We start from the raw sequence: 144179 nt of genomic DNA, 5'->3' as shown, positions 1-144179 counted from the left end.
GAAATGGTTGAATTCAAACTTGGCAGACACCTTACATGTTCTATGTCCACCGGAGAAAAGAGCAGGAAAAGGTTCTTTTAATTTTTGGTTAGTCTCTATTAATAGGCATTTGAATTTTCAATTTTAACAGAAAGAAGTTATAGGCGTATCCTTTAATTGTTCCATCGAGTTAGTGACGACCAGATTATTGTGTCAATCATTAGGAATTTTTTCAATGTAAAAGTTTTTTTGTTTTTTTTTACAAGTCATGATTCTCGCAATTGTATTTTTTTATCATAATTGTTTTTTTCTAGTTTGAAGATTAATTATTGAGGGATCTGAATGAAGTTGTAACTATGCTTTTATTTAATACTTGCAGGCCGCCTGGCGTTGCCCGGTCGTAAAATATGCATAAATATTTTAATTAATACAGAAACTGAGACATATGCATACCAGTATTATGTGTTTTGTTTCTAAACCGCTCACTTCTTGTACGTAAAAAAATATTCAAGCTAAGATCGAAACCGAAACCGAAAGACATTGAGTCAAGTACGATAATCATTAGACCAGCTGACACTATCTTTAAAACGTGTTATAAACTAATTATTTTTAACATAATGAATCTGTCATGTGAACCATTCACGCATGCGCATTCGTGAAGCAGTTAAAATTCCGACAACCCCCCAAGTACCATTTAGATCAAAAATTCGTTGAGTATTTCGATTGAAAAGTGTCCACACACACACACGCGCGCGCGCACACACACACACACACACAAACGCACAAACACACACACACATCACTTTTATAGATATACAGATAGATTTTACCAGTACAAATTTCATAATACTTTCTGTTTCGTCACTTAATAATTCTTAGAAGTGCTTTTTTTATTCTGTATTTTCTCTGCAGTGTGTACTGTTGTGTCTGACAATTTAGGCACTTTTCATTTTATATAAAAATATTCGTACTGATACGATTACCTGCAATCAGAACACGGTTTAGTCGGCAAAATATTTATCTTTGGTTGACCAGATTTAGTTGGTGAATTATTTTACATTTGTTGTGTATTTTTTCTAATATGTGACATTCAATTTGTTGATATCGCTTAATCATTATTATTTAATATAAGGTTGGTAGTTTTCTTCAATATGTAGAAGCGTATTCAATTTCCGATTTATTAAAAACACTTCAATTTGAGTCCTGGATCCGTGTTTGATCCTGTCTGTATGAAATTAGGCATTTGAAAATTACAGAATAAAAAATTCCAGAATCATGAAATCTATCGGTGCCTTAACAATCCATCGCACGTATAAAAAAATGAATAGGTGACGTGTTAGATTATATTTTATAGGAAGGGAATGTGGTTGCTTACTCTATTTCGAAAATATTGTTGGGGGAAGCAGAAATTTCGGAAAAAATGTAATAATTTTTGTAATAATTATAAAGGTTGAAATATTTTCGCGAAACACGTTGTATGAAGTGCTGTTTGTGATGAATTGAAAAGATTTGCATAGGAAGTGTTCGGTTATTTTCCTATAATGCTTCAATTTATAGGCTAAAAATTGAGATTACTTTATATATATATATATATATATATATATATATATATATATATATATATATATATATATATATAGCAAGACCTGTATACCGGTGTTGCCCGGTAAAAGTATGCCCTTTACCCTACCTGTAAAAAACAATTAAACTACGGTTAATAGTGGGAGCTACTTAGGCCTACATAAATAGCGGGCACTAGCGCCCGTGGCGAAAATGAATGCACAGTGGTGAAGAACTGACGCATTTCATATATATTTATATATTGAAATGCTTAGCTTCCAAATAATAGCGTCATTTATATTATGATTTCTTCTGAAAAATACGGAATCTTATAAAAAAAAATATGTTGTGGAAATCAGATAGTTGGCAAAAAAAAGTTCGTTTTATTTCGTTCAATAAACTTTCGTATTTGTTTCTATTTCGGCATTATAATAAAAAAACGCAACTGTTTAAGAGTTAACCCCTTCAATTTAGTCACAACATTCTCAATATAACTATATTTCTATATAGCATTAATGAGGTCAAGGTTCAAAAACGTTTAATTGGTTGTTTCTCACCGCCTTTCACACTCATCCTAATTTAGCAATGTTTATAGGTTTTTCGGTAATCTGTAAACGAAAAATTTACATAAAATTGTCGCTGACAAAAAAATGTCGTCAAATCGCATGGAAAAGATAAAATGATTAACAAATATATTTCCGTATTTTGTTAATTGCTTTTTTTTTGTTGTTGTTGTTTTTGTTTGGTCTTTATTTTTAGGAGAAATCTGAATATAAAAGACGCAAATATGTGGGAGCTAAACTTTTCAATATATAAATATATTTGAAATGCGACGGTTTTAAACAACACCAATGTACACGTAGTGTGTTTAATTGTGAAAAAACTCGAGAAACTGTAAGTTTGTTGATGTTTTGACGAAGATGTCGTCATAGTCGCCGTCGTGATAAAATAATTAACAAATGCACTTCCATATTTTGTTATTGTTTTTTGTTTTAGAAGAAATTTTAATATAAAAGAGGCAAATGTTTGGAAGCTTAACTCTACAATATAGAAATATATTTGAAATTTGACAATTTGAAACATCACCAATATACACGTAGTGTTTTTAATAAGAACTCGAGAAACTAATTTTATTGATGTTTTTATGACGACGACGAAGGAGATTCTTATAGTGGATAGCGTGTTTTAAACTTCCTATAAAACAGCAAGTAAACGGGTTATTTAACGTTTATTGAATGATTTTCTCTCTGTAATTTTCGATCTTACATGCCTGAAGTGACCTTTGCATTAAATGAACTTGATGCCGGGTGCAATAGTATGTCTCTTAGTGACGCCATATTTTAATGATAGTAAGCGTTCATAAAGTGAAGAACTGCATTCCAGAATATAAGAATTTTCAGAGCTTAGCCAATCAGAATGGACGGACTTTGGCGAGGAAGCTTTTATTATTTATGAACCGGAAATTCGAAATATTATGTTAGGTCTATATATCTATTAGCCAGTTACAGTCGGTGTAATCACAGAATATGTAGAACATGTAGAATTCGTCTACGATGATAACTGGTAGGAATAGTAGGAGTAATTATTTAGAGAGAAAAGTAGGGACAGCTTCTTCTATAGATGTTGCGAGTGTGATGGTGTTACTCGTTGGATGCAATGTAGCATTTTATTATCACGATTGCATGTGTCAAAATGGTGTTCAAAAGCTACATAAGATAGTAGCTATTAGCTTAGATGTATTGAATTTGTATGTGGCATCTGTTGTTGCAAACCTACGATATTTTGATCCAGAGGGGAATTTCTGCAGTTATTTTATTATATAAGATATATCATTAATAATAGTATGAAAACACATATGTGCCAATAATCAACATAAAGGCGTCCATATTTCATACTGGCATGAAATCATCAAGTTAAATATAGGCTGCTGAATTACTGTGAGAAATAAAATATGGACTTATCTGTGTAGTTTACTAGACATATATTTTTCATACTACTACTACTACTAATAATAATAATAATAATAATAATAATAATGATAGTAATAATAATAATACTTAAGACTACTCGTGTATTGAGCACTGTTGAAGTAAATACTTAAAATATATACACAATATGTTATATCACCTATCTGTGCAGCTTACTAGCCATGTATATTTTTTATTACCTTTTCTTCTTCTTCTTCTTCTTCTTCTTCTTCTTCTTCTTCTCCTTTTACTACTATTACTACTAGAACAACTGCTACTACTACTACTACTAATAATAATAATAATAATAATAATAATAATAATAATAAACTCTACTCGTGTAATGAGCACTGTTGAAGTAAATACTGAAAATATATGCACAATGTATTATCACCCTATAATATATTTGCATATACATTCAATGATATATATATATATATATATATATATATATATATATATATATATATATATATACACGTATTGCTTGCGTCTGTGTGAGTAAGAATGAGAGGAAAATATGGCTTATTTTTTTATTTATTCATTGAAAAAAGAAAAACAGTGGCGGAAGTAACCAGTAGAGAACGTATACATATGTATCTGTGTATATGTTTGCAATACGGAGAGAAAAAACTGAGCGTGTCAACTGTAACCACAATTGTCAAAATATAAATGCATCTGCGTCGAGAAATGGAGGCATTCATGTGTGTGTAAAAAGTTCACTTTGAATAAGATGCGTGTATGAGGAACAACTGGTTTCGTTCTTTGAACATTTCTGACGTGCGAATTTACGTGAAATTAAATAAACTATTACGATAAGCTTATTTTAATTAAAAATATATTTAAATAATTATACACACACAAACATGTGTTTTATCATTTTTTGCGAAATATGAGTTTGGAGGATGACTCTTTTGCCGTTCACAAGATTTGAACTTCTAACACAAATCAACTTTTAACTTTTTAAGTCTGGACTCCTATATCAATACGACCAACCTGAGAGATAGAGGAAAGAACAGAGTTCAAATTTATTAATGTCGTTTAAACGGACGTTTTTAGCTGTTTGCCTTAATAGTGTCCAGACGTAAAATCGTATTAGGCATTAATTTTTAATAGCCTGTTTTCAATTAGCTTAGAGGCCATACTCTTGCATTAAGGGAGCTATAAACAATATAATGATGAATACTTTTTAATTTTTATTCACATACACGTGTTTCATCTTTTTCTGGGAATCGTCAGTGTGGAGGATGACTTGTTTTCGAGTCTCTTATAAATACATATAATCTTGTCTAATAAAGGTAAAGTACCAAATAACGCTCTATAAAAGTAAAATTAGATGCCGCAGGTTTTTTTTTTTTTTGACTAGATGTACTTGTTACCCACAGCATCTGAAAATGGAAAGTGAGGAAAAACATCCCTCATAAGGGATCATTCTGGTTAAATAGAACAATCCCAGACGTTGGGAAATAAACCATTACCATACTTCCCGAAAGAGGAAGAAAGGTTTGGTAGTGAGGATATCCAACAACCGAGCCAATCTAAATCTTATCCTAGTAATAGAGTGTTCTGTTCACCACTGAGGTAATACTTTTTTTCAAAAATAATGCCAAGGACATATGCTCGGCTTGTATGAACCAGCCAAGCAGAAATTTTGAATGCTGGAAAACCAATCCTCTCTGTCGATTTATGGTTAATTACAAGGAATGAATTGTGAACATTTGAAACCGTTTTTATCCGCTCTCGGATTTAATGTTTCGCTTGTGAGGGTTTTTATGCGAGCCAAAGATTGTAATTAGAGAAGAAAGGTAATGCGGCGCTAATAGCAACAGTTGCATTAAGTATACACTTATATACTTATGCATTAATTATTACTTACTTAAATGTAACTTCCGCCAAAACATAAGAGGATAATGGAATTACTCCATACTTGAATAAATAAATGAGGAAAAAAAATCTGAACGTGAAATTGTTTTCGTGCACTTACAATCGGCGTATTGAATTCAGTGGTTTCAATTAAATTTAAGATATCAAATGTCAACTTGAAGTTTTGACATAAGCTTAGAATTATTTTTAAAACATTACGCGATTCGCAGGGAAATCACAATTTGTAAAACTGGATTTTCATTTCATATACGCTTTCAGTTATGTTATCTGAAAACTCGACAGGGCTAAGAATAGGAGGAGGAGACCTGTGTAATCTCCGACACTAAACATTTGTGTTCTTATTTTTAATTCCTATAATGTTTAAGCCAGAAATAAATAAAACATTGTCCTTACGGTTTACAAATGTCCTGCGCAAACGCAAACCTCACAATATTAATAGCAAAACAATTTAAAAAAAAGCAAAAACAAAAACGTAAAACAAATTAATATTACCATCTGATTCCTTATAAAAATTTACGCGAAAGTGTCGTTTGATAGGCGTCCCGGATTATATATATATATATATATATATATATATATATATATATATATATATATATATATATATATATACATATATGTATGTATGTTCAATTTATGTGATCTTGGAATTAACACGTGTACACAAATGTGACGTCATCTAGCCATAACACGACTTGCAAATTCATCTTTCCATTGCAAATAATTTTTCACAATTACAATTGATAACGAGTTATTGCAAGGTTTTATTCGCATAATTGACTACAACACTATATACCAACGAAGATAACATGAAACTTTAGCAATATACAAAAATATCGCCACGACTATCAGCTTCCGGCTTGTGTATTGGGACCATAAAATCGTATTCAATCTTAAAATCAATAGAATCAATTTCAAGTTGGTGAGAAGTCTGTCGAATGACGTTTATTTTTTTCTGATTACATTTTGAATACATTACATAATTTCTTTCGTTTATAAATTCCTTCATATTTTATTTTTTACAAAATATATGAGTGTTAATCGTATTATGGATTGATACGATTCGATGTTCACTTTCTAAACATTTCTTCCTTGAAAATTCTGATTACAAATATGTAATAGTTCTGTTCTATTACTTTCGTATTTCAACATTTTCGATTAGACAAGATTATGCATTGATAGGAGTTTTTGAAGCTGTGTTGGCTCATGCCAAATTGAAGCGAGTGTTTGCGCCACTATCTCTAAAAGATTGCCTTACAGGATTAACGGACTTTGTTGAGTTTGATTTTTATCAGTGTTTCCTTTTACTAGATGCATTGCATTCAAAACGGCCATGGAGTTCAATTAACTCCCAGTATAGGAATCCTCCAGGATATAAGAGGGATGCTAATAGGTGGCCAATAGTGACCTGGAATTATGTAAGGTAGTTTTATGAGATATAGATATATAAGGATAAAATATATGATATCAATATCTATACTATTATATAAATGCAACTTTGTCTCTGTGTGTGAGTTCGTTCGTTATAGACTAAAAACGGCTTGGCCGATGTTTATGAAATTACACATAAAGGTACTTGCTGTGTCTAGTAGTGTTTTAAGCTAGGTTTTGGATCGAAATGTTTCCAACAAGTATCGGTAACTGATAATCGCTATGTATTATTGTACGTATGCAAATTAAAATAACCGGCCATTTTTCCAGGTCGTTGCTTAGCGACGAGCCAGACAGACGCTGAAACCGTATTTCTGTTATGGAATTGTTCGTACTACTACTTCACACTTCACAGAGCACGCACAAACGCACAAACGCACACACACAATATATATATATATATATATATATATATTCTTACATTAGCTTCATAATACTAATCGTATGGTTGGTGTTTATCTTTTCATTCCGTACTTTTAATATTTATCCATTACACCAATCATGCATAAATACTGTTTCATTAATGCCTAAACAGGACCGCGAGAATGTATTTTTCGAACATTGCTCGACAACAAACAACATGGTGCCAGTCAATGTACAGTCTTAGAAACAAATTTTCTGATATAAAAACAGATAATACATTTCACTTCTATCTATTAAAATTTACATTATTTTCGTACTGAACATTGAAGATATTGCATATCTTTATTAAAATAATTTAGATATGCATTGAATAATTTTAGAGAATGAAAACGATAATTTAGAACGCTGAAAGCATACATTGCCTGAAAAGTATGAAAACATATTTTTTTCTATTTTAAATATGGCAAGCTTCGTACTAATATCATCATGTACACTAACAGTACATTAGGTTTTATTCATTGTTATTGTTATTTCTGCACAGCACGGGCTGGGTTTTAAAGATTTTATTGTGTATTTTCACATAACAATTGTCAGACAACAAGCGTTAAGCAATCCAAAACAGGAAGTATTTTTTATTCCGAATCTACTTTGACTTAGGTAGTGGTGATTTTAGTATTACTATTATTGGTGATATTTTTTTTTACTAACACTACAATTTTTACTTTCTACCATTGATTCATATGTTTTATATAATTGTTTTGATTTATTATTATTAGTAGTAGTAGTAGTAGTAGTAGCAGTTGTAGTATATTTTGTTTCGATTTTTCTATTTTATTTACTATTGTCAGTATTACTGTAACAATTATTTTCATAATTATTGTTTTACTGTTCTTACTATCAGTAGTATCATTATTATTTGCATTATATTTTTCTCAATATTACTATTATCACTAACATTATTGTTAGAATGTGAGAGATAATATAATTACTTCCACAGCCAAACAACGTCGCAGCTCACAAGAGCTATGACAGCCAACAAACCGGAAGTCTATTAACTTGGACTTCCGGTTTGTTGGTCGCCATCAGTATTGTGGGCTGCGAAGTTGTTTGGTTGTAGATATAATTATATATATATATATATATATATATATATATATATATATATAGTCTAAACATAGATGTCGAAATATATATATATATATTATTCAATTTTCAACCCAAACAAGTCCAGTGCCATTTTGAAGTAGGGTGCTACTATCGGGGACATAAGTTGCATGTATAGTATGAAGGGAGATGAGCAGCAAGATGTCTGTTCACATTACACTTGAACTGCTGCATTTCAGTACAGTTGGGAAAGAAGAGCCCGGAAGGGAGTTCTAAAGTCACGCAGTTCTGAGGAAGAAACTATTGGAGTAAAAGGCTTTCTTACATCTAGGGATCTCTACTGTGTAGGGGTATTATTTAGCTGCTTGTCGGGTTTGTCAAGGGTAGTCACGTCAAGGCAGTACAAGTTAAAATACTTGTAGAACAGGCAGATAGATGCAAAATTTCGTCGACAGGACAGAGGTTGAAGATTAAATGACTGTTCAGGACCTATCAGGTTGGTGACTCTCTTTTGAACCCCGTCCAGGAGTGAAAGACTAGTAGCAGAATCACCAGCCCAAATGTGACAGCAGTACTCCGTACATCGGCGAATAGTGGCCTTATAGAGGTACATGATACTTTCAGACGTAAGTAACTTCCTAGTACGGTAAAGAGAGCCCACCTTCTTCGCAGCGGTCCTGGCATTGCTCTCAATGTAATTGTTCCAACTCATGTTTCCTGTGAACGTTAGGCCGAGGAGTTTAAAAGAAGTACTTTCAGATAATGAGTCTTGGGCCATTGTAATTGGTGGTAGAGAAGGTTTCTTGTAATTATTGAAGGAAACAAGTTTAGTCTTGGCAGCATCCAATTTTTTCCCAATTCCACTACGGATGGGAGGTCATCCTCTAGTGTTCCTGTCATAACTAATTATATTCACTAGCAAAAATATGTGATATTAATGTAAAATATTGCATGGTAATACTACTGAGATGATCTGTATATATGATTTGTTAAAAGAAGGTTGGGGTACAAACAGCTGACTCTAAAACGAGCATATCTCATAGGATTAGTGAATCTCTCGACAAAGGCTTCCTTTCTAGGGCAATTGCGCTTGATATACCAAAGGCCTTCGATAAGTTATGCCATAAAGGCCTACTTCACAAGATTTCCAGCTACAGTATAACTGGAAATGTTTTCTTAATTATTAAATCATTTCTCTCTGATAGGCCCATAAAAGTAATGGTTGATGGACAGAAATCAGAGGCCCACAGTATAAATGTTGGAGTCCCTGAGGGGTCCATCCAGGGCCAAACTCTCTTCCTGATCTACATCAATGATCTCCCAAAACATACTTAAGTCATTCGTTGACATTTATGCTGATGACACGCCCATCTATGGCAATACGTCAAAGGCCGTAAATGATAAAGTTCTCACTGATTCTCTCTCCTCTAATCTTGAGCGCGTGGTACAGTGGGGGAAGAGATGGCTGGTTACTTTTAATGCATCTAAAATCAAGCTCCTGTCTTTACATCATCAACGCTCTTATCTCCATTTGGCATCAATTGAAATGGATGGCTCTCGTCTTGGGGAGGCTCCATGTTTTGACAAGCTTCTGGGTTTGACCTTTACTCCTGATCTGAAGTGGAACACATGCATCAAGTCTGTTGCCAAGGCCGCTGGAAAAATGGTAGGGTCCTTCTACCACTCCAGAGGATATCTTGTTTCACGACGTTTCGGCCAACTATTCCTCTGGCCTTCGTAATAAATAAATTTATATAAATAATATTCATGTCAATAATGAATTCCAATTAAAATAATATATATACCAATCGGTACGGACCCGACCATGGAAGATCAGATAATAAATAAACGTGGATTTATAAGATCAAAAAATCCAACCTTGATCGCCCTTCGGGGACCGTGGCGCAGTTGATAGAGACGTTGAATCTCTATGGTTCCAGATGAGCATTGTCTGAAGATAGCGGTTTCAATCCTACCCAAAGCCGGTCAGAGGCTTACTTGGCTAAAACGTGGCTAGACGACAACAACTCCGGATGACAGTGATAGCTGAGAATGCAGTTAGGAGATTCGAAGTTCTTATCCGTCACGGTTACCACCTGATGAAGGCCAGAATAGTTGGCCGAAACGTCGTGAAACAACAATCAATAAAGATGAAAATAATAGTCCATAATAAAATAAATTAATATAAATAATACTCATCTCAATAATGAATTCCAATTAAAATAATATATAAATAAAGAATTATTTGTACTTTTTATATTGACTGCTTCCACGTTAACAACAATCTAAGTAACTAACATAGAATGATTCGGTTTGCCCGTTGTGCTTTATATCAATGTATATTTTAAGTATAATTTTACGTAGCCATTGTTCACTATTCACTAAAGTCTTGGGATAAAAAAATGCATTCATTTCCGAGGGATATTCCACTGGACTCGTGTAGCAAAAGTGGATGCGGGTGTGCAAAAATAATGTTAAAAGCAGAATATTCCACTATAGGCTAGAGTAAGAATTAATCGAAAAAATCTATTAGAAGTAAAAGAATATAACTAAAGCTACATGTACATAAGGTTGATTCGTGGACAGGAAATCTGAAATAACACACAGCGATAAAAAAAATGTCTTTTACTTTGACAGACGAGCTGAGGGTTTGGCGTGTTTTTTTTTTGTTTTTGTTTTTTTTTCTAATTCTGTTTTCCTTTCTCTATCTCTACGGGGAAATGGCTAGGAGAAGCCATAATTAACTTAGCAATGCTGTAAAAGAATTAAAAAAAAATCATTATGCCGGTTCCATATAACGACGAGAAAGGTGCGAGTGACATATCCTCTTTTAACTCTGATAAAAGCAATAGATCCGCCAATATTAATTAAACTATGATAACAATTTAAACATTCTGTGTACATAACCATTAGTAGGTCTCTTTTTCACCAACGGAAATAGATGCCATCTGTAAGGATGGCTGTTCGAGAAAAGTTTATAGTGAGGCAATGGCTACGCCACTTCCTGTCCCGGCATTACTTAAGTCCTATGGTAAGGGTTAGGGTTATGGTAAGGGTTAGGGTTAGGGTTATGGTAAGGGTTAGGGTTAGGGTTAGGGTTATGGTAAGGGAGAAACTAAGGACAACAGGAAGCAAGATAGGCAGAATATTAGTGATGTTGTTTCGAAGAAAAGGGGTCAAAATTTAAAAATTGGTACGTGGGGGATGATCGGATTTTTATCTGATTGTAAACTTATTCACGAATGCGCATGCGCGCCTGTGAAACATGAGCTTTTTTGACAGATTATGTTAAGAATAAGTAGGTTCGAAAACACTCTTTAAAGATCCTGTCAAACTGGCGTAATTGTTATCGTACTTGACTCAGAGTCTTTATGTTTTGGTTTCGACCTCAGCTCGAGTTTTATTTTACTTACAAAAGTTTTATTTTACTTACAAAAGTTTTATTTTACTTACAAAAGTGAAAAAAACAATACTCGCATGCACATGTCTCGGTTTCTTTCCGTTTTTTGTTTTTGTTTTACTTCATTTTTTAAAAGGAACGATTTTGTTTTGTTTAGAATTATAAGATTTCTGCATTAATTAATATATAATATTTATGCGTATATCACGACCGGGCAACGCCGGGCGGCCTGCTAATATATATAAAACAAAAAACAGAATCATACAGCGATGCCTGTAAAGAGGTATGTTCGTCGGGCCATCCCTGCTCCACCCGGCACCTCCTTCACATGCACGATCTGTGACAGTATGTATCTAGGATTGGATTATTTAAACATCAGTAGACTCACCAGAAGGTCCTCATCATCGGATAACGATGGACAACAAAACTCTGTGCCTAAATCAAAACACGGATTCCATGAACAAAGCTTCTTTCTTAGAACTGCACGCCTGTGGAACTCTGTTCCGTCTACCTGCTTCTCACCGGACTACAATTTGGATGTCTTCAAGTCCAACGTTAACAAATTCCTAATGAACCGCCCCCTTAAGTAAACACTTCATCAAATCTCCACACTAACGTAATGTACTTGCAATAACCCTTATCCCCGAGTGGCTTTCGGGCCTTGATAAGTGGTGATCACTGTGTAAAAAAAAAGAAAATTATATATATAATACGCATCAGGTGCGATTGAAAGCCAAATCACAACGCATTATTACGAAAAAAACCTCAAATATTTTACTTGTTTGAAATTTATAATTTAAATATATTTCAGAGTTAAACTCCATCCTCAGTATTTTGCACATCTTTTTTCTTTCTTTTTTCTTCTTCTTTCTTACCATGTTGTAAAGTTGGAGAAAGAAAAGTTAGTAAAGATCCGCGCGTTGTATCTCAAAAGGAAAAAAAATGTACAAAATACTGTGGATGGAGTTTAACTTCAAAATATATTTAAATTATAAACTTCAAACAAATAAAATATTTGTTTTTTTCGTAATGTTGCTTTATAATTGGGCTTTCAAGCGCACCTAATTCGTATTTTATTTTATTCGAATTAAACCAACGGCTCTATAACGGAACTCACACCCCTGACGTTAATCTCGCGTAGCCAACACACCATTCCAGCATTTCAAAATACAACCGCTGAGAAACAACGCGCGGATCTTTTTAATTGACTTTTCTTTCTCCAACTTCTATAATGGCAAGACAAATACTGAGGACAGAGTTTGCCTCTGAAATATATTTAAATTATACATTTTAAACGAGTAAAATATTTGGGGTTTTTTTTCGTAATATTGCGTTGTGATTTGACTTTCAAACGCATTTGATGCGTATATTATTTTATTCAAATTAAATCAACGCCTCTATAACGGAACTCACACCCCTCACACACGCACACATATACATACATATATATAATTATTTTAATATATATCCATGCATACATAACTACATACAAGATCATACAAAACTGACGAGGTCTCAATAAGGAATCCATTGACCCTCAACTTTAGATGATATCTTCGTCAGATACTACGAATCCGTACATTGTTGTTCTGTAACTACACCCACAATTTATGTAAGATATGTTGGCGACATTTTCGCTACGTTTATAACGCAATATAAAGCACTAGCTGTATCCGCCTGGCCACGCGTTGCTGTGGCTCCGTCTCATTAACGCAGGTATTAGATTGATGTGTACGTCACAGAAACACACACACACGAACGCACACACACAACACACACGTACACACGCATACACACACGCACACGCACTAATGCGCACGCACACACACACACGCACGAACACACTTTGTTAATAGTCAGAAATAGACAGTTTTAAGGCTTCAAAATCACACAAGGAGACTTCGAAATCTGTAAAATATCAACTCTTTTAGAATAAGGAAAATAATGTGTGGCTTATAAACATGTGTCGATATGTCGGAAAACATTATTCATCAACAACATCTATGATTTATTGATACGGAAAAGATTTATTTATCGTAAAAGATCATTTTAGTCAATCGTACCGTTACAAAGAAAGATTTTAATTTTAGTCAATCGTGCTGTTAAAAAAGAAGAATATTTGGCTCATGTGTCGATGTGTTGCAAAACATTTTTTATTAATAAAATTTAAGATAAAAATGTATATATATTTTTTACTTGTGCGTGTGTATTCCATTAATTACGGGTAAGAGTATTTATGAGTCTATGTATGAGCAGTTATTTGTATGCACTTTTCTTTTCTGTTATCATTAATGTCTGCCGTAGAGACCGGCGCCATGTTGGAGAATTTTTTAAGTATTTGTTTATGTAGGCAATATATCATTCCGGAATTAAAGGATGTCAGGTCTCAACCGATCAGATTATGGCTAAGGGAGACGTTATTATTTATTAGTCTGAAAATGGAAATCTAATGGTATGTCTATGTGTTTATGATTAAATTACGAAGGGCGAAACCTCATTTCTATCAAAAGTGCAGAATTCTAACCGGTGATGACTGGGGGTGGTAAGAGGACTTCATATTTAGAGGGAAAAGTAGAAACTACTTCCTCTAAAAATGTGATGGTGCTGCTCCTAGGACGAAATGTGTCTGAAATGGTGTTCTAAAGTAACATGTAAGATAGTGGCTAATTGTCTAGACATCATAAATTTGCATGTGGCATCTGTTGTTGCAAACCTACGATATTTGGTCCAAAGGGGAATTTCTGCAATCAAAATATCATATGGGAGATTATCATTCTTTAATGAGTTGAATCTCTTTCATGGGGCTATACAGTCTGCTATGGAAAGTGAGAAGAATAACGAACTGTCCTTCTGTGATGATCTAGTTGAACATAGAAGAGGTGGGGTTTCTCATTATCATTTGCATAAAGCTTACGTTATATACTGAAATTGATCTTTTATGCAAGTATCAGATCAGACAGGAAAAGAGATTAATGCCTGTGTCACCTTTTGCGATTTTACACTAATATTGGCTAGCATTTAGTTAAAAATATGTGCTCTGCTATCTATAAAATAGAGTAGTTCGAGGTCCTGTGTAGAGCGGGTTTAAAAAATCATTGGGGAATTTTTGAATCTGTCTTGAATGCAATGCGTAAACATTCATATGCAGGTGGAAAATGTTTATAGAAGCGTTGAATCTCTTTGTGTAACATTAATCCTTCCTTTTAATCCTAGGGTTTTCCTCTTTTGTTCGTTTTTTGTAAACAACTACTAAATTTATTTATTTATTTAAATCGCTTATTGGTAATCCCCCGACACTTAAATTGTTTTACGCTGTATTTGCGCTTACATTAATATTTCATTTAAATCATCGATCTTTCTCCTGGCGAGATGATAGTCGAAAGAGCTCTAGAAAAATTTCAGCTAATTGTTTTAAGAGTTTTTGTTATTTATACCTCCTAATATATACACACACATATATATATATATATATGGACATGGAAAAATGGCTTTACCGATTGTAGATAAATTAAAATAACGCTTCCGATTATCGATTATCGGGGGTATTCTGAGATCACTCCCAGACTTATACATTAAAGTTCTGTAAATTTTAAAGAAAATCTGTTCAGCTGTTTCGGAGTTTATAAGGAACGAACTCACACATGCACGTAAAGTTGGATTTATATAATTGTAGAGATATCTCATTCCCTATCACAGATGGTTACCTTTCCAACCCGTTTCCCAGACCAACAAGAATAACATGTATCACTTCTAGATCTGTTTCTGACCACAGTTCCCGATGATTGTATAACGAATTTGAAATCGCCCTAAACTCTAAAGCCAAAATTGTAGGGTCATTGCTCAAAACAACGAGATATTATAAAAGGGCTGACTGGGAAGCCCTCAGGGATCTAATCAGAAATACCCCTCTTCCTCCTGAACAGTGCGCAAATAAGACCACTGAATGGTTCAAAACGACAATTGAAGCACATGTTCTCACACGGAAATTTTATAGCAAACTCTCTCCAAAAGTTTACTTCTACTTGTGCCGCTGCCATTGTGCAAAGGCAGCATGCGTACTGCAGATTTAACTGACATAAGTCCAGTTCAAACAGACAGAAGTATATAGAAGCTAGAAGTAATTATAAGGAAGTAATAGCGACAGCTAAGAGAGAATTTACTGAAACCACCAAAAAATGCATCGAAGCTCAGAAATTAGGAACCCATGATTTCTGGAAAATCTACAACAGTGTAGTAAATAATGGGCAATCAACAATTCCCCCACTATCCAACAACCATAAGGTTGTTTGCACAGCAACCGAGAAGGCAAACATGTTAGTTTGCCTCCAACTTCACACTAGACCCTGGAGTCTATCCTCGGACCTTTATATTCCTAATATTCATAAATGACCTCCCTGATAAAATTGTCTCTGAGATGGATATATATGCTGATGACACCACGCTCTATAACAGGCATGACAAGAAAACAAATGAACACATATCTAAGGAAATGGCAGGAACACTAGAGGATAACCTCCAATCTGTAGTGGAATGAGGATAAATATGGATGGTCACATTCAATGCTGCTAAGACTAAACTTGTTTCCTTCAATAATTACAAAAAACCTTCTCTAACACCAATAGCAAAGGTCAAAGACTCATTTTCTTTTGAACTCCTCGACCTAACATTCACAGGAAACATGAGTTGGAACAATTACACTGAGAGCATTGCCAGGATCGCTGCGAAGAACGTGGGCTGTCTCTACCCTGCTAGAAAGCTACTAACGTCTGAAAGGTTACAGTACTTCTTTAAGGCCACCATTCGCCCATGTATAGAGAATTGTTTTCATATTTGGGTCGGTGCATCTGCTACTAGTGTCTCACTCCTGGACAGGGTTCAAAAGAGAGTCGCCAACCTGATAGGTCCTGAACTGTCATCTAAACTTCAGCCTCTGTCCCATCGACGAAATTTTGCATCCTTTAGCCTGTTCTCCAAGTATTTTAATAGTGAATGCTCCGACGAACTGCAAGCACTTGTAACCCCTCGGCGTAAATCCCCCCCCGACAACCTCGACAAGCAGCTAAATCCCACCCCCACACAGTAGAGATCCCTAGATATAAGAGAGCTTTCTACTCCAGTAGTTTCTTCCCCAGAATTGCTAGACTTTAGAATTCCCTTCCGGGTCTCTGCTTCCCCAATGGTACTGACATGCAGAAGTTCAAGTGTAACGTGAACCGACATCTTGCTGCCCAACTCCCTACATAGTACCTCTGTATCTAATGTCCCTGATAGTAACCCCCTACATCAAAGTTGCAATGTCCCTTGTTTGGGTTGAAAATGTAATAATAAAATAAGATTATTACATTCAATACGTTCATTGTAATTGCACAACCATTTTCATGTTCACTGACTTTAATTTTCTTTGGAGGTATTTTAAAGAGTTTTAGAGGGCATACAATATATAAAATTGTCCAGTCAGATATTAAAATATTTCAGATTTGCATTAAAGTTGATCCATAGCCATTAATCAAAGTTCCGTGAAGTAAAAATCATTCTTAAACCACCTTAAATTTATATATTAAATTTGGGACGTTTTCTAACATCAAAATCAGATAATGCATTATGATCAAAATTAGAATATTCATTCTAGAAATAAGGTTTAATCGCATTATTGTTTTTATTATATTTAATCTTCGTAAAAGTGATGCCAAACACTTCTCTTTAGATAATCAATTTTACAATTGGACAAAATAATCTCCAATGTATTCGTAAATAAAATATGCGTGCAGTTTCAGCATAAATTTAAAAAAAGTTGATATGGCGTAAAAACTAACAACCAATCAATCTTCGCATTTAACCATTATCCTGGTCCAGCATAATTCAGTCTGTATATGAAAAGAAAAACTAGTTTCAATGAAATGTAATCTACGTGCGAATCGCTAGCGTTTAAAAATATTCCTAAATTTATGTCTAACCTTCAACTTGAAATTCAATACGTAAAATTTAATTAATACCATTCAACACGTTAATTGCAATTCCACAAAACGTTCATGTTCACTGATCTTTTTTTTCTTCATTTCTATATTCAAGTATGGACCAATTGCTTTTTCTAGCGGAAGTGACATTTGAAGTAAGTAATAAGTATATAAGTGGATACTTAATGTTACTGTTGCCATTGCTATTGGATCTGTATATGTGTCTCTATTCTCTAATTGCAATATTTTTTGACATGCGGATAGACGTTAAAAAGCCTTACAAACAAAACATTAATAAGAGCTGGCTAAACGGTTTCAAATATTCACAATTCATGCATTGTAATCAACTATGAATTAACAAACAGAACTTGTTTTCCAACATTCAAAATTTCTGGTTGTCTGGCCGCGCTCATGCAAAGCAAGGATACGTCCTTGGCATCATTCTGGAAAAGTAATACTGTCTCAGTAGTAAGAATACATTTTAATGTTATAACGTACAAAGAACGTTATGAAAATGAGATTTTGGCGATTAGATTGAATTTGAATTAAACGTAATTAGATTCAAACTAAGAAATAATTATTTTGTTTGTTCAACCCTAAAGAGGTATTTTAAAATATACATTCTTCCTCCACTCCTGCTAACATAGCAACACTGAGACAAGTAACATCATATTAAAAAACTCTGACTAGTAACATCATTTAGTAACACTGTGACTAGTAACATCATTTAGTAACACTGTGACTAGTAACATCATATTGCAATATTGTGACTAGTAACATTATATTGCAACACTGTGACTAGTAACATCATTTAGTAACACTGTGACTAGTAACATCATATTGCAATATTGTGACTAGTAACATCATATTGCAACACTGTGACTAGTAACATCATATAGTAACACCGTGACTAGTAACATCATATTGTAACACTGTGACTAGTAACATCATATTGCAACATTGTGACTAGTAACATTATATTGCAACATTCAGACAAATAACATCATATTGCAAAACTGTTGTAGTAACATCATATTGCAACACTGTGACTAGTCATATTGAAAAATATGTGCATCGAGCAGATGATCCCTTTTCTCTAGGATAAACTGGATTTAAAATAATCACATAAAAATACTCTAAATATTTGATAGGGTAACTGGTGTTTGCGTTACAATATTTAATATGTTATAAGTAGGTTACGGAACATATATGTTAGTTAATGGAATGGGCGCGTCGAAATGAAATGTGGTTGCATGTGAAATTCAAGATAGAATTATTTTAACAAGTTGTAATTTAAGAAACGCTAGAAGTTTAATTATCAAGATAAACATTTGCTTTTTGTTCTTCAGAAAGGCATTTGGATAATAAAAGCGGGTAGTTATTAATTCGGCAAACTGGCCGAAAAACAGTGGAGAAGCTTCATGTATTTTGAAAATCGGGAACGTTCTGTGCTATTTCCTCCTGTTGAGTTATTGTACATAATAATGCGAGCATTGCCAATAAAAGTTAAACAATGAAAATTCCTTTTATGTTTCGTGTTTTTATTGTGCTCTTACCTGCTGGCAGAAAAATACTGCTTGAAATGACTAAATGATAAACGGTCGAAAGATACCAAGTAAGTTGAGATTCGCAGGTTTTTATAGATGTTATCTTGATGCGTTACAATCAGAATCCCCCAATGAATATCATGGTACCGTAACACATAATACAAGGTAAGGTTACACAGAAATCATCTGAAGTGAATTAAAAGTCTTATACTTATACGAATGGAATTGAGAACTACTACATTTCAATAAAAAAGTGCAATTCCAAAATATATATGCAACATAGTAAATCTCTCTGAATATACTTTGAATGAGGAGAGAAATTTATCAGGAATAGTTTTGGCATAATTATTTATGCGCCATATTTCTTTTATATATTACAAAAATATTTTCTAATAATACTTAAATATTTTCTTATGTTTCATAAATATATTCTCATGTTACATAAATATTTTCTCATGCTATATAAATATTTCTGATGTTACATAAATATTTCTGATGTTACATAAATATTTTTTATGCTACATAATATTTTCTTATGCTAGATAAATATTTTATGTTACGTAAATATTTTCTCATGTAACATAAATATTTTCTCATGTAACATAAATATTTTCTCATGTAACATAAATATTTTCTCATGCTGCATAAATATTTTCTTATATTATACAAATATTTTCTTATGTTACACAAATATTTTCTTATGTTACACAAATATTTTCATATGTTACATAAATATTTTCTCATACTGCATAAAGATTTTCTTATATTATACAAATATTTTCTTATGTTACACAAATATTTTCATATGTTACATAAATATTTTCTTATGCTACATAAATAATTTCTGATGCTTCACGAATATTTTCTCATGGTACATAAATATTTTCTAATGTTACATAAATATTTTCTCATGTTGCATAAATACTTCCTTATATTACATAAATATTTTATTGTGTTACATCAATATTTTATTATGTTACATAAATATTTGATTATGTTACATAAATATTTTATTATGTAACATAAATATTTCATTATGTAACATAAATATTTCATTATGTAACATAAATATTTCATTATATAACATAAGTATTTTCCTGTATTGCATTATTATTTTCTAATGTTACATAAATATTTTCTTATGTAAAATAAATATGTTCTTATGTTACATAAATAATTTCCCATTCAACATAAATATTTTAATGCTACATCAAGATTTTCTCACGCCACAAAAATATTTCTTATGCAGCATAAATATTTTCTGATGATAGACAAATAATATGTTATTTGTTATACGCCAAAAATGAAAAAAAATTATAATATCAGAATAAGGAAAACTTTCAAATAATAATATTTCTTTTCGAATGTCAAATTTCAATTAATATGATACCATTTTTGGACTTATGATTATTCTCTATCAATATCTCATAAGTAAAAAAAAACATCATATGATTCCGGATTTCGCTAAAAACTAAAATTAATACAAAAATGCATTAATTTCAAGTGAGACAATATTACAATAAGGACACAAATCAGTAATGATACTACATGTCTTTGCCTCGAAATATAAGGCTGGTTCTGACTTCCCCATATTGTATAAAGTACCCATGAAGTTATTCCATGGAAAATCTAATAACTCAAAAACTATTTTTCGAATCAAACTGAAATTTTGTATGGTTGTTACTGTTATCAAAGCGCGTCAGATCGATATGTTCAACTAAAAAGAAAATTGAAACTTTAAATTCTGTCAAAAGATCATACGAGATATGGGACTTCATTGGCTACAATATGGACTAAGTAGTGAGCATCTACGAGAAATAAAATTTCACCTTTTCCTTGACCTTAACCTTTGATGTAGATACTCTAAAACGTACAAATTTCACCAATGCAACAAACGTACAAATATCTAAATATAGAACAAGTAAAGTAGCTCATACAAACGTACACATTTATCATCCTAGAAATTTACAGATGGACGACCGTTGTTGAAAACAACCTATTTTACTTTTCCAGGGGCCATTTTCACTGACTACTACACCGAGATGTATAGGAGAACATTCCTTTCTATGGATTACATTATAACACACTTTATATGCTTAGTGTTTAATAAAGAAATGTCACATTTTAGTCTTAGATATGATTTAACCGAGAACTGAAAACCGACAGCTGAGCTAACACTATCACCATTATGCCAAATGACAAGTATTTATTTATGAAAACCTGACTTTTACAAGGATAAATGGCTCAAATAACTTATATATTTTCTCAATCTCTCATGAATCTTAGTTCAATCTAACAAAGCGTTGATAATATTGATATAAGTGCCTCTATCTCTATTATAATATAAAAGTAATTTTGTGCATGCGTGCGTTATTTCCTTCCTCATAGGTTCCGAAACTGCTGAGCCTATCTGTTTTAAATTTCAAACAAAGGTAATTTATATGTCTGGCAGTGTTCTTAGAAATGTTTTGCACAGAAATTCATCCGATAAGTATCGAACATCGAAAAAGTACGATATTAAAATAGCGTGTATAGATAAAAAGAATAATTTTTACAGGGGTATATTTTACGTTACATCGGCAATGGAAGATAATAAAATTTCAGCAAATCATTTCTACATAAAAAACAGATGATTATAATATGGAGATATAGCTTAGTGGTAGAGCATTCGACTACAGATCGAATGATCCCCCTGTTCACGTCTGGGTGTACCTCACCATTTTATTTTTTTTTTTTATTAATGAGTTTTATTTACGATTAAAGAAGAGGTAAAATTTAAAATCGCCGCAAATCATTTCTTCGTTTGCATATTTTAAAACTAAACATTATTCAGAAGTGACTTTTCCAGGGCATTCATCGTCAAACCCAAATATTAGCTGACGTTATATTGTAAACAAACACAGACGGAATTTGATGAACAACATTATTATTATTATTGTTATTGTTACTATTATTATTATTATTATTATTATATTGCGAATAAGTCCGGGCAAATTATTCTTCGTAATATATAAGAATAAAGAGAGGATTGATTCTATAATAATAATACGCAATATGCATAAATTAAAATATCATGTTTAAGCGTATTGTACGACCGGGCAACGCTGGACTGCCAGCTAGTAGAATATGAACTATACATTTAAATAAGTGATGTTGACACTGGTGATCATAAATGCAAAAGAAAGTAGAAAAATTTTGTTCGAAGATAACAAAAGCTGCGGAAATGAACGAGTGAAAAGGATTAAGATAGGATATTTAAAGTGTATGTATCATTGTCACTGTTGGTTTGGGCATTATTAAACTGGGCTACTATTTAGAAGATCTGGAGAATTATACAATTATAGAGTGTTCCGTAAAAAGGAGAATTAGATGCGTTCATTCAATCTACACGTTTAACGAAGAAAATGATTTTTGAAATTTAAACGCAAAAGACGGACAAAATTGCAAGTTTAATTTATACGTGACGGATCGGCCGACAAATAGAGATTTTTGGACGCTTCTAAAATTAAGTGTGTCCATTAAATTTGTACATTTAGAAACAAAAACTCTATTTCGACCTTAATCGCGACAGACAAACAAAAAATACACAATTTGAAATATAAGCATGACAGATAACGAAAACGCTATTGCAAACGTCAGCATGACAAACCAATGAACACACTATTTTAAACGTAAGTTTGACAGACCAACGCAAATATTATTTCGAACATTATTTATTTATCTCCTTCCCACGGTGGAAGATGTGATACAAAGATCGGAAGATGGGATTTAAGAGCCAACACACTAGAGGAAGAGCACTATAGTCTGCAAAATGTGCCTGGCCAGTTCTGTCGATATTCCCAGTTGGAGCACTTCAGGTGATTAGTAATAAACTAAACGAGATAAGCCAAAAGCTGTGCGGTTGGACCTCCTAGAACTGCATAGTAACAGCAACATACCACAGTCAACAGGAAAATGCCATTTCAAAAATGGCCTAAACACTGTTGACTTCGGTGCCGAGGAAAAAAATCTGAGTTCAAACGTTAGATTCGTCCATTAAATCTGCGCTTATATAAAACGGAAGTGTGACCAACCGACGGAGTCCCTTTTCTAAATGCATCTCGAAAAAAACCAAAAAACTTTTCATGAATGTATGTTTGACAGCCGTTGCCTTTTAAAGGATTTCTCCTTGGTTTGGTTGATAAAATCAGTTGCATTGTCTGGAAATTAATTCTATTTACATATGAGATTATTTACTAGAAAAACGATGGCGAGCACCAAAAATATTCTTGGCATTTTCGGGTGAAGTGAATTGTGTTAGTTGTCATTGTTCTCGCATTGGCGAGTTCGCGTGTCATTTGGCCTTCTATCGAAGGAAAAAGAGGGAAAAGAAAAACAAACTTTAAGTGCTTTTGGAACATATTCACTACAAAGCACCCCCACCCCGCTACCAAAATCTAACGATAAAGTACAGAATAGTTAATAGTTGAGTATTCTTGAAATAAAAACGCGTAGATTGAATGAACGCATCTTAAGTATGATTCTATTCCTTTTTTTTACGGAACACCCTATAATTGTATAATTCTCCAGATCTTCTAAAGACTTTTCCTACAACGGAGGAAAAATACTGTTTTCTGGCTAAAACTTTTATACATATTTATAAATATAGCATTTGTCATTGGCTAATTTTTGATTTTGTAATGTTTTTAAGCTCTTGACAATAAGTGACTTCATGCCTTATCTTGAGCAATGTCCATAAAAAATTATTTCAGAATTTGATTTCGTTAAGCTGATTTATCGACACATGAAAAAATGGCAATCGAGATGTTCGAGCTTAACTTGAGCCATTAAATATGGTTTTACGAGGGTTTTGTTTAGGGAGAGATTTCCGCTCAGATTAAGATTTAGTGTTAGATAATACGTTTTACCATCGTCCCAACATTTAATTGAAATTTTGTTAATTGAAATTATGCTATGGTCTCGAAAATATCGATTCCAATTTTTCGTGTATCAATGAGTCAGTTTAATGAAATCAATGTCTGAAATAAAAATCTTATAAACAGTTTCCACACTTAAAAAAATATAATGGTCGCAGGAATCGATTCGTTTTGATGATAGTCTTATGTGTAAATATCCGAAGAATTTCGCAGTCGTTCATGGATATATACGTAAAGTTGAAAAAGATGAGAAAGCTTATTCGCTTTGTGCATGATTTGCGGCTATTGTTTCTGCGATATAATTGTTCAGAAAGATGTGACCGATATTTTGTGATACCTAGTAATTATTAGGTATTTCATGATTTTTTTTTAATTTCATGAAATTCTCAAGATGGTCCATCGCAACGAAATAATGTTAACGATATAAGCAAAAAAAAAAAAAAATTCAGGTATAAAGTCGTAGTTATTTTTTGTCACCGTCAATATTTCGATTATTCTGAGAAAATCGCTTTTACAAAGTTTAAATTAAAATTTCATTCAGAGTTAATTTTTTTAATTAAATAAACTTTGCTTTTTCTTTATATTATTTATATTATACACACGTATAGTTCTATCTTGTTTTTTTTCACAATGTTTCAACCGATGTATTCTCAGAATTTCTCCAAATGCATCTTGTCGAACTCGGGAATATGTACGGTATTTCGAACGTAACCTTCATTTAAAAATAGGGTCGCTTGTCCTCGTTCCGTCAATCATGACTAAGTAGAAGTTTCACAACCGTTCGGAGTTAATTCATTGCTAAATCTGACCCGCAAAGTCTCTGCCATTTTTGAGGATGGTTTTTTCTTTGTCGGCCTGGGATATAATCCTGTCCAGTTTCAGGAAGTCCACTTTCCCAGATTTTGCCCTTTCACCGTCTGAGAAGGGATTAATCCATTGCTAATCGATGAGGCGATTCTACCAGCGAATGCTGACGGAGCTGCCTATGCAGTTTTTGTTCGACCAGTGTGCTCTTCAAAGACGTTAGCTTTTCAAATCCCATATTCCGATCTTATGTTACGTCTTTGTGCCGTGGAAATAATGCATTCAAGTCCATCATAAATAAAATGCATTCAAGTCCTTCATAATTGTATTCTTAGTATCGTTCGCAATGAACATTGAATCTTCAACTTCCAAAAGACTGTCATTTTAAACTGATTATACTTAGCAATTTTATCCGTTATGTCATAAGTCCATTGGACCCTGTGGATGAAAGAAAAAGTTCCGTTCGAAAGACTCATCTGAAGAAAGTTCCGTCGACGGAAACATCGTGAGAATAACAACTCGGATGAGAACGATAGTCCGAATAATCTAAATAATTAAAATCATCAATCCTCATTTAAAAAGCTTCATCTTTCTTAGTTGTTGTTTCACGATATTTCGGCCAACTATTCCCTTGACCTTCGTCAGGTGGTAACCGCAACGGGATAGGAACTCCGAATGTCCTAACTACATTCTCAGCAATTACTGCCATCGGTGGCGCAGTGGATGGAGACGTTGAATCTCTGCGGCTCCACGTGAGAATTGTCTGAAGATAGCAGTTTCAATCCTACTCAAAGCCGCCCAGAGGATTATTTGGCTAAAATGATGTGAGACGACTACTATGGGTGGCAGTAATTATTGAGAATGCAGTTAGGAGATTGGGAGTTCCTATCCCATCGCGGTTACCACCTGAATAAGGCCAGAGAAATAGTTGGCCGAAACGTCGTGAAACAACAATTAAGAAAGATGAGAATAATAGTCCGCAATAAATAAATGAATAAATAATACTCATCCCAATAATGAATTCCAATTAAATAATATATATCATCCATTTTGTTGGCTGATTTTTCTCGTTACAAATCTTTCACAGAACCTTTTTATTTCGTAACGCCAAGCATCCTTCGTTAAATCATCTTTACAAGTGGATAAGTTGTTGTTTTGTCCGAATTAATTACAGTATTTATAAGTAGAAAAAGCTGATAGTCAAAGTGAAAAACGTCTTTCCTGTTACTTATAAAACAAACGTTTTTTATCTGATTTGAACTGAAAAACACAACCTTAACTATCTACAAGAAAAGAAAACTCGTTAAAACTGCACTTTAAAGAAGACATTTAACCTATTCCCTCTTGCTTGCAGTAACTAATAAAACAGGAGTCTTCAGGTCATCCTTAACTTCGGTAGATTACTTTTAATTTTTACTCCAATCGCCAGTGATAATCTCAGTGCAGTGTGGGGTGCGTTGCTACTATCACATGGCCATTTAAAAAGTGTATTTTTTGTTTTAATACGCCAAAGTAGCCATAAAGTACCATCTAACTTCCCTCATACAAAATAAAAATGTCCCATCTGAGTCTCCATAAACTCATATCGTCACACAATATATCATCCAGAAAAATAAACCAATGCCAACAGCCTCAGATCGAGCTCGAAACCTATGATTCCGCTACATAACTCGGTTGAACACTCTAACATTATTTCGAAGTTTCTTTTTTTCAATTACTCCTTAAAAAATACAATAAAAGCCTTATATAAATTTGGCGCAAATGTCGTCCAACATAAAAAAGGATATGCAACAATACAAATTACATACACATATCAATCACAACAATAAAACAAAAAACAACATTCCAGTCTACAAATAAGAAAAGTTATGCGAATAAAAAAACACGACGCAGTCGTCAAGACTAATTCGACATCATTATGTTTTTCTTTTCCAAACAAGTGCCCTACATAAAATATATACCATTAACAATATCTATTATAGAATCCACCTATTATTGATCACTTCGAACATTCAATAATATAAACTTTTAAAAAAATTTAGTTGTTTCAATTTTTTCAAATTGTTTTGCGTCGTTCAAATGCACATTTAACATTTTTTTTCTGAACTAAAATTTGCTTTGACACAAAAATCACAAAAATTTCCTGTCATAAAGCACAAAATTTTCTTCTGTTCTTCCATGCCTCATTTAAAACGAACAGCGTTCTAGTTTTCGTTTTTCATTCTTTTCAAAATGTGACAACATTTAACAACAACCCAACCTTTTCTCCGCCCCCCCTTTTCTCCGCCCCCCCCCCTTTTTCTCATATTTTCTATATGCTTAACTTCTTTTTGCATTTTCTTTCGCTCAACGTAGACTCCTAAGCGAAGAAATGGCGCGTGCGTCTAACAGTTCGCAATTCCCGACCTCTTTCTTTCTTTTTGAGCAAATAACTCAACAATTCCTTTTTTTTTCTTCAACTTTTAGCCCCAATGTTATATCTGTACTATATCAAACCTTTTTTTTTTTCAACAAAATAACAATCCGATACTACACGTTCGAAATGCACTGGCGACGCAAAAAGTCACCAGCAACCAAATGGTAATATGTAGCATTTTCATATTTCAAAAAAATGTTCGTCATAAGATTATTTATATGCCGTATTCTATCGCTTCTTTTGCTACGAACCCAAACTGTTCATTATGTATATGTGTGCATATGACCTACCTTAGTCCGCTGTTTCTCTTCGTCCCTCCGTGTCTAGGTGTCTTCCGACCTGACTCGCGGCTTGTCTGCCGATTCTTCTCTGCAAGAAAATATTTTCAATCACCTAATAATGGAAAAGGCGAGGCTGCTGTGTGTGTTTTTGATACAGTTGAATTTATTAAACTTCAACACAGTGATTTGGAAACGCGTCGCCATGTTCTTTTCATCTTAAAGGGGAGTTTTGCAATTCGATGGCTACATCGTTAAACCCATGGGTTCTCTCGCTCCCCAATACAAACTCTGAAAAACCCGGAAAAAAAAACCTTTTCAAATCTCACCTCAAAAGTGATCTCATCAACGCTTGTTTTCACGCACCTGATCCTGTGACGTCACAATCTTGCGACAAATCCCGCCATGTGTCAAAAAAAGGACAAAATACTCATTCGGCCTATCTCTAGTGTTAACCCCTATCAAAACAGATTTGCGGTTGTGTTCGCGACAGGTTTTGAACTCAATAATTGCTCAAACTAAAATGCAATACATTTCTAAATTTTTATATTAATAAAAATTGTTAGTCTGCTAATATAGGGCCCAATTATATAACATACATATACATTTAATCCCTTATAACTGGAAGCTGATTAGGGAATAATTGATTAACATAAATACATTGAATACTCACAACATTAATCTCCCGTGCCCTATAAGTTTCGTTTAAGTTTCGTGTAGGGACATGGAGAATAAAAGGAAAGCCCTTTTCCGTTGTGATTACAAGGAATAAGACGACATCTCCTGACACGTGATACTGCTTAACCAATCAAAATATCTGCTCTTCACACACACTAAAAATCAGTAACTTTTCTTTTTGTTCACTTATCTTATTAACTATCATATTCTACGCATCGTTTTCTGGAATTAAATAATCCTCTAATCTATTATAAATATCAACGTGTATTTATTTATAAATAAATATAAATTCGTTCTAGTATATAGGAATGCGAGTAAAAATAATACACCTGTATTTAGTCTCTGGGTGAAACCATTTGAAGTAATTAGAGGAAGCAAATATCAAACCAGACAATCAAACCGCAAAATCCTCTCGATATAAAAAGTCAAGGGTTGGTATTTTGTCTTTATTTGAAATTATAATTTATATATGAAAAGTTTAAATTAAAAAAAAAAAAAAGTCAACGAGCTTTATTAAATATTAATGTACACTAGTGTATTAATATTAAGTAATGGCCCAGTAGCATAAGGTTGGTTGGTTGTTTTTGTTTTCCGGCATATCAACCCTTTTCGGGTTATTTAATGCCGAATCCAAAGATTCGGAAGAAAATTTTTTTTAATAGAATATATTTGTTGTTTTCACTTCGGTTTCTATTTAACCCATAGTTGGGACCCTAACAGGTACTACCACTCCGGGTCAGAGTGGACCTGGGAACAATGGTAATTAAAGAGTGGCTCCACACTCCCCAAAGCCCACAAGCTGGGGCCTCACCACTGGATATAGTTTAAGGTCATATCCAGGACCCCCATTGAGGGACTTTTACCCTCTGTAGGAGGGGTGGGGAGGGGAAGTCGGCGTATTCTAATGCCCCACCAACAGGGCCCAGTAGCATAAGGAATAAAGCAATAGTTAAAATTCAGTCCTAAATGACACTCTTCTGGAGGGAGGTATTAAGAATACAATTGCGAATTATTTAAGACTTCTGTCTGGTTATGACTAACAAAACGAGAGCATGTTACTCTCGTGGATTGAATAAAGGGTTCAGTTAGCCAGCAACAACTCCCAAATTCGATAAGATACAACTGAAGAAGGTGAGAATTTATATCGGTCGAAATGATACGAGAATAATGCACAAGATAAGAACAGTAGTTTGAATAAACCAAATAATACAAAAATTATGCAGTAACCACGAATGAACTCGAATCAAACCCATCACGTAGAAAGCACAGTTGAGCATGCAATAATTACACGATGCCACATTTTTTGACAAAATTGTTAATATGCGATATGTTAAGTTTCATGGAAATAAATATTGAGTGAGGTTTTCGAAATGAGGTGAAAGAAATGATTTCGAATGAGCATTAGGAGAAGGGGGGGCAAACTTAAAGACGGGAAAACAAAACAAAATAAATGTCAGTGCAACAGAAAAATGGTGAATTATGTGAATTATTAACGGAATGCACATTGAAAGGAAAAACTTGGATTTCTGACAGAAACGGGAACAAAGAAATGTCTGCACCACAGAGCCGCCATCGGCCTCCAGGGAAAAGTTCAGAAAAGTTAGAGGAATATTCAACCTAGAACGATAACGTGTGAACAGAAATAAAGAATTCGTTTTTCTTTTATTCTAAAAAAGTAATGTCAAAATGTATCCAGTCTGAATGTGGCATATGGAATTGCGGTTTGCGGTAAGTCATGGTGTTACAAAACACTCTAGCTTCCCGGGAGATGGTAGAGTAGTAACCCAACGCACATAACATTCATTTTCGAGACTTGATTCAAATGCTATGATTAATATCTGAGCACATATTACTAATGTCTATTCAGTGTTATGTTTAGTATTGAGCTTTCACAAATCAATTTGTAATCGATTTATATATTTAAAATAAAACAAATTTTTCTTGTCTGCATTTCATCATAACTTTATAAAAGTTGATTTATATCTGATTTTATATCTTTTGTTTTCTATCTTCTTCTTCTATTTATATTTATCTACATCTATATTTATATCTATATTTATTTATTTATTTTATTGTATATATATATATATATATATATATATATATATATATATATATATATATATATATATATATACACACACAATTTGATTGCAGAAATTCTGCTCTGGACCAAATTACGATAGGTTTTCAATGACAGATGCCACATCCGAATTTATTACGTCTAAACTTTTACCTACCATCTTATGAACTTTATGGATGCCGATACAGGCACATTTATTAGATATAAAAAAATCTTATCTTATATCCTAGGAGCGACACCATCACGATTGCTAAGACCTAAAGACGAAGTAGCTCATATTTCCGCCTCTAACTGAAAAGTCCTCCCACTCTCCTAAACAGAACCGGGTACTTCTTTCACTATTATGCCTATATTGACCTGACACTGTTATTAACTGGGTTGCACACTCATACACTTACAACTACCAGTACAGTTCGCTATTCAAAAATACTGATTTCGCCCTCTTAACAACCCGGCTATTTTCATTAACTGCATCGATACCATTCTATTATTCTGGATTATACACAGACATACAAAAAACGAACACCGCAAACCTAATTCATTACGGCAGTTCAATCGCCACACATTGTAATACATCATTTATTCCATTTAAACTTACACACGTCATCACACATTGCTATAAATCATTAAATCACTGTAAAGTTACACATACCTTTTTACATTACTTGCATTACCGTTATTTACATATTTTTTAGATTAAAAACAATTACGTCGCATCATTCTGTAGACCATATCCGAACGAATCATAGCAAACAAAACAAACTTTACGTTTTCTGTTTGTTTTTAGCGTCCAAAATTATCACAAATGAACGAATCTTGAACGAGAAGAACTTCACTTTTTTAATGTAGATTTTAGCGTCCGAAATTTTCACATAACTGAACGAATCTTACTAAACAAGACGGACTTCATTTTTTTTTTTCATGCTTGTTTTTAGCGTCCAAGCTTATGAGATGACTAAATGAACGAATCTTAGTAAACGAGGCGAACTTCACTTTTTTTAATGTTGGTTTTTAACGTTCAAAATTAATACATGACTAATTGAACGAATCTTACGAACATCATTTTTTAATGTTTGTTTTTTAGCGTTCAAATTTATGACATTGCTAAATGAACAAATCAAACGAACTTCATTTTTTAATGTTTTTTTTAGCGTCAAATATTTTGACATGACTAAATGAACAAATCTTAGTAAACGAGACCTTTAGTTTTTTAATGTTTGTTTTTAGCGTCCAAAATTATGATGACTAAATGAACGAATTTTAATAAACGAGACAAACTTTTTTTAATATTTGGTTTCAGCGTCCTACATTATGACTTAAATATTTGAACCAACCTCTTCCCACTCACAAGATGGGGTGTCTATTCCAAGAGCCGTTCTTAATATGGGATGCTACAGCTGACCAGAGAAGGTTGGGAGGTGCGTTCCGAAGGCCGTTATTACCATGAGGAGTTTGGAGGTTGGGAGAAGCAACAACAACAATAACACCAACCACAGAACGGTACTCTACTGTTTTTACGAGGTAGTGGTTGATTATAGGACATGTTTTTTTTTTGCGAAAACACTGCCACCCCCTTTTTTTGTTGTTGCGAAAACACTGCCACCCCCTAACTTATTTCTTGGTCCATGTCGTGGTTTGCTTGAAGCATCGTTTGACGGATAAAAGGTGCTTTTGAAGGCTTATCCATGCAGGAATTATTCAGTCGTAAGCAGATAAATAAATATATAAATAATAATTTCAATAATATTTTATTTATTTATTTACCTGATTATAGATATATTTTTCAACTGTAGATGGTATTTATTCCCAAATATTTTCGAGGGCATCTCTCATCTTCTAGGATAGAAATGTAAATTCACTCCTTATGTTGTCGACTTGGGTTTATTCCAGCGGCCGTTACATTTAAACTTTTGTTCTGAACGCTGTTTTTTTTAAGTATAGGAATTACTTTAATTGCTAAGGGGGGGGTGATTCTATTTTGTGGCTTTTCAAGGTATTTTCTGATCTAAGGGAAGTAACTGTGTATTTCTGTTTAGATTTACTGATTTAATCTAAGGGGAATAATTATATCTTAGTATAGAATTCGGTAACTTTTTTTAACGGTGAGAATTAGCAAAGTAATTAGTCTGCTTGTGTCTGTTTAAAATATGTTTGATTTTTCTGTTTTATTATTAATTTTTGGTTTTAAGTTTTCGATTAGTATTGATTTGTTTAATGTGAGATTCCCCTGGTCTCTTTCAATTGCTAGTATTTTAACAGTTATTGGGGCTATGTTTGTAAGACACGTGTTTGTAAAAAGACAAGCTTTTGGTGGTAATATGTTCTTTGATCCAGATATGCAACGGTCTGATTGAACTTCCGATATATGATTTATTGCATATAGTACATTGAATTTGATATACTGAATATTTGCGTTCGCGTAGTCCTGTGATTTATACGGGGCAGTTAGATAATGAGCATTGGTTTGTTCTTAGGTGTGGTTTTGGTTTTAGATAGGTGTTGTCAATGTTGGGCCGGTGTGTGTGAGTTGTATATCTAGTTGCTCTTTCCAAATGGCCTTGCGTATGGGTGTTATTATCCTATCATTAAAATGTGGTATTTTGAGAAGGCATGTGTTAGTTAGTGTGTGTGGGTAACACTTAAACTACTGGTTACATACTACTAAAATTAACAGGAAATAGTAATAATACCCCAAGGATGATTTATCTCGCTCCTAAATAGGGTTAAGAAAAAAGTCACTAACTTATTAGTTCCAGCTCTGTCGGCCAAACTCTAACCTTTTCCCAACACCTAAATGTGGCATGCCTGTAACTGTTTTACAATTACTTTAATAGTAAGTGTTAGGACGAACTAAAAGCACTAGTACCTCTTCGACGTAAATAAATCCGACAAACTCGACAAGCAGTTAAATCCCGCCCTTTCACCGTTGAGATCCCTATATGCCGTAAAACCTTCTACTCAAATAGCTTCTTCCATCAAACTGCCACATTTTGGAATCCCTTCTTAAGCCCTTGCTTTCCTGACTGTACTGACATGCAAAAGTTCAAATGTAATGTGAACAGATATATCACTACCCAACTCCGTACATAGTATCCCTGCAAATCTGTCCCATATAGTACCCCTTACGATTTAGTAACACTGTGCCTTGTTTTGGGGATGAAAAAAAAAACAATAAAAAAGTAAACAAGTAAAATCTTTGTTTGGATGGATAAAGCGTACAGAAATATATCGGCATATTTATATTACTTTTTCGCATCCATAAATTCATTGATAGATCGAAGTCGTTTAATTTTAGATCTTTCTTATTATCTGTCGTGTTAGCTAAAACGGTAGAGAACGTGGCTAGAGCGATAAATGTTTTGATTTCGATTCTAGCTGATTGTACTCAAGTCATTTTTTTTTACTTTTGAAAGTCGAAAGTATTATATATATACATATATATATATTAGTAGCCTGGCAAGGCTACAAGGGAAACAACCAAGCAAAGAAACCCTTAAGTAAAATTCACCGTAAAGTAGTACAACTAAAGCTAGCTTGCTAGGACACTGTATATATAAATGTATGTGGAAATCAATTGCTTCTTTTTTTTTTGCTAGCAGGTTGAAATAAACGCTATTGCATTGCAAAGATTTTCAAAAATAAAAGAATAGAAAATACAATATTTTTCTTTCACAAACGGTAAAAGTAATTCACGTGAACTCTTTCGAACATTGAAAAAGAAATGAACGCTGTCCATACTAAAAGTTTTCCATTTTCTTAACGTTTTTTCATTTTCATTTCGACAAGGACCGCTAGGAATATAAAACGAGAATATTTTAAAAAAAAGTCCTTTTCATGCTTCTAAAACACCATTATAACCTTGAAATAATATATATATATATATATATGCATATATATGCATATATATATATATATATATATATATATATATATATATATATATATATATATAAACTGTTATTTCGTCGTGTACGACCCATCAATGTCACTACACGTAGCACATGTATTCAGGTCGAAATTTGGAACCCGAAAGGTCATTTACGTACGAAATGCGACTTAACAGTCCAAGTACATAACTCTCTGCTTCAACAGTCAAATTCTATTATGTGAAGTACCACTTAGAGAAAAACTTATAGATTTAAATAAACTGGTTGAGATTCATAGATGATAAAAAAAATGAAAATCTGTGTGAACATTTCCCTTTTCTCAGAACGAAAAAGAGCCATATTGCGTGCAGATGAGAAAATAAAACAAACTTACAAAGCGAAAAAGCGAAAGAAAAACGATGGAGGAATAAGAGAAGAAACGCAAATCAATGTAAAAAAATGATTTGACCTCCGGCAAGTTATTTGGAGGCGACGAGCCGGGGAGAAGAGGCAAAATGAAGTTATCCACTTGACTGCATCTGTGCATAACACACGTTCAACATTATGTCATTTTAAGAACTAGCATTAAAATGTGTCGTTTTTTGGTGCATGATTCTGCTACCAACCAAGACGGTTTTATTCCATTTCTTATTTTCATGTTTCTTTAGCAAATGTCATTGAACCCACGTTGTGTTTTTATCCCTACCTTCTCTCTCTGTCTCTCTCTGTCTGTACGTCACTCTTCCCCCCTTTCTTTTACTTTCTCTCTGTCTTGATATGTATACTAACGTCTGACTAAAGTGTATGGTTATTTCTACACTTATGACGCTGGAAGGATGAAATGTATACATTTTCAGATAATAATTAAATAATTATTAATACTAATAAATATTATAATAAATATAATAATATACTAATAAATAGTAAATAATTATTAATACTAATATATATTATATATACCAATTGATCTATTGTCTGGGCTTATTATATCATTACAAACACACCAATCAAGTAACTCACATTTCATCACTTTTCATAATTCTTGGATATGTTACTAATTTCGACAATAATTTTCATAACTTTAACCTAATATGTCGCTCCCCCTTACTTAAATAATAACTTTGATATATTACCTGGGCTGATTATTTCATTACAAACAAATCAATAAATTCTGGGTATTTTCATAGTATATATGTTTCACCTATCTTATCCAATCCCGGGTGATGCCGCATATTCTGCTAATATATATCGTTCACCTATCTCATTCGATCCAGGTCGACGCTGGGTATTTTGCTACTATATGTTTTTCACCTATCTCATTCAATACTGGGCGACGCTTTCTGATAGTATATATTTGCACATCTCATTCAATTGCGTGACTGACTTCATGTCCGCCACCCCACTGTTGAAAATATACATTAAATAAAGTAATGTTTTAATCGTAAACTGTTTCAGCCATTTCCGGGACTGACATTATATCCCCAACCCACTGCTAAAAAGATACATGAAATAATGTAATGTCTAAATAGTAAACTGTTTCAGCCATTTACGGACCGACTTTATATCCCAAACCCACTGCTAAAAATATACATGAAATAATGTAATGTCTAAATAGTAAACTGTTTCAGCCATTTACGGACCGACTTTATATCCCAAACCCACTGCTAAAAATATACATGAAATAATGTAATGTCTAAATAGTAAACTGTTTCAGCCATTTCTGGAACTGACTTATAATCCCCAACCCACTGTTAAAAATATACATGAAATAAAGTAATGTATAAATCATAAACATTTTCAGCCATTTCCGGAACTGACTTCTTATCTCCCATCCTACTGTTAAAAATATACATTAAATAAAGTAATGTCCAAAACGTAAATGGTTGCAGCCATTTCCGGAACCGACTTCATATTTCTCACCCCAATGTTAAAAATATGCATTAAATAAAGTAATGTGTAATGCGTAAACGGTTTCACCCATTTTCGGGACTGATTTAGTATTGCCCACCCCACTCTGCCCCCTTAAGTAGACACTTTATTAAATCTCCACCCTAACGTACTGTACTTACAATAACACTTATCCCTGAGTGGCTTCCGGGCCTTGATAAGTGGTGACCACCTTGTAAAAAAATATATATACATGAAATAAAGCAATGTTTAAATCGTTAACGGTGTAAGCAATTTTACGGGACTGACTTCATATCCCGTAACCCATTGCTTAAAATATACTTGAAATAAAATAATGTTTAAATCATAAACTGTTTCAGCACCTTTTCGAAAGTAATACATAAACACATTAACATGGTTAGAGATTAGGCAACCATTGCTTCAACATTAATTTCTGAGTGTAGTATCAGTTTCAGAATTCCAGTGACTTAAATCCCCCCCTTTTGGTCTTGGTTAATGGAGAAGAAATCCTTCATTACTAATACAATTTTTATTTTTGTTATTAACCAGAGTGTCCCTTTTGGGGAGCTGGTATCCCCCTAGATTTTTAACCAACCTCATGTCCAAGTCCGCCTTTGTGGGGAGGCAAGTAAACAAAAATAAATATTCAGAACGGACATTTTCCAGGGCATTTTATAATTAATCAGAAGTGACATTTCCAGGGCATTTTGTATTTAAATCAGAAATAACTTTTTTCAGTTACTTTTTTAATATTAAAACTTTGTTACATTAAACATAGTACCTATCACAATGCCTCCCTACGGGGCAGATTTAGACATAACGGTCGTTTTTTAACGTGGAAAAAAATTGTCTTAGTTGTAAAGGATTTCCACTGAGAGAGAAGAAATTGAAATATAGCACCTGAAGAACAGAGACTACCCTTTGATCTTAGCCAAAAAAAGCCAAGAAAGACAAATCATTTTTATTAGCTTTGCCTCAACAGCGACACCAATTTTTTTTTAATAGTGAATACTTTCCTTTTTTACGGATGCACAGCATGATAACGGACGGAGCGATAAGCGTAGTAGTAGTAGTAGTAGTATGATGATGATGATGATGATGAGGATGATGATGATAATGATGATGAAGAAGAAGAAAATCTTAAATTGTATATAATTAATTATTTTTATAATATTTTTTATATAATAATTTTTCATATATGTACATATGGATATATATATATATATATATATATATATATATATATACTCGTAGCAAAATTGAATATTGAATGCTCATAACTTTGATTCTATGGGAGGAAACTACATGAAATTTGCAAGCTTTTTGAAGATTATAATTCTATTCTATGGTTTAAATTTTATGACAATTGGCAAAAAAAAAAAAAAAAAAAAAAAACATATATTTCCAAACAAATAAAATATGCTCAAATCAGCATACAAATTTCTCTTTCTCTCTCTCTCTCTCTCTCTCTCTTTCCCCCCTCTCTCTCTCTCTCTCTCTCTCTCTCTCTTTCTCTCTGATTGCTTATCCCGAACGAGAGGGGATTCTCTCACTTCTTAGAAAAGCTCGTGAACAAACAAACGAACATACAGAAACTAAAACTTTGTATATAAAATTTTCAAAAACTAATTAAATGAAGAGAGCGATTCATCAATACGTAAGCAATCTACAAAAGAACAAAATGCTTGCCGACCTCATTTTGAACCCCCTTGGCAATCAAAGAAGCGCTGAAAATGTTTAAGCCTTTGGGACTACAGCGGACCAACATCTCATTATTGTATTAAACTTTGTTGAAAGATTCGGAAAAACGTTTTTAGGTGTTGTGATATTGTTACAAGGTTTGATACGTTTTCTTTGTTGGCAGTCCTGGTGGGCTTCACATTAAAGCGAAACTCGCGTAGAATGTTCTCTCGTGGGAAGGCGTATAAAGAAAAACATGGTGTTAGCTTAATATATACAACTTGTTACTGGTTCTGGATCAGTAGGAATGCAGTGGGCGGGGGATATGTCGAGATTTGTGGCGATATATTTCAGTCTAGTCGATTCTTAAATGTGTACACACACACGCACACACACACACACACACATATAAATATATATATATATATATATATATATATATATATATATATATAATGTGTATGGTCTTGCTTATATAATGAAGCATATTTGTATTTCTCTCGGCATGTGTATTAATATATACTAGTTTAAGTACCAGTATGCGCGGGATAATCTATTACATAAAGCGCAATTGACTGTGTGTGTGTCCACTTAAAAAGTCAGAAAATACACATAATGAACCCACAAAATTATATATATATATATATATATATATATATATATATATATATATATATATATATGTGTGTGTGTGTGTGTGTGTGTTCAAAATAAATATTAACAATTATTTCCATACCTACCAACAGTAGCGTTTCATGCTTACGCAAGCATCAGTGTAAGAAGTGATGATTTTTACTGATGGGGAAATTCGAACTCAACAACACAAAGTCACTCTAGACTCTATAGGCTCGCATTTCACATCTAGACCACCGGCAATTAACACAAGAATTGATGGAAATTAAATGTCTATAAATGCCAAATAAGTTGACATTTTTACTTGTGGGCGCCGCGTATTAAGACCCGGAAGTAACTCTAGAATAAAAATTAATACGTGTTCGGTAGATAGTGAGACAACATGATCAATAATGGTGGAATTTGTTTAGTGAAATACACAGATAATACTGAACGACTAGAAGTCAGAAAATGCCATTTGCGCTAAAGTTGATTATATATATATTATATGGAAAAATGCACGCATGAAAAGTAATATTCTAAAGATTTTATTAAACCTGGAAAAGTAAAGGACAAGAAATTCAACCTGGAAAAGTAAAGAACAAGATATTCTAGTAAAGTAAAAAAAATGAGAATTTTTTAGACTTAAAATATTGCAGCTAAAAATAAAATTTGAATATTGATAAATATTTTATTTATTATTTGCATATGTTGTTGTTTATTGTTGAGTTAGAAAGGGTGTCAGTCGCTGGATTGAACTTATTTCCCCCCTATTATTTGCATATATTTATGTAGTGAAAATTGTTTGAATAAAATTAATTCATTAGTTAGTTAGTTAGTAGATGGAATTAATAATTTTATAATTTACATAAAAATGAATTAAATGATCCTAATTATGATATAATAAAATTATTAATTTTTATGTAAATTATAAAATTATTAATTCCATCTACTAACTAACTAACTAATGAATTAATTTTATTCAAACAATTTTCACTACATAAATATATGCAAATAATAGGGGGGAAATAAGTTCAATCCAGCGACTGACACCCTTTCTAACTCAACAATAAACAACAACATATGCAAATAATAAATAAAATATTTATCAATATTCAAATTTTATTTTTAGCTGCAATATTTTAAGTCTAAAAAATTCTTATTTTTTACTTTACTAGAATATCTTGTTCTTTACTTTTCCAGGTTGAATTTCTTGTCCTTTACTTTTCCAGGTTTAAGAAAATCTCAAGAATATTACTTTTCATGCGCGCATTTTTCCATATAATCCATGATTTTTCCAGGCATTGCTATTGTGTTAATATATAAATTTATAATATTTATTAATGATTGTCAAAAAAAAATTAGCTCTCAAACACACATTTATGCAATATTTATCATTCAATCACAGTAGTTCCGAGCCAGGGTCTCTACCGAGACTGCGGTTCGTGAATTCGTGATCTGTATAGAGCGTAAACTAAAAAAAAAGAAGATGGCACTCGGTGTCTTTTTAGATATCGTTGGAGCTTTTGACAACATACCCTTCAGTAGTATGTTCAAGTCGCTACGAGAACTCAATGTGCCACCAGTACTCATCCGATGGATTGAGTATATGGTGAGGCACAGAACAGTTCAAGTAGAACTACTGAGGGCAACTGTTAAAAGGGAAGTAGTTAAATGAAACCCCCAAAGTGGGATTTTATCACCTTTACTATGGAACTGTATGCTGAATCCTCTTTTAAAGGAGTTTAAAAATAGGAATATTTATGCCCAGGCTGATGCTGATGACATCGCAGTGCTGGTCGCGGGTTCAAAAGCATCATTGGTCAGACGCATTGCCAAAATGGCATTAAATATTCCTAATAAATGGTCTAATCGAAATGAATTAGAATTCAGTAGCCGTAAAACAGAAATGATCTTGTTTACATATAAAAGGAATTGCCAACTTGGTGACCTTTTTCTGAGTGGACAGAAACTGAAACTTTCGCAGGAGGCAAGGCTGTTAGGGGAAATCCTGGACAGTAAGCTAACCAGGAAAAGCCACATAGAAAAGATTTCCTCCAAGGCGACTGCAGCCCTTATGCAATGCAAAAAAAAAATTGTGGGGAAAACCTGGGCAGTTAACCCGCATGTAATGAGGTGGATATACATTGCTATGGTATGTCCCATTTTGTCGTATGCATGTGTTTCCTGGATCCGCGGGACAGAGAAACTGTACTTGAGGAAGAAACTCCAGAAGGTACAAAGACTTGCTTGTTTAATGACTTCTTCAGCATATCCGAGCACACCTACTGGAGCATTGGAGATGCTGTTGAATATCCCTCCGATTAAAGAATTCCTGAAGACAGAAGCGATACGGGGATCCTATAGAATAGATCTCATGAGTCTGTGGTGGTCAAGATCTGTTGGGACTACTGGAAAAACAAAGAGTCACGTGGATTTGTGTAATGAGGCTAGGAAGGAACTACCGCTCTTGCATGTGCCGGGTGACCTTATGACTAAAACCAGATCATTTGAAAAGCATTTCACATGTATGGTTTATGACAGAACAGGCGCAAAAGATTACGAAAAAGAGCTGGAAAGCAACGTAATCAAATGCTATACTGATGGATCTAAAATGAATGATAGGATTGGTGCGAGTGTTTGTATAGAATACTCAAACCACCTCACCTGTCAAAAATCTTATTATCTTGGTAAACTGAGGACGGTCTTCCAGGTAGAAGTCTTCACCATACAGGTATCATCGTATGCAACACCAAACACCAGTCATGAGCTGGCACCATTGGATGTGGTACCAAACACCATCCCCGCCTTCACCGAAGAGCAGGATCTCAGACCTAAGTCTGACAAGTCAGCTCTAACATTCGGTAAACATCACGACAAAAACCGAAGAAGAAGGAGAGATAGCGCATGTTTAAGGCTTTTGAATCTGAGGTTCTGATCATGGAAGAGGTTCAGCAACAGGAAATAGCTATCCTTTCAGATAGTCAGGCAGCTATTAAAGCATTGGAGAATAGTACGGTAAGATCCCAAACCGTACTGTGCTGCATTGAAAATCTAAACCATCTAGGAAAAGAAAACCGCATATCTATTTCCTGGACCCCGGTCATGAAGGGATACAGCGCAATATGGAAGTGGATAAACTGACAAAAGAGGGATCAGAACTTTTAATAAAGAGCCCTGAACCCTTTGCTCAAGTCCCGTATGCTATCTGTCTTTCTAGCATCAGAGAGTGGTCTACGAAACATTAAAGGAGGCGTGGAACAAAAGGATAGACTGTAAAAAGACAAAGGATAACGTTGGTTGGGCATCTACCCGACTATGTAAACTATTTTCAGTATTTCCGAGTCAGTTTAAATAAAGTTGTGTTGTTTTTTCTTTCATTTCTTCTACTAAAATAAAATAAAAACTAAACCTTTTATTTTATCCATTTTTTTCTGGCTTCTTCTGATTGTCTCTGCCACTCTTACTAGTATTTTCTTCTTTTTAGTCTTTTAAGTTCACATGTATTATTCGAATTATTTACTTCCGAAACTAGGCAAGCAGGTTCACTGCTGCTGATAATAATATGGACAAGACACGATCTCACAGCAGCAGCAGCAGCAGCAGCTCTAAGAGTAGTAGTTATAATAATAACTTGGAACCGGCGAATTATTAGCATATTAATAATTCGATTTTCATCGGTTTTTAATTTAAAAAAAAAGCAATACACGGGATTGAACCTAAAATCTTTCCACCAATCCCGGCTCTATACCCGTTACGGTAACATATAACATTTTCAATTTAATTTCGAATCACAGTAGTTGTTATGAAATGACTACATTTTTCATCAAATGTGATAACGAAAAATTTGAGTTCATTCAAAGAATATGTATATCTTAGAATTCACTAACATTTTTAATCGATAAATTCACCATTTTTTGCTATAAAATCATAAGGAGAGTTAAAAAATAATTAGTTATTAAAAAAAAGTTCGGTTTTTTTTAATATAAAAAAACGATACACGGGATTGAACGTAAAATCTTTACACCAACCCCCGGTACTCTAACCGTTACGCTAACATGTCATACTGGCAAAATCGCAGTAAAAAATATTTATATACAAAAAAAGTTATGAAAAATAAAAAAAAGCGTTAGTCACTCATTATGTACTTACTCTCCTGTTTGTGAACCCACATATTTTGTTGTAACTTTTTTTTCTACTGAACCAATTTTCGAAATTTTTTTTTCAAAATGTAGCTAATGAGGTGTTCTATCCAACTATATAATCTGTTTGAAATTTGGTTGCGAACAGAATTAGTGGTGGGGGTTTGAATGTGTCTCGATTCATTCAATTTCGGACTTAAGCATATATTCAACCACTACCGTGGTTGAATGATATATATATATATATATATATATATATATATATATATATATATATATATATATATATAGTGACATGCATAAGTATTGGTACTGTTATAACTCTAATTTATGGTCGTTATCTTGCCTTATATTCGTTAAGTAATATCTTGTTAAGTTGTTTTAGTTGTATATTGAAGAAAAATTAAAAACTCATGGTTGTGTTCATTTTAGAAACCAAATTTCAAAATGACCTTATGCAAAAGTATTGGACAAATGATACTTTTCAAATTTCCAATCGAAACTGTATTTTAAAAGACTTGACATATTCAAATTTTCGGTAGTATTGGAATGTTTTCTCTGACCAATCAAAGAAACACTCAATTGTTTAAAAGACAGTGCTATTAATCGTTTAACTGCTTGATGTATTTTCTGCAATTCAATGATTAAAAATGGCAACATGCAGAGATATGCGAGATAGAATCATTGAATGTCACAAGGAGAAAAGAAAGATTAACAAAGAAAGGACTAGCACTAAGCACTGTAGAAAGTATCAGCAGAGTGTGTAAGAAAGTACAGCAAACCTTCCAAGAAATGGAAGACTGATCAAATAAATTAGAAAGCTACAAGGTTGATCAGCAGAAATTGAAAGAAACCTACATTTGAATTCTATATTTTTTTTATCTTCACCCACTGGCATATCTTCATGTAAATGGAAAAACGACTTCATTTAGATGCCTTTGTGTTACTTAGGGAAATTAGAAAAACGCATGTTAGTTTATTTTACATGTAAAATGAGGAGATATTATAACCATTGTTCTAATCTGTAGACCAGAATTTGTTAAATAGGGAGAGATAGATAGAGAGGAGGGAGGAGGAGAGAGGAGGGAAGAAAGAAAGAGCAAGCGAGGGAGAGTCAGATAAATAGAAAGAAACAGAGAAACAAGACAAAAAAAGTGAATAAAAGGCTTGTAAAGAGAGACCATAAATAGTTGGTAGGGATCAGCATTTGAACGCTTAATTATCACTAAATGAATAGTTTTCTATTTTTTAACACAAGTTATTTCGTCAAGTAATTGTGTCTGCTGAATCCTTATCAAAAATCACATCTACTTGTGTTAATGAAAAGAATAGAACAATGTCTGACTTGGGGAAACATTAGTAATTACATTTAAAGGTTGACATCACTTATTTGTATTTCTTATGTGCGGGCACTTGAAGATGTAATATCCTATACTCTATAATAAAGTCCAATGCGTTATATATTTACTATTATGAGAAAATTATATATTATTGAGGTGTATATTCTATAAATAATATTTCGAATTGTAACAATTATTAAGCTTAATGAAGGCTAACTGTCACTTCCAGAGCATGTATATTATTAATCATTCCAAAATCAGAAAGATAAGTGAAATGCTTATAGGCACTCCCTCCAAAGAATAAAAAATAATTCAAACGACACGTAGAAAAACGTCTGAAACTACAATAATGTTTTTTAGCTTTGCAGACTGTGCATATCTCTGTTTCTTTTATCTTTTTTGTTCTCCAAATCCATTTTCATACCATATAAAAGAAACTCCCCAACAGTTTTTAAGGAACATATATATGTCTATGAGAAGTTGTTTAGTGGTTTTCCGTAATTGAATGAAATACATGTAAGACGTACTTCATAAAAATAGAATAAAACCTTATCAGTGTGAATTAAATGCATCTCCAGGTTTTAGAATAATATATATATATATATATATATATATATATATATATATATATATATATATATATATATATATATATGCTTCAGACTACTTTTGAACTATTTTGGATAAATTGATCATCAGTTTTTGAGTGGCATAAGAGATTTAAGGAAGACAGGGTGTCTGTGAGGTATGGGAAGAGTAAGGAAGTTAGAACATCAGAGGTGATTGGCTAAATAAAAAATTCCCTGGATAAGGACCCTCGTGCGTCTATAGAGACAGTTTGATGTCAGTGTATGAATTGTAGACACAATTATTCGCGGAAGATTTGCGCGAAGTTAGTCCCAATAGTGCTCAAAGAAGATCGGACTATTTGACTAAGATGGGTATCAAGACAGTTCCTCGCCCTCCCTATAGTCCAAACCTACACACACACACACACACACACACACACACACACACATATATATAGGAGATATTCTTGGCCTGATGATGTGATTTTCCCTAGCAGGGTGGTCACTGAAACATATTTGCGTATGTGTAGCCACTAGTTTTCATATTCAATATATATATATATATATATATATATATATATATATATATATATATATATATATATATATATATACAAATAATGCATAATTTAATGCATGTAGAGCTATATAATTATCGATTCGACAAAAATGAAACATTTCCGGAGCAAAATTTGAGTAAAGTGACAAGATCAGAACCGAAATGCTGAATGACTGAATAACTATGATATATATATTCAAGGTTAAAAATATCCAGAAGTAAAACCCATTAAATTTCAACGAGGTTATTTATAGCGTTCAATGAAAAGAGCGATATACTATTTTATTTAAGTAAAAAGAATTACCATAAGTCACTGTTATTGTTGCGACTTATGGTAATTTTGTCTATCATAATTGAATAAAATGATAAAGACACACATAAACACAGACACTCATATATATAAGTTTAATAAAATAAATTGAGAAGTAAAGTTAAAAACATATTTATTATTCGGAAATGGAAACAGAAATAGAGGTGAAAGTCCGCGATTTCTCATTAGAGGAGAGGAGTTAGCAAAATGCGTGAAGAAATTTTTCTTGTAAAGCATTTAATGAACCTTAGTATGGAATGAATTATACTAGCGTGAAAATGAAATATAGAACAATGAAATAGATGGAATGGGGGGGGGGGTAAAAAGAAAAAAAATAGTCTCACGTGAGAGGGTGTTCCCATGGTTGGTGAGTACAAAATCCATTGAATCCAGGGTAATATGTTAGTGAAGGTATATGTGTGTGTGCGTGCGCGTATATATATATATATATATATATATATATATATATATATATATATATATATATATATTTGTTTTTTGTTTTCTCTAAGGCATAACTTAGGCAGTATTTTTCTCTAAGGCATAACTTAGGCAGTATTTTTCTCTAAGGCATAACGCATGTTTCAATAAAGAGCAGAGACAATTCCTGTTTGTTGGTCCAACTTGCCTGTTGATGTAAGGATACTTTTATTGGGTGATTTCAATTTGGATCAGCTTCTTGCAAACAATGTGGCACTAATGGAATCCCTTAATGGATCCCAACAATTTCTTCAGCGCTAAAATGATATCACTCAAATTGAAGATGGTATATTGAACTTAATTCTTAATACAGAACTTTCTTCTTCCTCAGCACTATGGCTTTCCAGCCCATTTAGTGATCACTTTGTTTTGTACTTTAATGTCCGATTACTTTATATTTGTTTTGATTCATTTACTCCATATCGATAAAATAAAAAAATTAACATATGTGACCCACACAAAAAAAATTAATATCTAGAATATAATTTTTTTTTTAAAAACTCATACAGAAGCAATACCTTGTCGTGGCTATAGGACTTTTACTAAAATTGCTTAATTACCTTTAATTCAAAAACATGACAAAGGCATCAGTCAGGGATCATATAGTATTTGGCTTGTTTCTCTTGCAGTTCATTTTTTTCTTTTTGGCGGGCTAAAAATGGTGGGCTACTAATCCGTATGAAAAAAACGACTATCAATCAGAGTCAATATGAGGAGGAAGGCACGCTTAAGTGCTTTTAATGTTTTAAAACGATTTTAATCGTCTTTTCAATAAATTCACCAATGCAATTTTTAATTCATCACTAGCCTGAGGACGACTTATGGAAGCCGAAAATGTTCACGACTGTGACAAATTTGCATAATTTCAGAATGTACGATCCAGCAGCAAATCTGAATCAACCACCACCAATTACATGTTCAACCTTGTCGAACGCGAAGTTAAAATAGCAAAGTGAAAGTTGAGGAACTCACGAGGAAGTCGAAAATCTCACATACAGATTACAATCTGAGACTACAGCTGAACAGTTTCAACAAATCCAAGAATAGCTTTTCAAACTTCGCACCCAACATTACATCGAACACAAACAAACTATTCTAAAGAAACTGAATAGATTGTACAAAGGAAAAATTTATCTTCCTGCCCTCCTAGAATCATACATCAATTTAGCCAAAATACAATTAAGTTCCCATCAAAAAGAACTCTAAAATCTTGGCCCTAATTGTTATCTCCAAAAGAACTTTTAAGCCAAAATATTGCAAAACTATCAGATGAAAACAAAATTAAAGTACATCCGGACATTCGTGAACGCCTTAAAGCTGAATCTATAAATAATTGAAGCTTTACTCCCAAAATACAATTACTAAAAAGCTAAGAACAACCGCCATTAAACTAAAAAACATAGTCCAGACATAACTATCAAATGCGCCGATAAATCTAATATATTCGGTATGTTCACTGAACTATATATTAATAAATTAGAAGAAATTCTATCCGATAAATCTAAATTGAAAAATAAATAAATAGAAATCCTACCGAACTACTCAAAATAAATATTAACAAATTAATCACAGTCAACAACGCGCACATCGACTCCATTAAACTACACAAAATTACAGTCGAATATAGACTGGGCTACGTGTACAGAAATGTAAAAATAAATAAATAAACTACCCCCTTCGTCCTATTATTTCGCAATTCGTACATAAACTCGCAAAAACTCTTCATAAAATAACCATGCCGTATTTACCCCCTAGTTATAGAGTTAATTCCATCGGAATATGTAACAGACATACTCCATTCAGTAGAACCCAAAAATGAACTTCTAGCTTCACTTGACGTTGGAAGTCTCTTTACAAATGTCCCTGTTCATGAAATTATAGAGATAATAATTAATATATATATATATATATATATATATATATATATATATATATATATATATATATATATATATATATATATAAGTAAATTTTTGGTACAGCAGAATGGAAGGAGAAATTTCAGAGGAAACATAATTTAATTTAAATACCAAAAAAAACAAGAAATGAGCAGGTGAAATTAAAATTTTCCCTAAGGGCTTATCGTCTGACCCTCTAAGTTGAGTATAAATAGGTGTGCCGATCAATATTCCGATGGGTGGTTTTCTGTTTTATACAGTGCTAGGTCGAACTATCATCTCAATATCATTGAGGCGTTAGTTATTAACAACTCTCGACCTAGCCTGTGTAGACAAAAGATTCTTAGACATCAGTTGGAGATATTCATTGATTTAAAACCACCTGAACAGTGAGATTTTTTTTTTTTCTCCACTGTTCTTCCAACTGTAACCAAAATTCCCCTCTTCCCTCATTCGTTTTCTTAGTTTTTAATCTATCATTCTGACGTTTCCTCTTAGAGGGTCAGACGATAAGGCCTTAGGGAAAATTTTAATTTCACCTGCCCATTTCTTGTTTTTTTTGGTATTTAAATTAAATATATATATATATATATATATATATATATATATATATATATATATATATATATAATCCCACTCTCCCCGCAACTAAAATCAACTCTTACACACTAAGAAAATTATAATTCTCCTGCGCCACTGAGGTCCCTTTCTATGGCCCCAATGGCACCCTATATAACCAGGTTGACGAAGTTCAATGCGTTCGGTCTAGGTATGTCGTTTTCCGAATTTTATATGACCAACCTGGAAACTAACATCTTTAATATCATACCTAAACCATCTATCTATATTAGGTACGTGAATGATATGCTTCTATTAAAAATTTTTTAGATTAACTAACAAAAATTAAAACCGTCTTTTAAAATAATTCCGTACTAAATTCCTCGCATGAAATAAATATAAATAACACTATTCCCTTCCTCGATATAAAAATTAAAGCCGACACCGATAGATTTATTACTTATGCAAAAAAACCTGCTAGTAAAGAATTATGTCTTTTCAATTTTAGAAGTGAATGTTTCGATATATATAAAATGGCCGAGATGAAAAATCTCATCTACTGAGCCAAATGTAGTTCTTCCACTAATGAAATATTTTATAAAGTACTTTCAAACGTAAAACAAAACTTGATTAATAACCACTTTCTAAATTATATCGTTGACTAGGAGATTAAACACACTTTAACCGCCATTAATAAAAACACTACTACTACTACTAATAATAATAATAATAACAACAACATATTTTATTGTAACTGCAAACTATAAAATAAACGAAATATTATAAGAAATGTTATAAAATAAAGGAAATATTATAAGAAATGTTATAAAATAAACGAAATATTATAAGAAATGTTATAAAATAAAGGAAATATTATAAGAAATGTTATAAAATAAAGGAAATATTATAAGAAATGTTATAAAATAAACGAAATATTATAAGAAATGTTATAAAATAAACGAAATATTATAAGAAATGTTATAAAATAAAGGAAATATTATAAGAAATGTTATAAAATAAAGGAAATATTACAAGAAATGTTATAAAATAAAGGAAATATTATAAGAAATGTTATAAAATAAACGAAATATTATAAGAAATGTTATAAAATAAAGGAAATATTATAAGAAATGTTATAAAATAAAGGAAATATTATAAGAAATGTTATAAAATAAAGGAAATATTATAAGAAATGTTATAAAATAAACGAAATATTATAAGAAATGTGATACAAAAACACATTTCAACCACTGAAAAATCTCAAAAATTAGATTCATTATTCATTTTAAAAAAATTTAAAAAGTCAATTACTAAAAACAATAACTCTACATCCGACGACAAGTTATTCAAAACTAGAAATGTCGCGTACAATTTTAAATGTCCTGTAGGAGAATGTGTTTCCAAAAATAACACAACATCGGCATGACTAGAACCACTATCTCTCACCGACTACAACCTATCTTTCCCGAATCGCTCCATTTACCAACACCTTACAGCACATGACACCTCCAAAACTATATTTAGGAATCTATATATCTATAAATGTGAAAATGTCTGTATGTGTGTGCGTGTCTGTGTCTGTGTGCGTGTGTGTACATCTCCTTATCAGACTACTCTGTCAATTTTCAGTCTACAGACTCGAGATTTAAAATAAGGGGTATTGAAATTTGGGAAAATATTTTTAATCGGTTTTCGGCCAAAAAGTTAGCTGTCAAATGCAAAGTTCAACGATTTGACCTTTGAAAACGCTACCAAAAACCTCCGCCAATTTTGGGTCTAAACACTTGAAATTTTACATGTAGATTCCTTGAACATGGATCAAACTTTTTAATTTGATTTGAGCCCAAAACAATAAATGTTAAGGGGTCAAAATTGGAGTCAAAGTAAAAAAAAAAATTGATCTCCGCGGTCTCTACCAAATTACTCAGCCAATTTTTGGTCTAAACATTTGAAATTTTACATAAAGTATATTCAGACATAGAGTAAGCTTTTTAATTGGTTTTGGGCCGAAAATTTGGTTGCCAGGGTCAAAGTTCTAAAGATTTTACCTTTGCGGTCTCTAGCAAACTATGCAGCTAATTTGGGGTCTAAACATTTGAAATTTTACATAAAGGATACTCAGACATGCATAAAGTTTTTTAATCAGTTTGGGGTGGGGGCGAACATTTAGCTGCCAAGAGGTCAGAGTTTAAAGAGTTGACCATTGCAGACCCTTACCAAACTTCTCACCTAATTTTGGGTCTAAACACTGGAAATTTTAGATGTACATGAATCAAATTTTTAATATATATATATATATATATATATATATATATATATATATATATATATATATATATATATATATATATATACATAGGCACATAAAGTTATGAACAGTACATAGGGCCCAAGCAGAGCCGAGCTGAAATGCTAGTATATATAGAGAGTAATAGTTGACCGAAACGTCATAAAACAACAACTAAGAAAGATGGCGATAATAGTCCGCAATAAATGAATTAATAAATAATACTCAGCTTAATAATGAATTCCAATTAAATAATATATATGATTTTTTTTCCTTCAACTTAACATCATGACAAAAAAAATGTATAAAATTCTGAGGAAGGCGTATAACTCCGAAATATTAATTTTAATGAAATATATATTTGTTTATTTTTCATAATATTGCGTTGTAAGTTGGCCTTCAAGCGTCTCTTATACTATCTTATTTTAAAATTCAATCAACGCTTTTATCACCGAATTCACAACCTTGACTTTAATATCATTCTTCCGGCGTTTCAAAATATCACCGTTGGCACCCAACACGCGAACTTTTTACTAACTGATTTTTTTTTTTCAATTTAACACCATGAAAAGAAAGAAAAAAGAAAAAAGGTTCATAAAATTCTGAGGAAGAAGTATAACTCCAAAATGTTTATTTTAAATAAATAAATATTTGTTTATTGTTCATAATATTGCGTTGTAGTTTGGCTGAAAATTAGACGGAAAGAAAGAAAAAGAAGGAAAGAATACACACAAAAAAAGAGAAAAAAAGAAAAATGGATGAAAGAAGAAAGTAAAGGAATTATTTTTAAAAAGAAAACGAAATAATAGACGTTAAGAAGTAGAAAAATTACAAAGAAAAAAGCGGACAAAGGTGGAGAACTGGAGAGGTCATAGAATGGAAGAAAAAAGGGGGAAAAATGTAGGAGAAAAGAAAAGGTACAGAAAAAGACAAGGTAAATCTGTAATATCTATTTTAGAAATTATTTTCATGGAAATACAGTCAAAATGTATTTGGGGATACCTACTTTTCTGTGACCTATTTGCGTTAAAAACGTTTGATGATCAATTAGTCGTTATAAATAATTTAAGTTTTGTAATTTTGGGTTGTGAGTAAAATAATGAGTCCGGTGTCAATAGACAATATATCCGACTCCTTATTACTTTACTCATGCCCATTAACTGCGTGAATTTAAAATGATTTTTTTCTTTTAATATTAAAATTCTTGTTAACGCAAATTGGTCACAAATAAGCAGGTTTGTTTACTAAGCGAAAATAAATTGCTTTGAATTAATTTCTCAACTATATTACTTTTAAAATATATTTTTTTCTCGCCAATAGTTACGTTTAACAACATTATGTAAAATAAAGGAAAACAGAAAGAAAAAGAAAAAAAAGAAATAAAGAATATGTGATACGTATGAAACAATTACGGAACTTTAGATAGGATGAAGAGCAGTAAAAGATGCAGGTCCTGAGGGAAAAGGAAGAGAAGTAAAAAACGTGGAAGGAAGACTGTGGAGAACGCGCGCACGCACACGCGCACTTGTTCGCAAACAAACTTTACAACTCATCACGTCTAAAACCATTCCTAAAACCTCAGTCTTTACAAAACGTGTTCATTGTACAGTAGGTTTCGCTTGACAGTAAAAGAAAGGAATTTAAAAAAAAACAAAAAAAACGTCTACTAATGTTTGGCGGCGACATGACACTTTAGAGATCATAATAACATTATCCCACAAAAACCGATCCAAGTGAAAAGATATGGAAATATATACAGAGGGACGCTGAGCGAGAAAGGAAGAGAAGAAGAAAGAAGGAAAAAGAACGTTGTAAATAGGAATTGCTGGGCCGATACGTTTCTATATTTCAAAAAAATGCGCTACAAAATACGATGACAAATTAGCACATGTTGCAAGCACCAATTCCACGATTTGAGATGTGTTCATTTGGAAATATTATTTTTATACAAAAAGAATAGCAAGAGACACTAAATATAATCCTTCTAAAAGTGTGTCCGCATCATAATAAAAACTTTTCTGTAAAGCAACAGTTGTGCTATAACCAACTGCACTACACCTGAAACTTCACTGTTTACATCCAGTGACAGGAAGAGATCCAATATGACTGCCGGGGTAAGCAGAGACACCCAGATTTGAACAGTGATCAAGTAATATGCAACGCGGACCCTGAATCACTTCTCGGTGTTAACATACAAAAAAATATGCAGGGATGTACACCCATCACAAACGTAAACAAGTTACATTTTTTCACATATGTTTATTTAAACTAGTGTAACTCTATCAAAATGGAGCATTGATATATTCATAGCTACTTTCACCATTATCTAAAAGCACCTAATGTAATTTAACAATGCAATTACATCTTTTCATCTACTAATTATGTACATACATGCGGTATCAGTCTAAAGTTTTTACCATATAGTTACCGCTTATTAAAGGTCACTAATTTGCATATTAATTTTGAAAAAGTTCATTTTATTAATTAACTATTATTTGTTATATTTTTTTATTTTAATTATTGCTTGGATTTTAATATGACAAATAATTCATTTCGCAATGATGTTTTATTTCTTAGAAAAAATATTTAGCATTTGTGTGTAAGTGTTCCTTACTTTAGAAAAATTTCTTTAATTTTCAACAAGTTGCGATCTATTTTTAAATTGTAAGTGAAAAAGAAAATTGATTTCTTCAAGAAATCAATTTTCTTGTTTCGTTTCTTTGCGTCACATTAAAGAAAGGATAAATTTATATGGAAATGACTAAACTGGTAATGTTATGTTGATATGGTATGAAAATACATCGGAAAATTATTTCTTTTCTATTTACATAAACGTTATGAATAAAACTAGCATTATTTTAAATTAATATCTCACTTATTTCGAAGCGATAGCGAATCGGCAAAGACACCTTGTATATATTTAATGTTTAATTATGTTAATTACGCTGATTAGCAATTAACTGAAGGTACCGCGTGTATAGTTTCAGAACAAAAACTAATTTAAGCACGAATTACTGCTTTTTACCAATTAAATTTACGGTATCATCGTTAATTATAATCTATAATGAACACAGAATAAACAGCTGTACCTTACATTAATTACTCTTAAAGTTTGAATTTCAGAAAATATGAAGTCGGTTAACATTCTTAATAACGATGACAATGACCGTGCATTTTAGATAAAAATAACAATAGAAAAAAAACTACCTTTAAAATCAGCTTTAATTTTTTGCTGCAAAAACTGTTATCACATTGAAAGAATAGTCTATTTAAATGGTATATATTTCTAACATATAATGTATGTCCTATATAGTTATAAAATGTGTTTCGTCGCAAAAAATAATGTTTTTTTTTTCACATTTAACAAATAAAAATAGCCTCATATAAGACATATACATATATATATATATGAAATTATGTAAAATTATATAACGCTTTCATAATTATTTATAGATTTTTAATAGATTAATCACCAAACGATATCGCATATCTAATTTAAATAACAAACGCATATATTTGCACTTTATCAATAATATATTAATAGATTAAAATATAAACATTGTATATAGATATGTAGATCAATAATCGTAGAGAAATAGGATGTCTTATTTACCAAATTAGTTTTAAAGATAGATTTTAATAAATAATCGTCTGTATGTAATAACAGGCTGAGGCGTTTCTTGTTTGTACGTACGTTATCACCTTTCACACATATTAAAAATGAATTATTGGCGATAAATCTGATATCGCTTATATAAAAAAATAGAGTTTATCTAGTTTAAAATGAATTGTTTCAAAATCAAATCCCGCCCTCCTGTTGACCAAATCAATAAAATTATAAATTAAACATTTGGGACATTTCTTTTATTAATTTGAATAATGTTTCGCTGTTAATCATTTTTATGGTTAAGAAATATTTATCGTTAACAAAAAAATTAAAGTGCCACAATTTTTAATAAAAAAGAGACATATTCACTACATATTAAACAAATTTTTTAACTAATTGTTCAATTATTTTCATGGGTAAAGAAACGACCATCAGTTCTTTATGGTATTGATCCTGATAGGCATTTATTATTTGAACTAAATATAATTATACTTGTTGATGTGGAAGGCACCGTTGAATTTCCACAGGTTCCGCTACTACATAACTATTTACTTTAAGCAGCGACTTTATTAATAAATTTAATGGCAATAACTTTTGTTTCTATAAATACATCTAACTACGTTAAGCGCATATAGTTAATTCTTATTGTAATTAAATTTAAATCAACTTTATATGACGTAATTGGCTGCAATTTAAGTTAATCTCTACAGTGCGTTGCCACTATTTGTGTGTGTCTATGTGTATGCATGTGCTTCTCGTCTCTAAGTAACTTAAACAGTTTTCATTTATTATTAATTGATTATTTATTGTAATAAAAATGCAGCTATGTAAAAAAAAACCAAAAGAAACTTAAAAAAAAACTATTTAATAAATATAATTGATTCATAAAATTAAATCCATCAGAATACATTTCCGTTTCTTTGTAAACAATTCAAAGACTTGTTTCATACTTTGTTAATAGTTTTAAAGATGATTTATTTCCTGACACTTCGGAATTTGTAAGGAATTCAAACTCTGAAAAAGACAGGCATTTCTAGATCTGAAATTTTCTGCATGTTATCATATACTAAAGTTTGTTTTTTTTTTAAGTTATTTACATACAATAATTTTAGAGATATTAAAACAGCATTAATACTGTAATACAATCAGTTATATTTTTATAATAACGTTATTTAGTTGATAAATTAATGACTACGCGATATTGTAGATATTAATTTTATATTTCAAAATCCTATTTTTGTAAATAATTTGGTAAAAAGATATTGGCGCATTAAAATCAAAATATTAAACCAACATGAAAGGAAAAAAGAGAGTCCCGGACGACACCAAGTAGTTACATTTAGTTTTATATAACTTAATTATATTTAAGCGTTTATTTATTTAATATCGTTGTTGTTTCTTTCAAATACTCCGATAGATTACACCATTTAAAAAATAAAAATAAAGATTGTTTTCCTATATTAAGGTTGTCGGCGTAACAGTGTTCTGTGTTAATGAAAAAAACATAAATATATAAACATATACATGGTGCTTGTTGTGAGAACAGATTATTGATACCATTATATATATACACTAAACATAGTTTTATCAAGAAATCTAGTGTCTAAAACTTTATATATATATATTTTTGTAAAAGCTAAATAAAAATACCCAAAAAAAAATTTTTAAGCTACAGAGGAGAAGAGTTAATGAATTTGGACTTGGCTTTCTTATAACTGAGGTTAACTTCCATTTGAAATGTAATTCAACCGAACAAAAACTCCAAACTTAAAGTTAGAATTAAAGTTTATTAGAAGTAGATAATTCGTGTTTTTTAAGTTAATACAAGTCTTATTGCAAATTTTAGATATGTTTGATTATAAGCAAAGTGTGGTACCTGTTCTGATACTACACTTCAGTTGTTTTGCCCTCTGTTAGTGAATTAAAAATCACTTTAGACTGAGGCAATTTTTTGTTCTGTCCTAATCCAGAGTAATCTTTTATGGGGAGCTGGATTTTCCCTACATTAAAAGCCGAACTTGTTCTAAATCTGCCGTCGTGGTGAAGCAAGTAAATAAAGACTTTCATAGAATGTTTCCCATATTTTTTTCTATTTAAGTTTCAGGACTGATGAAAGAACTTACTGATTTGGCGCACAACAAGCGTTCCATAGCAAACAATATTAGATAAAGTGGTTCCGGAAAGATTTGCAATTTTTGTAAGATTTGCAATTTTTTTGTAAGTGGCCCCCGACAGTAGGCATGTATTATTAAATGCAAAACTGTTTCTAAGTAAACAATTATTCACATCTGCATTCTATACATATTTTATTAAGATTTTGATTTGTTTAAGTAACAATTTAAGTATACAAACACAAACGGTTTGATTTTATCAATACAATAATACGTAATATAAAAAAGATTTTCAAATTCTGGCAAGAGATGGTAATCTTACATTTATCGTTGTTTTATATATTGTGCTTTATTTCATTTTTTTTATTTCACACTGAAATGAATATGTTGAGACGTGTTTAAGTTAATACAGTTATCTTTTCAACAATCTAGAGAACGATTTTAAATCTACAACTACTACTACTACTACTACTACTAAGCAAATATTGATTAGACGAAAGGTGTGAATACAAATAACGATACATAAATAAATAAATAATAAAATACAAATATTAGAGGCTCTCGACCTGAGCCTAAACGATTGCACATTAATTCGATCATACATACAATATTAATAACATTTAAAAAGTTGAAAGATAGAGCTCACATTTTAAAACAAAAACAATTGGAAAAGTTCACAAAAGACGTAGAAAATGGAAAGAAATTAAAAACAAGTAAAAATTTCTCGAAAAACTCATGCAATATCAAACATTTCACGAAAAAAGGTGTCGATTAAAAAGAAAAAGATAAAAAGCTCATGTGGAAAAAAAGGACAAAAAGAAAAACGCATCTGTTTTAAAGCTTTATTTCTAAAGCTGATTTCTTTCGACAATACTGAACACCAATCAAACGAAATGAGGAACACAGTTATTCGCATCGAGTTCCGAATTGGCCGGCTGGTTCCCAGCGAAGAGATTGACGCGTCAGCTGCTTGGCAAAACGAGAACCGGCAGTCGAAGACACGTGCTTTCCCACCAGATTTTTCGCATCGGGCAAAATTACGCCGGGCGTCGGGTTGCATCAGCTTCGCGTTGTTCTGCTTCATCGTTGCTACTCAGATACTGATCGTCAATGCAGCCTCTACAACTCGCCAACCGCGAGATGACACCAGCACGCAAAATCGGACCGCCCGATCACGGACCTCTTCCCAAGACGAAGGTAGTGCTACGAATTACTCCACAGAACAAAAAAAACTATCGGTCTCTGCACCAACACCGACTTCCCTACGGTCAGCACCGATACCGGTTCCCTTACGGGCAGCACCCACGCCAGAACCCTTTCAATTAGCAACAAAATCATCATCATCATCATCATCACCATCATCATCATCATCGCAAACAGTGGCATCGTCATCTGTAGAGGTATCAACTCTATTCGCACCGTCCACAGAGACGTTGCCCTCATCACAACCGCCCTCATTTTCATATTCTTTAAAACCATCAGTAACAGATGATCTAGCTCTACACGGCGATCACACCTTCACAACAACTGACTCCATAACCTCTTCATCTTCAGATGAAAATAATGACATTGGTGAAGAAGAAGGTATGGATTATCTGATAGATAAACAAACGCTTCAAAAGGGAGATTTGCTTTATCTCAAGCGACTGATGGATTACCAACGCCAGGAGATCAAAACGTTACGCTTACATTTAGCACGAAACAATGATCAAATAATAGACATTCGAAGAGAATTCAGAGAATTCCGTGAGAAACAATTAACTAATATTATGGAAGCCGCTGTAACTTCTTCATCGTCCGTTAAAAGCGCCCAAACAACCCCAGCGACATTATCATCTGCCACACCAACACTTGAACAAAGTTCGACAAGCAAACGTGAGATAGTAGATCCTCCTCATCAGTTTACTCCAATAGAGAAGGAACAACAGTTTTTGATAAGAGCTTTAGTCGAACCAAAAACATCTCCCGAACCACGACCTAAGCCAGTGACCGCCACGAATGTTCCCCAAACTTTCACGGCGGATCCGGAAACAGAAACAATTTTAAAGTCGCCACATCATTCAGATTGCTCTAAAAGTGAATTACGTTTGTTTGAACTACAGGGAGAGCTCTATGCGTTTCGAAAACAAGTCAATAAGACTTTTAACAACATTTTATCGAAATTAGCAATCTTAGAGCAATCGGAAGACGCTTCTCATGTCGATATGCATTTGAAGAAAAAAACAAATTCAAATGGTAAGAAAATTCTTGCTAAATCGGTTGAACGGGAAATTCTGAGATTGGAGGAAGATATCGGTGGCAGAAATATAGGTAGCGGTGTCATGAATGATGCGATTCGGCGTGCAAACTTATTAAGACAAAGAATTCGTTTCAAGAAAGAAAAGGGAAACGTTCCTTTGTCAACTCAATATATCGACTCGGCGGGATTAAAACATCGCGTTTCCAAACTTGAGTCAAATGGTTTTGGCAGGAAAACCGATGATAAAGACCCATCTCAAAGCGCAGAAGATACGGTTGAAGACGTTGTAAAAGATGACACGGAGTACAGACAACCTGAGAGTCTTATACAAGAACTAGAAAGTATAAACGAAAAGGTTCAACTCATATCCGACCGTCTGGAAGATCTACAAGACCAGTTAATGTCCGTTAAAGAAAACACGTCTCTGTCAATCAAATATGTTAAGAATACACTCAGATTAAATAGTTCGTTGGTGGACAGTTTTGTAAACCAACAAGTTGGCGAGAAACGAGAAACTGGTCGAGAAAAGCTGTCTAAGGTCCATAGTATAAGTGATCATACGATTGAAGATAGTGGAATGAGATCAAAAGAAAATGATACGACTAATAAAGAAAAGTTAAACACAATTCAAAAAGTGAAAAATGGTGATTCACTGAACAGAAAAGGTTTACATCGAAGTGCGGATGTTGGTAGAAGCAGAAAGGTCACATTTTCAAGGAGCCAATTTAAAATCCAAGGTTCAGAAAGTGTGCATCAGAATTGTTCGTGGTTATTCGACAATGTGCAATCGATACAAAGTCAAATTTCCGATTTAGACGAAAGCCTGATTGAACTATCCAGCTCTTTATCCAAACTGAGTAAGCGGTTTCCGTCTGAAGAGGAACAAAGAAATGAGACAATTTCCGAAAAGCTTTTAACTGTGACGAGAAAAAGTACATCGGACCATTTAGGTCAACTGCTCAGCCAGTGGTCGATTCGAATCCACAAGAAGAAGACGGTTGGAAAGGTCAACCGGACTAAGTCTGTTCCAAAAGATGATCAACCGATAGATATCTATGAAGTTCCCGAGGAGGAAACTAACAGTTCACAAGGCGTGACATTTGAACACATAATAGCCATCAACCAGAGCGAAGAATGGAAATCCGGAAGTCAAATGATTTCAGACTCAGCTGAACAACTTCCGGAAGCCACTTACGGTATGCTAATAGCATTATTATCCTGGATCGATGACCTGGAAGCCCAAATTAAAAAACTCAAGATGGTGGTTGACGAGATGACGACAAAAATTACAACTATGATGTCTACTGTTCAAGAACTCTATGCGAAACATACGGAAAACGCTATCAAAGAAGATGCTGTGAATGGAACTGAGGATTTCTTATTAACCAATTCAACCGTGACTAAGATTACAAAAGCAGAGAGACAGAACTTTACACCTACAACTTCCTCTCCTTTTTATCCTCAAGCAACACCAGTTTCTACCGAACAAACGTCTTCTTCCACTGTACTATTCACCAATGTTTCTGATATGCAGGAGAGGTTTCCACTAAATCGTTCCCTGTCACCATTCGAAAATAGCGGCACGGACATGTCCGATTCCACCACGCATAACAATATTTATAATTTTACTGAACTAGAACATTCTGAAAGTAACACATCGGTTATCGTTACTCCTATTGACAAGATAAATTCTTCTATCGTGGAAAGTACCAAGGAGATTACGACTTTTCATTCTGGAGAGATCCGAATTACGGAAACACAAAACAAATCCTTCGCAGAAACAGGATCGCTGGAAAAGATATTGGAAAATGTTCAGGATCTCTTAAAAAGGGTTAAGAAACTTGAATCGCAAGTTCTGGAATTAAGCGAAATGAGACCTCTTGAAGATATGAATTCTGAACTTCCTGTTATCCAGACGGATTATCTTGGATCGGGAGCCACAGAAGAAGTTCCCCTGGCTTCTCTAGAAATTGTAAACAAAATCGCCATTAATATGAGTAACCTACAAATGCATATTAGCAACATCCAGAAGAATATGACCTCACAGGAAAATCAATTGAATGCCGTGAAAAACGATGTTTTTAGATTGGATGAGAATATGGAATACATGGCAAAGGAACTCGCACGCCTCGAATTGAAACAAAGACGCGACGATAGGTTTTACTACAGCCAACAGATTCTAGAATCAAATCTCAGCCTCATAGAAGTGGCCAATCAAGTTGATAAGATGCTAGCACCGAGACAACAACTGATTAACGTAAATCTCAAAGAACTGAACGATAGCCTCAACAAACAATGGGCAGTTCTAGATCGTCTCAAAGAAATGACGGCACATCAGGAGACAAATATATCCAGGATAACTACACAATCACCGATTACGCAAGAAAAAATACTTTATGTTGACCTTAAGAAAAGAAAATACAGGATTTATAACTCGACATCAGGTAGGAATACATTCTTTATTATTTTTGCACCTGGAAATTTGATTAATCTGTTCGATACGGGTGTCTATAGTTTGAGTGATTATTTAATGCTGAAAAACTAATGTATGTTGTAAACGTTTCGTTTGATACGGTTAATTGAATGCAAGTTGCTATTTTATCCATGTCTTATAAAAATTAAATAGTACTCGAGGATAAGGCTTAATGATATTGCACAATTGTCAGTTTAAAGATGAAGAATATTATGAGAGGATTAAAATTATTAATGGTAATTACTGAGTTCGATTATTCAGGGTTTAGTTTATTGCAAGTATTTGTTGATATTGAATTCGAAGATGATTATGTTGTAGTCTGCAGGAAAATATTTCAATAGCCGCTTGAGAATAAGAGTTACTGAGATAGAATAACTGTGAGTTGAAAGATGAAAATATATGATTTCACTAATGAAATAAACCAAGTTTTATTATGTTTTATGGCAAATACTTTGTGACATTGGATTTAAAGACGATTACGCTGTACTCTGCATGGAAGTAATCTCGCGGTAATGAGTTTCACAGACAGGAAGCGTTTGTACAGTAACTCTGCCGATAGAAAATTCATTCTGACGCTGCACACATAAAGAAAAGAAAGTTTTTTTCGTTGTAATAGAAAACGAGTTCACGCTTTGAATGCTTTATGCATGCACATAAGATTATTATTGTATTTTTCCGAAAATGTCGATATTGCATTGCATCTCCTAAGAAATTTAGTGAATTGCATAATCGCTATAACTGATGGTGTGAAGATAGAGAGTCCCCCCCCCCTTCACCGGAAAACATCTTATCTTTTTGATGTCAGTATTATCTTCATCTTTTCTTTGTTGTTTAACTTTCTATTAAGATATTTTAAAAATATTTTAAGTATTCAAACATCCATGTTTTAAGGGTTATGTTACATATGCCAAAAATAAGATGCGAATTGAGGGAGTTCGTATCAAATGATAAGTTTGCCGGTGAACAGCCGATTATGATTATTATTTCTTCTTTGGAGGGCTGGTTTCATGATAGCTGAACAGTTACTACACTACCCCTAATAAGAGAAGATGGTACCTGGGAAGATGCTTTTAAAACCACAGAACAAATACTACCTCATCAAAAGCAGTGGATAATACCAAGGAGGATGTTAATGCACATGATTATAAGTAATTGTATAGTTTCTGATTCAGACAGGCAGATGCTAAATCTCCATCAGTAATAGATATTCTTACTGTTGATCGATACCATGGCTATATTTTCATTTCTTTCAATACTTACTGATGGATACATAGTACTTTATTTGTCTCTGCCGTCGTTTTTTACCATTATCTCTTTTTTCTTTTATTCTGAGAAATTGGCAGTTCTTGTCGTAGTTAAAACTTTCAACATAATCGATAGGGACATTATCGATCTTCAGTTATTTAGGGCCATTTCTCTTCTCGCTGTCTTATTAACATGCTTCTCTTTTTCATCATCCATTATTGCATGTCTACTTTGTGTATAGATTTCTTCAGTCTTGCATGTAAGAGTTGGGAATTTTCTATAATGACAATTGTAAAATAAGCATTACCATCATACTGATATATATATATATATATATATATATATATATATATATATATATATATATATATATATATATATATATATACTTGCATTGCCGGGTCGTAAAAAATATTATATTTTAATTAACCCAGATTTCTTATTTATTATAGAAATAAATACCGTAGGTATTAAACATAACGTTACATTCCTTTAAAAAATGAATTAAAAAAAAACAAAAAAACGGAAATAAACTGAGACATATGCATGCGAGTATTGTTTTTTCTAAATAATTCACTTCTTGTAAATAAAAATAAAATACTTGGCTGAGACCAAAACCAAAACCTTAAGAAAGTGAGTCAAATACGATAACCATTAGACCAGCTTGTCACGATCTTTAAAAGTGTTTTCAAACCTATTTATTCTTAAGATAAGGAAGTTGTCATGTTTCATGACTGCGTGTGTGCAGTCGTGAAACAGTTGACAAACAGATAAAAATCCGATGGCCTCCAAGTGCCGATTCTTCAATTTTTACTCCTAGCCACCCTTTTGTTCCGGATGAAAACCGATTAAAAATTTTCCACGTGCCTGAATACTCTACATACCAAATTTCAAGTCTGTAGATAAAAAAATGAGTATATCGGCTGAGACCTGGTCTCACACACACACATTCTCACTTTTATCGATATACTAGCAGGCCGCCTGGCGTTGCCTAGCGTTGCCTGGTGTTGTCTGGCGTTGCCTCGTCGTAAAATACGCATAAATAATATATTTTAATTAATATAGAAACTAAGGCATGTGCATGCGAGTATTACGTTTTTCTAAACCGCTCACTTCTTATATATAAACAAAAAAGAAAAAAAATACTCCAGCTGAGATCGAAACCAAAACTTAAAGATATTGAATCAAGTTCGATAACCATTACACCAGCATGACATGATTGTAAAAGTTTTTTTTAACTACTTATTATTAACATAAGTAATCTGTCATGTGAACTATTCACGCATGCGTATTTGTGAAGTAGTTACGAAACAGATAAAAATCCGACTACTCTCACGTACCAAATTTTCAATTTTGACCCCCGTAGCAGCACTTTTTTCAGAAAAAACGGATTAAAAAGATTTCTACATGACTGAATATTCTATATACCGAATTTCAAGTCTGTAAATTTAAAATTCGTTGAGTATATAGGTTAAGAAGTGTCCACACACATACACACATTTTCACTTTTATAGACATACTTGCATGGGTGCCCGGCTTTGCACGGGTATTTGGAGGTGTATGTTGAGCAAAAAAAAAAAAAAAAGGTCAATTTTTTTAACTTTGACTCCTATTATTACCTCTTGTAATTTATTGTTTTGGACTCAAATCAAGTTAATAAGTTAGATCCATGGCTAAGGAACCTATATCTAAAATTTCTAGTGTTTAGACTCAACATTGTCGGAGGAGTATGGTAAAGTTTTCAAAGGTCAAATCATTGAACTTTGACCCCTTAACAGCCAAATTTCTGGCCGAAAACGGATCACAAAGATATTCCCATATCTCAATACACTGTATATCGAATTTCGAGTCTGTAGACTGAAAATTGACAGAGTTATTGCGTAGGGAAACGTACACACACACACACACACACACACACACACACGTTCACTTTTATAGATATACTAGCATTGGTGCCCGGCGTTGCCCGGGTGTTTGAAGGTGTATGCTGAGAAAACAAAACAGTAAATTTATTTTAATTCGACCCCTATTATTACCCCTAAAAATTTATTGTTTTGGGCTCAAATCAAGTTATTAAGGTAGATCCATGTCCAAGAAACCAATATCTAAAAGTTCAAGTGTTGAGACCCAAAGGTGGCGGAGTAGTTTGGTGGAGTTCTCAAAGGTCAAATCATTGAACTTTCACCCCTTAACAGACAATTTTCTGGCCAACAACCGATCACATAGATTTTCCTAAATCTCAGTACTCTGTATATCAAATTTCGGGTCTGTAGACTAAAAATTGTCAGAGTTATTGCGTAGGGAAATGTACACACACACACACACACGTTCACTTTTATATATAAAAAAAAGCATGTGCAATGATTTATATCTCTACGGGTTATGTGGCAAATTACAGCTCTGAACTAATTGTGGTTTCTGTTTTACAGGTGTTTGAACTAAGTCAGGTGTAAAATAGAGCTTGTTGAATGTCGAGCAGTGGTCCGGTTTTTGTATTTGAAAGGACGCATACTACAGGAGACTTTTGATGAAATGAAAGAAACTTATGGTGATAATGCCCCATCATATGATCTTGTAAAACGCTGGAATCATGAATTCAAACATGGCCGGAAGTCTGTGGAAACAGCTTCCAAACCTGGTCGCCCCCTTCTGCCATTGGTGAGGCGTCTGTTCGTCAAGTTGAGGCTGCCATTTTGGAAGATCGGCGCATTACTATTCGCCAAATAGCCCAAGATGTCAAGATTAGTACAGAGTCTGTGGAAACTATCATTCATGACCATTTGCATATGCATAAGGTGTCTGCCAGGTGGATTCGCAGGTTGCTCACACCATTCCAGAAGCGAGAACACGTCGAGTGCTCGAGGATGAATTTGGAGATGTGCCAAGAAGATGAGTCAAAGTTTTTCAAAAGACTGATTACACAGGATAAAACCTGGGTCCATCACTATGATCCAGGGACCAAAGCCCAGTCAATGCAGTGGAAACACTTGGACTCACCACCTCCAAAGAAGGCAAGAGTGCAGCCCTCCGCTGGCAAGGTCATGCTCACAGTCTTCTGGGACCAGGATGGAGTAGTGATGACAGATTTCCTGCCAAAGGGTACCACAATTACAGGAGCCTATTATGCTTCACTTTTGAGGAAATTAAGGGAAGCTATCAAAATCAAGAGGCCAGGGCAAGATCAGCAAATGTACCCTCCTCCTGCAGGACAAAGTTCCAGTCCACAACTCGCATGTCGCCAGATCAGAAGCACGGGCGTGTGGTTATGAAATCCTCCCCCATCCTCCCTACTCTCCTGACCTTGCACCCTCTGACTTTCATCTCTTCCCAGTCATGAAGTTGTTTCCTGGGTTCAAAAAGACGCACTTGAAGAAGGTCGCATGTTACATCGGCTAAACTGCTGTGAAAATATCATCCAAGATGATCACAGCAGTCCGAATAATCCATACCAAAGTTCTAGTAATGTATACATTTCGAGTATAGAACAAAAAGAGTGAAAAACGTACAAGAATATAGTTACGCATACTAAACCCGAAAATAAGCATGGTATCCTTTTTTATGAAATCTGCGATTTCAGATTGATGCTATGCAAAAATTACCTGTCCTCAAATGTAACAGAAACTATTAGTATAGTCATTGATTACACTCTACATTCATTGTAATGCAAATGTTCAAATGAAAAGTGGAGACAACTTATTATCCATGATCAATTGTGGCACAAACTGCGCTCATAAACCACAATGGCAATGCGGTTTTGGAAGAAAATATACCGTAAAAAAACCCTAAGATCTATTATTAGCATGGCTACCCTGCAGTGTGTGTAAAATCTGTTAATTTATCCCCCTCTCTTTTTCTCTATTCTCTCACTTGATATATTCTTACCCCCTTTCGCCTCTTTCACTCTCCTTTTCTCTCCCCCCCCCCTCATAATGTCTCCATTTTAAATTCTTCTGATAATCCATAATTTGCAAATTACTCAATAAAGAACCCGCTTCTTATTAACCTTTTATTAATCATTGCCATCATCTCTCACTGTATATTCTTTAAGCCTCACTTATTTTATACGGTTCATCTCTCTCTCTCTCTCTCTCTCTCTCTCTCTCTCTCTCTCTCTCTCTCTCTCTCTCTCTCTCTCTCACACACACACACACACACACACTCCCCCCCCCCAATATAATCCAATCCAATCCAATCCAATTCCAGGCAGTAAAGAAAGGAAATATTGAAGAGACTAGAATAGTTCATAATGAGAAAAGGAACTATTGCCAAATGTTTTGACATGATAGTTAAAATGACCGCTAATTAGACAGGAGACTTGGATTAAACCCTCGAGGTCAAGTCATACAAAAGACTCAAAAAAGAATCTTTCATATCACTTAGAATTATAAGGTGACGTTCAAAGGTAAATAGGGCATCTCAGGAAACAGGGAAAGGATTGGCGCCTCCAGCCTCCTTTGAATGTAATAATCCTTTGAATGTAATAATCCTTTGAATGTAATAATCAATGCACAATGATCCATTTATTTATAGCTGTAGAACGAGAGATAGAAAAAGAGATGGTGTGCAGAAAGAGACTAGGTTTTAATTTTGCTGTTTTCTTATTTTTTGTTGGCTTTAAAAATTCACTTTTTCTGATTAAAACCATCTAACTCAGTCTCAATGGGTTACTCAACGGGTCACCGTGTTTTAGTATCTTAGAAACCAGACATGACCAAAGAAAATGAATGGTATTCTTGAATTCGTCATGTAAATATAATTCTGACTCTGTTGAATAAAAAACAAATTGACCTTTAAAGTAAAAAGGGTTTTTGAAATGCAATAAATTGCTGACATCAGTAAAGAATCTGAATGCGATGAATACATCAAACGAAGATAAAGCAATGATTCAAAAGAACGCTTCTTTGTTCTGCCGTTAATACAAAGACACTACATCCAAAGCGAACACATTAAATGGCAATTAATGTCTTCACAACGCCGTACACGAATTCGGTTCTTGTACGCCAAAGTGAAAACTTACAAGTACTGACATTTCGAACCAGAACGGCGGAACAAAGGTTGACTGAGTTGTCGGACATTTGGGCAGCAACCTAGAATTAAAAGTACTAAGCAACTCAAGTAAAACATCCAATATCTTTAGATACATACAAGTATTCATATAAAGTGTTCTGCCCAGTCCGCTGGTCGTAGCAACGTGATAGTCCTTATTAATTCCCCTCCTCATAATGGCAGAGAACTTGAATGCCTACTAGACACTATCCTCGAGTGTCTAAGGTCTCTCTGTATAGGGATTTGTCAGGACAATTTGGCATGAGGAAAGTAAACCTGACTAAATGTTCAAAATAAAATAGTATTCGCGCCACAAATAAGATCTCCGCTGTATGGCTAACCTACACTGAATTTACGAGGAATGGGACACCTGCTATAAGTGATATTACCTCAAGTAACAGCACGAAACTGGATACTTCACCAGACTAGATGAATTCTTGTCTTGGAATATAGCAAGACCAAGAGACCACAAAAAGGCATATCTATGTATATAAAATGTAAAGAAGAACGTTAATGGAATATTCGAATATCTATGTATATGAAATGTAAAGAACTTTAATGGAATATTCGAATATCTATGCATATGAAATGTAAAGAACTTTAATGGAATATTCGAATATCTATGCATATGAAATGTAAAGAACTTTAATGGAATATTCGAATATCTATGCATATGAAATGTAAAGAAATTTAATGGAATATTCGAATATCTATGCATATGAAATGTAAAGAACTTTAATGGAATATTCGAATATCTATGCATATGAAATGTAAAGAAATTTAATGGAATATTCGAATATCTATGCATATGAAATGTAAAGAACTTTAATGGAATATTCGAATATCTATGCATATGAAATGTAAAGAACTTTAATGGAATATTCGAATATCTATGCATATGAAATGTAAAGAACTTTAATGGAATATTCGAATATCTATGCATATGAAATGTAAAGAACTTTAATGGAATATTCGAATATCTATGCATATGAAATGTAAAGAAATTTAATGGAATATTCGAATATCTATGCATATGAAATGTAAAGAACTTTAATGGAATATTCGAATATCTATGCATATGAAATGTAAAGAACTTTAATGGAATATTCGAATATCTATGCATATGAAATGTAAAGAAATTTAATGGAATATTCGAATATCTATGCATATGAAATGTAAAGAACTTTAATGGAATATTCGAATATCTATGCATATGAAATGTAAAGAACTTTAATGGAATATTCGAATATCTATGCATATGAAATGTAAAGAACTTTAATGGAATATTCGAATATCTATGCATATGAAATGTAAAGAACTTTAATGGAATATTCGAATATCTATGCATATGAAATGTAAAGAACTTTAATGGAATATTCGAATATCTATGCATATGAAATGTAAAGAACTTTAATGGAATATTCGAATATCTATGCATATGAAATGTAAAGAACTTTAATGGAATATTCGAATATCTATGCATATGAAATGTAAAGAACTTTAATGGAATATTCGAATATCTATGCATATGAAATGTAAAGAACTTTAATGGAATATTCGAATATCTATGCATATGAAATGTAAAGAACTTTAATGGAATATTCGAATATCTATGCATATGAAATGTAAAGAACTTTAATGGAATATTCGAATATCTATGCATATGAAATGTAAAGAACTTTAATGGAATATTCGAATATCTATGCATATGAAATGTAAAGAAATTTAATGGAATATTCGAATATCTATGCATATGAAATGTAAAGAAGAAATTTAATGGAATATTCGAATATCTATGCATATGAAATGTAAAGAAGAAATTTAATGGAATATTCGAATATCTATGCATATAAAATGTAAAGAACTTTAATGGAATATTCGAATATCTATGTATATAAAATGTAAAGAAGAAATTTAATGGAATATTCGAATATCTATGCATATGAAATGTAAAGAACTTTAATGGAATATTCGAATATCTATGTATATGAAATGTAAATAAGAACTTTAATGGAATATTCGAATATCTATGCATATGAAATGTAAAGAAGAAATTTAATGGAACATTCGAATATCTATGCATATGAAATGTAAAGAAGAAATTTAATGGAATATTCGAATATCTATGCATATGAAATGTAAAGAAATTTAATGGAATATTCGAATATCTATGTATATGGAATTTAAAGAAGAACTTTAATGGAATATTCGAATATCTATGCATATAAAATGTAAAGAAGAAATTTAATGGAATATTCGAATATCTATGCATATGAAATGTAAAGAAATTTAATGGAATATTCGAATATCTATGTATATGAAATGTAAAGAAGAACGTTAATAGAATATTCGAATATCTATGCATATAAAATGTAAAGAAGAAATTTAATGGAATATTCGAATATCTATGCATATGAAATGTAAAGAACTTTAATGGAATATTCGAATATCTATGTATATGAAATGTAAAGAAGAACGTTAATAGAATATTCGAATATCTATGCATATAAAATGTAAAGAAGAAATTTAATGGAATATTCGAATATCTATGCATATGAAATGTAAAGAACTTTAATGGAATATTCGAATATCTATGTATATGAAATGTAAAGAAGAACGTTAATGGAATATTCGAATATCTATGCATATAAAATGTAAAGAAGAAATTTAATGGAATATTCGAATATCTATGCATATGAAATGTAAAGAACTTTAATGGAATATTCGAATATCTATGTATATGAAATGTAAAGAAGAAATTTAATGGAATATTCGAATATCTATGCATATGAAATGTAAAGAAGAAATTTAATGGAATATTCGAATATCTATGCATATGAAATGTAAAGAAGAAATTTAATGGAATATTCGAATATCTATGCATATGAAATGTAAAGAAGAAATTTAATGGAATATTCGAATATCTATGCATATGAAATGTAAAGAAGAAATTTAATGGAATATTCGAATATCTATGCATATGAAATGTAAAGAACTTTAATGGAATATTCGAATATCTATGTATATGAAATGTAAAGAAGAACGTTAATGGAATATTCGAATATCTATGTATATGAAATGTAAAGAAGAACGTTAATTGATTATTCGAATATCTATGTATATGAAATGTAAAGAAATTTAATGGAATATTCGAATATCTATGTATTTCATGTATAGAGATTAAGTGTTAGCTTGAGGAAAGAGACTTTTTGATTTTTGAAAATTTGACTTAAATTAAATAAAACATCCGCGGAGTTAAACACTCGGTCTATTTTGAATGCCAGAAAATCCAGTTTTCCAAAAAGGGGCATACTCTCGATTGAGATTTAAAAAAAATGTCTCAGTTTTGAAGGAGCTCTCTTCACTAAGCAAGGGTAGAAAATATGCAATGTAGTGTCAGAGGAGATATTATAATTTGTTTCTAACAGATGCTACACTTTATTCCTAGCTCAAATGTTTAGTATCATAGCTACGCAGCTTGGAACTTTGGTTCCTTGTGGGCTCATCAATGGCACTAAGCGGAATTAGGTTGCGACCCAATTAACAAGACCCTTGGAAAATCCAAGGGTTCTTACTAGGATCCGTCGTTTTATGGTCGTCACTACGTCTTCGTATGGCAAGCACAAGCGTGTTAGGCATGGAATCGCAAATCAACTGAGTGAACATAGCAACACATTATAAACTTTAGTTTCTATTTGATCCATTGATGGGTTCCTGGCAAAGCATAACACTCTGGCATTAAATGAATCTGATAGTAATAGCAATAAAAGGACGATTGAGCACTCCACAAAATTTGCTGAGATCTCACTACCGAATGTAGTTTGACTCAGGATCTTGGAAATTCGGAGTGTACATATATACTATTGTCACCGTCGTTTTCGCATTATTATACGGGTTTAATATTTAGGAGAGTTAGAAGAATGTAAAAGTGTATAGTTTAGTAATCTGCAAACAATTTAATTTTTATAAATAAATCCAATTCCTAATATAAAAGATTCATTGAAAACAACGTTGCTATGAAGGTGAAAATTTGATGCTTATATTAAGAGTATCCAACAAGATTTGAAATTTATTTATCCGATTCTATAGGCCGTGGCGGCACTTATTATGCTAACCAAGCACAACAGAATTGAATCGCGCGCTTATAGTGGGAAGAGGATAACGGTTCAAACAGATGATTCAGAGCAGTATTCTAGGTCTATCGGATCCATTATTTTTAATTAATTTAATTATTTTAAATGGATACGAAATTAGCTTTGTGTGGTGTTTGGACAAAATACTGCTCGTGTTCTGATTTTCACTATAATTCTTAAGTCCTGAAATATAGTGATAAAAATTGGACGTCTCTAAGTGAAAACGTCTACAAAAACACCTCATATTATCGCTAATAACTTTCTCATAAACCGTGTTCCCTAGTGATATCCACGGTTTTCATTAAAGAACAGACGAATCATCCACCTTCAATAGAGATCGAAAAGACGAAGCATTTGTAACTCACGGGTAAACAGTTCGAATCAGCTTCACTGCATCTCAGGTTTTAATATTTAACATTACAGTACATTATACCTTTTGCCGTTCAAGGAGGATGTAATGACATATTTACGATTTATTTCGGGGGGTGGACGCCAGCGTTTGTCCATTACAATATCTAAGTTCTATCGGATGTGTTATGGTTATTTCCTCACTAATAAATTTTAGAACTCACCCTTCCTCAGCAGGGAAAATAACAACTTGTGTTCAATGCTTTGCAATAATTATTGTATTTTCTTATATAATAAGTTACTACACCATTCGATGATTAATTTTAATGAATTGATAGATTGTTACTTGAATTATGAAGAAGAATTTGAAAGGATTGAATATAATGGACGGAATTAACACTATTTATGACAAATATTTGTTGGCATTAGATTTGAAGACGATTATGTTGTAGCCTACAAGGAAGCAATCCCGTGGTGGCGTGTTCCACGTTCATCAAATACACTCTCCTCTTGGTATTTGATTAAAGAATAGAATCGTTGTAAGCCGCTAAAAATTCGTTACGTGCAAATTAATACGATTTACGTTTTGTTTTTGTACTTTTTAGGAATAATTTTAGAATAATTATAACGTAAGCAGATGCCCGCCATACCCCACTTAATGATAAAAACTAATACATGCATACATACATACATACATACATGATGATTGCAACGTTTTTTCACACGACCGCCACTCCCTCAGACACTTAGTCCAAGAGCCTAAAAATAACCTTTTGTTTTTTTAGTCCTACCGGTGAATTCACACACTCAAGCAGGCATGATACTGAAGACTGTCATTGAGATCAATTATTACATGCTTCCAGCATCTCAAGCCTCCACACGTCAAAACTTTTCCATCGCCACAGGACCATTTTTATAGACAAATGCCTGAGATAGTATCTATACACAGATGATGTTACATAGTCTTAGCTTTGTACGACAGCTAAGTCTCTCTCTCGGTTCAAAATGTTGAGATCCAGCAACACGCAAGAGTAAGATAGCCAGCAACAAGTTAAATTGCAGACCAGCTTAATGCGGGTACTGGTCTTCCGCTTTATGTTTTTTTAATCAGAGATGTGCTTCACCTAAAAAGGTTGCCTTCCCCACGGCTTACGGGAGCCCTCTCCACCCTAGCACACACATACATACACACAAACACACACAGTGCTAGTTGGGCGTTGACCTCAAAAAAGGGTTCATTCGCCCTTTGAAAGGTCTTGTTTTTAATCCTTCAGGGAGACTAGCCGCCCTCCTCATTAAACAAGTCTGGTGGGGGAACCAGTTTAGTCGCCAATGATCCGACCATGAGGCAGGTAGTACTGGATTACATGGTACCAGTAGCATATGACATGACCTGACACTTACATACATACATACATGCATACATACATGCATACATACGTACATACATAGTAAGTTATAAAAATATATAAGACAAGCTACACAGAATATTCCGCGTTTCATTCTCGTGAGAATTCGTCAGGCGTTTTTTTATATACGCATATGCTATTGAATTTTTAGTTAGCCAATCAGCTTCCTAGTTTCCACCGTACCCATCCTAATCAGCCAATGGGTAGGCACTTACAGAACAAACGTACAGTTGACCTTAGGTTCACCCCTTCCTTTGTGTGTGTTTTTCATGGAGTGAGTAGATATCTAAGTAAGCTGAGCTATTTTCAACCTAGGTGTAGTAATATGTTATTTTTTTTCTATAATTCGGATATTATTTTAGTTTATATATATATATATATATATATATATATATATATATATATATATATATATACTAGCATGGATACCCGGCGTTGCCTGGGTTGACATGAAGTTCCGTTTGAAGCACACCTGTATACTAATCATTTTCATCATGGGCAACGTGGATACCCCCACAACAAAAATAAAAGAACGGATGAAAACATGCAAATGTAATCGCCCCCAAAAAGAAGAAGTACGTGATACTCTCTTCACCAGATATTTCGGCGGAAGGGCTACAAAGAGAAGAAACTATTTTCCGGATATTGAGCACTGGAAAGAACCCCCTTCCCCCAACAAAATAATGATTTAAAATAAATCATCACAACTTTTGTTTAAATAAAAATAGCAAACGAATACACGTGCGATCACAAAAAAAATTCTATCAAAAAGTAATTCCAAAAACAATTAAATGAAATTTTCATCATTTTATATTTCTAATGTAATCCCCCCCCCTAAATAAATTGAATTTGTCATATTTTGGGGTTCGTTTTGTTTGTAAAATTGCTAGATGAAAGTACAGAATGGTCTCATAAAAATAATTAAATTTATCGTTATTTTATGTTTCAAACGTAATTCCCGTCCCCACCACAAAAAATTGTATTTGTCATGTTTTACTCCCCCCCCTTCGATCGCCAAACTTGAAAAAATTCTACAGATGACACGTCTCGTTGAACGCTTTGTGGCCAAAAAGTGGGTGCTCATTTTACGTTAAATCTATATAGAAAAGTGATCCCCCACACTAAAATGTTAATTTTCTATTTTTTTTCAAACTTTCTGTTTTCATATTATTTATAAAGGCTGTTTAAACGTATTAGGCTCCAAAAAAGTAGGTCTTAATTTTCTTTGAGGGGTTAAATGTGCTGGGTCACGTCGTAAAAGTGACCATTTTTAATTTAAGATATCAAATAAATTATAAAGAAAATCTGTTTCCCAGGCAATTAAACACACTTGCCATGGTATAATTATTATAATAAATCCTGGGCAACACCGATTAAATTTTATAAACAAAAAAAGGAGCAGATAATGTATGGGAGGATGGATTTTGTTCACATGGAAAATTGGCCACATGCCTAACTAACTCTGCCCTCGTGGGTATGCAAGTAAATAAGGACATTAGTTTTAATCATTTTTCTCTAACCCCCATACCCGCTCTATTCTGGAGCAGAAGTTTTTCAAAAGATAACTTATGAATTATATCGGCATATTTATAGTTTATATGACCAAAGAAAACTACTAAATACAGTGTAAGAAACGGATAACCCAACAATAACAAATAAAAAAGGTTACTTAAAAATTAAGAATAAGCGAAAAAAAATTACCTCCGAATTAAAAATAAAAATAATAAAGAATTAAACTATCAGTTATTCCCCTTTGGTTTTCTGGTTTGCAAATTAAACGGTATCAGATTTCAAATAAAATAAGTTAAATCAAATATAAATTGAAATGAAAATAAACTAAATTAAATTTTAAATTATATTTTTAAATAATACTGTTGAAACGAGGCTATTATGTCGAATAAGTAATATCATCGAGGTAATTATTTAAATAGATTTAATTTAATGTGATATGCTAATGACCGTAACTCAATCAATGTAGATGTGGTTTGAAGAATGCTATATATATCGAAATTATGTATAAAATAAAATAACTCCTTTGACAGAAGTATCCTATCATGGGCATTAATATTTCTTGACGAGGAAAGGTATACACGCATATCGCCTTTATATTTCTTTGAACATGGCGGGGGGGGGGTTGTACACACAGCCAAACACACACACGAATGCTACTACTTTATATATATATAATTTTTTGTTTATGTATTTTTATTTTATTTTATTATTTAATTTTTATGTTATTGTTGTAATTTAAAAGTTATTTTGTATCGCTATCCTAAAGTAAAGTTTATCCTTTGCACACAGTAATTCGTTATTTCTCTTCCACAGTTTAATAGATGTTAGGGATCTTTAAAGTATAGGATAGCACATTTTTCATTCAGGAAGTTGCTATCCTATGCTTTAAGAACCCCAACATCTATTAAACTGTAGGATAGAAATAGGGAATTACTGGGTGCACATGATAAACTACTCTAGGATAGCGATACAAAATAACTTTAAAACTGACAGCAACAATAGAATATAAAATATTAAATATGGCACTGTATTGAGCACTTTTGAAGTTTAATACTGACAATTTACGCATGAAATTATATTTTCGTATATTAATTTATGTGATTAAATTAAGTAGCCACACACACATGTGTACATACATATATATGTATATAAATATATACATATATAAATATATATATATATATATATATATATATATATAATATTTTCACAAAAGCAAGAGACAATAGCAATTAAAATGAGAGCATAATGCTGTATATTTTCATATTCGTTACAATTATTTCCTGACTATTCGGACAATTTGAAACATTATGTTATTCGAAAATATTCCAAAAAAGCCGGTCTTTTGATGGTGAAATACATTATTTAATATCTATATGAGCACATTTCGAATTCCTATTTAAGGGATCAATCATTTGAACATTTTAAATTCATATAAAAGTTCATGTAGTAGGTCACTAATGTACAATATAACTACAGCTCATTGCAATGATACTTAATCAGAAAATATTACAGATTTCACCCCAAAACATTTGATTATCAGAAAATTGTTTCTGCCTATTCCGAAAATATACATTACGCCTTAAGTAAATTCGGAAGAAAAAAAAATTCTCGATTCTAACTAAAATGTGAATGATTTGTGTGTGTTTTTTTAAATCGGAAATTATAATACAAATTTATACAAATATTAATGCTAACACTGGCGAAACAGTAAATTTCTGTCAATTTTTATGGTAAGGCTATTAACAATGGGACAGGGAACATGTGTAGCGTTTACTTCGTGAACGTTCGATAGCCGATAGGAATTTTAAGACCTCTAAATTGTCGATTCGAATTTCTTCTATTCATTTGTTTTTTTTTTTTTTTTTGTTTAGTTTTTTGTTTTTAGTTATTGATGTAGGAACAATATAACTATTACTCACTTTGTCTGCTAAAACCAGTTTTTTCCATTGAAATAGAATTTAGAACGGCCATACAGGTGTCAGTCATGTGTAAATAATAGGGAAAGAGGTCTATGTGGTATTTACTTTGTGAAAATCTGAAATTCGAAAGTTATTAGCTTTTAAACTAAACTGGGGTTTTTGTAAAAGAGGCTCGTCACTAATGTAAAAATGAATTTTGTGCAAAACAAATTATCAATGAAGTCATGTGCAACGCGTACACATGTCCATGATCTACTATTATAATCATGTCTCGAATTAGTTGAATGATTTAGGTGAAAGTTGTGTTAGGGTTAGATTGGGATTAGGTTTTACAAAATGCAGAATGAACGCCATTGTTGAATGCGTTGTGGAATAGCAGGCAACAATCTGTATGCGTTTATGTGGATGCAAAAAATAAAAGGTGAGCAAATTATAGTATGAATGAATTGCATCATCTTGAGTGAGTAATAAAATTTATTTATCATCAAGATTTTTTAGAGCGTCACTATTGTATAAGAAACGGCTATGCGCATCAATTGTCTGTTCTTAGCTTAATTTGCTTGGTTGGTTTTGCTTCTTATGTATGTCGTCATAATTGCGTGCATATAAACTTTCAAAAACATTTTTGCCTGGTGTGCAATATGTCTCTTTCTATTGTTCTGCTCTTTTTAAAAAATAATTTTGACTACTGAAAATCTCTTGCATGTTTGTTGCATTTTGTGGCCCATTGGATCCAAGGTGGCGGAACGACGCAACAGGCCTCGCGAAACGTCGTAGTTGTTTGAACGCCTACCGATTGCCATATGTCAAGACAGTTGTTACGTCCTTTATTTCGCCCCACTCACCAACACGACCGAGTCGGCAGGATATCAATCTGTGTGTTAGTATTTAGTTCTGCGATTGTATATATCCCAGATCCTGTTATCGCCACGGGATCTACCTCCTATAGAATACTTGATGGTTCCCCGTCTCACTAGATTTAAAGAAACACAAAATACATTTTTCACTTTAATGAATCCGAACGACATAAATTGACAGAAAAACTGAAAGAGAAACAATCCTCTAGAGGCGGGATTGATGAAACAGTGGTTAATATAAATTTTGGTTTGTGTGACGTGCGAAAAAAAGTTGTACATATGTGTATAAAGAGTTATAAAGGATACAGCATTTTGGTTTCATTTAATTGTAGATAAATGTTCGAAGGCGATCCAAGGCAGACGTTAAATGAACTCTGTTCCTCTCGACTGCAGAGAGGGAAATATATTGGCAGTTGACAAACGTCATGCATTCAGAGCTAGACTCGTAATATTGAAACATTTTATTGTAAGCAACATCTCTCCTAAATCTAGAATATATAATTTACAGGAATTTAGATCTCATGGTATAAAAGGGTTTTTTTTTCGGATTTGTTTTGCTTAGAAAGAATCAGAATATAATGTCAGAAAAGGGAATTTCATAGACGATCAAGCATCGTGCATTTAAGTAGCTATCTTAGCATTAAGTGTAAAACTAATCTTAGTTAACGTTTTAGTTCAAACGTTCTAAAAAGATTTTAGTTTATAAAGAGATTATTTATATGAAAATATTACTAAATTCAATTAATATTTACTGTCTTAAATATATTAATTATCTAATATCTAAAATGCATTTATTTAGGTTGTGGATACGAAACTAACACATTGACTTTTTAAACCCGCATTTAATATCTTTTTATGCGATCATCTTAGGGTTTTTCGTATTGTTTATTCTTTATATAAGGTTAAATTGATGGGTAATTTACTCATATTTATAATATATATATATATATATATATATATATATATATATATATATATATATATATATATGCTAGCATGGGTGCCGGTGTTGCCCGGGTGTTTGGAGGTGTATGTTGAGCAAAAAAACGGTCAATTTTTTAAATCTGACCCCTATTATGACACCTTAAAATTTATTATTTTGGGATCAAATCAAGTTATTAAGTTGGATCCATGGCCATGGAACCTATATCTAAAATTGTAAGTGTTTAGACCCAAAATTGTCGGAGGAGTTCGGTAGAGTTCTCAATAGTCAAATCGTTGAACTTTGACCCCTTAATAGCCAAATTTCTGTCCGAAAACGTATTACGAAGATTTGCCTAAATCTCAGAACACTGTATATCAAATTTCGAGTCTGTAGACTTAAAATTGACAGAGTTATTGCGTAGGGAAATGTACACAGACAAACAGATATACAGAAACTTTCACTTTTAAGACATACGAGCATGGGTGCCCGGCGTTGCCCGGGTGTTTGGAGGTGTATGCTGAGCAAAAAATGAAAAGAAAAAGGTCAATTTTTTTAACTTTGACCCATTATGACCCCTCAAAATTTATTGTTTTGGGATGAAATCAAGTTATTAAGTTAGATCCATGCCCAAGGAACCTATATCTAAGATTTCAAGTGTTTAGACTAAAAATTGTCGGAGGAGTTTGGTAGGGTTCTCAAAGGTCAAATCGTTGAATTTTGGCCCCTTAACAGCAAAATTTCTGGCCGAAAACCGATCACATAGATGCTTCCAAATCTCCGTACCCTGTATATCAAATCTCGAGTCTATAGACTTAAAATTGACAGAGTTATTGCGTAGGGAAATGTACACACACACACACAGAAACACAGTTACACAGACAGACAGATACATGGACACGTTCACTTTTATAGATATACTAGCATGTGTGCCCGACTTTGCCCGGGTATTTGGAGGTGTATGCTGAGCTAAACAAAAAAAAGCGGTCAATTATTTTAAAATTTGACTCCTATTATTACCCCTCAAAATTTACTGTTTTGGGATCAAATCAAGTTATTAAGGTAGATCCATGTCCAAGGAACCTATATCTAAAATTTCAAGTATTTAGACCAAAAATTGTCGGAGGAGTTTGATAGAGTTCTCAAAGGTCAAATCGTTAAACTTTGGCCTCTTAACAGACAAATTTCTGGCCGAAAACCGATCACATAGATGCTTTCAAATCTCATTACCCTGTATATCAAATTTCGAGTCTGTAGACTAAAAATATACAGAGTTATTGCGTAGGGAAATGTATATAGACAGACACACAGACAGACACACAGAAAAACACACAGACACGTTCACTTTTATAGATATACTAACATGCGTGCCCGGCGTTGCCGGGGTATTTGGAGGGGTATGTTGAGCAAAAAAAAACGGTTAATTTTTTTAACTTTGACCCCTATTATGACCCCTCAAAATTTATTGTTTTGGGCTCAAATTAAGTTATTAAGTTAGATCCATGTCCAAGGATCTTATATCTAAAATTTCAAGTATTTATACCAAAAATTGTTGGAGGAGTTTAGTAGAGTTCTCAAAGATCAAATCGTTGAACTTTGACCCCTTAATCGACAAATTTCTAGCCGAAAACCGATTCCCTAGATTTTTCCACATCTCAGCACCCTGTATATCAAATTTCGAGTCTGTAGACTAAAAATTGACAGAGTTATGGCGTAGCGAAATGTACACGGACAGACAGACAGACATACAGATAGATAGATAGATAGATAGATAGATAGATAGATAGATAGATTAAACAAAAATATATACGTATACATAAATATATATGGAAATAATATTGTGTGTCCTGTAAACTATTACGCAAGTATAAATCATGTAGAGTGTCTGCATGAATATAATAACACATAATAGTTAACTAAAGATGATCATCCATAAGAAAACCGAAAAAACTAACAGGGAATTAATTAAAATGAATGTTTAACAGAATATGCAAATTAGCTAGATCTTTTCCAGATGAATTCAATTCCATGACCCATATATAATAAAATTGTATTTTCATTTTAAATAAACAGAAAAGAGGATTTTTACTATGAATATCAATGCACACAAAAGAAATAGGATTATATATATATATATATATATATATATATATATATATATATATATATATACACACGTAAAAACCTCATTGTATACCAAATTAATCAATGTTGTCTAATCTGTTTGTAAGGGCTCAATTTAAAATTACTTCGTATTATAAATGTTTAACCAACATAACTGTTAAATCTGCTTGGTCAAAGGGAGATAATACAATTACTAACTTTTTTTAGTTATTTTCCGTGTACTTTAGAGATGATTGCATTAATTAACTAGATTTTATTTTATGCAAATACACATTTTATACTTGCTCTCCGTGAACGAAACAGGTCTGTAAAATGTAGGAAAGATTTTATTTTGGGAAAAAATGATTGGTAAGAGGAATAAAATTTTGGAATTTGGAATCTCTGAAATTTTATATATATATATATATATATATATATATATATATATATATATATATATATATATATATTAATAAACATTTATAATTATTATACCTAAAGGCACTATTTTGTTATAATACGCAATCATCAGTCTAGAAAGTGATAATTACTGTTAATCGGGAGATTCGAATCAAATCAATAAAGTCAACCAAATGTTCATCAGAAATTTATATATATATATATATATATATATATATATATATATATATATATATATGTATATAACAAAAATTTGTTTCTACAACTTATTCACACATAGTCCAGAGGTAGATTGTTGAAGATCATGCCGATTTATCTAGCTTAACGTTATTTCTTCCTCCTTACTGTAACAGAATCAACTATAAGACAACGCACACAAGCAGATAGAATAGAGAGAACATATATATATATATATATATATATATATATATATATATATATATATATATATATATATAATGTATAGCAATGTATATAAATGTGTTCGTATGTGTAGACAAAAACATATATATGCACACATATATATGCATATACGAATTCACATACATACAACAGAACAGATACACTGACCTAAACATACGTGCACGCACAAGAATATACACATGTGCACACATAAAAGACTATGACAAAATTTCGATATAAATTAGTAATAGGTTGGATAAACTACATAAGAAAGAAGCATACATCCTTCTTAAAGATCATAAACTGGATTTTATAAATAAACCTTTTATATTTTAATTTTATTTTTTGCGGACTACTATCCCCATCTTTTTCTTAGTTGTTTCACGACGTTTCGACCAACTATTCCTCTGGCTTTCGTCCGGTGGTAACCGCGACGGAATAGGAACTCTGAATCTCCTGACTGCATCCGCTGCAATTACTTCCTTCCGTAGTGAAACAACTAAGAAAAAGATGTGGATAGTAGTCCGCAATGAATAAAATTAATAAATAATACTCATCTCAATAATGAATTCCACTTTTATATTTTAATCGGTTTATTCAATCAAACTTTATATTATATCCACTTTAAATCTAATCACTCTTTAAAAAGCTATTATTCCCAGCATCTCAAAATCAGTTTCTAGATTATCTTATAATATATTTAATAGTTAGAAAAATATTATAACGACGTATTAGCTAGATCAGGATTTAATAGCGAAATTAAATATCTTAAGCATAAACCTAATGAATCAAAGGGCGGTAAGGAGAGAAACAGGACACCAACCCATGTTATATCATAATATGACTATTGGCAAGTCTAGATATCAAAATTCGGAAAACATTAGAATAGGCACTTATAGCTCCGATCCGATCAGAATAAGTACCGCAAACAAACATCACGGAAATAAAAACGAGAAAAACATGAGTAAAGATTGTATATGGTTTAATCCGCCTTACAGCGCACACATACAAAATAACATACCAAAAATTTTACTAGATTCTTGATAGGAACTTCCCTAAAGGCGGTAACTTTAGTAAGCTCATAAACAAAAATACGGTAAATTTTTCATTCTCAACATCTGTTAATGTAAAAAAAAAAAAAACGTGTTTCTAGTAACGCAAAAATAAATAAAGCAATTAAGGAAAGTGGACAAGTTACTGGTCTGAACACTAAAAATGAACCTCTCTGCAACTGTATAAACAATATCCTTTGTATAATAAATACCTTATCCATGACATTGTATATAAATGCGACGCAATCGAAAATAATAGAACTACAACAGTTCAAGCATAATTCCGCAACTATATATTAGGCTGATGAGAAAGTATTGCGGAATTTATAATTTTTATTTCAAATGATATATTTTCAAATAAGTTGTTATAATACCTTTACTTCATATATCCTTTAAAAGAGCGTTTTCGCTCTCTCTAATCATTTAAATTACAATCGCTTCAAACCAATTATGTCTTCTTTTCAGAATGTTCAATATAAGATGGGAAAAAAGCAAATTCACACATTTTCTTATTTCAATTCAAGCTAGGCCGAAAAGCTTTTGAAACAGCTTGCGATATCAATGAAGTGCTTAGCTCAGGGACTACTATCGATAAATCAATGTTTTTCCATTAGATCGACAAAATGTCTTTCACAAAACAACAGCCCGTCAGCTTACACTTAAAATATTTAATCTAATCTGAGACCATCTTCTTTTGCTCCAAATATATATACAGGCATCAACTATCATTTTGGATGGACCATTTATCGAGTCCACTTGAGAAATATCGGTTGTTTATATCTGGACATAAGAACTGGCTGATCGGTATATTCATTATTTAGGTAAGCATAATTTTCATGGCATCCAAGTGCCTTGCGGTCTTGCCATGTACCTTTACTTATAATGGTTGTTTACTTTGTTTCTAAACAGCAACCAACATTCTGTATGGTCTCTTTTCTTAGCCAAATATTTTTGTCATTAGACATCTGCCAGTTTTCTATATGCATTAATGTACCATTAATGTGCAGAGAATTCGGTCATATAAAAAGAGGCACTCTGCTTTGGGACAAAGTCAAGATTTCACTGGCAGGAAAGATAAAGTGCTGCATTAGAACGAATATTATACTCCTAGCCAAAAGGACCAATTCAAATGAAAAATACATGTTTTCTATTGTGTTTTAAAAGTGTGGGTTCGAATGTCATCATCTAAAGTGTTGTGTTAAACTCGTCCTTTACAACTGCACTTATAATCCATACATTTTGATTTTCGATTTTTTACATTTTCATTTATTCACAGTTGTGAAGTGTTCTTCGATGAAAGATGCCGAGCGGACATTCCTCAATAAAAAAACGCAAACCTGTTACTATGGTTACGGCAACAAAAAGATGCTGCCTTACAATGCAGCAAAGAGGAAGTGCGAAGACGCTGGTCTACACATTGTCTTTATGGAGACGCCAGAAGAGCGTGAATATGTCGCCAAAGAAATAACACAAGGTAAGCAGGGAGACATTTGGTGACTGAATATTCGGAGACGTCCCCTTCATTTTCTAATATTTTTTGTTACGGAAAATTTTCTTTAAAAATATTAATGTTATACTACATAAATCTGATTATTTTTCTAAATCAGAAAATATCCTTAATGAAAGAAACAATTTTATAAATAAACAAGAATCCCTCCAGATTTCTTGAATAAAAATATAACAAGTTAATTACTGCAAGAAAAATGCAGACTACAATAACACAAAACTACTTCAAATTATCGACGATACGTATATATGAAAAAGTAAAAATACTTTAGCCAAATTTTATCTTCGTCTTATAATTTCATAAGTAATCACACCGGTAACTTACAAAAATATTAATTAAGATTATGATGTGATTACGATATGATTATGATATGATTACCTTATATATTCCAAACTGATACAGTATCAAAACTAAACAAAAAATTCATAAACAAGTTTCTTTTCTATAAATGCCCGTGCGTTGAACATAATACTGCAGAACTGCTTCCCAGCTGACTACAACGTGGTCATTTTCAAGTTCAATGTAAACAAGTCCTTGTTGAGCCGTCCTCTTAAATAATCAAATTCTCCCAACTTTCCTCCATTACCAAGCATCACAATGTTGTCTCACGATCCATCTGATAAATCTATTAAATCTTATCCTCGAGTGGCCTTCGGGTCTTGATAAACCCTAATTCCTCTGTAAGAAAAATAACGAACTAATACAAACCCTAATAAACTGTGTCAATCGCTTTATTGCATATTAGTAAAATATCAATATTTCATTAAATATACGCCATAACAAAATGAACATTATATCATCAAACAACTGCTTTAAGGTTAGTTATTTTCCAAAACTTTGATTCGAATTCATGCGATATTCACGAAGTTATGACATTTTATTCTTTATCGTAGAATTTCCACTGTCCATCGCTTTATTACAAGTGTCTTAAAATGTTGTTTTAGGGCAAAAGTACAATGTTTTATCATGCGAGCTTTATTTTTTTATTATATTTTTCTGTCAAAGAATAATGAAAAAAATCACATCCTAGGTGCTAAGCCTCAAATAAATGAATTATTTATCGACATATCCACCATTTTGTTTTAACTTAAAACAACTTTTTGTCCTCCGGGGAAGTCAATTGTTTGATTTCAAAAAGGAGTTATGGCATCCTTTGAGGTAAATTGCTCTCCTCCTTCATAAACTCCTCTTTTTAATACTGACCAGAGATATTCAATGAAGTTAAGGTCTGGAGAACACGTTGGTTAGGTCATGAGAGTTTCTCCAAAGAATCCCATAGCTTCAAGGAAGGATGCAGTCGCCCTAACTGAATGGGATGGTGCATTGTCATGCATAAAAATCATCTGAAAGTGACATGACATTGGTAGGTCATCTAGCCATGGTGACAAATGTTTATCCAAAAAGATGATGACTCCACCTCCTCGTCGGCGATGAACTCTGAAAGAGATTGGAGTTCCGTTCGAGTTCCAAACTTTGGGTCTAAACAATTTGAAATTTTACATAAAGGGTACTCAGACATAACTCCACCTCCTCGTTTGCGATGAACTGTGTATGGGGTTGGAGTTCTGTTCGATTTCCAAACTTTGGCTTATCCATCCGGACCGTCAAGAGTAGCACAGATCTCATCTGTAAATAGGACACGTTTGAAATCCATTTTCATGTAATTCTGTGCCCAAGCCTTTCGTTTTTCCCGATGTTGTTTGCTCAAGGAAGGCCTTGGAATAGTTTTGATGTTCCTTGCAATCTTATTCAACATCGGGCCTGTTTGGATCTTGGAACGATTCCAGCTCTTGCAAAAATGGAAGCACTGGTGCTGTTTGGGTTTCGGTTTACTTCCCTACGAATTTTCCGAATATCACGATTTGAAAGGTTTCTCCTGGTACCCTTATCCTTTCTAGATTTGGTGTTGGGGTTGTTCACGAATGAATCCAAATTTCTTGGCTCCCTTTCCGGCTCCTTAGCTAAATTATTGATGAACAATCCTTCTGCGAGTTCAGCAACAATCCTTTCCTTTTCGATAACCGTTAATCGACCCTTTTTTGGCATTTTAAAAGACTTGCAATAAAGCGATGGACGGTATAAATAACTTGATAATTAATAAAATGTCATAACTTCGTGAATATTGTATGGATTTGAATAAAATTTCGGGAAATAACTAAACTTGAAACAGTCATTTAATGATACAATTTTCATTTTTGTATGACGTATATTCAATGAAATATTGATATTTTACTAATCTGCAATTAAGCGATTGACACAGTTTAAATTTAAAAATCTAACGACAAACTCCTTGCTTTACTGGATATACAAAAGCTTGTAGCTGTAAAAGAAACAATCGATATAATATTAAACAATATCGATTAAAATATCAATAAACCCTTCTTCAAAATCAACTCGGACAAAATCAACTAGGTAAAATTCTTTTAGCTTGCATAACCGAACTTCCATTCTGTTATTATCGAGACGATACCATTTTTAGTTTTGAATCTCTCGTTCAGCAATTTCTATATGTGAGACCGTGAAAATATAATAGTTGACCTCATTAATAGATCCGAAATTTAATTACAAGATGTCAACGATATATTGATATCCATTAAATATATTCGCGACTTTTAAAACACACGTTTTCAAATTTATACATACATTAAACAAAATCAATAAAATTCCCTTTTCGAGATTACTTAATAGACACTTAAACTAACGATTTCTCTACGCCAAGCATAAAATCTTTTAAGTATACCTAGTGTATATGTAACTACAAACGTGAGTGTTCTTTCCGATAGAAAAACGGGACTATCAAAATTTTATCGTGCTAAAACAATCTCTTCTGCCCAAACTATTTGTATGATGAGCATAAAAATATTAAATAAATTCTCATCAACAATGATTTCTTAATCACATCACAAACATATTAGGCATTTCACCAAGAATTTCAACCTAACTAGCAATAAAACTAATTCTCTATAAAATAAACAACCATATGCAACACTATAAAAACGTAATCATATGCGTAACAATTACAAATTAGACGAAAACATTTTAGGACCTTGATGAATAAATTTAAAAAAATGACACCCCCATCAGTATTTTCTATAGTAAGTTGAAAACGTCGAATCGTTAACAGTTCTTCGTCCTCGACGGCAAACTTAAATGTTCTTTGGAAGATTATGTGTTCCAACAACGGAAACATATGCGTAGGTTTGTTGCAACTCTATCGAGACGTTTGACTATGAACTCTTTCGGTATCAGTTAATTAGTTCAATACCTAAAAAGTAAACATTTCTTCCTTTCATATAAATTCCAAAGAAATTTTGTTGAGAACATCACTGTATTATAATACGAAAAAGAACACAAACAAAAATTACAAATAATCGAAGCCTTACACATGAAAACAAAAAAACTAGCCATAGATGAAATTATGTATGTTAATATTCAATCCAGTAAATGTTTATAAAATGCATGTAATAATACTATCGCTCTATTAATACTACTATTAATCTCATAAGAATACTACTATTACTAATACTACAATTAGCTTAAACTATCCCGCCAAATATTCTATCAAAACATTTAATAACTCTACTGTTTTTGCTGGATAGACAACCCCTGATGATGATTTCGGAGCGAACCAAAAGCACTAGAATCCAAAACAAACATGACAAATTCATCAGACAGTTTAGAACCGAAATTAGAACATTAATCAGACAACTTGAGAAAATGAGGCGGCGAAAGACATGCAGGTAGAATTTCTTCGTATCATTAAACTAGATACGTATGGATGAAGAATTTCTGCATTTCATATATATATATATATATATATATATATATATATATATATATATATATATACATATATATATATATATATATATATATATATATATATATATATATATATATATATATATATATATATATATATATATATATCTTGGAAGTTTCTTTAAAACCGTTAAAACTATTAAAAAAAAAAGAAGAAATATCCTTCGTTGGAAAATTATATTTTATTAATTTTCTGCATCGCTGAAGCGTTTTGCTTACATGAATAAACAATAGTACCAATGTTCTTGAAGGGATCATCAGTTGTTTACCATGAAACACTGTGTCGGGAATATATATATATATATATATATATATATATATATATATGTGTGTGTGTGTGTGTGTGTGTGTGTGTGTGTGTGTGTGTGTGGTATAAAACAAATTTTATATAGTTAAAGTTAAATTCGGATTATAATGAAATAGTATGATCACGCATGCGGATAAGTTTCAAATTGCTGCGAATACTTAAATATAGCTTTGTAATATATATTTTTACAAATAGTTATAACATTTACAACAAATTTCGGAATGAAAATCGAAAGATGTTAATTTTACGCACATTCCTAGATTATTTTAATAGCAAACACAGATGAGTACGAAATTAATTCAAAATCCCTCGTCATTGAAGAAATAATGCTTAAATTTAGGTAAGTCTGTCGCAAGTAATAAAGTATAACCTATGGAATAAATTAATCAAAATTATAATTATGAATTATAATTCATAATTATAACTCATAATCGCGTGGCTAGTAGTCCAAAAAACAGAAAACAATGGTGGGATAATTTATTGCTGGACATTAAGTTTGTATTTCTCTTGGGGATTTGTATTATTTGTATTATTTTGTATTTCTCCCTGGGGTACTTTTATCTTTCCTAAATCTATTCCTACCCGCGAACTCCGAATTGCTATAAGCATTGTTAAAAATGTTATCGTTATCAATGAAGATATTTTATTCGTCGATAATAGAAAAATCCGGTGAAATATACTAAAAAGAATAGATTTAATTATAGAGTGCGTGTGATTAGATTGTTTATCTACATAGTATAATAAATTAAGTTTATAATATGGGTAATTTTAAAAAGATATAATGTTCTTTTTTGTTATTTTCCACGGCAATATTTACTGTATAGCTATGCAATAGTTTTATTTTATTAACATTTGTATGTCTTTTGAGTAAATAGAACATCCTCCGATAAAGCTTCTCCATATCGGCAAGAGTAAATAAATCTCTTTCAGTATGAATAAACCGACCAGGTTGGTTACATGTGCGGAATATGTCGTTAAACACCTTTAGGAGAAAACAGAATAGTGTAACTCATTTAATGATTGGAAACAATTTGTTAAAAAATTAATCCAATAATTATGACACTAGGAACAATCGCTTAAGGATACTGACTTCACATTTACTAAATAGTCGAAGAAAATAAGAAACTTGAGAATATTATTAAGTTTCTTACCGTTCCTCGACATTTTTGTAGACGTAAATTTAACTTATATTTTGAGAAGAAAATTCTTGCAGAATTTTTAATTTTGATTTCAAATGATGTATTTTCAAATAAGTTGCACCAAAAGAAGTCATGCAGCCTGGATATTACTAAGGAGGTTCACTCTTCCAGATCTTGCCACCTGATTTTCGGGTGAGGTAAGTTTATTTTTTGTTGTCTAAAGCGCCCTTACCGGTGAATGCTGATGGGAATGCACTGGCAATGTTTACTAGGCCAGAGTTACCCTCGTTTAGGGGAGCCAGCTGGAACTTCATACTTTCTGACCTTGTGCCACATCTTGCTGAGGTGGGCAGAAAGTAAATATAAATATCTATCACGTTAACAGAGATAGACATACACGTATTTACTCATTTTCGGCAAATTTTCTAGAAATAATCATACGCATCTATGAAAAGTATTAATCAAATCAAAGCTTGAAAAATTATCAATAGAAAATAATAACCTGAATTATAAAAACACTTGCTGCGAACAACCGGAAGTAGAGAAATAAAAGAAAAGAAAAGTCATATAGAATTGATAGAAACGAACTGGCAATCAACTACTATTGATTCGAGTGATTACTGCAAAGCATGTGTAGTCAATCTAAAAATGCAGATAAAACACGCTTGAAACTTTATACATATGTTGTTAATAAAAACCACAAATACCCGCTGTATTAACCGAGCCGTGAAACTTTTGAAATATTGTTTTTCAACACGCTGACGAAGCCCAAGTTGTGCAAATTTGATGAACGGTTATATTCTTATATACCAACCCGGAGACTGAAACAATTCTACGCAATGTTATCTATATATATAAAAGCGAAAATGTATGTATGTATGTATGTATGTATGTATATGTGTATGTTTGGATGTCTGATAAAAATTTTTGACAGACGCGACGAAAATTCAAAAATTCGGTATCACATCGAAGCTCCATCCTTTGCTCGAAAAATATCGAAAGATTGGCCAAAAACGTTAACTTTTTCACTCCGAAATCGACAATTTTTGACAGAGGGGGGTCAACAAAAACGGTCCTCTTGTGACAATGACCGATTCTACGCATGCGTCAGATGACGTCGTGACCTGATTTACTTTAAATAGTTGAAAAACCGAACATGTTTTATGTACGTCGCGTTAGCTCAGTTGGTTAAGGCCTTGGTTCATTATCGAAACAGTTTGGGTTCGAATCGTGGTGTGAGATTTTCTTTTTTCGATTTTTTAAATTTAAATATTGAACCAGTGTTATTTAAGCCATTTTTCACGTAACGTTCATTTTTCTGCTTTTTTTTTAATTTTTTACTTCGCTTATTCTTAGCGACACCCAAAAACACCCGGGTACCCACTGATTTTTTAAATTTTAATATCGAAACAGGCTTATTTAAGCCATTTTTAACGTGTTCGTTTTCTGTTTTCATCGTTCCTTTGCCTTACGTTAGTTTTTTTGTGTGTGTTTTTTTATTGTTTGATCGCGTAGCGGGGAAAACAGAAACTGGCTTCCGCAACTTGACGTTGTCGCACCTGCTAATTTCGGTTTATAAACGTCAACTTAACACATTTATCAATTCATCTGTTCCCGTGGTCGAGATGGTTATGTTGCAGGGTTTTTCTCCCTATTTCCTTTCCACCTCCGCGTCAAACGTTCGGGGTTCAAGCCTACCTTTATACTAAAACTATTTTTTTTCTTTTACACCTGCAAACAACCGGCCAACGTTTTTTTTATAGGGTTGTTTTAATCTACCCCCACCAACACACACCTCCAAACACCCGGGCAACGCCGGGTACCCCCGCTAGTCTCTATATATATAAAAGCGAAAATGTGTGTGTGTTTGTATGTCTCGCAAAAACTTTCGACAGAGGCGACGGATTTTCACAAGTTAGGTATCATTTTGAAGCTCCACATCTTGGACGACAAATATCGAAAAATTGGACAAAAACATTCATTCCTTCATCCTTAATGGCTCTCTTTTTTACAAGGAGGGGTAAAAAAATGGTATCTTCATGACAAGATGGCTTTACGCATGCGTCATTACGCGCAAAAGACGTTGTACATTGAATTCGTATTGAATGTTATAAAAACCGATCTACTTTCATCCACGCGTCTATAGCGCGATGGGTTATCTAAAGATTTTAGGTTCAATCCCAGTCATCAGATATACTTATTTTCTCGATTTTTAAACATTTAATATTCAAAACGAGGTTATTTATACCATTTTTTTTTTTCGCTGGTTTTTTTTTCTCCCTTTTTGTTTTTTTTGTTTTTTTTATGCGATTGTTTTAAAGAAGTTTTACGTTCGTTCGCTGTTTTATTTGTTTTGTTCTTCTGATTTCTTTTTTAAAGTTTAAACAGGGTTATTATTATTTTTGCCCCTCCCCCTTACATATACACCTCCAAACACGCGGGCAACGCCGTTCTTTTTTGGGAGGAGGGGGTTTGTTTTCCCGATTTTTGAAAAAAGTTTTACGTTCGTTGGTTGTTTTTTTTGGGGGGGTCCGTTTTTTTAAGAAGTTCTTTATCCCCCCTACACACACACCTCCAAACACCCAGGCAATGCTGGGTACCCCCGCTAGTGACCAATAAAAGAAAGACTTTCCGAAAATGCGTAAATTCTTTTATGTCTATTAACGTGGTATCTTTAAATATATATAGAGAGAAATTCTGCAATCTGTCATGAATAATGTTTTGGAAAGCGCACAAATATGCAAAGCTAAAAATTAAAAGACATTATTTTTCATAAATAAACATTGTTTGAATTTTGCATATTTTTTAAAATTTCCTAATGTCTTAGTCATATTGTATTATATATCAAAATCAACAACAAATCTAGTAAAATATATAAGCGATAAGCATAAAATATGGCTTCATAACGTATTGGATTAGACGCCGGACTGTAATACATAAGTTCCGAGATTTGATTCCTAGAAACATTCAAGCTCCGCTGAAAAGGGGTAAAGCACCGAAACATTATGTATTAACAGTCTGGCGTCTAATCCAATACGCTCTGAAGCCATATCTTATTTTAATCGCTTATACATTTTACTAGATCTGTTGTTGATTTTTTAAACGATGATGCGGTTAATTTAGCGTCTCCACCTTGAAGATCCTGTTTTTTTAGAAAATCGCCCTTATTTTTATTCCTAGAAACAGTCAAGCTACGCTGAAGAGGGGTAAGGTCCCGAAACATGCATGCCCGTAGATTATTGTTTTAAAAAATAAATATTATCTATATACCTATAAAAGTGAACGTGTCTGTGAATCTGTGTATCTGTGTGTCCGTGTGTCTGTCTGTGTGTCTGTCTGTCTGTCTGTCTGTCTGTGTACATTTCCCTACGCAATAACTGTCAATCTTTAGTCTACAGACTCGAAATTTGATATACAGGGTACTGAGATTTGGGAAAATCGATGTGATCGGTTTTCGGCCAGAAATTTGTCTGCTAAGAGGTCAAAGTTCAACGATTTGAACTTTGAGAACTCTACCAAACTCCTCCGACAATTTGGGGTCTAAACACTTGAAATTTTAGATATAGGTTCCTTGGACATGGATCTACCTTAATAACTTGATTTGAGCCCAAAGTAATAAATTTTAAGGGATCATAATAGGGGTCAAAGTTTAGAAAATTGACCCCCTTTTTTATTGCTCAACATACACCTCCAAACACCCGGGCAACGCCAGGCTGAAATGTTAGTATATCTATATAAGTAAAAATGTCTGTCCTTCTTTTCTCTATGAGAGTTAAGAAAGACTACTATAAAGAAAGGCATTACTTTACATATTCACATTTTTTAATATATACATATGCACATAACCTTATGAACAGTACATAGGGCCCGAGCAAAGCCGGGCGGTACAGCTAGTATATATATATATATATATATATATATATATATATATATATATATATATTGTGTCTAAATAAAAATAAGGGCAATTTTCTAAGAAAACAAGGCCTTCAAGGTGGAGACGCTGTTAGCCATATCATCGTTTAAAAAAATCAATGACAAATCTACGATAAATATATAAGTTATAAAAATAAACAATAAAATTGTCTATGACTTCATAGCGTAATAGATTAGTTGCCGGACTGTTAATACATAAGAAATGGGGTACGATTCCTAGAAACAGTCAAACTGCCCTGAAGAGGGGTAAGGCCCCGAAACATGCATATCCGTAGATTACTGTTAAAAAATTTTTTTTTTAATTATTTGCTACGTTCAAATCAAAATAAAAGCGATTTTCTAAGAAAAAAGATCTTCACGGTGGAGACGTTAACAGTATCATCGTTTAAAAAACCCAACAACTTTCTTTAAGGACAGATATCGTAATCACCTAACATCGTTTAAGCAAGATACTGAGAAAGAAAATAACACTACAAGTAACGAAAACAACAATAATGTAGATAAAAATAAACAATAGAAGAGATTATAACAATAATAGAGACAATCACTATAATGAAGACACCACAGAACCAATAGCAATAACGAAAATAACAAGAAAAAAACTAGCAGTATGAGTTAAGGAATTAAAGAAAAATAAAACATAATATAAATTAAGATGGTCCATAGTAGGTAGAACGCAAAAATATAAACCAAGCAAATCAAAAAGATGCAACCTTTGCATACTAGAAGCGTACCATATACTAATATCAGAAGAAAAATTATTAAACAGACGACAAGATGTAATTCACGACAGAAATCGATACTTAATTTCAATTTTTTTAGACCAGACTAAAAACAACAACATAAACGGAAATGTAGGGCGAGTAACTTAAAAAAACATAGATCAATCGACCATGTAAGAATAATGTAAAATAAATAGAACAACATAATGGGACATAATGAAAAAACTGGATAATTGTTATTAAAAATAGATAAAATGAAAAAGACAGAAACAATTAAATGAGAAACATGAATAAAAACTAAATGGTATAATAAAGGTAACGAAAACGATGTAAGGGAAGTAACTCTAGTAATAAAAATATATTCCATGAAAGTGGCCTCCCTTTAAAACAAAGGAATTAACTAATCAATAATAATTCGAAACCAAACAAAATGAATATTAGAATAAATACGCATAAATGTAGTAATAAAAGTTATAAAAACATGGGAAAGAATAAATAATAGAAAAAACTGAAATTAAGACTAAAACAAAAAATTAAAAAATACGAAAATAAGGTTTCAAACAAGAATTTTGGTTTGTACGGTACTCAAGATGGTCGACCTGTAACAAGGTGAGGATGGAATTTCTTTTGGCCAAACGAACGCACCAGGTTTATCATGTACAAAATTAACTTTTTTTTTTTTTGGTAACATCGGTGGAAATCATATCTGATGAGTTGATGAAAAAGAATTTTTTTCTGAAAACATAAAATTGTCATCTCATTAACGAAACAGGTGTAATGAAGAGATCCACGATGAAATAAACAAGAGTTACATAAAAGAAAAAATGTAAGTCTTTGAATTTCAACAAAATTTTGTACTATATATGATCAGCACCTATAAAATAGATACTCTATAGCTTTACTCGAAATTAACGGTGATTCAGTTTTTATCATTAGTCTCAACCCGTTAAATGAAAACGGTATACATTGAAATTAACAATATTTCAAAAATAAACATATATATATTAAAGATAATATATTGGGTATGCGGGTATACCTACTACCTCAGGGAGATGAACGCTTCTGCCTTGCATAGTTTCAGGTCACCCTTCGGCAAGGTGTAGTACCTGTTAGCCTCCCTCTCAAGTTCTGGATGGTTACTATATTGTGAGAACTAGGGATATATATATACATATGTATGTTTGCTTGCTTATGTGTATGTGTGTGTACATGTCCAGCTGCCGGAGAGGTTAAAACTCCGTGATAATAAAACATGCACACTATGCCACTGCTCAGTCATCTCACTATTTCAGTTGGTCACTGTGCAACCAGTGGTAGGGTGCGAGAGGGTACAATATGCGTAGCACAAGCATGTTGTGCCGCGATCGTTATGTGCAGATATCTTTCGAAGAAAAATAAAGTCCTATGGCGATAGGTGAGTGGCGACGTGCATAGGTTAGCGGGCTAGAAGTGCATAGCTGCAAATCTGCACATAGTCGGCCAGTGATTTATCTAACATCGTCGACTAAATCGCTTACAGGGTGGAAGCAACTTCGGTGGATGATCTGGCGGCTGAGCAACCTTTTCTAGGGATACACTGCTCACCCACGAATTTGGGAAGGGTCTAGAAAAGGTGACCTATAAATTGTCTACCCTTTTATTAGCTGGTCGGCTTCCTGTGGTCGACAGCTGCTCTATATTTGCAGGAGAAACAAGATAAAGTTGAAGAAAAATAATAAACAAGGACAATCAAAATTTTATCAGGAAAGGAATAACCTAACTGTTGCTACGTGGAATGTGAGAACTTTGCTAGATATCCTGGATAGTGAAAGACCTGAGCGTAGGAGAGCTATTGTTTCGAGAGTGATCGCTAGGTACAGCATAGACATTGCAGCATTGTCTGAAACACGGTTGAGTGGTGAGGATCAATTGGTGGAAGTGGGCTCGGGATACACCTTTTTTTGAAAAGGAAAACCATCGGGGCTGAGAGGAGAGGATGGAATTGGCTTTGCAGTGCGTTCTGATTTGGTGAAGAGGATTGAACAGCCAATCTGTGTAAGTGACAGAATTATGCTGATGCGCTTCCCTCTTGCACACAGTAGGTATATGACGATTTTATGTGTATGCCCCTACCATGGGTCATGATGAAGACTCCATCACGGCGTTTTACCGAGATCTCAGTCGTATCATTTCCTCTAATCCTTTATCTGAGAAGATCTTACTCATGGGTGATTTAAATGCAAGGGTTGGCAAGGATCATCGCACATGGGACTCACTCGGCCGGTTTGGTGTAGGTAGAGTCAACAGTAATAGTCTGCATCTTCTCCATCTATGCAGTTTTACCTTGCTATCTGTAACACTTTCTTCAGCTACAAAGAGGTCCATAGGTTTACCTGGACTCATCCTTGTTCAAAACAGGGTCACTTGATTGATTACATTATTTCCAGGAAGGCAGATTTGCGGGACGTCTGTAGTGTGCGTGTTATGCGTGGAGCTGAATGCGGCACAGATCACTTTTTGGTACGCGGGAAGTTGAAAATCTGTATAAGGAGGGAGTGTAGATCCAAGTGTACGTGAAAAGCTTCGATCCGTAGTTAATTCTGCTGATTTTGATGGGTCGCGGGCGCATTTTAAAAATACAATCTATGAAATAAATGTAGATGTTCTTGGCTTCCGCAAATCTAAACATCAGGATTGGTTTGATGATAATGATTCTGAAATTACTCAACTCTTAAATGCTAAAAATGAGTTGCACCATAAAATGTTGTCTGCCTTTCATGGAGGTCGAGAGTTCCTCCAACAGTCACTAAAAGCAAACAAGGGTATTCTCCAAAAGCGACTCCGCCAAATGAAGAATCAATGGTGGGCTAAACTCGCCAACCAAATCCAGATGGCTTTTGATTGTAAAGACCTCAAACGCATATACCATTTGCTTTTAAAAGCTTTTGGTCATCAAACACTGTCTACATCTCCCCTACTCTCAAGTGATGGAATTGCCCTTATAAAGAATCCTAACAAGATTCTCCTTCGTTGAACCGAGCATTATTCTGATCTCTTTGACAACCCCTCTAATGTTGATGAGGACGTCATCAATGAATTTTTATCACAACGGAAGCTTATCCATAAAATGTCTGTGTTCCCATCTGAGAATGAAATTAGAGATGCAATCAAGGAAGCGAATGTTGGGAGGGCTCTAGGGCTTGATGGTATTCCTGTGGAAGTCCTCTTACATGGGGGTGATAAACTTGTTCATGAAATTCTTCATGTCTGGAAGGGTGTTCCCGTCCATCAGGATTGGGTTGATGCAATTCTTATATCACTATACAAGGGAAAGTGGCCCAGGACCGACTGTGGAAGTTATAGTGGGATAAGTTTGTTGGAAGCAGTTGGCAAAGTATTTTCCAGAATTCTACTCAATAGATTGTTAAAGTATCCATCCGTCATTCCAGAATGCCAAAGTTGCTTTCGTCCGGGCAGAGGAACCACGAACATGATCTTCTCTGCTCGGCAGTTGCAGGAGAAATGTACTGAACACCGTGTTCCGCTTTATCAGGTTTTTGTTGATTTCACTAAGGTTTTTGATACGGTGAACAGAAGTGTCCTATGGATAATTCTGGGGAAGTTGGGATGCCCACCTCAATTTCTATGATTACTCAGGGAGCTCCACACTAATATGAAGGCTCGCCTGAACTTCAACGGATGCCTATCGGAACCCATATCGGTTGACAATGGTGTGAAGCAGGGTGATATCCTAGCACCTACACTTTTTTCAATTTATTTTGCAACTATGTTATCGTATGTCTTTAGGGAATGTTTTCTAGGTGTTTATTTGCGTTTCAGAACCACAGGTAGGGTCTTTGATCTTCGTCGTTTTCATGCTTCTACAAGGACCTTTCGTGAATTGTTTTATGCGGATGACGCCGATCTCATGGCCCATGGTCAGAGAGATATGCAGGGTATCATGGATCTGTTTTCGGGGCCTGTGCGCCTTTGGGCTTACTATTAGTCTTAAGAAGACTAAAGTCATGTTCACACCTCCACCCGGTAGTTTGTATGTGGAACCAAATATTTTCGTCAACAACCAGAGACTTGTCGTGGTTGACACATTTGTGTATTTGGGTAGTACTCTCGCTAGAGATGGAACCCTAGATGCTGAAGTCAACTATAGGATACAGCGTGCCACTAAGACTTTTGGTGGCTTAGAGAAGCGAGTGTGGTCTGACAGGGGTAATAACTATTCATACAAAGATCAGTGTCTATCATCCCTGCTTTACGCTTCTGAGGCCTGGACAACTTATGGTAGACACATAAAAGTCATGGAGAGAGTGCACCAGAAATTCTTGAGACACATTCTGGGCATCAGGTGGAGCACTTTTATACATTATATGGATGTTCTCATGCGGGCTGACGTACCTTGTATCGAGAAGTTGATTATACGCAACCAGATGAGGTGGGCTGGACATCTGACAAGGATGGACGACGATAGATTGCCAAGGCGTCTGTTCTATGGTGAAATTACACAAGGAAAACGTCCACAATATAAACCGAGGAAACGCTTCAAGGATAACATCAAAGATAATCTTAAAGCTCTTGGTATTGACGTGTTCAGTTGGGAAAGTGCTTCCAATGATCGTAAAAGTGGCGCTCCTTGGTCTATCATGGCTGTGATAGTTTTGAGAAGAAAAAATATGAGCATGCAAAAATGAAACGTGATATCCGGAGGAAAAACCTGTCAGATATATCAGGTCTGTCAGAGGATTTCATGCAGAACCACACCTGTGATTTATGCGGTAAAATGACTTTATCCGGAGCTGGCCTAGCTAGCCACAAGCATTCACATGGAAATCAATCTTTTTTTGATGGGGAAAACATTGAAAGGCACAGATGTTCTGTTTGCTCTGTGGTCTGTAAATCGGGTGGAGGCTTGAAGCGTCCACATGAGCAGCACCAGTTGGCATCGTTCAATCTCAGCTTAAGTGTGACCTTTGCAACAGATTGTGTAAGAGCAGGGAGGGTCTGAAGAGCCACCTTCGTTCTCACAGAAAATAGGAATTGATGCATCTTGATCACATCTTCACATATATATATGTATGTGTGTGTATAAGTGTATATATGTGTATATAATTAAAAAAAAAACTTTTTTTTAATATTTCAAAAATACATGAAAATGAATGAGTATAAAGCAAGGGAAAGATGGTCTTCTTCTGTCAAGAAGTGACAATTACCATATATTAAAGATACCACGTTAATAGATAGACACAAAAGAATTTACTCATTTCCGGAAAGTCTTTCTTTTATTGATCACAATATATATATATATATATATATATATATATATATATATATATATATATATATATATATATATATATATATATGCGTATAAAATGGAGTGTTTTAGGATTTTGCATCGAGCTGACTCTCAAAATCACTTGCGGATTTTGGAGTCAGTCTCTACTCTATTCTCTTACGCTGACAGCCTTTCTGTCGACAGGAGTTCGTCAGATCGTTAGACTTATTTGGGGATATATTTTAACTCTCTCTTTGCCCCACTTGTATATATTTTATTCGTATTCCCACCCGTTTTTCCCCTCTCCTTCGGTAAAATGCCACATAAGTCTGTTCTTCGAGTTATTTTATTTATTTATTTATTTATTTTTCATCAATAATTAACTCGGGTTTTGCCGGCTATTTTGTTTAAAGCAATATATATATATATATATATATATATATATATATATATATATATATATATATATATATATATATATATATATACTAGCAAAAGTACCTGTTGTTAACTGGGTTCAAAAACAGCCTACAGAAAATGGACTCTGATTTATGAAAGTATGATAGGTTCTGAAAAGGAGGGGTTGTAAATTTGGGTTGAATTTGGGGGTAGCAAAATATGATGAAAGTAAAAATAAAATAGATAAACCCCATAATTTATTATGCCATAACTGTTCACACCGAAACACTTATCACAATATTCTGTGGATCTATATTAAAAAAACCTTGTTAAACTTTGTGACATATTTTCATTCTACGAACACCCTGCGAACGATCACCCCATAATTTTATTATATCATATTTCTTCAAACTGAAACATAATTATCAAAGTATACTTACGCAGATAGATATGAAAAGTCTTTATTAAAGTTTGTGCCTATTTCCATTCTGTGGAGGGCAGGCGCGAACGCAGACCCCACAATTTTATTATACCATCCCTATTTAAGTTAAAACATACTTATCTAAGCATTATTATGTACATCTATATCAAAAACACTTGCAAACGTTTTTATTTATTTATTTTTTTTCCATACTTTGTGGACCAGGCACGAGCGCAGACCCCACAGTTTTAATGAACCACCGTTCTGCCAGATCAAGCATACCCATTCCTGTGTCTCGATACATCTTCTATCATTATATGTAATCAGTTTTTTAAAATAGTCAACCATATAGGAGCCTATTCGTGACCAGACACACACAGACACACACGCGCGTACACACACACACACACACACACATTCAGTTTTATATTTTAATGCTTGAAGAATAACATATATTAAATATAAGTAGAAACGAATATATTGATTATAATGTAATTTAACTACTTGGGGCGGTGATTACATATGAATAAACAACATAAATTTTTCATTTAGATAGCTCAATAGCATAATAATAGAGCAATAAATATTTTCTTTAAAGATATCAGGTTTATAGGGATGGACACACAAGTATTTGCCCATTTTCGGAAAGTTTTCTAGAAATAATAATAATAATACGTATGTTTGGAAAGTATTAATTAAATCATAACTTGAAAAATTAATCAATAGAAAATAATTAATTAATTAATTAATAATAGAAACGAAATTGCCACGAAAAGTCGACTTTTTCTTTGAGACAGTTGAGTTAGGTAAAAAAAGTAATCCACTTAGAAAATAAGATACATCTAATCTTTTTATACAAGTCAATCGACTGTTAAAATTAAATAGATTAGCTGAAAATGTAAATAGATTAGCTGAAATTAAATAGATTATGGATAATGTAATATTTAAATCCCATGTATTTGTGCGAAAGGAGAGTAAAACATTAGAGAAACTCTATTTCGAAACCCTAAGAGATCCCTCGGCATGGCTAACCCACATTGGCTTATTCGGTGAATAGTGCACCTTCGTCGATTGATGTCGCTTCTAATCATGACATGCAGCTGATACTCCACTAGATTAGATGAACTGTAATATAATTGATCCATCAATCAGAGTGAAAGTTAATGTTCTTAACGTCTTTATTAAGTCAACGTTTGAGATGTAAAAGAGAAGTTAGAATATGCAGATGTCTATTGTCTGATTCCAGGAAGAGGCCAATTGATATCTGGGATCTTCGACTGAAGTAAAACCAAATAAAAAAGTGATAGAGAAACGTCTTTGATGTAGGTATGGATGGAGGCGAGAGTGGCGAGTTAAAAAGAAAGGGAGAGGAAAGAGACATCGAGTGAAAGCGAAAACGAGTATAGAGCGAAGGAACGCGAGAGAGAAAGATCAAGTAAGCTGGAAAGAAAGAAAGAGGAAGAGAGGAAAACGGATAAGCAAATGTATGTGCAGTAGAAAGAAAGAGGTAGTAAGGCTATGTGTGTGTGTGTGTGTGTGTGTGTGTGTGTGTGTGTGTGTGTGTGTGTGTGTGTGTGTGTGTGTGAAAGAGAGAAATGGAAAGAGGGGGTAAACAGTAAATAAACTATGTGATATTTTCGATGATAGATGTAAATAAACGTCTTTTCGATGGAAAATTTCGGACATTAAATGTAAATATCGCGTGTTATTAAACCAATCAGAACGAAGAGAATCAAACTCATTTTCAACCAACTAATCGCCGACAAGAACGTAATAAAGATGGCCGATAACCTCTATTCTCATGTCTGCTTATATTTTGAGGAAAAACGATGTCAAAAATTCAAAATATGTATCTGTATGGTCGCTTTAAAAGAAACGTTTTTTTATATATAAAATAAAATAAAGAATGTTATTGCGATTGGCGACAGAGACAAACATTTCGTCTCTCGGAGTAAGTAAACAGCATTCATTTTCTGGTCACATAGCAATGTAAACTGATTTTCCACCTGCGAGAGCAATTCTTTATGGAATGCGTATTTTTCCGTATACTAATTTAAATATGTGTGTCTATAATTGAACTGATTTGCCCATTGTGTGTGTGTGTGTGTGTGTGTGTGTGTGTGTGTGTGTGTGTGTGTGTGTGTGTGTGTGTGTGTGTGTGTTCTCGTTCTCCGTGATAAAAGCGTTGTTTCAATTTTCAAATGAAATACGGATGATATACGATGGAAGAATTTAGGAGTAGAAATCTGTGTATTGTTCGTCAACGGTGATATTTTCTAATGTCCAGAAGATTACGGTTGGAGTGTGTGGCATGAAGTTAATGTTGTGTTCTCCGTGAGACAAGCGTTGTTTAAATCTAATATATAAACGGCTATATGTCGGTCTGTCTATCTGTCTGTCTGTCTGTCTGTGTCTCTATAGTTTCAAACTCTATCTCCTTCAAGATTAAAAGTCGCAGAGCGGCGCTAGGGACCTCAAATGATTGGATGTTTTACGGGTCATTCTTTTATGTGTCTTTAGTCGTTTAAAATTGTTTTTAAAGGATCAAAAAATTGAAAAAATCGTTAAACATTTTGTACATTCATCTTAGTTTATTTTTAATTTTTAATTTTTAATCGGTTCATATTACGTTGGTACAGTAGTATCATCACCAACTTTGAATGCTACAGTTTCGCTTTCGATTCTAGCTGATGGCATCTAAATACTTTTTTTTTCGTTTAAAATCACGACTCTATAATAATACTAGCAGGGGTGCCCGGCGTTGCTCGGGTGTTTGGAGGTGTATGCTGTGCAAAAAAAGCAAAAAAACAAAAAAAAATAGTTAATTTTGTAAAACTTTGACCCCTATTATGACCCCTTAAAATTTCAAGCGTCTAGACCCAAAATTGTCGGAGGAGTTTGGTAGAGTTCTTAAAGGTCAAATCGTTGAAATTTGACCCCTTAACAGCCAAATTTCTGGCTGATACCCGTCACATCGATTTTCCCAAATCTCAGTACCCGGTATTTCAAATTTCGAGTCTATAGACTAAAAATTGACAGAGTTATTGCGTAGGGAAATGTACACAGACAGACAGACACGTTCACTTTTATAGATATATAGATATAGATATACGAAATCTGTGCAAATTAAAATATTATATTTAAGCGTATTTTACGCCCGGGCATAGCAGGACCCCCCCCCCCGCTAGTTTTAAAATAAAATTTAATTTAAACAACGCTTGGTTTTAAGTTACTTGTCTTCTGGTCGAGGTGGCTCAGTTCTTCTTTGGTCCAGCCTATGAACGGTCGAGAGTACCTTACTAGTGATACTGCCCATGTTTTTATAACTTTTATTAGATTCCTACGATATAATTTACTTTCTAAGAGTTTTCTTGTTTCATGGGTATTCTTTTCTTATTTTCTTTTTAATTTGTTTGGAGTTGATGATGTCTACTTCAAATAATTCCAGATATTTGTAGATGTCATACCATCCGTTAACTCTAGTTTCCCGTTTCTTATAACTAGCAGTGCGCACTTTTCAGTTTCAAATTCCATTTGGATATCCTAGCTGAAGATTCGGGTTGTGTTTATTAGCATTTCTAGTTCTTTTTGTTTCTTGCAAAAGTTTCAGGTCGTTCAGGTATTCATTTTTTTTCTGTGTTTGTAAACTTGTATCCAGCCTGGCATTTTGTTAATATATTGTTAAGAGGCATTATGGCTATGATGAACAGTATTGGTGATTTTACTGAGAAGATACCTCTCTGTAGTTTTATCTCGGTTATGTATTATCCTTCAGTTGTCAGTTTCCATGTTCTCGTTGCTTTTTTAATTAAATTGATGATCTTCTCTGACATTTTGTGCATTTTTATGGAAATCGCTCCAGACAAGGCATGAAGCCACTTGATGTAAGAAACTAAAAATAGTACTTCAAGGTCAAAAACTTGCCAACAATAATGTTACATTAAATAGGTACTGATGCAGAAACGGCAATGTTTTCCTCTTTTTTGTCAGATACATCACTCATGTAATGTGAGGACTAAAAGACAAAATAAGGGAAACGAGAATTATGCGACTGCCGAAAGCAAATCCAAGATTCATTTTTACTCTCATTAATAGTATTCTTCTATTGTTTTATTGTTTTATTATTATCATTATCATTATCATTATCATTAGTAGTAGTAGTAGTAGTAGTAGTAGTAGTAGTAGTAGTAGTAGTAGTAAGAATTATCAGGCAAAAACTACTCACTATTAACAACTGGCGGTGTTCCCTGAAGGGGCAGCAAGTCTTACCAGATTTCCTGTACTCTCCACCTTTGATAATCTTGGCAAATGCATTTGCGTTATTGCAACAGCCGCTTGTCATTGATTTCTTGCTGGTGATTATCATTGATCTTCACTGGAATTTGGTAACAATAAGCCAAGGTCCCAGTCATTTTGCCACTCATCGGGTGGAAGTGTGTTTAGTGCTTTTCCGCCTCAGTCTTTCCATCCTCATTGACCCTTCTTGACTATTTGATGTGATGTCAGTCGATGCTGACATTACACTTTTTATTTTTATTTTATTTTATGAGAGGCGTAGTTAACTTAACATTTTGCGGTTTCGATTTTCTTGGTTCTCTGTGATTGTATACTCTTTTTTATTTCTGTTGCAGTATTTAAGTTACTGGTTAGTAGTTTATGTGGTTTGGATTTTAAGTTATAAGAGTTTCTTTAATATTTCAGTTGTGTTCATTATTGCTATCCGTTGTATTTTCTCTGATTTTCCCTTGATTCCATTTTTTTCCATTCGTTTTACGAAGTTTTTCGTGATTGCTCCTTGTGCTCATACGATTATTGACGTTATCTTGACTTTCTTTATTTTCCAGATTCTTTTCAGTTCTGTTTAGTTGCGTAAATTTACTTTGCTCCTCCGTCATGTTCACCCTATGACTTCTGGGACGGCAAAATCTACGATTTGCCAGCCTTTTTCCTCCTTGTTAACGATGGTATCCGGTCTCTTTACTTTGATGTGTTTATCCATTTGTACCTCCATGTCCCATAGGATTTTGTTTCCAGTTTTCAGTACGGCTACCGGTTTGTGTTTGTACCATTTGTTTGGGAATTCAAGATGCAGTTGTTTACATAGTTCCATGTGTACTGTACTCAACATCTGGTCGTATCTGTTCTTATATTCTTTTCGGATGAGTGTGTTGCATTCACTTATTAAGTGGTTTATCGTTTTGTCTAGTATTATTATTATTATTATTATAATTATTATTATTATTATTATAATTATTATTATTATAATTATTATTATTATTATTATAATTATTATTATTATTATTATTATAATTATTATTGTTATTATTATAATTATTGTTATTATTATTGTTGTTGTTGCTGTTGTTGTTGTTGTTGTTGCTGTTGTTGTTGTTGTTGTTGTTTGTTTGTTTGTTTGTCTGTTTGTTTGTTTGTTTGTTTGTCTGTTTGTTTGTTTGTTTGTTTGTTGCATCGGTAAAATTTTATTTTGTTTTCTTTATTTACAGAAATCGGGGGTCATTGGATCGGGGCCGAGAAGTTCGATTATGGTTGGTACTGGGTGCGTGGTTGTGACGCGGTGGATCCAGTTCTTGACCCTCCTTGGCGATATAATCACTCAGTCAGCTACACACGTGCAATTATCTGGGGAGACAAATGGTCAGGGAAGTATGCCAGACAATATTACCGATTTGTCTGCGAAGAAGAACCATTCAAAGAAGGTGAGAGTAGTAGTTGATTAATCACAGATACATTTAAACATTGCTAATATATATATATATATATATATATATATATATATATATATATATATATATATATATATATATATATATATATATATATATATATATATATATATATATATATATATATGTATATATTACGAATGTGTTCCATCTCACGTTTTCTCCTTGGCATAAAACTAAGGGAAACTAAATACATCTTACTTTACCTATTCTTAAGCCTGGCAGTTGCGATCCAGCATTTCATAATGATCAATTAATTAGTTTATCTAATACATATATAAACATACTCACATACCTAACGTTATATATATATATATATATATATATATATATATATATATATATATATATATATATCATCTCCAGACAACTGTTTCCTCGTTCACGACTCATCAGTGTTGCTAGGCTTAACGAGATTCAAAACCGGGAAGCCACTGAATTCGCATCTTGAATGAGAAATTATATATTTGAATGAAACCATTCGTTTGTGTACGTTGCTACTATACTATTACTTTTAACTAGATCCATTTTCGCGCATTCGTTCGACAATTGTTCATTACTTTGATTTCAACAGTCACCACAATAACACTGTCGGCTACCTTAAGTAAAATATCCCCAATTATTTGAATTTGTTTATTAGATCCCGGCAAAATGTTAGTCGGTATTAAATTCAGTTCGGATTAGGGTTATATTAGTGTTTATCTTGAGTGTCATTGTAACGTCACGTAGTTACAATGTTTGTTGCCTTAGATATGGTCTTTTTTCGTTTCACAGAAAAAAATTCGTCTCTTATTAACATATTATAAGATAACGCTCAAGTGGAGATGTCTCTCTTTCTTTCTATTTTAAATAGTTGGGATTGAACCGCCGCCATACAGCAACACAAAGCATTCTCTCTTCTCCTTTCTTCTGCAATGCAGTAACAATCAAAGAAAAAAAAATACTAACTCAATCGCGCATGTCCTTTGTGGTTTTATTTCCTTACATTGCTGCAAAGTTACATACAAAGTAAACTTCTCGCCATCTGGAGGAAGTAAACTGAAGACATCTTCAAAAAAGACGTTCAAATTTAACTAGAGATAGTTGCTAAAGAAAGATTTTGCTATCTTCTTTGCTTGTATTTTGAATTCCATGTTTCCTCGATTGTGCTAACATACAGAAATTCTAATTTTATGTGGACAAACATCTTATATCCCAACTCCTCACTTAGAATGTTCTTTATAAATTTGACTCCTAATCACAGTATGTTTCAACGACAATGTGCTGTGTTTGAAATAAATAAAAGTAAAATTAAAAATGTGTCACTTCTGTCCATGATCATATGTCCTGACACGTAGCCCTAATTCAATCTTAAACTATTAACGGAATTTTCCACGTCTCTGCTTAATATATACTTTATGTGGAGAATTCCTTCTCTAAGACCAAAAATCAAGAATTAAAATAAATAAACAACAAATCGAGCTTCGAGACGAAGCCAATATTAACCGAATCTATCGTTTGAAAAAAAAAAAAAAAAAAAAAAAAAAACGAATCTAAATTTATAAGCGATAAAAAATAAACAGCAAATTCATCTAGGTTTCGTGGCCTAACGGTTAAGGCGTCGGACTGTGGAAACATGGTCTGAAGTTCGATCCCTAGAAACAGCTGAGCTACGCTGATGACAGTTAATTAACTCGAAACATGCGTGTATGTAAATTACTGTTTTAACAATAATAAAATATATATATATATAGAGAGAGAGAGAATAAATGACAAAAAGTTATATTCCAAAATTCGTGATGTTGACCATCTTATAATTTATTCCTTTAATTCAGTTGACTTATACTGAATTAAAGTAATAAATTATAAGATGGTCAACATCATGAATTTTGGAATATAACTTTTTGTCATTTATTCTCTATATTGCTCTGTAATTACTATGAGCTTCTTAAATAAGGATTGATATATATTATAAGAAAATATATTTCTACAGAAATATATATATATATATATATATATATATATATATATATATATATATATTACAATAGAAAGATGCGAGTATAAAAAAGGAATATGGTTAAGCTTAAACATGAGAAAGTAAGGGGCTAGTTCCTAAAACTGGAAATGAAAAGGACAAGATATTCTAGTAAAAAATATAATAAATTTATAACTTAAAATATTGCAGCATTAAGGATTGATTATATAATTTTATAAATTGAATTAATAGAAAATTATTAATGCTGCAATATTTTAAGTTATAAATTTATATATTTTCTACTATAATATCTTGTCCTTTCTTTTCCAGTTTTAAAGACAAGTCCTTGACTTTTCTATGTTTAAGCTTAACCATATTACTTTTCATGCTCGCATTTTTCTATTGTGATCCATGATTTTTCCTGACGTCCAGTAAGTTCTTTGTTTAATTTCAGTTTTATTTTTTGCCCCTATAAACATAACATACACATATGTAATAAGAATGTACAGCACTCATCTGCTTTCAATAAAATCCTCAAAATGATAGTATTTGCATTCTTTCATTCTCTCTATTTCATTTGTTAAGTCTCTTTTCGCGAGAGTGGTGAATTACTAGCAACACTACTCAGTGAGGTGACATGGTTGCTATGGAAACCAACCATAAAAAATGTCGCTCACCTCCTTACGTTTTTTTTACGATTTTGAATACCAGTAAATTCATTATAACTTTTGTTTTACTGAACGAAAGTTGAACATTTTGTTTTTCACAATATAGCTGAGAAGGTGATCTATGAACTGTATTGAAACTTGTTCGAAAAATAAGTGAGCGGTGAAGTTCTAAATGACTAAAACTGCCACTTAACCATACATTCAAACACTGCACTGTTTGAATCACACACACACACACACACACACACACACACACACACACACACACACATATATATATATATAAAAAAAAAGTTAATTCTCTATACCATGGATCTATCATACTGCCTACTAACACACAATTTTACGTTAACCTTTCAGACTACGAACTTACAGACGCACAAAAAGAATTCTTAAACCTTGGACCTAACTGTCACCTCACACCACAATTCAACCATCAAAACAAAAAAGCCGAAATTGAATTACTCTATGAACGCATTACTAACCTAGAAAAAGAAAACAAAATCACCACTCACCCTGGGTTAAGAGATATCCTAAAAGCGGAAGCTATAAAAACCCGATTCTATAAAAAACACAACTCAGTACTTACTACCGATTTAAAAAATGCTGCCAAAGAACTACGTAACCACCCTAATATAGTTATAAAAAAAGCTGATAAATCCAATATTTTCGTCATTCTCAATAAATCCGATTATGATGAAAAACTTAAAAATATTATTAATGATAATACGAAATTTAAAAAAATTAGTAAGAATCCTACTAATACACTTAAAACGCAAGTCAATAAACTAATTACAGCTAATAATGCACAAATTGGTAATTATCAACTCCCTAAAATAATTGGAGACTATAAACCTGGTTACTTATATGGCACAGTCAAGACACATAAACCTGATTTCCCTCTCCGACCTATTATATCCCAAATTCCGACTCCCATCTATCGCCTAACAAAAACACTAAACGAACTTATCAGCCCATATATTCCTAGTAAATATAGCGTTAAGTCCACACACGAACTAATACAAATATTAAAATCAATGCAACCAGAAAACAAAATAATTTCTTCCCTTGACGTAGAAAGTTTATTTACAAATGTACCTGTAGTAGAAACAATAGATATAATTATCAAGAACATTTATAATAATCCATCACTCCCCCCACTTAAAATTAACAAAAGAGTTTTTAAAAAATTGTTACTAATTTGCACTACAGAAGTACCCTTCTATGACCACAATGGTAACATTTATACTCAAATAGACGGTGTAGCAATGGGATCAGTCCTCGGACCAACCCTAAGTGAATTCTACATGGCTGACTTAGAGAACAAAATATTTAAAAACAACATAAAACCCCCAATTTATGTACGCTACGTGGATGACATTCTCATTTTAGCTGAAAATAATGAACAGATACACCAATTACAGCACCTCTTTCAAGAAAATTCAATTTTAAAATTCACAGTAGAGTTAAATAATAACAATAAAATTCCATTTCTTGATGTCCTTATTGATACGTCTAATAACACTTGTAATACATCTGTATATAAAAAACCAACTAGCATAAACTCTAGCCTCCTGAACTTTAAAAGTGAGTGTCCACAAAGGTACAAAATAGCCATAATAAACAATTTACTAAATCGCGCTAAAATGATATCCTCCACAAAAAAAGCATTGCTAATTGAAATAAAAAACATTAAACAAGTACTCATCAATAATCATTTCCCCAATTACATTGTTGATTAACAAATAAAAAAAATGCTACAATCTTCCGATAACCAGAATAATAACGTTAGCCAACACCGCAATGCAAACCCCATTAATATATTTTACCAAAATCAAATGACGCCTAATTTCAGAATCGAAGAAAATGCAATAAAAAATATTATACGAAGATACTTGACGCCTGTTGATAGTAATTTTAAAATTAAATTTATTATCTATTATAGGAAATTTCGAACACAAAACCTTGTGGTTAAAAACAACTCTTCACCGGCGATAAAAGCGTTGGAACAAACCAATGTAGTGTATAAATTTAAATGCTCTATTGGAGAATGTAACTCCAAAAATAATACATACATTGGGCATACAACAACAACGTTGTCCCGGCGAATAACTATGCACCTTAACGACACAAGCGCGATTTACAAACATTTAAAAAAAGAACATAGCTGTCCCCCCTCCAATGTTAGAAAGGTCCTCGTTGAAAACACAAAAATTATACAACGGGAAAATAATGTAAAAAAATTAAAGATTCTTGAAGCGTCGTATATTAGAACTCTTCAACCTAATATAAATGACATTGCATTTCAAAAAAGTAGTAACGTTCTGAAATGTCTTGCGTAGTCCGTGTTGGACGGACTTCGTACATGGTGTCTATGAACTTGCTGGTTTTAACACTCGAATTTTTAATCGACTTTTATTCTTAATCGACTTTTATTTTAACTCATCACTGACTATATATATTTTAGTTTTCATTTTCAATCCTCATTTTCGCAATCCTGTATTTTTAACACCTGATGATGATTCATGGACGAATCGAAAGCGCTCGTAACAGCAACATGTATGGATCCTTTATAAATATTTTTGATTTTGAAACAAAAAAGACAATACGAAAAATTGAAAAATTAAAAAAAAGAATTATAAGAAAAAAAGTCTCCGTTGTATTTAATAATATTTGCTTGAATATATATATATATATATATATATATATATATATATATATATATATATATACCCAATAATCGTTAATTCCAATAGTTGGGAATGAAAGAGAATAATGGAAAAAAATAGAATGGAATGTCTAACCTTAAATGCTGAATGAGGATTAAATAAGTATAAGGTAATGTTGGTCTTTATTTCCCGATTAAATAAAATATAAACCTTAAATGGTCTTAAATCTAAGAAATAAGGTAGCCGATATTTTTGTAAACAAAGAAGCAAGCCTAGATCGAATACGAAACTAACATAATCGTAACGATTAAGCCTGGTTGATTTGGCCATATTATAAATATAAAAAATAAAATACTAAAAAAGAAATTTCAAAAATAAATTATGTGAAATAAAGAAATATAGAAACATAATTTAAGAAATCAACGAATAGTATTATTAAAAGATATTAAATGGATACAGGTTTTTGTGGTAACTTCTTATGACAGGTTTTAAAATAGTGATACGAAAATTTGGAGATATATAAATATTTAAATAAACTCCTGACAAAGATGCGTCCGGGATAAATGTTTTCGCATGCTTTATTTCCTGTAAGGGAAATGTCTTTACATAATGTTCTATTGTTAAAGTATTTATTATTCAATAAGTCTGAAGAAAGGCTATTTATGTGAAAATTTTCAAACACCATAATGTTTGAATTTGTCTAATTAGTCTCGAAACTAACAATGAAATACATTTTTTGTTGCTATCATTTCTTTTTTTGAAGACTTGGTTATATATGTAAAAAATTAATACGAAAAAGATGTTTAAATCTTTTCTGTATGTATTTCCAGTGTGTTGATGTGTAGGAATTTCAAAAGCACATAATTTTCGACCGATCCTTCGGTTTTCTCTCTTTCTTTCTCTCTCTCTCTCTCTCTCTCTCTCTCTCTCTCTCTCTATATATATATATATATATATATATATATATATATATATATATATATATATATATGTATATATATATATATATATATATATATATATATAAAGGTAGGTGAACGTTTGTGTGTGTGTCTGGTCACGAATAGGCTCCTATATGGTTGACTATTATAGAAAACTGATCACATATAATGATAGAAGATGTATCGAGACACAGGAATGGGTATGTTTGATCTGGCATAATGATGATTCATTAAAATTGTGGGGTCTGCGTTCGCGCCTGGTCTACAAAGTATGGAAATAAAAAATTAAAAATTAAAAAAAAACGTTTATAAGTATTTTTGATATAGATGTACATAAGAATAATTTGATAAGTATGTTTTAACTTAAATAGGGATGGTATAATAAAATTGTGGGGTCTGCGTTCGCACTTGGCCTCTATAGAATGGAAATAGGCACAAACTTTAATAAAGACTTTCCATATCTATCTGCGTAAGTATACCGGAGAGATACACAGCTGTGATTGGTTGGAGAGGATGACATATTCAGCCAAAGAAGTAATTTGAAATAGTTGACAAGAGAAACGTAGCAATGTGTCGGCATTCTTTGCCACAGCCACGTGGATAAGAAAACGACAATTAAAAATGTCTGCGAACGTATGAAGCAACCCTCCCGTTTTGTAGAAATATTAATATTAAAAAATTCTATCCCTTTCATTGTTATAAATTAATCCACAATGCCGAATCCGTGATCACGTAAGGTCGGCTTAATTAATACTTTGGTACATAGAGCCCTGATGATTTGTTCACCTAACAGATTGGACGCCGAACTCGATAAGATCAGGGAAATATTCATCAATAATGGTTATCCTGTTAACCTTATTGATGACTGTATTTTCAAAAAGGTTGCGGATTTTAAATCCCCTAAATGTTTGGACCTTTGAAATGTCCGGTTTATTTAAAAGTACCGTGGATTGGGGAAAAGAGTAACAGACTTTGCAAACAGATTCGCAGAAGTATTTATGATTGCTTTTATTCTGTGTCCTTGCGTTTGGTATATACTACGAGACCTGCATTTCCTTCTTTTCGCAAGGACAGTTTGCCTTACATCCAAAATAGCAATATTGTATATCAATTCAAATGCCAGTGCGATGCTGGTTATGTTGGGCGAACATCATTGCATCTTTTGACTCCTATAAACCAGTATGTTCCATCGAAGATCAGACAAGGGAGGATTGGGTCTGGTAGTCTCCCTCCTTCTGCTATTGGCCAGCATTTGGTTGACAACCCGTCCTGTGCCGATAGATTTAAAATAGAATGATTCGAAGTGCTACATAGAGCGGACTCTAGAAACCATTTAAAGATTTTGAAGTATGTCTCTATTGCGGTGCGGAAACCTTCTTTGTGCCGGCAGAAAGAAACATCTAACGCATTGTTTCTCTTTGGGGAACTTTGAATCTTTTCTCCCAATTCCCCCCTCATTGTGCCAATATTTTAATCGCTTTTTTAAACGTTAATAAACTTTATTTTAGTGTCCCCGTATTTTTGGCACATTCAATAGTTCCCCATCAGAACTCTTTACTTTCGACATAGTATTATTATTTTACGCTATCGATTTTCTCCTGATGAGATGATAGCTGAAAGAGCTCTCGAGAGACTTTCGCCCATTATATTTAAAACTGTATATAAATTCTGTACCTCTAAACATTTATATATATATATATATATATATATATATATATATATATATATATATAGTGTAATAAAATAGTTCCAACGTTCAAGTTTCCTCAGAAGGTAATTTATTGCTTTTCAAAAGTGACCATTACAATATTGTTTACGTACAAAATTATGTCTTTGCTGCATTTTTAGTCACTTACTCATCAGATGTTCACTATAAAAGCATAACACCATTTTGAACAACTTACATGGTTCATACAACTGACATACTGCCATTTCCCATTACGAATATATATATATATATATATATATATATATATATATATATATATATATATATACACTAGTCATACGCAGTATTTGCCCGACTTGGTTTTTGGAGTTCTGTTTAGACATGCATCGATTCGGGTTAAAATTAGTTAGGGCTAAGTTTAGTCGAGAGCTAGAGTCCAAAAGTCTTAACAAACATCAAACACTCGTCTATCGCCGTGCAAAATGCAGAATAAACGTCAGTCTTGAATGCATCGCGGAATCGTGGCCAAAAAAATCGATTTTTCTATACAAATACTTAATGGCATAAATGGAGTCCATCCTTTTGAGCAATAAAATGGCTTTGTTGTTTTTGTCGTTTTGTCTTTTTACTATAATTTGCATTTTGTCTATTATAACGGCAAATGAATTGGAGAGAAACAGTTTGCAACAGACTTTGTGATTTAATTAACCGATTTCATGTTGATCATTTAATTTTTGTTTTATTTTTCAACAGAAATTTGTGATGGATTCCGCAGTTTTGAAAGGGTCCACGAGTGGTCATCGGACGCGTTGTTTCGTAGCTTCAACACACTTCACGAGGTAGACTGTGGCAGAATGTGCCTCGCTGATCCTGACTGCAAAGGTTTCCGATTCCGGAAGAGTGGCCACCACAAGTGCGCTCTCTACAATCGGGGCAATACGACGACAGAAAAGAAAACAATTTGCGATGTTCCGGGTGAAGTTTGCTACAAAAGAATGGAACGTTGCTTTTCATAAAATGACATATTTAATTTTTCAAGATATCATAATTCATTCATTTTTATTTTATATTTTTACATTTATAAAGTTTATGTTTTTATACTAATGGGTCACTTGAGAAGAATTAATGAGTTCATCAGATAAACGATGAGACAACACCTTGAGGATTGGAGACAATAGTTGAAGCGTAACAGAATTTGATTATTTATGAGGACGGCTCGATATGAATTTGTTTACATTGCATTAGAAAAAACTATGTTGTAGTCAGTTGAGAAATAGCCTCTCGGTATTGTGCTCCACAGACAGGTACATTTTGAAAATAAACTTTGTTCATGAAAATTCCGTTTCGTTTTAAGTAAACAAATAAATAAAATAAATGTCTTTACAGTGGTCGTAGGCAGATGAGATTTTATTGTCAATGTTTTACATGAGTAAACCAAAGATTGGAGCTCAATCGAGCGCACTTATCACGTAGTGTTATTAAAAACTCCTATTGCTTTATGCCTTGTGTAGTTTTTATATTCGATATTTTTGTTGTAGCGGAATCGTCCTGATTAGTTAGATAATATGTCTTATTGTTAAATTCTAAAGCTAAACCGAAATTATACGTGAAACCAACTGCGTCACAAATGAACATTCGTCAACTGAATGTTACCAATTGATGCCTGACTTTTAACATAGAAAATGTTAACTTCTTTCTGGATATCACACAATATTGCGTACGTAGTACGCCTCCGATGAATATTTACAAGTGTTTAAGTATAATTGATGAACATACTGTGCATGTGTTGGATCTTCATTCATATTTGTTTTGTGGCTTTCCTACATGTCAACCGCGATTCCTACATGTCAACCGTGTAGTTGGTCATAATATTATTAAATCCACGTTAATAGCTAAATTCGGCATTGTGGATTAATTTATAACAATGAAAGGGATAGAAACGGGAGGGTTGCTTCATACGTTCGCAGAAATTTTTAATTGTCGTTTTCTTATCAACGTGGCTGTGGCAAAGAATGCCCACACATTGCTACGTTTCTCTTGTCAACTATTTCAAATTACTTCTTTAACTGTGTAACCAATCACAGATGTGTATCTCTCCGACCGTCTTCATCCTCTAACAAGGTGAACAATCAGCACAAAATGAAAAGTATATTTTCACCGAAATAATATTTATTATCAAAGAAAAAATATTTCTATGAATGGTAAAATCCTAGACTTTCTCTACTATTATATAAAACGAACTTTATCCGTGTGTGAGTGAGTGAGTTCCCTATGAACTCGAAAACGGCTTAGCCGTTTTTTTTATGAAATTTCACACGAAGGTACTTTATGTGCGTGGCAGTTTTCTCAAATAGATTCTGAATCAGAATGTCTTCGATAAGTTTTGATAATCGGTAATTGAAATAATCCGATCAAGATGTAATTGGTGATTTTGACTAAAGTTAACACCTTACAAAGCCTAACATCACAAGTGCATTTCAGAAGTTTTATTACCACATAAGCCAAAAGGCATATCAAATGAATAGTAGGCTCTTTTATATGACAGGGACACGTTCGAAATGAATGTTTATGTTTAAAGCACAATTGCACCATGATACTTGGCTTTTTCATTTAAAACTTAAATTCAAGCCATTGCCAACGACAAAAGCAGTAAGGTCAGCCATAAAAAAGTAAGAGTAGGTTCTTTGATATGACAAGGACACGTTCGGAATGAATGTTTCTAGAGCACAATTGAACCATGATACTTGACTTTTGCATTTTAAACTTTAATTCAAGCTATCATATATAACAATTTTTTTATAAAATCAACAGTAGGTTCTCTGGTGCATCGCAATGTGTCCCCAACTAGAGCAAGCAATCAATCGATTTAACTGAAAAAATAGGCGATTTTCTCCGATTTCAATGAAAATAAAAATATGAGAGTTTGAAACATTCGTTGATCATCATTCAATCCCAGGCAATGTCGGATCTCCCTGCGAGTATATAATATATATAAAATCTATTATATATATATATGTATATGATAGTCACTATGTATGTGTGCGAAATGTGAATGTGACAAGAAGGAGCAATGGTCGATTTCATTTGATAGAAAATATTTGATGGGCCAAAGTGTGAAAGTATGGCGAGCGATACAATATGACGACTTTGGCGTAGAAAACGATGCTCTGACGTCATTGGTTCATATTTATACGAGTTGATTGAAAGGAAGTAGATCAGAACGGATGCTTTCAGATTTAGGCGTAATTTTCCCCGGGTATGTATTTATTATTAAATTTTCAATATGCACAAATTGATTTTCGTCGCATGGAATTTCCTCGTGTTTTCCACATTATCTGCATCGAAGTGTGCTTAAAAATGCTCCATCTTCATTGAAAGAAAGATATATCTATTTTGTGAGAATTTACACTTTAACAATAAATAAACGTAAATGAAACTTACCAACTTTAAAGTGTAGTAGATGTTATGCGTGTTGATTGACATTTCCACAGAGTTCAAAGAATTTGTGTTCATAATAGCAGATCTTTATAGTTGGAATTAATGTGCATACGTGAGAAACACATTTGCACGTGTAGAGACCAACTGACTTTTAAAAATGCATGCAAGTAGTTGAATTGTTGACGAGTGAAAGAAAACGTTAGTGCTAAAAGTTGCTGTTATTACGGTGTTGTATGGTGTACGGTACGGTGCTGTTATTACGGAGTTCCTCCTGAAGTTTGGGCCGTTACTGTAAATACATTGCTGCTACAGAAGCTTTGCATATACTTTTGGGGGGGGCTTACAGTGGAAAGGTGGGTTAAAGTTAAACAATACAAGTTAGCGGAAATGAAAGATCAAAACTTTGATTCCATGAGTGTAATACTGATGTTATGACATTTCTTAGGTAATTATTTCAAGTCAATTCACAGGTTTATCTACCACGGAAAAAGAGTACTTTTTGTTTAATGGAGGATTGTTTCTCTTGAATGATATAAGGTTGGGATGTTTCATTTAGTGTGCCAAAATTGGAGAGTCAATTTTTTACCTTTTCTGTTTCCTTGATGTACGCTATTTGATAATATTCGCGGTTATTTACACTTATTTTTCAAATGGGTTAATTGTAAACACTTTTTATGCATAATGATGAGAATATAATCAGACCCTGTCAAGAATAATGGGTCAAAGCGTGTATACTATCGACCTCGTAGTCTACACGCTGGATAAAGTCGGGATTCGTGGAAGAATAAACTATATTTAAACGGGACATTAATTTAAAAAATATATGCATAGTCGATCTTTTTTATGATTCATTAAAACTATGGTACTGGTACAGCTTTTAAACCAGATAAAATGTTTTGTTCGACATCTTCCGGTCGTTTGCGTAAACATCCGGTATATGCTAAAGCCATTGATTAACGAGAATGCTTGAGAAGCAGATGACGCCTCGGAGTTGTCGGAGTACATGACCCAGCAGAGAAAAAAAGGTTGGCAAGTACACCCACATCGGCGCTAACTGCACTGCAAAAGAAAATTTTCAAAATTTTCGAAATGATTTGAAAAAAACATTTACACAAAAATAAAAGTTTCTAAAGAATCGGACAAGAACGGAACAAAAACGGAACTCTTTATATATATATATATATATATATATATATATATATATATATATATATATATATATATATATATATAATTACTATGATCCAAAACTAACAATAACCTAACCTAAAACTAACCCTAACCATTTTTTCCGGTTCAAAAGCTGTGCCAGTACCAAAAATGTTTTTTTTTTAAATCTGTGAAAATCATTGTTTTATTGATTATGTTCTTTGCAATCTTTAGATTATTCATGTAAAAAAAAACAGAATTTATCGAAAGAAAATCTTTTAAATTTACCAAACAAAAATTCATTGATTTTATTTTATTTATTTTTTTTGTAAAAAATGAATACATTCTCATAAAAGTAAACATATGATGAATATTTTTCGTTCATTGATTGTTGTTGTTGTTGTTTCTTTTGCTATTGCTATTGTTGCGGTTATTGTTGTTGTTGTTGTTGTTGTTGTTGTTATTGTTGTTTTGTTAAAAAGCTTCGTTTTGCTATTGACGCCGGTTCGTTTCATTCGAAAATTTCCGGCTGTTTATGTATTTCTGTTTCGGGAAAAGTCTGTTTTGTCTGGTTCAAAAGCTGTACTAGCACCAAAACTATTTTATACTCACATCCTGGGCGGTGTTGATTCAGTACCTTACTATGTCAAGTTCTATCTTTACCTCATAGCAAATACGATGAATGATTTTTTGAAATTTCGTGGAATAATGTATTAATAGAACATCATGTTTTTTGCCACTAAATTCTTATTGAGGACGATCTGTGAGATGTAATTGGTGCTAAAATATCCTATCATGCTAAACTAACTAAAATAGTTGTTTTACGACAGAATTTTTTTTCATATCTATTACAATGTCAGTTTTTGAATATTTCGTCTTTCAAAATAATAGAACAAGGTAGGTAAGTAAACAAAAAAGTTTTTTATTAACATAAATACAAATAAAATTAATATTTAGTAGCAGCGCCTTTTGCCTTGATAACAGCATCAATTCGCCAGGGCATGGAATCAACAAGCTTCTCACAATCTTGTGTTGACACTGAATCCCATGTGTTCTGGATTGCAATCTTCATGGCTGCAATGATAGTAGGTTTTTCTTTGCAGAGCTTCATCTTTATCTGGTCTCACAAGGCTTAAATAACTTTCAAATCTAGCGAGTTCGTTGGCCATTCCAGAACAGGGATCAGTCATTATCGGAGCCAGGAAGACGTGGTCTTGGCAGAGTGTGCCCGTGCCAAGTCATGTTGAAAAATGATGTCTCTAGCCTCCCTGTCAAACTGGTTATCCAACACTGGCAGTAAATTAGCTTCCAGGATATATTGGTACACTTTTGCGTTTACAGTTCTTACTGCCCCAAACTATGCAAGACTACGGGAACTTCACAGACTTCTTAACGCATTCTTGGTTATACCGTTCCGTGGTTCTTCGCCAAACACGTGGCCCTTGGTCCCCAAAAGAGATACAAAGTCGAGACTCATCTGAAAAGGTCACACGCTGCCATTTGTCTGCAGTCCAGGTTTGATGAGCAGTTGTCCATCGCAGCCTCTTCAACATTCTTTGGTGGCAGTTATACGATTTCAGTATCCCAGTTGTTGGAGCCTTCGGTATGTAGTGCTTCTCGAAACGTCGGCACCAGAAGCCTGTTTCCACGCTTCAGTGATGAGACTTGTTGATTGGAATCGAGTTTTCTTTGCTACCTTGTCCAGTGTCCGGTCTTGTCTTTCAGTGGTGCTTTTCTTTCGTCCGTATTTCTTGCGATTACTGCTTGAAACACTCTCAGCACCTTTCTGGAGCACTTTGGTCACCACCGATCTTAAACATTCGACTTTGATTGCGATTTCCATGTGCGTCTTTCCTTCTGTCCACAAATCAAAGATACGCTGCTTCTCATGCAAAGATATGTCTTTAGAGCGACCCATACTTATACAGTATTATTAAATCGCTTTCGAAATCTTTTTAAACAATATTTGCAAAAATTTTTAAGTTTAAGATTACTCAACGACAAACTATTCTATTAAATTGAAACGTTGACTTTTCTAAAGTGACAACAAAGTACTCATTGTCTGCCATATGCACCTCCTCAAATGATTAAAATAGTTGCAATTGTTATTCATGATATCTCACCTGTACAATTTTCAAGCCGAAAATTATCCCAAACGGAATGAATTTACATATGTTCTATTATTTTAACCAGCACGAGTACTTAATATTTGTTTTAGAGAATAAGTATAAATGCATTTTGTTTTAAGCAAACACAATCAAATTTGATCTAAAACCGAAAACACTGTCTGCCTATTATGCTGTGCAAATTTCTTTAAATTCTTAAAAGCGCTTTAAACTTACGTTAGATTCGAACTCTTGTATTAATATTGCAAAAAAAAAACCATACTGCCATAGTAGTGGGTACTTATTTTTGTTAAAAAAACAAGTTTTTTTTACCAATTGCATAATTTGCGTACAAAAATACAAACTCCCCAAACATCATAACGATTTCAATAGTATATAAATAAAAATTTTAAATAATGCCAACGTAATTAAATAATACCAACATAATAATACCAAGCTATTAATTTTTATTTTGTATATATATATATATATATATATATATATATATATATATATATATATATATATATATATATATATATATATATAAGTTAAAGGTATTCAGGAGATGAAACCCATGCATTATAACGAGATTATTAAGAGTGCTCAATAAAAAAGAGCCAAATATAAAATTTTATTTATATAGACAACGTAGACAACGTATTTATATAGACAATATAGTCGCTACACTGAACATGCGAACGTTTCGGAAAATTGGTTTATTAAAAAAAAAAAAGTTCCTCGGCAAATGGGACATGCTTAGGAAAACAGGCACTTGCAAGTCTCTTAACTCACTGTGCTACCTTTGCCTGAGCGAAAAACTATTTATTTCCAGATTTAAGGAAAGGGATAAGATCCTTAATAAAAAAAAATGAAACCTCTACTAACTGTGGACACTAGAAATCCCACCTTCTTAGCCATTTTGGTTTCCTTTCGTTACTCTGAACCATCTTTATCTTGATTGGTATTTTTCATTTTTACACTCTTAGTAACTATATAACACATGATATTATGCTCTGATTACTTGTAAATTTAGAATGTGGTTCTTGTTGCATACCATTGCATCTCCTCTTATTATCTTCTATTTTACTATCTCTTACCTCTCTGTCTTCCTTAGTTCACCTTTATCACCTTTTATAATCCTAATAAAGAACTCCCTTTTTAGATTTATTACCGTTTATTATAATTTTAACTCTATCTTACTTGTAATCTTTAATTTTTTTACTCTTACTTTTTCACCCTTATTATTTTTTCATTCTTATTTTTACCTGTATCTACATATTTATTATGCTTATTATTATTAATACTATTATTATTATTATTATTATTATTATCATTATTATTATTATTATTATTATTATTATTATCACCATAATTATTATTATCATTATTATTATTATCATTTTCATTATTATTATTAGTAGTAGTAGTAGTAGTAGTAGTAGTAGTAGTAGTAGTATCATCATTAACATTATTATTATTATTATTACCATTATCATTTTTATCATCATTATTATTATCATCATTATTATTATTAATATTATCCTTATCATTATTATTATTATCATTATTATTATCATTATCATTAGTAGTAATAGTAGTATCATTACTTTTATTATCTTTATATTTATTATATCACCATTATTATTATAATTACTATCACTATCACTATTATTATTATTATTATTATTATTATTATTATTATTATTATTATTATTATTGGCTCACATGGAGCTTTCACTGATTGAAAAACCTTTGGTATTCCCTGGAAGCTGAGTGACAACATGTCTCCCCAGACGTCCAGCACTCTCCACCTCCTTCGATAGCATTTGCAAATAAATTTACGTTATCACAACAGCCTGCTATTGGTCTATACTGGAATTTGAGTGGCACTAAGCCTCCACAAGGTCCCAGTTCTCTGTATGTAGAACTTGTTGATATACAGCTTCAGTGTTCTTCATTTCCTCTAACGCTTCTTCCTGTTTTGCCTCTGCAGCAGTTTGTCTGGCTCATGCATGTGGTTCATGTGTATTATTGTTGTGGGGTACAAATCACCCCTGTTTGAGAACTAAGTGGAATCAACCAGTCCTATGAATACTCCTGGTTTCAGAGACTAAATGGAAACATTCATACCATGTTTAATCGCATGCTACGAACACGTTCCTCTCATACCACTTTAGTGGCTGCTGTATTTTTTATGATAAATACATAATTATTTTATACACTTTACACTACTTGTGGTTTCTTTCATTTGTTACCCCTAGCACGGGTCTACAACAATTATTCTCCACATTCAAAGGTTTCCTTATTATTATCATTATTATTATTATTATTATTATTATTATTATTTATTTATTTATTTATTTATTTATTTTTTAGATCTTTCATTTTCATTACTGTAAATTTTAATTAAAAATGTTAAATTATTAAATGCATTGTGTTAAATATATAAATATATTTATGCTTAAGGGATCACCTGTGCATAAAAACGTCTCATGTTTTTTATTATTTCTTTACACACATGTGCGCTTATATAAGTATATTTGCCCTGCTAGGTTATTGGCATGAATAGAAGTATTTGTGTGTATGACTGACTGCAAAATTTATTTACTAACTTGTCTTTATCTACCCTCCCCTTTACGTCGACTTCTTTCGTTGACAAGTTACTTTAAACATTCTTAAACTTGACAGACCCTTTACTTGATCCTTTACTAATCTTGACATCTTGGGATATTTGGCGAATAGTAATGCGCCGATCTTCCAAAATGGCAGCCTCAACTTGACGGACAGATGCCTCATCAATGGCAGAAGGGGGGCGACCAGGTATGGGAGCTGTTTCCACAGACTTCCGGCCATGTTTGAATTCACGGTGCCAGCGTTTTACAAGGTCATATGATGGGGCATTATAACCATTAGTTTCATTCATTTCATTAAAAGTCTCCTGTGGTGTGCGTCCTTTCAAATACAAAAACCGGATCATTGCTCAACATTCAACAGGCTCCATTTCACACCTGACTCAGTTCAAACACCTGTAAAACAGAAACCACAATTAGTTCAGAGCTGTAATTTGCCACATAACCCGTAGAGATATAAATTATTGCACATGCAAAATTTCAGCTAGATCAGACAACTGGAAGTGGGTCAAAGGCATTACTTATTGCACGCCCCTCGTATTTTCTGTAAACACCGTTTATGAAAGACGTGTCATATGGCCATGTTTCAACATAAAAAATGTAAAAGTTTGTAAACATTACATATTTGTTTTAATGTCAGATTATGTCGGAATAAAATTGAAATGCTTCAAAAATTATTTAGTAGTAATAAAGGAGTAACTCTATTAAAAGTATTATTTACTAAAATAGCTGCCATCTTTAATGTACATATACTCCTGAAAAGAATGATGGTTGAAAAATATGCTGACAAGATTGAAAGTTTACCGGTGTCGTGAGAGTCAAAGATTAAAATTTCATCTTATTAGTATCAACTTATCAATACAAAGAACGAAAGCAGAAATAAATCCAAATACAAAAAAGTGACAAAGTTTAACAACGCAGAAATCCGTAGTCGTAGCAAAGAGTTGTTGTTTTTCTGTGTTGATATTTAATAATAATAATAATAATAATAATAATAATAATAATAATAATAATAATAATAATAATAATAAGCGTTTTTAATTATTTAGGACTAACTGGCATCTGTGTACTTTTGAAACATTAGAAAATTAGTACACGATGTTTCTTGTGATGATTTTAGTAGAAAAATAGTAGCGAGTGAATGTTAATGTTACATTCTCTTTGCAAATATTAATGTTAGACACCAGAAACAGAATTTTTTATAATTTAAATAAAAACAAAACATTTGATATTAGTTATAAGTGTTTAAAGCACGCACAAACATTTTTCAATATATATATATATATATATATATATATATATATATATATACCAAGAGAAAATACAATTGGGGAAATTAGGCAAAAACATTTTATTTTGCTTTGTAACCTATTTGCATTCAAAAATAAAAACAACACCTGTAATAATAGTTATTATCCGTGCGAGTCATAAGGAATAAAGTAAAAACAAAATTAAGCAACCTCCTAAATAAATATTAATAGTACCTGTACAAGAAAAAAATTAGCCGCAGTATGCAGGTTCGAACGTGTTACGCTAACATGAAAAAAGCTTAAAAAAAGAAACGCTTTAGTCGACTAGCCTACGGCGAATTTAAGACATTACGGGCCTTAGAAATAACGCCTTTAAAACGTACGTATCGCGAGACATGAATGACTTTGCAAAAATGCCAACGCATAAACTGACACCTCCTTATAAAGAACGGTCCAGTTGATAGTGAAAGAAAACAAATTTTAATCAGTCGTACATTTTTAAAAAAATGAAAGATTTATGTAGATGTTAGAAAAGGAAGTAAAAATCAAACGTTCTAGACAGTTTAAAGGCTTCCAAATCCCCCAAACTTGTCTGGGTTTCGACTGTAATAATCGCGTAATCGGTTTTTTAAATTTTTTATTTAGCGTATAAAGAAAGAATTTTAGTCAATCGTACTTAATAAAAGAACAGTTTATTTAGCTTTTAGAAAAGGAAAAAAGAAATAATGGCTATCAGCACATTACGATGTGTCGGAAAACAGTATGTACGATGTATGTAAACACAAAAGACGTAGCACGGTAGCATAGCTGCATAAGAAAAATTAACATGTACACTATATTTAATGAAAAAATGAAAAATAAAGGCAGTCTTAACTTATGAACATGTTTCAATGTGTTAATATGTTTATATTTGGGGTATTTTATTTAAAACGATTGCCTCTTGTATGGTGGGAAGCCATGTTTATAAATCTCTGGAGCGTTCGTTTTTGTAGGAAGATTTACATTCTAGAATGAAAGAATAGTTAGTTCTCAGCCAATGAGACTAGGCGGTATGTGAGAAGGAAGAAATCATTCATTTCAGAATCGGGAAATGAAAAGATTATGTTGTGTAAGTAAGTATATGAGCCAGATAATAAGAGTGCAAACCCATATCTATCTAAAATGCAGAATACTTCCCGGTGTTGCTTGGGAGCGGTAGAAGTAGTTTTTATTTAGAGGGAAAAATAACAACTACTTCCACTACTGGTGGTTATGACTGTGATGATGCTAATCCTAGGATGTAATGTAGGATTTTACTATAACGAATAAATGTGTGTAAAATGGCGTTAAAAAGTTATATAGTTGCTAATAGTCTAGACATGATAAATTTGTATGTAGCATCTGTTGGAGAAAACCCAGTATGCTTTGGTCCAGACGGGAATTTCTGCAGTCAAAAGATTATATGCAGTGGGAGGCATGTTTGGGTGGGCGACTGTGTAGTGGAAGGAGTTGTGTTGGTAGTAGATCTATCCTTTCTCAGCTTTCTCCTGTTTTCTGCGGCTCTGTGAAGGTTCTTTTCTAAGTGAGCCGTACCTTCATAAACCATCCTGCTTCACATGTCCCTCTGAAGAGCAGCATCCTCCTAGTTCGTAAGGCTGAAGTGACACAGTCTCAGGTGGGTCTTTATATATATATATATATATATATATATATATATATATATACTATGAGATGATTACATCGACATGAAATTGCTTCTATTGTAGCTATCCATAACAATAATATTTATTTTGTAGTAGTAGTAGTAGTAGTAGTAGTAGTAGTAGTAGTAGTAGTAGTAGTGAGAGCTGAAGATGTGTTATTTGCCACCCTTTTTTCAAAATTACTGTAATAGTTTCTTCCCATGGACAGCTATTCTTTGGAATCCCCTTCATGACTGTAATAACACGCAGGAATTTAAATGTAACGCGATCAAACATCTCATTGCTAAACTCCCCACATAGTCCCCTGTAGACATGGTCTCAAATAGAGGCTCTTTTCGTCCAAGTGGCAATACGCCTTGTTTGTGATGAAAAAGAGTAAGCTGATAAAAACTGATAGGATTACATTTGAAATGTTATTTTTACTACGTTAATTTAGAGTAACAATATTTTTACATATATATTAATGTACACTAGAAAGTACACAAATGTTATTCGAGAAAATCGAAGTGAAAAGAATGCATAAACATCCGTGACTCTGTCAGTAAAAAAAATGTGGAAACATCTGGGAAATATGAAAGTAGACAACAAACATTCATTTGCCTTTATAATTTTTGTTGTGATATATCTTTTTCCTATTCTCTCTCTCTCTCTCTCTCTCTCTCTCTCTCTCTCTCTCTCTCTCTCTCTCTCTCTCTCTCTCTCTCTCTCTTTCTTTCTCTTTTCGTACATACCAGAGCGGAATAATTGTGAAAAAAAACAAATACATAAAAATAAAGTAACTTTCTCTTGATGCCAACATAACACGAAGTACGGTCCATATACACGCTTTCTTCTTTATAGGGTAAGAAAATAGTGACATTCGTTGCTCAAATCTTTTAAGCATGACAAATTGGTCCCGCAAATTCATACTCAGTCGGAAAAGGAGGTAATCAATTAGAAAATAAGAACATGTCATTTCCAGTTTTTCGTTTGGTTCTCCCGTCATTCGATTATTTAAATCATTCCAAGTGACATGCCACGATATGAAGGGGGTGAGCGAGTCATTTGGAGAGAAACCAAAATTAATGTACCAGTGTGGGGGAATAAACCTCAAATTGCATGTAAAAATATTTTGGTGTTTCTTGAAATAACACGTCTATTTACTATCAAACCGTTCCTTATCATAACGGGGTATTTTTCAATTAATGCATACCCACTTATCACGACCCAAAAGCCACTCGAAGATATAGATTAATGAGTTTGTTGGGTGAAAGTGAGACGATGGTTGAATCTGAACAAAATTTTATTATCTAAAAGGATGGCTCAAAAAGAATTTGTCAACATCAAACTTAGAAATTATTATTTTGTAGTCAGCTGGGAAGCAACCTCGTGGTATGGTGTCCACAAACAGGTAGTTCTTGGAAATAAACTTTGTCTATGGAAGTTCCGTTTAATTTAAGGTACAAAGAGGAAGAAAAGAAAATTATTCACAGTGGTTGTAGAGGATGAGATTTTACTGTGAATATTTTACGAGGGTGGCATAGATTAGAACTCAGTCGGGCACCTACCATCAACATAACGATAGAGTCAAGAAAGACTAGCAACGTATCTTCTGTTATGAAAAAATCTAGGGAAGAGGAGACAACATCCCCCATTAGATTTCGAAGGAGATTTTGTAATTTTTCAAGGCAGGAAAGAATGTTCTGAGTCGCATATCCCCATATGTAGCAACAGTACTGCATCTTAAAACTTTTCTGACCTTTATGCAGGTAAAGGATTGTGTCAAGAGTGACAATTTCTGGAGCGGTAGGACGATCTAACCATTTTTCCAGCGACCTTATGGATTTGATGTGAGTCTTCGGTTTCAGGTTTGGAGTGAAAATTAGTCATAAGAGCTTATCAACGCAGTGGACTTTGTCAAGGAAGGTGCCATTCCTTTCAACTAATGCAAAACAAGGATCAGAGCGTTGGTGATCAAAGGAGAGAAAGAAGCTTGGTTTTAAATGTTTCAAAAATAACCAGTCATATTTTCTCCATTGCATAAGGACTCGGTTCTTAGAGGGCCACCCTTCGTGGAGGCGAGATGTTATCACTAATCGCTGTAGGCGTTCCTACCGGTGAATATAAAGGCGCGCTTAAAATCTAAGATTAGATAAAACAAAATAACGATATTATAAAAGTAATAGGTAAAATATGATTTGTTGGTAAAATCTATGTATGTATGTATGTATGTATGTATGTATGTATGTATGTATGTATGTATGTATGTATGTATTGTGTACATATATGACTATATATGTATATACGGATACAGATAGATAAAATGATAAAAATAAACTGAGTGCATACATACGTTGAGTGGATGTATATTTACAGTCAGGTGTGAATGGTTCTCAAACAGTTGGTTGAAGTATTAGATTTTAACATACCTCAAACCGGCTTTAAAGAATTTATTAGGTAATAAATTGGTATAAAGGTGCTCCTATAATAAGGAGACGCTTGTTATGGTTACATGATAAAAGGTAATAAAATAGAACTACATGTACGAATCCCTATGAAAAAAAGTAATAGAATACTGGGAAAAAATAACATCGGATTTCTCCAGTTCTTTTTCCTACCTAATACTTTCTAAATAAAAAAATAAAACAGAAAAAGGCTGGAAAAAAGAAAGTCCATACATTCGTTTTGAAACCAGTAAGATTGGTGGCCTGATGATGCTAGACTTCGAAAGGAATTACATCTGAAACACGTATGCATATAAGTAGCTAATAATGTTTGTATAAAGAGAATTACATATGTGTGTGTATGCGCGGGCGTGCGTGCGTGCGTGCGTGTGTGTGTGTGTGTGTGTGTGTGTGTGTGTGTGTGTGTGTGTGTGTGTGTGTGTGTGTGTGTGTGCTCTGTTAGTATATGTATCAGTTTGCAGTTGCAGTAAGCAGTGTGGATATTTTCTTTATATATAGATATGCTTCATATCAACGTGTACGCAAGTGACATCGTGTGTTCATTGTTTGTGCGTGAGTATGTGTGAGTCACAGGAAAGAATTGTCAGCTGTTTCATGCTTTTTATGCTCATAACTAAAGCCGTCTGTCTTCTTTTGGCTCTTTTTGTGTTTTTCCTATGTTAAAAAAATCTGTAATTATACTACCGACCGAATTCTAAGAGTAAATTTATTATTTATTTGTTTATTTTGGAATTATTTAGGTGGAAAGGTGTAGTTGCAGATATATTAATCGATTTTTTCATAATTGCTTTTTTTAGAGTTTGTTTTTAGTACAGGGATTGTGTGTTTACACTTATTAAGTTATTCAATAAATATATAACACTTTAAGACATAGCTTCGGAGGAGAATGATTGATGGATTAGGAATTAGGAATAATGATCTCAGCATGTAACCGAAAGTAATGGTATAACATGAGGCTTTAAAAATCCAATATAGGCTAGTATAGCATCGCGATCTGAGTCATATATATATATCTCTTCCTAACAATAACACACATCTGAAAGTTTCTCAAATAAGCCTCTATGTTTGTGAGTTAAGATGACGAATGACAGGATTACGGGAGGAGTATCATTACGTATAATGAAATTATACTCATAGAAACGAGACGACATAAATCTTTATGTATTTTTGGATTCTTCGGACTACTGTTCTCATCTTGCGTTTCAGTTTCACAACGTTTCCTTCTTCAGGTGAATCAATTATAAAAGTGATATTCTCCTGAAGGCTGAAGGTTCAATTCTCAGTGTGGGCAACCGAAAAGTACAATTGCAAATTACTTAGGACCTCTATCCAGTCATGGCTGACGGAACGAGAGCATGGTACCCCCATAAAGTAAATAAAGGGTTCCGTTCAAAATTCTGTCCAAATTCTCGAGTTCGACAGAATCATTCCTGAGTTCGACAAGATACACCTGAAGAAGGCCGGAGGTTACATTTACCGAAACGTTGTGAAAATGAAAGTCAAGATGAGAGCAGTGGTCTGAAGAATCTAAAATAATACTAATAACCAATTTTTTGTGTACATTAATTATTAATTATAATTAATTTTTAATGTGAAAATTTTTCGTTTGAATTTTCATTTATTCAATTCAACGAGAATGGCAAACATGTTTTTAGTTATTATCTAACTCTTAAACATCAAAAGACTTCAGTTAAAGATGATTGTGCGAAGTTGAGGTCATTAAATTAATTAAAATAATATTTAAATTTGATTAGGCTAATCTTATCTTCTTTTTAAAAAAAATCTGTGCATTGTAGCAATTAAAATTATTCCATTGTAATAATATAATCACTTTAACTTAAATCTAATATTAAGGAGTTAAACAGTTTTTTTTTTTAAAAAAAGGTGTTTTCGACTCGCGCTTATTTTAAATAAAATTAAAATAATTTTTATTGAAAATTCATTATAATGAATAATTAATATACATGAAGAAAAAATACTGACTGCAGATCCAAGACCATTTTCGATGTTGTATGCTTCAGCGTCTCAAATTCAATTACCTATTACAAGTGAAAGCCATTTCAGACTTGACCACATTGTGCAGTTGGTTAAATCATTTTGATTGGCTTAAAAATAAACAGTTTTGATTGGTTTAAAAAGAAACAATTTTGATTTGGTTAAAAGTAAAGATTTTTGTTTTTATTGATTGTACCGAAAATGCTGTGTTGCCATCTGCGTATACACCATTTTAAAATATTTTTTAAATTTTTATTTAGACGTCGTGTAATGAACACTCGTTTCTCTATACGCCACAGCATATTGTGTTTCTCTTTCTAAAATAAATAAATTAATATCTATATATTAATACGCTAATTCGCTTCGACCGTTATCATCCTGACACCCCTTAAAAGGAAAATGTAATATTTCAAATGGCTAATTACTGATTAAATAAAACAAAAAAACTAGTGTCACTAAGGAAAAACCTACCTACATTCTGATTGGACGAAGAAAACACATGCCATATTCTCATTGGATAAAAGCAATTTCGCTAATTAACAACAACAAAAACAAAACAATATGGCTGTTTTAGCTTCCAGTTCAAACGTAATTTTTCATTTCGTCAAATTTAAAGATAAAATATTGGGTTACAATTTTTATGTGTGTGCTAAGGTTTATTTATATAAACTTTATTTTAAGCTTTAAATTTTTATGTAAAATTAAACAAATAAATTCCTTTATACATCCTCGGTATATAAATGGACTATTCTTACCGATTAAGAGTTAACTTGTTTGTTTATCTATTTTATTTTATATATATTAAAACAAAACAAAGAAAAATAACAGATAATTTTTATTTTTGTTCCTATCTAGAATGGCCTATTTTGAGGAGTTGGATTTTCCTCACATTAAAAACCGACCTTGTGTCTAACTCTGTCCTCGTGGGGAGGCAAGTAAATAGGAGTTATTGCACAGTAAATAAATTAAATTAAAAAGTCATTTGGATGTTTGTGCATCTATGTTACTGCGCTATATTTTTAATAGTATTTACAAGTTAAATGTAATTTTTACAATATTTTTGTTATTAAATTGTAAGGTGAAAGTACAACATAGTTACAAAACACACACCCCTCCTCATCTTATGAATGACTTTCTAAATAACGATTTCAGTACGGTAACATAGATGCATAAGTACAATATTTTTTATTTCGAATTTTTTTACTTATGAACCAAATTTGGTGGAATATTTTTTTAAATTCGTAGTGATGGACTTTGTTTTATTATTTTTTACCTATTTCGTCGTGATATGAATTACTGCTCAGTAAAAATAATTCAATTTAAATAAAAATCATATTTCTTATCTCAAATTATTTGATCAAGTTAAAATTCCATTTTTTACTTAATTACTAAAATAAAAAATAAATAAAAAAACGGTGATTTTACAACTGACTTTTTTTAGGGGAAAAGGTATAACAGAAAATTAGACCCGAAAAATTAAATTAATCTGTAAAAAGCTTATATGATAAATAAAAATTAAATTAATCTGTAAAAAGCTTATATGATAAATAAAAATTAAATTAATCTGTAAAAAGCTTATATGATAAATAAAAATTAAATTAATCTGTAAAAAGCTTATATGATAAATAAAAATTAAATTAATCTGTAAAAAGCTTATATGATAAATAAAAATTAAATTAATCTGTAAAAAGCTTATATGATAAATAAAAATTAAATTAATCTGTAAAAAGCTTATATGATAAATAAAAATTAAGATTCTAAATTATTATTTGTTTATTGGGCGGACGTTAAGGAAATTGACCCCCCACCTCTAAATTTCACAATTTACTTTTTTTTTTCTTTTTTTTCACTTTAGTTTCATCGATTACAAACTTAAATTTCATATTTAAAAACATATTTGAAAATAAAAAAAAAATTATGACTTTTATCATCGGGGATCAGTTTTCAATTATAACGTTCTACTAAATTGAACACGTATTTTGTGACCATCACCGAGAATATATTGCGACTCTCTTACGCAACCGGTGGGTATTCTTACATTATTACCTACTTACATGTCATGTTGAAATTAGTACAAATTTTAACGCATTTCAGGTGAAAACATCATTATCTACTAAAGAGTTATGTCAAAATAAATAAAATCATAGAATGATTTTGTTGATAAGGGATCTTTTAAAGCTGCGCATTTCAGGTGAAAACATTACTTACTTATATTTTAATGTTGAAATTAGTACAAATTCCAACGGATTTCAGGTGAAAACATTATTACCTACTTACATGTCATGTTGAAATTAGTAAAATCATAGGGTGCTTTTGTTGATTTGCATTCTTTTAAACCTGCGCATTTCAGGTGAAAACTATATAATCTACTTACATGTCATGTTGAATCAAGCAATTAGTACCAAGCAGTTTTCTGTAATGTTGCGGACCAGGATATAATAATACCCTAACTTGCCACAAGAAAATAATGAAACGAATGAATGTTTTAGATATAGCATGTGTTCATGTCCGCGCGGGTGTAACCATCGTTTGTAGAGGACTGGTATTATAGAAGGAAAAAGGAAATGTGTTTTCATCTCACGTTCGGGTCACTATCGTTTGTTCGCGTGTGGGAGGAGAAGTGAGTAATGTAATGGAACAATAAATGGCAGCCCATCCCCATCGTGTAGACAAAGAAAAGGATAGAGGGTTGACATCAGTTAGCAGTCAGCTACGCGAAGGTGTTCTCAGGGACCATTAGCAGATAGAGAGAGAAAGAGTGAGAATGTGTACATACGATCTGTTAGCTTTTTGCCCCACATAGTAGCAAGTGGTGTGAGGTATGCGCGTTCGATCTGTAGACCGACCAGCTCGAAAGCTGGTCCTAAAATAGGAAGAAGCCGCTTATTGCTCTTTGTTTTATACTTGTTTCCGGTGGTCTTTTGCGCATGTGTGGATTTCCTCTGAAAGGGGAAGTGACGTTGTCCATGCGTGTTTACGTCTGTGCGTGTGTGAGTACATGTGTGTACGTTAGCGTGTATGTATATACACGTGAATGTGAGTGTATGTACGCGAACGTGAATATATGTACGTGTGTGGACGTGGGCGCATATGTTTGTGTGCGCGTATGTATATGACAAGTAATATAGCTTGAGATGTGAACACATGTTTTTGTGTGAGACTAGAAAAGGCTCGCGCAGTAAATACGGAAAACCAGACTTATTCCTTACATACTGTGTAATCTAAGATATCCTGAAATAATAAACAACTTGGGGCCACCTTACATGAAATCGACCTGCCTTAATATCACGTGTGTATCATGCACATCTAGCTGAACTTTTGAAAGACATTAAAGACAGACCATGTACCAGGAATTCTATTTGCAAATGTTTATGTTCTTGAATTTCAAAAAAGAGGGCTACCACACTGCCACGTGATCATAATGTTGCGAGATCAGGATAAGATCAGAACAATTCACAATATTGATGCAGTTGTCGGTAGAGATACCAGGACCCGAAGATCCAAAGCTTCGTGATTTAATTAAGTCTTTAATGGTACATAGTCCAATGTAATTGTTTGATAATGCGATAAGATGGTTCTTTGTTTTTTGTTTTTTTTATTTTCAACTACCGTGGAATTTTCACGGGATTTGCTGCTGCTGCTGCTGTTGCTAATAATAATAATAATAATAATAATAATAATAATAATAATACTGATAATTAGTAGTAGTAGTAGTAGTAGTAGTAGTAGTAGTAATGGAGACTTATTCAGTGCTCCTTGTTAATGGTATAAGGTAGTTAATTGATCTTGATTTTATCCTCGGTATTTTGTAACAAATATTTTCAACAATATTAAACTTTTATTTATAAAAACAAGAAATGCTATTTTAAGAAACGTTAATGAACGAACGAAAACTCATGAACGAAACAGTCGAAACACCCGTGAAACAATATTAATACAGATAACGACACGAGAAAATATTTGACCTTTCATTTCGTTGCCTTTACATGAATTCTATCAAATTTATAAGAAATGTACGCGGAATCGTGTTCCATTCTCAGTTTTTTCGTCGTTAATTTACTTTTATTTTTAACTGAAGATGTCTTGTAAAATAACGAGTTTAATATTGGTAAAAAAAAAAAAAAAAAAAAAAACATTTGTTACAAAATACAAGCATTAAATCGAAATAAGTTATCTCCCTTACATCATTCAAGAAAGGCAACTTGAAGATCATTTTTAAAATGATTCCGTCTTGTAATTATTTTCCCCGTTTGTCAAAGTATGGTTTTGGTATGTTTATTTTAGATAACAGTCCCGTTTTGTGAATTTATCAAAAATCACAACGACAATAAATTGTGGAAAAATAGTTTTAAATAGTGAAGGGAGGAAAACAAGTATAAACAGAGTTCGTTTATGAAAATAAATGAAAGATTGACAAATAGAAAGCTCGGCCCGTGTGAACTAAACATACCAAAAAGTTTTATAACTGAAAATCAAGGAAAACATTTATATAACTTTATAAGAATATAAAAATCATTTTTTGGAAAATAAATTTTGAGATTTTTGTTTTATAAATACAAAAAAGTCGCCACAAAAACAAATATCACAAATAAATGTTATCAAAGACAAAGTAAGTTACTCTTCTACTTACCTGGATATTTGTTTTTAGTGTTTTTACTCACATTGAAACGTTTATTTTGTCCGAAAAGGTGTAAAGCATTAAGTGAGAACAAGAAAAACTGCTACGATTTGACACCTAAATATTTGAAGTTTCAATAATGACTTAAAAATAAAAATAAAACAAAATTCTGTTAGAAGTCAACCCAATAAATCCCACAGTAACATTTATTGGGTGGACAGTATTTTGCCTTATTTTTATTTTTAAGTCATTATCGAAACTTAAAATATTTAGGTATCAATTCGCGGCTATTTTTCTCTCTTTTTTTTTTTTTTAATCGACTGTTTTAAAGTGAGTAAAACCACTAAAAACCTTTCCAGATGGATAGAAGAGTAACTTATTTTGCTTTTGATAACATTTATTTGTTATATTTTTGGGCGTTTTATCAATATATATAATAACTTTGTTTAGTTTTCTTCGACAACTTTATTTTATTTATTTGTCGGTTTTCGTTGAGTTCTTATGTTTTGTTTTCAGAAGCATGTTTGAGATCAACTAATATGTTTTTTTTTGTTTTTTGTTTTTTTGTTTTGTTTTTTTGTTTTTTTGTTTTTTTTGTTTTTTGTTTTGTTTTTTTGTAGTTATCAAACGTCGGATTGTAAGCTATTGATTTGGATTTAATCACTAGTCGTGGATGATTTATCAGAGAGTCATGTTTACGTGTCCAACGTCGGAGGTTAGCCATGTATGTGGTGTAGTTACGTCTTTCGGAATTTACCAAGAACAACATTGATAACTAATCTAAATTGATTACATGATTATAAATGATGAGCAGGAAGAAAAACGGGTGTACGAACGAAGTGCATGCATTTTAAAATGGAGATAAATAGAAGATTAATTAAAACATGATTAAATGATAAAACGTAGATAAGAATATAAAAATTAATTTTTGTCAATAAATGTTAATTCAGAAAAGTTTATGCAAACTCGTAGTTTGCTAAAGAATGTCTTATGAATAAGAAGACACGAGGACTATGCGTATGTCTATATATTTATTGCATGCGTATGGATGGCATTGTCTAAGTATGGCCTACGTTGTTTTGTTAGCGTGTTAAAGTGGACAGTGATTCGTTTCTGTTCGCTTCACTCTTGTTAGTGCGTAAGAATATGTGCGCTTCACTCTTGTTAGTGCGTAAGACTATGTGCGCTTCACTCTTGTTAGTGCGTAAGACTATGTGCGCGAGGTGAGAAAAGTTCTACGTGTCTGTGTTCCATTCGTTTTGTTCCACTTTTATTCAAAGCCAGAGGAATAGGGTTAGCATACGTTGTGATCAGCTTCCGATATTCACAGGCTTGCATCTAAATTCGTTTACCAGTTCCCTGTTTTTATTTATTTATTTATTTATTTATTTATTCATTTTTTTTTTTAAATTTCGCGTCAGCTTGTTACTTTATTTATTAACTAGAATTATTTTAAATTGGTCAAAAATCTTGATTTAGCGACCGCGTTTAAAAACTTACACTTGCTTTTGGAAGTGAACAGGAAAGATACGGGTAAAATGAATGCCGATGCTAAAAATGTATAAACATTTTGACCCCTTCTTTTACTTAAAAATTTACCAAAATTCAGGAAACTAACCAATATTTATGACATTTTCAGTATTTATCAAATTATGATCGCGGAATATAATGAATACATTATTTTTATTTGAATCCGTGTGTAAATGTATTATTTATTTATAATAAAAAACATCTTTACTAAAGTTATTTTCTGTAATAAAAAAATGCAAGAATTTATTTCAGCTTTTATTATAAAAATAAAAAAGTAATTTTTACAGGAATATAAGGAAAAACACCTAAAGTTCGTATTAACGAAATCGATATAAATTGCAGAAAAATTAATTTCTCGAACTATCGATATTATCATTAAATTAAGCATCAGTTATTTAATATTTTACCGCAAAAAAAAAAAAAATTGCAAAAAGTATTTTTTATTTTTTTTACAATTACATTTTTAAAAGGAAAAAATGCTTGATATGCCCTAACATTTTTAAATAATAATGAAATTATGTCATTAATGTGCTTCCGTACTTCTTTGAATTTCACCGCCATGTCGTTTTTTTTTTTTTGTTTTGTTTTACACGAAACTAATCTTGTTGCTACCATGGCCACGTTTATGCCAAAAGTTAAGTACATTTATTGTATTACTTCATAATTTTAAGACTATAACTTAATACTTAACTTGGAAATAATTCCAGAAAACTTATATTTCTCTAGTCAGAAAAATGTAAGCACGATTTTTGTCATAATTAATTTTTACGTGAAATCTAGGGTTTTTCAGATTTGAGATAAAATTATTCCACGTATTTTTTATTTCACACACTTTTTTCTTGGAGAAATAAACTTTAATCTGTAATCTTTTAAACACAATCAAATAGTAAACGGAAATTTTTAAAAAATATTATGATTAGCCGGCGTTCAAAACCAGGTTCCATAAATTAAATTGCCCGTATCTAAGGAAAGGGTATCCGACCAAAATGGAGAAAGGAAGAGAATGGCAATTCAAACAAGTATATTTATTTATTCATTGCGAACCTCCACCTCACCACAAAAGATACTGAACAAAGGTGGGTACAAATACTACACGATCATATTTTGTTGTTATCCGATTTATCCTCTCACGACTAAAAGCTATGACATAAGGTTGATATAATGTAGGAATAATCTAAAGAAGGGCACTTCAGAAGAATAAAAAAAAAATGAACTCTTTGTTAATGTTCTCTTGACATCTTCTCACAAATAAAAGCACTGAAGGGGGTAAGTATTAAAATTCATCCTTCTCCCCTTTTGGCTGGATGGTCTTTTGAACTGAACAGATACTACACATTAAATTATTTATTTACAAATAAGAAATCAATTTCAATTACAACTTAGGCACAAGGCCCTCATAAGCGTATAATGTGTATGTGGGAGGGAAGCGTTGGTATCATCTTACTCTTAACTAAACGCATTTTGATGATTCGTTTAATCACATTCCCTTTTATTGTTTCATCATTCATCCACCACTTTCATTTCAGCTTTTACCACAATACCACATTTACTCTATGGATTCCCCTTACTTAAAATATCCCCAATGATTTTAAATCAATTTTATTTACAAAATATATATGTAGGGGACTAGGATATATAGATACCCCAATCCCGTTACAAAAGAATAATGAAACGAATGGGAATTGAAGGAAACAAAGACTCAATTAATGGATAAGATAAATGTCGTTTATTTGCTGTTGAAAGAAATGAACGTTTTAGTTATAACATGTCCGCGCGTATGTAACCCATGTTCGTTACAGGACTGGTGTTGTAGCAAGAATAGGAAATGTGTTTTCATCTCAAGTTCGGGTCACTATTGTTTGTTCGCGCGTGGGAAGAGAAATAAATGTTGTAGGAAAATTGAGAATGGTAGTCCAGCGTGTAGACAAAGAAGAGGATATTAGAGTTGTCATCAGTTAGTAGTCAGCTACGCAAAGGTGTTCTTAGTGGCCCGTAGTAGATGGAGAGAGAAAGAGTGAGAATGTATACATACAGTCTTTAGCTCGTGCCCCATACATAGTAGGAAGTGGGCGTGAGGTACATGTGCGCGCGCCGAAACGGCGGCGGCTTGTTAGCCCAACCTCTCTCGTTGAGAGTTGGTCCTAAAGAGGATTAGAAACAGCTTATCGCCTTGTTTTATACTCGTTTCCAGAGTGTATTTTGCGCATGTGTATTTCCTTAGAAAGCGGAAGTGACGTCGTCCATGTGCGTGTTCGTGTTCGCGTGTGTGAGTACATGTGTATACGTAAGTGTGTGTGTATATATACGTGAATGTGAGTGTATGTACGCGAACATGAATAAGTGTACATGTGTGGACGTGGGCGCGTATGTTTGTGTGCGCGTATGTATATGACAGCTTGAAATATGAATGTGTGTTTTGTGTGAGACTTGAAAAAGGCTCGTACATATATACAATTTAATTGGGAAACAGATAGTCAGTGTGAAATTAATGGCCCCTTTTTTACTTTAGCTTACAAAATAAAGGAGATAATATATAATATATAAATCAAATTCTAATAACTAAATGAATTGACTTTTTACTTTTGTTTTTCGTTGTCTTTTCTAATGGAAAAAATGTTTTCATTTAATTAGCCAATTTAAAAAAAAATGAAAAAATATTTCTGTCTGTTGTTAAAAAAATCTTTGTTGAAATAAATTCCTGATATAAAAATAAAATCGGTACTTGTACAGTTTAACCAAGACATTAAAAAAATGAAAATATCGAAAAAAGAAATTTTTAATTGCACGTATCCGTTATGATGTTCTCCGAAAAAAAAATTTCCCTTAATTTCATCAAGTAGTTTTTCTTTTGCAGCGAAAAAACAATTTGTTATGATACCGAGCAAAAGGTTCGATTTTTAGGAAGAAAAGCTAGTAATAAAGATGGGGAGGGAGTATCGGCGCTTTAACTGGAGTTATATCCCCGTGGCGTGTTCAACAAATTCAAAATGGCTGACTTCAACACGCTCTCATAAGAACGTATTTTCCCGCTGTAAAAAAAAACTACTCGATCAAATTAAATGAAAAAATTTTTTTCAGAGATCTTCGGTCCAAAACGGATACATATAATATAACCTTTTTCGATACTTTCATTTTTTTTTTTTTTTTTTAATGTCTTGATTAACTTGTATGACCATAAAATCTAATTAAAAGTAACACATGCTAAATTAAGATTAAAAATAATACATTTGAAATTTTATATTTGTTGGAATCCATTAAAATAAAAAGGTCAAACTTTACATATTTGCATACCACCAAAGACAATAGCAATAGAGCATTCAGTCATTCCACTGCAGTTTTTTTTTTTGTTTGTTTTTGTTTTTGTTTTTATCTAAGAGTTTCTTAACGTGAAAAAGTATTTGTTAAAAAAGTATTTGTCGAAAAAAGTAAAAGTAAGTTGAGATAAGTTATCTACCTTAAATTTCCAGCCGAAAATAATGAACTAAAATAAACGATGGAAATTAAATGTCTTTCTCATATTTGTATTAAGTACTTCCAAGGGAAGTAATCGCTATATAATTCAACATATATTTCTACAGTAATCTCCCTTGATAGATTTGAACGAATATTGTTTTAATATACACCGAACGCTCGTAAATGTTAGCTTGTATTCGACCGGAAGCTGACGTAAACCGCCGAAATATGCCGAGCGGTGATCAAGTTCATCAGGTAATCAAAAAACGATAAGAAATGCGATTAGTTCATAAAAAGCAAAGTAGGCGACTTTTGATAAATTATGAGAAAAAAAATTTGTTTCTAATTTTATAATTTTGCTGATGTACAAAATATATGATGTACAAAATGTTCTGTTTTTTATTTTATAATTTTGCTGATGTACAAAATATATGATGTACAAAATGATATATTGCAATTTTGAAGGGAAGACATGTTTTTATAAATGTCACGGTAACATTTATTGGGTAGGTTTCTACCAACATTTTGTTTTATTTTTATTTTCTCTCATTATCGAAACTGCAAATATTTAGGTATCAATTCGCTAGGTGTGTCAGAAATTTCGTGAAAAATAGTAAATAATTCCACCCTGTCTTTGTAAGCTTATAACTCCTCGAAAAATGTAATTCAAGCCCTAATTTTTTTTCAATTAAAGGAGCAACGACCAAGGTTTCATGAAAAATTTTTTTTAAAAAAACGCGTTTTTTTTTTTTAAAAAGGTTTTAAACTTCAGACTTTACAGGTATATTTCTAAAAAACACTACTTTTTTTGTTTTAAATTTGAATATATTATTTATTGACCTTTTCTGTTCAATTGGTGAGTAAATCAATTATTTACTTTTTAATAGACATTTCAAAATGGGAGGCGTGAATTATTCGACCCCCTATCTTTCCAAGCTTGTAACTACTCGAAAAATGTAATTCAAGCCCTAATTTTTTTTTCAATTAAAGGAGCAAGGACCAAGGTTTCACTAAAAAAAAAAAACAAAAGAAAAAACAAACAATATTTACTTTTTAATAGACACTTGAAAACGTTTGTCTAAAATATTATATTCGGTTTATTGGAAAGAGCATAAAATTTCACATTGACCCTGAAAATATCGTAAAAATAGAATCAATAGAAAATTTTGATAGTTTTAAAATTGAAAAATATTGAGTTCGTAAAATTCATTACAGTTTTAAAAAAATATATATTTCTATTACTTTTAAAACAACTTTAATAGTTTATTTTGGAAATATAATCCATAAAGAAAATAAACAACCCATTTTTAAAAGAGAAATTACGAGTTTTTTATATTTTATTCGCAGTTTCGTGTTAGGGGTATCAAAAATTCCTACAAAAATTCTGATACATCTATCAATTCGCAGCCATTTTTCTTGTTCTTATCTAACGCTATTTATTTTTCGAACAGAATAAACGTTTTAAAGTGAGTAAAACCAACCACTAAAAACTTTTCCAGATAAGTAGAAGAGTAACTTAAATAAATTGATAATATTTATTTGTTATATATTTAAATGGAACTTAATATATGTAATATATGTAACTTAAATAAGTTGATAACATTTATTTGTTTTTGACCCCTTTTTCATACCAATGTGTATTGCTAAACAGACCCAAATATTTTATCACGTTCTTCCTTTTCAACATTGACACATTTCCATTTATTGTGATAGCCTTCTATGACTCTTTATATACTACACACAATGCTTCAAGCAAACTACATCACTTGTTTTGTTTTGTTTTTACTTAATTTAATTTATTTACTTTCCATTTTATGAAGAAAAAAAAGTGTTAACCGGTGGGGTTTATCTCACTTGTTACACAATATGGACAAAGTTATTTCCCTTTTCATGTTGTTTGATTTGTTCATATACGGAAAATACAAAAGGAAAAGCCCCTCCAAAAATACAAAACGCAAAGCAAGAAAAAAGTGTGTGTCTGTGTATCGTAGGTTATGCTGTCTCATCTCTCTCTCCCTGTCTTCTTCTTCTCCTTGTAGATTTTTTTTTTATTTCTTCTTCTCTCTTTTCCCCCTCTTCTTCTCTTTTTTCCTCTTTTTCCTTTCTCTTGATGATGTTGTTGGTCATGTGACTAATTTCTTCCTGTTTATTGATCTGAGCATTGCCGCGTTTTGTAAAAGCTGAAGTTTGCAAAAGCTGCAGTTTGGAACTGAGTTTGGCATGGCACCGAGTAGAATTGAGTTCGGCACAAAGTAAAATAAAGTTTGGAATGGAATTGAATTGGGTTCAAATTAGGACTGGAATGGAATAGATATTTGAAATGTGTTGACGTACTATCTTTTATCCATCTAAACAGGGCGTTAAAATGTTAAAGTGATTGGTCTAAGTTACCTGATGTATTCGTATCTCGCAGAAAGAAATCTACTTTAAGGGAAACCAAGAAATCTGTTCGAAAAATGTCATCTTGGAGGAGAGAACACATATGTGGGAAATATTCTCACGAGGAAAGATTGAATTGAAACTGTCTATCACTAGATATTTTCTTCTAAGGCCTGAAGAAAATGGCCGTGTCTCAATCTGCAGTTATTTTAAGTCAAAAGAAAAAAATATTTTTATTCGGTCTCATAAGCTGAAGGTTGTGAGTTCGATCCTCACCTGAAGACTAGTTCTATTCTGATCGGACTCAAAGAAGAAATAAGGAACTTTTTCTTTTTTTTTTTTTTTTTTTTTTTTTTTTTTTCACCGGACTTCTTACCTCTTCAGAGAACATTAAAATATGAAGAACTGTTTTTTTTTTTACAGGTTATTACTTCGGAAAGATGAGGAAATAAATTCCTCACTAAAAGAACACTTTCAAAACATTATTTAAGATAAGTTAACTTTATCTGCAGATATTTCTCCTAATCAACTCAAGAGGACTTTTACTTAAAAAAAAAAAATTACATTACAAAATGTAAACTTAAATTGGAAAGAAAGGGAACTAACTCTTTTCGACTTTGCTAAAAATATTACGACCTTCTAAAAAACCCCTACGTTGGTCAAAATCTCATATCACAAAAAACAGCAGTAAGTAATAAAACAAAAATCTTCTCAACCCGTCTTTCTTTCTATCTTTCTATCTTCCATACTTGTTACACACAAAGAACCTTTCTTTGTAGCTGAGAGCAAAATCTTAGCAGCAGATAGTTGTGAACTTTTTGGAGGCTCTAAGTTTCTTTCTTTTCTTCTTTTTCTAATAAATCTGTTCGTTTGTTTCTATCTATCAAGTCTTTTCTCTTCTCATTTGTTTTGTTGCTTTTCTTCGTCTTTGTGTTGGTAACGTTTTTGTATGTCGAAGTGACCACCATTGAAAATAATAATAATTTTGACATCCTAGCTCACCTTTGTTAACTACTCATCCCTATCTCCAAGGTAAGTTGGTTACAATTTTATTCTGTATTATTTTTTATCTATCATTTCTGTTACATTAAGATTTAAATATTAAGCATTTAGTAAGTTCATTCAATGTTTTTGTATATAATCTTGCCCCTTTTTATTTCCCATATCGTGTGTGTGTGTGTGTGTGTGTGTGCTTCTCTCCCTCCCTCCTCTTTGCATGCATCGCATTTATTAGCATTCACCTATGTGGCAAGTACAACTCTATTTTTTATTGTTTTTATTGATGATTATTATTATATATCAATTTCTATGTCATTAGTTCTGTATTTATCTTTCTTTGGCGATTTTTAAATGTAATTTGAGCATAATTTGAGTATAATTTTAGCTTGTTTTGGAGAAATTTCTTACCCATGAAACGGATTAATTCTGTTTCTTTTAATTCAAATGGGAATAATTATTTTGAGATACGATTTTTTCCAGATATGTTGGGTATTATAGAACAAATTAAATTATATTTTCGAAAGTCATCCCCTCTTTCCGACTGACTAGCTTTAATTTAAACCTTCGCCACTGCCGGTTTGGTGATGGATGCAACGACAAAGACATCATTTTTTTTCATGCTCTTTTCCTCCTTCGCGGTATGGGTTCGAGCCTGCCTGCCTACTACCATTTTTTTTTTTTTTTTCTCAACACACACTTCCAAACACCTGGGTAATGCCGGGCAACCAGACTAGTTAAAAAATAAGGGAAAAATTGACGTTTAGACAAGTTTTGATCTTACTAAGTTTTTAAAGCTAGGACATTATTAAAAGTAAGAATGATAAAATCAATCAATAAAAATAATTTTTATTGATAATTCAAGACGACATAAAATAACTGTCAACAGGAAAAGAGAGTCTAAAGAATGTTCCAAATGAAAAAAGGTATTTTATCTACTGGGAGAAATTAAGTAGGTGGTTT

General features: G+C 32.7%; 1 protein-coding gene across 1 annotated transcript; it reads left to right on the top strand.

Annotated features, from left to right (window-relative positions):
* Positions 1-57003: 57003 nt before the first annotated feature.
* Positions 57004-115043, top strand: LOC145248953 (uncharacterized). The gene is made up of 4 exons (XM_080110754.1): positions 57004-60974; positions 83651-83848; positions 105401-105613; positions 114298-115043. The coding sequence occupies exons 1-4, from the start codon at positions 57185-57187 to the stop codon at positions 114558-114560; spliced, it is 4464 nt and encodes a 1487-aa protein (XP_079966880.1). The 5' UTR covers positions 57004-57184; the 3' UTR covers positions 114561-115043.
* The last annotated feature ends 29136 nt before the right edge of the window (positions 115044-144179 follow it).

Source organism: Euprymna scolopes, chromosome 27, assembly GCF_053919585.1.
Source record: "Euprymna scolopes isolate OS-2025 chromosome 27, ASM5391958v1, whole genome shotgun sequence".
Taxonomy (NCBI): Eukaryota; Metazoa; Mollusca; class Cephalopoda; order Sepiida; family Sepiolidae; genus Euprymna; species Euprymna scolopes.
Note: the sequence above shows the minus strand (reverse complement) of the source record. Positions and strands in the feature narration are given on the sequence as shown.

What these genes read in the sequence shown, in the direction of transcription:
- LOC145248953 (XM_080110754.1), top strand. Translation starts at nt 57,185, where the DNA reads ATGAGGAACACAGTTATTCGCATCGAGTTCCGAATTGGCCGGCTGGTT. An exon ending in GATTTATAACTCGACATCAG is followed by an intron (nt 60,975 to 83,650) that starts GTAGGAATACAT and finishes ATTTATTCACAG; the next exon opens with TTGTGAAGTGTTCTTCGATG. An exon ending in CGCCAAAGAAATAACACAAG is followed by an intron (nt 83,849 to 105,400) that starts GTAAGCAGGGAG and finishes CTTTATTTACAG; the next exon opens with AAATCGGGGGTCATTGGATC.